Source organism: Macrobrachium rosenbergii, chromosome 53 (assembly GCF_040412425.1).
Source record: "Macrobrachium rosenbergii isolate ZJJX-2024 chromosome 53, ASM4041242v1, whole genome shotgun sequence".
Lineage (NCBI taxonomy): Eukaryota > Metazoa > Arthropoda > Malacostraca > Decapoda > Palaemonidae > Macrobrachium > Macrobrachium rosenbergii.
The window spans coordinates 50,608,240-50,737,748 of record NC_089793.1 but is presented as its reverse complement, the minus strand read 5'-3'; the positions used below and the strand labels follow the sequence as shown (position 1 = coordinate 50,737,748).

The window sequence follows — 129,509 nt, the reverse complement described above, 5'->3', positions numbered from 1 at the left end:
ACACAAGCTCACCCAAACTGTTTACTGCCTGCCTGGAGAGAGCCCTCCGACAACTCAACTGGCAAGAAAAAGGAATAAGAATAGATGGAGAATACTTGGTCACCTAAGATTTGCTGATGACATCATTATCGTTGCCCCCCACCAAAGAAGAGCTTCAACAAATGCTCACCGAGCTAAATGAAGCAAGCAAATCAGAAGGCCTCCACATGAACTTCCGTAAGACCAAAGTCATGAGCAATAAATACACTGAAAATGCAGATGGCATACCTGAAATTGAAAATCAACAAATTGAGGAAGTGGACCACTACATCTGCCTTGGATGACGAATCTTTCTACATGATGCCTCCAAAGAGAGAGAAATAAAAAGAAGAATAAACCAAGGTTGGCAGGCGTTTGGAAGAACCAGTACAGTGTTAAAAAATGAGAAGATTCCTACCATCTTAAAAAGGAGAGTCTACGATCAGTGTATCCTCCCCACATCCACCTATGGGGCCGAAAATTGGAATCTAACAAAAAAAAAAGGCTTTCCCTTAAATTACTAACAATGCAGAGGGCGCATGAGAGAATTATGCTAGATCTAACTTGGAAGGACAGAAAAACAGTTAAGTGGATACGGCAAAAAACTAAAGGATATCCTAGAGGCGCTAGGTCAATTCGTCCCCGGCCAATTCGTCGCCGGTCAATTCGTCCCCGCCAATTCGTCGTCAGCCAATTCGTCGTCAATTCAATTCGTCGTTGAACAATTTGTCCCCAAGTTAACTCGTCGTTGGGCATTTTGTCTCCAATGAAGACACTAGGTTGTTTGTTTTTTTCTTATTATTTTCCTGTTTTGGACAGTTGAAAACAAAAGGTTTTTTTACTTAGATCGAGTTATTTCTAACGAATACACCCATCCAACAACATGGCTACCTGCAAGATTTTAACGTCTGAGAAAGGAAAAAACAAAGTGGTGGATCAAGAGAATTATATATATACTAAGAATAAGGAAAGTGCTGATAGACTGAAGATCTACTGGAGGTGTGAAAATCGTGCATGCAAGGCGAGACTTCATACTGATGAAAACTATACAGAGATTAAGAAGGTTGGTATCCACTATCCACAATCACGCTTCAACTGCCGCAGAGGTAAATGCGAGGACTGCGGTCTCAAATATTAAAGAAAAATAAATTTCATCTCGTGACGCACCTCGCTCAATAATTGCTGGTGAAGTTGAAAAGTTAAACAGAATGGCTTTATCACAAATTCCTCGGTTGGAACACTCGGTAAGTATATCAGACGTTGGAGGCAAGCAGATGTTAATTATCCCGCAACCCCACAAACAAATGTTGGGTTCTCCATTCCAAGTGAATATTCTCGCTTAGACACTAATGAAATTTTTTTACAGTATGATAGTGGAATCGAAGATTCAAGCAGAATTCTGATATTTGCAAGTGATGAAGCGCTGAGACATTTAAAAGTGTACAAGAATTGGGCGGCAGACGGAACATTTAAATGCTGTTCTAGTATATTTTTTCGATTATATATAGTGCACGTACAGATCGATACTTTAAGTGTACCACGATTGTTCGCATTGCTATCAAACAAAAGCCAAAACACATATAATAGACTTTTTGCCAAAATAAGTGAATTGCTGCAGGACGAAGGCCCAGATTGCATGACTATAGATTTTGAAAAAGCAGCCCGTAATGGATTTCTTGAATCGTTTCCTGCGTCAAATTTATCATGCTGCTTGTTTCATTTAGGGCAAAATGTGTACAAGCATATCGTTCAAGAAGGAATGAAAAGCAGATGATGTTGTCGATGGCTACGAGGAACTTGTAGATGATGATGATATTCACAATCGGTAGTTTCTATTTTGAGAATAATTACATAGGACCCCTTAGAGGAAGAGGAGAAAGGAGGCGACGTCTTGAACCACCATATCCATTAACTATTTGGAATGTTTGGGATAGATGCATGTCGGGGATTGCTAGAACTACAAATAGTTTAGAAGCCTACCACAGTGCACTAAAAGACACAGTGAATATGAGTCATCCAAATATTTGGAAGCTCATCGATGTTTTGAAAAGTGAGGAAAGGTTTGCTAGTGCCAAACTGCAGAAATTTATTCAAGGAGATGATCCAAGGCAAAAGAAAAAAATACAGAGACATGAACTTGCGTATAAAAATGTCATGGAGAAATATGATCCCAACCAAAAATTACCTTTTTTGAAAGCAATCGCACATAATCTTAAATTTTAGAAATTAAATGCTTAACCAATTTTGTTTAGAATTTTATTGTAACTTTACTTTCTTCATTTTATAGTATCTTGTACGTTGACTATAAATTTAACTGAAAATAAACATTATTTCCACATTTTTTTATTGTATTTATATTGTAACTACCTCCCTTTCCTAAAAAGATACAATATTCGGAGCAAAGTTTCTAAAAATCAGTTTTGAACCAAAATTGTCGTTAGACAATTTTAGTAGCTAATGAAGGTCAGAATGAGAATGCGAAAATAAATCATTGAACTTGACTATTTGGCCAACAACGCATTGACTTGGGGACTAATTGGTCAACGACGAATTGAACTGGCGACGAATTGGCTGACGACGAATTGCCGTCGACGAATTGACCGACGACGAATTGCCGTCGACGAATTGACCGGATGCCATCCTGGCGACCATCAGTAAGCTCAAGTGGAACTGGACGGGGCACATTGCCAGGATGACAGACAACAGATGGACATCACGAACAGTCTTCTGGATGCCCCGAGGACACACAAGAAGCCGAGGAAGGCAAAAAAACCGCTGGCAAGATGATTTAGACCAACATAAACGACAGTGGGCACAGAGCAGTGGAGGATAGAAATCTGTGGAGGAACCTGGGGAAGGCCTACACCCAACAAGGACTTTTGAAGGCTGAAATGATGATGATGATGATGAACTAAAATATAATAGATAAAGTGGTATTTATGATTAATTTCAACAATGCTTGTATTACGTTTCGAGTTTTTAAAGCAACATCTTCAATATTGCATAGTTGTCCTCGTACCTAGTATATAAACTGAATAGATCAGGCTGGTGCCCACTTATGTTCAAGAAATTTTTGATATTTGTAACAATATATATATACCAATTTTGAGGAGTACAGTAATCATTTGAATGCTGCTCCAAGATATAACTGATAGATGTACTACTTGAAAGTTGTATAATAGAACAACTGTAACTCACCACCGGTCAGTCATTATTGTACAAGTCCTCACCATTTTGTGCACAGTGATAGACCCACACCATGGCAAGGCCATAGAGCTAGGTACTTGGATAGTTAAAGATAAAGGAGCAAGTCTATAAGAATATTTGAAAAATTGTAAGAAGGCACTCAACAGCCCCAAATCTTGTCATTGATAAAATAATGGACACAGCATGAAGCTTCTCTCTCTTATTTATATTTATTACTGTTAATCTTTATTTGTATTATTTATACTCACTGTTAATCTTTGCTTACATCTATATTTCTTGAAAAGGTTTTGCACAAATCCCGGTTTTTACGGAAATAAGAACAAGCAGCCAACGAAATGATGGACTAATGTTAATACGCGGTTACTGGTTAAATGAAGAGATTTAAAAATGACACAAAACAGGAAATTTGAAGACCGGATTACAATACCCCCTGTGGAGAGAGGCAGGCAACGAAACGGATTACTGTATATGAGCAGAAGATGGAGAAGTGGAACCTCTCTAATGGGCCCCATGTTTCATCTTAAACTGGTCTCACTTTGTTTATTTTTCATAACCACCCAAATCAAAGCTACCAGTGAGTCACTCAACAGAACAGAAGCAACGCAGCCAAACACTTTATTGAAAAAGCAAGCAAGCAAATGTCCAGCTACAGATGAAGCAAGCAACTGCAGTTGTTAAGTACAAGGTGATCAGAAGGTATTCTAGACTGAAAAAGTGATGTTTTCATTGTTACAATCACCACATGAGCTCTTGAATTATTCATTCCAAAACTGAACTTTCTCCACGAACAAAGCAGGAATCCTTATCTCACCAATAGCCTTGAATTGATATAACATAAAGAAGGCATCATAAATATACACAAGAGATCAAGAAATTCTACACAGAAGAAAAACAGTACTGGACATATATTTACTGCAACAGTCCCTTCACATTAGCCACAGTGACTTCCATCATGATGTACTTTAAACCTGAAGTTCTTAACTGAATCTTGTTCAGAACTTACTCGTATGTCAGCAAAACGGTGAAATCTTACAGAATCTCTGTGATGTTCACTAATGCTTATTCAAAGGAGATCATTATTATTATTATCATTATCATTATTCAGAAGATGAAGAAGAACCCTATTCATATGGAACAAGCTCACCAATGGAGCCACTGCCTTGAAATTCAAGCTTCCAGAGAATATGGGGTTCATTTGAAAGAAACAACAGAATGAAAAGGGAAATAGAGAAAGTGGAGATCAGTTATCAGAACTTACAAATAAATAAATAGATAAATAAAAATGTAAGTAATGATTAAATTACAATGAGATTTTTATTATGGAAGTAATGCATTGTACCTTCGCTTGAACTTCTGAACTTCCAACTGCACGACATCCTCTGAAGGGAGGCTGTTCCACAGTTACAGCATCAATGTTCATGTGTAATACTAAGTTGTTTATCAAGTGACTAAATTGAGTATTGCACGTAGATTCCTACTCAAAAACTGCCAGTGGGGTTCATTGCTACCAAAATAAAAAAAATAACTTGATTTGCTGTCAAGTTGATCGTATACAAGATGTGTATCGTATATTAAGTCAAAGAGATTTTCTTCCCCAGTAAACTGTGACCTGGTATATCAATAGAGATTGACGTTAGTTTCCTGAGGTTTAACCTTGTTATAACACCAGTCAAAACGTCCCAGGGTAACAAGGGCTGTTAAGGAACAAACCCCATATTACATTTTGACAGGGAAACAGTACCAGTGCCTGAAAAGGAGAGAGAGAGAGGAATGGATTGGTATTAGAACCCATCAATACGATAACTAGGGTCTGGGAAATGCGATATAGTTTGAATGTTCTTATTTACAAAGTAAGTATCAATCACTTAAGCTGACTTAAGTGGACAGAAGTAAGCCTATACTTACAGTAGAGGCCCTGGTCTCTTTACATAGGCCTACCGTCCGGTGGCGTAGCTAGCATTCCATCGGTGGGGTGGGGGGGCCTAGGAGGGGCCAAGAATATTTTTTGGGGGGCCCAAAAAAATTACACAAAACTAATGTGCCAGTTCTGTAATTAGTACAATACACTATTCTCGAATGTATATATCCATGCGAATGAAGGAAAATAATAGTATTAGTAATTGGTAAACCTGTATTTGAAATGAGAGCTCAGTGTTCAATTAATTTTCGACTCTTACTATATGCAAATGTATCAAATACTGCAAGGGTTAAAGTTTAGTCACAAAGGGAATTTCAAGTGAGGGGGCCATGCATCTGACTGGGGGTCCCAGGCCCCACATAGTGACGCCACTACTGCTGCCTTTCTCGAGCTAACCTTAACTGCGTGGAAAAGAAAAATCCAAAAATTACAAGGGAAATTAAATTCTCCAGCCAACATTTATGATCAGCTCATTTGTGGATTACAGAGGTATCCTGAGGGGGCTGGGGACACCGGACCCCTCCTATATCTGTAGAAACAAGAGGGAAATCTCTTCTAACTGGCACTACACACGGGTGTTCTCAACAAGCTGAAAATATAGATAGGAAGTGGACATTGTGAGTTTAAATCTTAAAAAAAAAAGACTGGTCGAAATCTCATTATTATTATTATTATTATTATTATATTATTATTATTATTATTATTATTATTATTATTATTATTATTATTATTATCTAATATATAGTACTACAAGTACACTTGGGGAGGAGTAAAAACAAATTTTACCTGAAGGGCGCGAATGGGAAGTAGTTCCCTCCGTCAGAGAGAGAGAGAGAGAGAGAGAGAGAGAGAGAGAGAGCAGGCTACTTCTATAATAGGGTAGGCACACCGGGCGTTTAACCTGTAATCGTTCACATGAAGCGTTTTCGACCGCGGCGGAAACCACGCAGTAATGCTTCTTTATATATATATATATATATATATATATATATATATATATATATATATATATATATATATATGATCAAACACCTGGTTATTACACAAATAGGCTAACAAATCTGTTGTGCAAATGATAATACCAAAAGTTACCTCACATCGACCAGATACTTGAAACCTCATAACAAAGAGTCGACTGAATATCTAAAGGTATAATGATCCCATAAACTTACGTATCACTGGTGAAAATCAATGTAACTTTATCAAGTTATGGATGAGGTAACAATTATTAAGTTATATCCAGAGTAGTGGAATATGAGTTTCACTTCAACCAGCACTGTAGCTGTCTCTTAGCTGGTTCTATTTTACCTAGATAAGTCTCAGGTGAACAAACAGATAGGCTACATCACTTACCTTATACACACTCATTAATGTCTGTAAGTACTAGTGATCAAAATGAAATGCTATGTCAAAACTTTAAACAAACAGGTTTATTTCTAAGTTCAAAAGTTATATGTATAGTTCACAATCTCAAAAGATTTACCATTAATTAACAACAGTGTAAGATTTAAGTATCTCTTAATCAAGTTTAATTCACAAAACTTTAATTTATCAAGAAAACAATCTGGTTAGGTAAGAATCAAACGATTAACTATCACTTAAGTGCCAAGCACTTACCTGATTCAACAATTACAAACAGTCACCAAAATATTACTGACTGGAATCCACATAGCATTCTCTAAAATCTCTATAACAGCAAAACAGTAACAATAAAATCATAACATGACAGCACAGACTTATAAGAATGCGATATGCAAAAAATGGAAATACCACAATCATCAATGATGTGCTTAAAGAATATATCAATCTTTCACAATAACTTTTACTATTAAAAAGAAAAGTTAAACTCACGTTTTTCTAAGACTTACTCAAACACAACAATTCTCTTTTACCAAGAATATCACATAACAAAACTCAACATTCACCACATTACCTTTTGTAAACATTACACCAATACACTGTATTTTCTCCTCTTTAACACTTGTGCAAAGTAATATTCCTGATCACCTTATAGTAATACATATATATATACTTTTTTTGTGACATCCAGTGCTACAATGGATGTGGAAGAAACAGCTTGCGTTTGGCTGTTGAATCGCAGACTGAATCGGCGCAAACAGCGCCAATGACAGCATTGGGTATACCCAGTTTTACATGATGGACATACCTTTGGGTTATTTGTAACATTGTACCTATCTTTAAGAGAGTATGAAGAAAAAATTTTTAATTTTCAATTTCATTTATGAATAAATCGGCATCAAAATGATCCCTCTCCATAGTTAACAGTTGACAGTGACAGCGATGCAATAGTTAGTGTGTGTGACTGTGATCATGGGGACCAGGCGTGGTGGCCAGGGTTCCTATGGTAACGCACAATCTCTTTTCTCATTGGCTGACGCACAGCCAATGATGGCACCTGCTGTTTTTAAAAAGCGCGGTTCACCACTGCGTGTGAATGATGTCATTGACTTGTATGTATCTCAATACGCCCGGCAATCACACGTTGGCGAGGGGAATCTCACTACCGTGGCGTATTGGAAACCGCCGCGATACGCCGCAGTTACGTGTGAACGATTCCATAAGCTAACATTGAACAATCGACCGCATGTATCTCACTGCGTGGTTAAAAATGCCATGTCAACGTAGCCTTACTCAGTCCCTGGCAACCTGCAAGTAACACTGATAATGTAAAATGGTGTTTTAAAGGAACTTAATCTTGAGATGTTGCAAATATAAGTGACATTTGATACAAATCTGTTTTACTTTATAAATAATGTAAATCTGAGATTTCTAAAGCACTCATTAATGTTCATAAGTAATTTACATAGAAATCTTAGACTTTTATCAGTGGGCACTTTATGAGTAAGTGCCAGGCAAGAAGGGCATTTGAGCCAAGTTAGCAAAGAGACGATAGAATTCTGGGAAGTAAAGGTCATAACCTCCCTATAACAAGGAATTAAACTACTACCTGTATTAATAACATTAAAGGGTGTTGCGTATGACGTCACCGGTAGACTGCCAAGATGACGTTCGCCTTATTTGGATATAAATTTTTTGTAACTTCTTGAGGTTTACTATTGTAGTTTTTTTTAACTGATTTATATTTGTTTTAATGCGGTCTTTGAATACCCGGTTTATCGTATCGACGATAAAATTGAGGTTTATCTTCTCGTAGGCGATGGATGGTGTGCCCACAGAAGACGTTCGGATTCACTTCAGTTTGCCGAAACCCGGTGGAGTGAAGACGTGTCAGCTCCGCTCAGTGATGACACCACAGACTGCGCTCTTGCAGCAGAAACTGGAAAGCCCCAGTGAAAAAGGAGAACCTAGATTAAACTGTGGTTGAGGAAGAGAAATGAATTATCTCACGATTGTTTGTTAATAGGTTGAAACCTTACCCTGGTGACTGGTTTAACTGTCTGAGAATGGACGAGCAGACCGACATGGAATTATTGTATGTGGTCTCCCTTCTTACAGAAATAAAAAGCACACTTGCACGAGACAGCCAATGTCACTCTAAGAGAGGTTGCTGGCCACACTTTGCTTCGGCGTCACTAGTCGTTCCTTGGGACATATACTCCAGAGACATGTAAAGCAATTATTCAAGTTATGCAACAAGAGTTTACGAAGGTAAAAATTAACTATGTTGCATACACAGCATCCTGCATAGACTAGTGGTATATAGTCTAGTATACAGCAGGTCTATGATCCATTAAAGTAGAATAGGCCCTTAAAACTACGTTTCTGTAGCCAAGTAAGAGCAAAATTTTCAACTTTTTTGTACACAAAATTTTTAATTTATACACATATATATATGTGTGTGTGTGTAAGCATGTATGTGCTGGTGCTATTGTTTAAATTACATTGTTATTTTCCGTACATAAAATAAAAGTTTATGATGATAATATTTTCAATATTTCAATTTTCATTGTAAAAATTCAAAATTTTGTGTACAAAAAAGTTGAAAATTGTATCCTACTCTTACTTGGCTACAGAAACATAGTTTTAAGGGCCTAATCTACTTTAACGGGGAAAAGACCTGCTGTATACTAAACATATACCACTAGATTATGCAGGTTGCTGTGTATGCAACATAGTTATTTTTTACCTTCGTAAACTCTTGCTGCATAACTTGAATGATTGCTTTACATGTCTCTGGGAGTATATGCCCCAAGGAACGACTGGTGGCGCCGCAGCGGAGTGTGGCCAGCAACCTCACGTACAGTGATATTGGCTGTCTTGCGCAAGTGTGCTTTTTATTTCTAGAAGAGGTTTACTTCCAGTTCAGAAGACCGGATCCGACGATCGTAACGTCTATGGGGCCCTTTAGAGTTCTCCCAAATTGGAGGACTTGACCAAGGAAGTTGGCCGGTGCTAGGAATTGTGGGGCCCAGTTAGAAATTGATAGCAGGGCCCCAAGGCTATTCTACAAGTAAAAAATAATGTATATTTATATTTCGTGTAGTATACTTGTCTTAACAATATATAAGTAAATAATGGTAGAACTATACAGCAGCTCCGTGGCGGCGACTGCCTTCTAACTTAACCTTTTCTACAGTTTTTTGGTTGCTAATTATGAATTTACCTTTAATTTTTGGCGCTCGAGTGTAATTAACCCCTGAAGTCCATCCAACAATGGGTTTCCATACGCGATCTTCACAAGACAGCACGGGTACGTCTGTTTCGAACGGTTCATATCCCGTCCGGCTAGTGCAATAACTTGTTAACGTATGGGTACCCATCCCCCCTCCGGGCTAGTACTAAACACGGCAAAGGGACATTCCATTTAGCCGACAACAAACAGATGCACCGCCAGCATCAGAACCCCTAAAAGTGTAGAAAAAACCAGTTGAAAAGGTAAAGACAGGCACGGAGCTAATACATAGAATGACTGTAAATAATAAATAAATGCTTAATATACTAAAAATATTGAAAACCTATGGGAAAGTTTTAATTTCTGAATACAAGGCAAGGCAATTACAAACATACTGTTTATACAAGTCTCTTAGAAAAAGACTTTTCTGCCTTTTTTATTTGGAAGGTCTTCCAAAATAATTTCAGTCAATGGTTTTAGCAATGTCATTTTCTATAGATGGCACTGCCAAATTGTTTAACTGTTTAGTCTCTTGTAAAATTGTTGGTCGTATGTTTTAATTGTTTTAGTTTTGAAAAACTTCTTCCACCAGATGCGACTGTACGGACGTTGTTAAGTAAATCCTCAAAGTGAAAGAAACGTTAAGAAAGCTCTGCTGTGAATTGATTGTTTACTACCAGATATTCAAAAGGAGCTTGAGGCTTCACTAATGGCACTGGAGGGAAGAAGAGTTTTCAGAGCTCCAAGTTCTTCTTCGGTTGTTTCAGTAGCTGCCTCTCCATCAGTGCAGTTTTATTATTGAGACAGTTAAAGCTGCTTCAAGGTCTGCTATGCATTTCCTTATTTCTGCCTTTTGTAGACTTTGAAAGTTAATTAGAAATCCAAATAATTTTACATGGTTTTTAAGTTGTTTAAATCTAGACTCCATAAATTGGATGGCTTGGTCTAGCACTAAGCTGAAGCACTGAACTCTGTGTGCTTCTTTGGGATCATCTAAAGGTTGATCTTTTGCCTCAAATGAAAACATTCTCTTCCTTCTATGCAGTTTTTTCTTGAAATTGTCTAAACCCCAATGATAATTCAACAGCTTTGGCCAATTCATTTGTGTCTACTAGAACATCTTCAAAAAGCCCCCTCTCTATAAATTCTTAGCTATGATAATAGGTTTTCCAATGACTCCATGCCTTCATCAGTGTCCTTTGCTTCACCTTGTAGTTCCTTGTTTACATAGTTAACTTTAAAAAGTATTTCATACTAAAATATCAAAGAAACCAAAGATTTGTAGTCTTTTAGCTGGTTTGCTAAAGGTCCAGCTTCTGCTTTGACCTTGGGCTCAACTGCTATCTCTGATATTTCCACGAGCACATCATATAAAAATGATTTTCCGAGTAAAATTTTCTGTTAATATAATATGCATAATACCTGAGAAAGGCTTCAAACGGTAACTCTAGCGCAGTGCCCCCTTACGGCGCGGGGCCCAATTTGATCAAATTGGTCAAATAGGCTTAAGACTGGGCCAGGTTTAGTGATGGCGTTTTAAGCTTTATTTCATTCGATTCTTAATGTGTTTTTAATGTAACAACATTAAAAATAGACCAGTAATTCATTGGCCATTGCATATAATCGATTTCACTTAAAGTAAGGTTGCAGGCTAATTAGGAAAGATAGTAGGGTGCAGATTAAGCTTTCCCTTGTGATGTAAAAACGTTGAGAGTTTAATTCATACTGCGCTTCTCTTCTCTAGACGTGACAGTACATATTGAATTAAAGCCTCTTCAGGAGGTTGATTTTTATTGTCAGTATCAGGATTCACCAGCTGTTCATGTTTCTCCTTCCGTGCCATCCTCGAGAAGGAGGGAAAACGCCGCTGTCCTTTCTTCCTCATCTTCTTAGATGGAGGGTTCAGTCAGCCCTTCCATTGGTGGATGAAAGGTCCAGTCAGCCCTTCCATTGGTGGATGGAAGGTTCAGTCAGCCCTTCCATTGGTGGATGGAAGGTTCAGTCAGCCCTTCCATTGGTGGATGGAAGGTTCAGTCAGCCCTTCCACTGGTGGGTGGAAGGTTCAGTCAGCCCTTCCATTGGTGGATGGAAGGTACAGTCAGCCCTTTCCATTGGTGGATGAAAGGTTCAGTCAGCCAGCTTTTGGTGGATGGAAGGTTCATTGGTGGATGAAAGGTTCAGTCAGCCCTTCCACTGGTGGATGGAAGGTTCAGTCAGCCCTTCCATTGGTGGATGGAAGGTTCAGTCAGGTGGATGGAAGGTTCCCCTTCCATTGGTGGATGGAAGGTTCAGTCAGCCCTTCCATTGGTGGATGGAAGGTTCAGTCAGCCCTTTCATTGGTGGATGGAAGGTTCAGTCAGCCCTTTCATTGGTGGATGAAAGGTTCATTGGATGGAAGGTTCAGTCAGCCCCTTCCATTGGTGGATGGAAGGTTCAGTCAGCCCTTCCATTGGTGGTGGTGGATGAAAGGTTCAGTCAGCCCTTTCATTGGTGGATGAAAGGTTCAGTTTCATTGGTGGATGAAAGGTTCAGTCAGCCCTTCCACTGGTGGATGGAAGGTTCAGTCAGCCCTTCCATTGGTGGATGGAAGGTTCCAGTTCATGTCAGCCCCTTCCACTGGTGGATGGAAGGTTCAGTCAGCCCTTCCATTGGTGGATGGAAGGTCAGTCAGCCCTGGTAGATGAAAGGTTCAGTCAGCCCTTCCACTGGTGGATGGAAGGTTCAGTCAGCCCTTCCATTGGTGGATGGAGGACAGTGCAGGAGAAAGAGAATGATTAGACCTATGCATGGAAGCAAGGGGGTATGACTGATGCAGCTTTTTCATTCTTGGTTCTGAAACTTATTCTGGGGTGATATTCCTGTCCTCAGAAGCTGAGAGAACAAAGTGAATGACACAAAGAATAACTTTATGTTCAGTAGCATCACCTCACAGAGAATGTGAATGGCAGGACAACGGGTGGGCGAATGCTCCGTGAACTTACCCTGTGACAGCCATTGTATAGGTCTCATAGGAATTACAGACAAAAGAGACTGGTTATTGGGAAAGAAAAAAGCTCTTACTGTTATATGAAAATGACCCTCTGTGATGGCAGGTATAAATTCAAACCTCTTCCCAAGAATAGTACTTCACTTTCCCACTCTTCCTCCTCTGCTTTGATGAAAGCAGCAGAGATTTGCTATTGATGAAGCCCTGGGAGTCGGGAAACTCCGGTGGACGACTTGACCAGAAGAAGGATTAGGTCACCTCTCGTCTCGTGGTTTGTTTCTTGGACAGTGGAGCCTTTCACTATCTTCAAGGTATCAAGGAACAGTGTCACAGCGACCATAAGCAATTATAAAATAACATTAAATGAAAGGAAACTTAAAAATAGCGTCTAGGGTGAAGGTGACGACATTTTGACTTGAGCCAAGACCCCCGCTTGTCCTCCACCGGCACCTCCACTAAAACGTGCCAAGTGCCACCATAAAACTTAATTTTCTATTACTTAGACCGATTATCAATTCAATTCATTCAGTTCGATAATGACTGTCTGATTGATTTAGCACTCAAAACTTATATGGTTTAACAATGGCACCCGGTCCCTAGGGAGGGGGGGAGGAGGAGGAGGAGGAGCAGAGGGAAAAGGGTCTTTGTTCCCTCAGGCCATAAGGTCGAGAACGTCGTGCTCTCTTGTGTCTCTGGGCTAAGTCCTCATTTGGTTGTAAGGTTTAATCCTCTTCATTCGTCCTCACTGTGGAAATGATGCTGTTTTGTTATTGGTGGATTACGACGTTGATTGATCAACATTCACATCATTCATATGAAATGTTTCTGAGAGAAAATAAATTCCTAGCATTTAAAAATAAGGTGCTCAGAAGAATATTAGGAATTAATTGGAGGGATAGGATATCAAATAACAGAATTAGAGAAGTAGAGGGGTGCAGCTGGTCGATGAGTATGTTAGGTTCTCACACTGGAAGTGGCTAGGCCATGTGTAGCCTATAGAAGACAGGGAATAGTGCGAGATACACCCGGTGGGTTGCCCTTGGAAGAAGAGGTAGAGGCAGGCCAAAGGAGATGTGGTTAAGGAAAATGAGGCGGGAAGCAGGAGACGACTGTTGGGGATATCTTGAGGAGTTAGCCAAAGACAGAATGTGGTGGCATGAGTTTTTTGAGGCCCTATGCATCCCCGTGGATGCCACTGGAAATGATTGAAAGAAAACATGCATAGGTTCTGAGAGAGAGAGAGAGAGAGAGAGAGAGAGAGAGAGAGAGAGAGAGAGAGAGAGAGAATAGTACAGAATAGCAAAAGATTAAGCATTTACAGAATGATATCAGAGCACAACTATATACTATCAGTAAAATCATATAATACCCATAATTCCATTTTAAACTCATTAAAACAGTTAAACTCATAGTCCTGGCTTTACGTGACTAGACTGATGTTCCATAACTGTAACTAAAGTGCTCGCAAACAGACGAAGCTGGACTGTGCCATTAGCGCTGCGAGGTCATTTAATAATCATTTTCTTCCTGAGGACAATGACAGTGCCAATAAGTGTCACTGACATTTATTACTGTTGAATTTAAATGAAGGTTGAGACTCGTACACTTCATGATGAGGAAGGAAGGAGTGATCCATCTGACCTCAGCGTCATACGTCACGTTTTGTTTGAATGTGGGGGAAGGGACCCCCGCCCATCAGCTGTCACAAGAGATGACTGATTTGATCTTTTGTCGTGAATAGGAGGCTGCTGTCAGGCAACAGACAGATGAGAGCTATGTCCTTTGTGAGAGTTAATTCCTGTGAAATCCAAATGTTATATCTGCTGGTTATGAGTTCTGGAGAAATATGGATGTCTCTGGGGCATGTCATGGTAATGAGGGCAATAACAGAACCACATCTCTTCAAGAATGACATTCCTTCTTTATATTGCTTGATTTCTGCCATGATTCTAGCGTGTAAGCCCCACAGGAGAGTAGTGCTGTCAGTGCACCACTCGATAAGGTTCTTTGTAGTGTCCCTTCAGCCTCTAGCTGCTGCAACCCTTTTCATTCCTTTGTCTGTACCTCCATTCATATTCTCTTCCTTCCATCTGACTTTTCTCGACCCTCTCCTGACAACGAACTGTTTCAACATTATTTTCGGCGCTGAATGACCTCATAGGCCGACGTCTTAGTAACTACGTCTAGAGTCCTGTTTTAGTTATAGTCATTCATTTATGCTTATGTTTAGGAGTAGGAGAATGACTTCTTGCATGTACTTGATGACACACTTGGAAAAGGAAGGGCTGGTGTTTAGGCCCACTCCTCCCTGTGTGTGTGGGGGGGGGGGAGTGCAGAAATGGCGGTTGCCCTTATCATTTGAACCGTATTGTAACTTTGGTTCGTGTGATGCCATTGAATTGTAATTCCCTCTGAGTAATTCTCTTTCATTTATCTTTTACATAATTGCCCATTTGATGTGTTTAACTTTTAGTCATTGAATCAATTTTAAGTTTAAATTCAACAAGTGCATTCCAAAATCCCTCCTTTTTATTTCATTTTTCCTGTGATCGAATTTTAGTGAATATAATTTGATCTGATAAACTTCATATTGTGTTCATACTTGAAAGTTATGTAACCTATAGAAAACGAGGTAACACACTGCGGTCCTCTTAAATCTGAAAACCAACCCATGAGTACTCGCAAGGTTTTAAGAGAGAGAGAGAGAGAGAGAGAGAGAGAGAGAGAGAGAGAGAGAGAGAGCCTACATTCTAGTCTTAATATTGCTAATATATCTACATTTCTCCAAATAAAATGAAAATGTCCAACAATTAAACATATGGATAAAAGACTTAGACAAAGCTTTAGTTTGTGATTGGCTGATTTATTATATATATATATATATATATATATATATATATATATATATATATATATATATATATATATATATATATATATATATAATGGCTCAGTCGGTTACAGCAGCAAGCTTAAGAGGTCAGTTTCAAATCCAGTGATTGGCTGATTATATATGTAATCAATGGATAGGTTTGCTATTTACACACACACACAAAACAAAGCACAAAAACATAACAAACATCTCACACGTCTCACATATATAAGAAAGGGCGTTATATATGAAACATACGCTACGGGTCTATATATATATATATATAAGCCAAATCATCCTTCTAAATATATATATACAAAAAAATGGGAAAAATACGTTAAAAGATATATATATATATATATATATATATATATATATATATATATATATATATATATATATATATGTATATTACTATAGATCATATGCCAATGCCAGTCAGTCACTCTGTGTCTGTGAAGAGGAGACCCTTTGCTATGCCGTGATCTCTTTCACAGCTCATTCCAGTGAGGAGGGGCTTGGAGGAGGAGGAGGAAGAGGATATGGCGAATTGACAACACGGGAAGGGAACATGGTGGACGGATGAAAGGGAATGCCAGATGTTTATGGGAACCAGGTATTTATATTTGAAGGGGGATGGACAGACAGACAGACCTCCCTCTTCATTCATCTCCTTCATGCTCTGCAATGGGAGGGTTAAGGAATGATGGAGTAAAAGAATGATGGTTTCAAAAGAGAAGGAGGATCACTTCCCTGTGAATGGGGTCGCATGCAGGGCTCCCACTATGCTTCAACAGTATTTCCCTAGGCAGCTGTTCAAAATTCCCTAATAGGGTTCAAAATTCCCGAAATAACTTTCTATGTTAATATCATTGAATAACGTTAATAAAAATCAACAAATATACTAAATTCTAATCCACAAATATGTTTACTCTTAAATTTTAACAGTAAAATGCAGGTCTATAAAAAAAGGACTTAAATAAGCAAATGTAGATTTGTTTTTTAATATACTTACACAGTGTTGGAGCAATTGCATACTTGAAGAGAGCGAAATGAGTCTGGTATCTTGACAGCTGCCAATGAAGTGAAAGTTATGCTGCTTGAACATAAAAACACACACACACACACACACACACACAAAGTAACCACTTCTGAATGAATAACTTAAAGTTGAACTTCTTGTAAAATAAAATAAAAAACTTCATATACATAATAACCACTCCGGTATAAACAACTTAAAGTTGGACTTCTTACAAAAAATAAATAAATAACCACTTCGGTATGAATTGAACTAATCTCGGTCTTAATTATCCATATGTCTTTTTATGATTTCATGAGCTTCAGTATCAGTGGTGTTGCTCTTTACATTTCGAACTAATTTCAATAATTCGGGAAAGTCACTCAAGTTCAGATGGTGGACATTTTTTCCAGTGGTAGCTAGTCCTTCTTTTGCATGAAGTAGAGCTACAAGGCTTTCTCGTTTGAGACTGTTTCTGTACTCATTTTTTATATGATTTACAGCACTGAATAGTCTTTCCACTGGGGCATTGGCAAATGGCAGAGACATTAAACAACCAATCACTTTACGAAGGTTGGGGTACTTTAATCCACCTTGGATGTTCCTTTGATTCATGCGATTTCTCCAAAAAAGTAAATGGTCTGTGTTCAGCTCATCACTCTCTTCGATTGCCTGCTTGCGCTATTCTAAGTCCACATTGTCTATCTTTGCTACACTATGTAGAAACCTAAATGAATCGTAAACCTCACACAGGGATGGAGGGTGACATTTTACAGCATTTTCTGGAAGACGAGACGCTAGATCTTAAATATTTAGAATTAACATAAGAAAATCTCTTTCTAATCTGTGTAACTAGTTCCACTAAAAAATTAAGACATTTTACTCTAACCTGTTTTACTCCTAGCGGATCTGTCTTGAAGCACTCTGAAAGTGTAGCAGTTGCAGAAACTCCCAGATAAACATGCATAATATCATGTTTGTCCTTGGGTGCATGAATATCTAATGTAAAAGGATCTTCTTTTCGGACAACTTCAATATTTATAAAGTCACACAGTATTTCTTTCAAAAGTTTTCTAACTTCTTCTCGCAGAAGATGTAAGACTGGTGTAGTACTTTGAAAAAAAGTATTAAAGGCAGTAAGTCTGCGTAATTGTGAACTCAAAAATTCTAACTGTGCTTGCATGAATTTATTATTCAAGACTTGTAATATGGATTTGCATGTATTTGATGGATCGGAATAATCTAATACCTTTTCTGTGAAGTATAGCTGGAGAGCAGGCCATTGCTCAAGCACACGGTTAACAACATTTTCCAACGAAAGCCAGCGAGTCTGAGAGAGACAAAGGAGTTTATGGATAGGTACTTGACAAAATCTTTGAAACTCTTCCAAATTCTTTTGTCGCAGACTGGAGCGACTGAAATGTGAATATACATTCTTTAGCATGTCTTCTAGGGATACAGACATCATCAAACATGCTTTTGAAGCACAGAGATGTATCTGATGACAGCTACATCTCACTGTAATAACATGAGGAACATCCCTTTTGAGATGAACGACAACACTACCCCTATCCCCAAACATTACATTCGCAGTATCTGAAGAATACCCTATGATATTCTCAAGTGGAATGTGTTTATCTTGCAAAGTCTTTTTATGGTATTATAAAGGCCTTCAGCTGTACCATTATATACTGGCAATAAGTAAAAAAATTGAGTTTCATTATTCATCTTCTCATAGTTGAAATAGGTGACAACAATACCCAATTGTTTCTCTGTAGATATATCTGTTGTTTCGTCTGGAATTAGGCTGAATTTTGTTTCCCTCAGTTTTTTTACTAAGTCTTTGGCAAAATGAAGCCCAATTCCTTGTCTCAATATATTTGAGCATTTTGTATCACCCATCCGAATGTTATCTAAAGTAATCTTTTCAGCTGAGTTTTTTGGAGCTCTTGCCTTGATTAAATTTATCAAAGGGACCACTAATGTAAAGGGAAGATCATGTTCTGCTATAAAAGCAGAAACTTGGACTTCTGTATTCTCTTTATAAATACTTAGCTCCGATTGTTTATGTAAGGCATCTTTAACACTTAGACAAGGATTTGCTTTCTTACTCTTAATATTTTGCTTATGCATTTGACTTTGGCTATGTTTAATCAAGGCAGATTTATGACAGGCAACAGTTTTGTTGCATACAGAGCACATAGGTTCTTTGGTGTTTGTAGGTGCCACCAACCATTCTTTAAATTCCTGTAAGGAGATCCATTCTTTTCTAAAGTTTTGTGTGAACACTTTACACTTTGCTCGCTTCTTCGGGGTAGATGCCACATCTTCGCTACTCTCATCACCACTCTGATAGCTGGCCATATTAACCCTAAGCTTATAAGCTTCTGCAAATCTGAGAAAAAAATGATCAAGTTAGATTAATTTTTCCATTTCTTTAGATCTCAACATTACATACTACAAAGATTTCACAGTCTAAACCAATTGGTTCAAGTTCATTGTCACTGGATCTCACATCACAACCCAAGCGATATAGGCATAAATGTTATACATACATTTCAATCTTTTCTTTTAATTTTTTCAGAATGGCCCACAGCCAAGAAGACATTAAATGGTGATCTGAGGGGCCTAGGCCCCTCCCAGGGGATAGGTTAGAATGAATTAAAACTAGGCCTATGTCCTTTTGTTGCTGGGTGGAATAGTGGCAACTTATATAAATATCCTTGTCACAAGTACTGTAAACATTCGATTGAAATATGAATAGAAAAATATCACGAAATTCTCAGTATCACAAATCACAACACATTAATCAATTCGACATGCACTAACACAGCAACGGAGTGTTAGTGTTACAGTCTACGGCATGCCACTGACGTGAATGACCAGTGACCACTGGACCTGAATGACCAGGCTGGCGCCTGACAGCCCTTGAGCCTGGCGCCTGGTGGGCTGTGGCCTGGCAATGGTGCTTCAAATCATGCAATCATTCATGACAGTGTTACCGTCTCACCACTGGTAGTGGTAGCATTCATAAAAATTCAAGTCGGATATCACTGACAAAAAATGATAATAATAATAATAATAAATAATCATGAGTTTTTATTTGGAATTTAAAAAGTTTATAATAGTGGCTGATAGTCGAAAATTCCCTAGATTTTCAGAAATCCCCAAATTATTCCCGAAGCTTCTCAAAAGTTCCAAATCTGGGGAAAATTCCCTAAAAGTGGGAGCCCTGGTCACATGAGACGCATATTTACGGTGACAACCGCAGAAAAATATAAAAAAAAAACTTGCTCGGTCTGCAGACTGACTTCGACAGCTGGATTCCTGATGAGTAATTAGGTAAGGGTTTCCCAAGCAACGGGACAAGAGTTGTCTATGTTAATGTGGAGTGTTTGATCAAAATTTTACATCCAGCTGTTTAGAATATGACTGACATTTTGTTTCCTAATTGTCTCGTAGTTTTCTTTTTTTTTTTTAATTCTTTCAACATTTTTCGTCATTTTGATTTTACTTCCTCTCATCTTGAGTTCATGATATTCGGGTTTTGTTCATTGAAAATCTCTCTCTCTCTCTCTCTCTCTCTCTCTCTCTCTCTCTCTCTCTCTCTCTCTCTCTCATAGAATCTGCTTCTTTTAGGTCCTGGTGTTAAATAAAGGAGATCAGAGTCACAAACCTAAGTTAACGATGTAAAACAGCGGCGGCTTCGGTTTATGACTAGACCGATAAAGCTTGGAAGGTTTCAGCCATTTTGTGACCACCTCACATATCTTTTTCGCATGGTTCTGCATTACACCCACTCTCATTTAATAAACATCTCATTTCATAACATCACTAGTTTAAGGTCAGACTTTTTTCTCGTAGAAAAAGTCAAAAGGGGTTTCCCTTGCAGAAATAGTCAAAAGGGGTTTAAGATATTTAAGGAAATCATTGAAAAAAGAAGCAAAAGCCTAAGCTCCAAATGTGCACATGTCGATCCCTTGTGTACATCGAATATATCTTTCCCTCTTGAGAGGAAATTTCATTGTTTACCTGCAACTACAAAGTCGAGACACCCCATCCGTTGGTAGCATTGATAGTGACTGCATCAAAAGTCTACTGGTAGTGCAAATCTGTACTTACTCTGCATTTTCCCTTTCTCTCTCTCTCTCTCTCTCAGGTCCACAGTGAAACAAGCTTTACCCAAAATAATTTATTTGACAAAATCTAACATAACTAGATTGCAAGAAATAAGAGATGAAATAAAATGGAATATTAAAGTTCCCAAAAGATCAATCGTATTACAGTCTTTACACTGTAACTCGCAATAGGTCAAAATAAGTCAGTACTTCTTCAACCTCTTTCTCAGCAAAACATCTGAAGAAGTCAAGTAAATCCCTTGTTAACCATAAAAATAGATATGGGAATTCGTACCATGTTCCTCACGAAGTATACACAATACAGTAAATGCTTGAAAAAAAGACAATATATAACTGGAGAAAAACAATCTACAGGTTGAGCAATTACACATGGTTCCTACCTCCAAACAGCAATGTTCACAGTCTTAACCGATAAATCTCAAACCACAAAATCTTCAATGAAGACTTTTAACAACGTTCAATGTTGGTCTTCCAGCGATCTTTTTTCCCATAACTAATCCCTTCATACCTTGGGACTCCGCCCAACAGAAACACACATACACATGCTTCCGCCGGAACCTGGACACTTCCGGCGAACACACTCACAAAGTCAGGTGATAAGTTCCCACATCTTGAGAAACCTGATGTAACAATTTGACTTAAGGGAAGGTTTTCCTCCACACTTGTTAATCAAACCTTTACTGTGTATTGTAATTCATAGTGCCTCGATGGCTCAGTAGGTAGGGCAGCGGCCTAGGACTTCGTAGAGGTCCGTGGCATGGGTTCAAATCCGCAGCCGACCGCAACCGACTGGTCAGAGAAGGCGGACACTTTGCTATCTGTGTAGACACCCCGGGATTACGTATGTAATCAACGGATAGGTTTGCTGAAAGCAAATGGGTGTTACAGACTAATACACACATAAACAAAGCCACTCCAACATCTTCTAAAAAAATAACAGACACCTTACATGTCTCGAACTGTCGACCTAACCGCCCAGTTCTCCTCGCTGCTGGGAGAAAGGGAGCTGGGGACTGGTACGATACACATACACATCGTTACCAGGGTCTAAGCGATGTCAGGCAGGGCAGCCGATCGAGGCTACGGCCTACCCCAACGCCAAATCAAAGTCCTTCAAAAAGAAGGCACCGTGCTTACCCCATATAAAAATCGGAAAAAGCACGTTAAAACGAAGAAGAAGACTGTGTATTGTAATTCATAACATACTTGTGACCAATAGGCTTTTCAGATATATCCACGTATCCTCTCATTATTCTGCTGCATCTTTTGTTGAAGAAATGAACATCATCAGGAAGAACAATGTTATCTTGAAACCAATAAAAACTTATCATTTCAACATAAGGGGTGTCCCTCCTGTCTTAAAGATGGAAACTTTCAGTTCCTACATTCACTATTTCCTGGACCAATTGGAAATAAACTGAGGATGAAATTGCTGCAAGAATTGAAGTTCCACTGCAGTGTCAGATTATGGAATGTTATTCAGTTCTGGAGTTGATTCTACGTCAGTTGGTTGAGATGGAGTGCAGGTTTGGGTCTGCAATTCCGTTTTTTTCTTTTTGGTGTCATTTTTCTTCTGTTCTGAGCTCCTTTTTCTTGCTTGACGATTTCTTGTTGACGAGAATTAAAGTGGAGTTTTAGAGCAGAGCAGAAAGAATCTCAGTCGCTCAAAAATTCTCTCTCTCTCTCTCTCTCTCTCTCTCTCTCTCCTCACAGGGCTTGATTACATTATTTCAAGTTTTAGATGACCTTATTATCCATGTCTGTAACCTCAAGAAATTGATCATGACTTCTGAAGAAAACCTTCTCGACTAAAGGCAGAATATCACTGGACCTTTTGCAGCACATTATCTCCTCCTTCCTCGAGATCTGTGAGACATGGCTGAAGGAGGACTCACTGATAGCTTGTACCTTCAGCCTCAAGGAATTTCGAGGATGAATTCACAAAAGCTTCTCCTGAGAAGCATCAGCGCATCCATTCGATGGGGTCTCCGGACTCGAAGACAGTGAAGAAGATGGGTATTTCTTCTTTACGTTTTTGGTCGGTTTCATTTTCTTTCCTAAAGATTTGGGTTTAACGTGCTTGCTTTATGTTAAGTGGAAAGAAAGAGAGAGAGAGAGAGAAGAGAAGGGAAGGAAGGGGAAGGGAGAAGGAAGGGAAGGGCAAGCAAGATTTTTAGAATACTTATTGTCACTCCCTAATAAGTTCCCCTTCAAAAACCTTTATAAAGAGTGTTGGGTGAAATATGAATATGTAAAGGTCTTCCATTTGTATTTTGTGGCTTTCATTCTTAGAACAGATTTATAGCTCTGGAGCATAAGTTATGGATGCTGAGAACAAGAACGTCGGAAGGGCATCTTAATTCACCTACAGCTAGCTAATAAACCTGGAAGAGACTCCCAAACAGATGCGGTGATTCAGTAAATCAAAGCGAATGACACGGTTGTGTGTGTGACGAAAACTACCTAAGTCGTTTATCAGTGAAACATAAATCCAGTGAAGAGCTGGAAAGGAAAAGCAGGAAATTTGCATGCGAGGATTGATGATGGAACAGACTAATGGGCAACTCTGTGGGAGGATAGGTTGCCAATTCTCACTAGTCACTTGATTTCATGGCCTGGAATCATCGTTGGTAGTTTCAAGTCAAAAGGCTTTGATGTGAAATGGTCTGATCTGCATTCTTTCCTCTATTATTTTTTTTTTGTGGGGAGGCTTTTGACACATTTTTAGAAAATCACGGTGAAAGTGTTAAAGAAACTTGCAAAAAAAAAAAAAAAAAAAATTAAAAGGGTGGAATCTTAAGTTCACATTTAGTCCATCTAGTTTAGCAAAGGAAGCAAAGAAACTCTCTCTCTCTCTTCTGGGAGGTCAAGAAATGCCATTTAGACACGAACACCTGAATGCCACCTCCACCTCTTTTGTTCCTTAAAATGGACCCTCCAAACCATCTGAAAGTGCAGTTTGACACCACCAGTTGGAGGCTTTAGGAAACACTTTCAACCAGATGTCTGTAAGTGGTTCAATGACTAATTTCAAGAGCCTCTAAGATTGGTTTTGTATTTGCCACTTCCTACTTGACGCAATATTTTGTATAGTATTGTATTCATGTGAAGACTCTCGCTCTCTTAAAGTAGTAGTAATGGATCAGCAGGAGACTTTATATGTGTTCTAAGTAAGAGTTCACTGATGCCTGGAAGTTTTCCTGGGACCCGGGTGATTGGTTTCGCTCCTCAGGACCTTTCAGGAGTTTGCAGCTAAAGCCAGTTTACGTATTTTGATGTTAGAAAATGTTAAAGCACTGAGATGATGTAATGGCTTGGCTGACAAGCATTACTTAAAACTTATGAGGTTACTTAGTTTAAATTGATACAGATGATCACTTCGTGGCAGGATAGGCTAGGGGTATATTATACTTTAGTTAAGACATGCTTCCCTGGGTGGTTAGTCTGCTGCCACTCATTTGGACAGCAACCAGAGGTTTCACAGTAACACCAGTAAGCTGACATATGCAACATAATATAACATTATAGACTAATGAATGTATATAGTACAGACTTACCAGATGACACTGACACTGATCTATAAGAATAATTTGAAAGTAGGCAAGGGAATGGGGAAAGGGTCGTTAGTATGGCATTACAGGATAGGCGCTAGAATAAGGATAATTTGGGAGAATTGCCTAAAGACAGCATATAGCCAAAAGTACTGTGCAACATGACTTCACACACACTGTTGCCATGCTGTCTATACAGCACCCTCTAGAATAATATCTACTCACTACAATTGGGTAATGTTTCTCATAAGCAAAATATTAGGATTGCTTTTATATAATAGGAAGGAAACTGGAAGCCATACTTCTTTATTATTTATATACATGTACATATATATACAATCACATACTACACCATTAAGAAAGATTTACTCAATAGCTTTTGTTCTTTTTTCAAATTTTTCTTGTGTTTGTAAACGATTTAGAAAATGATTCTTGTTTGGAATAAATAAAAAATCAAACTTTACCGAATACATCAGGAAGAAACTGCTTTTTGAACACAACCAATTTTATAGACTGTTCTAGCACAAAGGGATGTAATCAGTTTAGGCTAATGATACTTTGTTCCCTTTGTCAGTTGCTTCCAGGGCAAAAACCGGAAAGAATATAACACCCTGAAGAGATGTAAAGGAATTTTATGGTGAATAAAACAAGTAAAGAAGTAATAAGATGCAAAATTCCCTCCACAGAAACTCAGGATGGCACAATCTTCAAAAGCGACTCAAAGCAATAGTGATCACTCATAGGCGGCGTCTGTTCTCTGAAACAAAGCTGGGGTCAAATATGGACAACTTTGGGACGATGCAACTCTTCTCATTTTGGCACAAAATCTCCCATGCTATCCAGTGCTGAAAACTCAGTCAGCCCGTTGGCTTAACATGCCTCTCTTGGACCCATTGCCAGTCAAACCAGATTCCTAAGGTCTGTTACAAGTTTATGAGAGTTGATTGTTGTGATGCGGTTGCTGGCACCTTCCCTGTGCATCTCATAGTCAGGGGAGCTTAGGTCAGTGTCTCAACCACCTTGACTGGTGGTCAGCTGTCCGACCAAATCCAGGTAATGTTTTGGTGTCCTGTATTAGCAACTTTTTTTTCCTATTTTCCTCCTTTCCTGAAAGATTCAAGAAGTAATTTGAAATTCAGGTGTCAGCTTATTGTATACAAGAATGGACAGACTTCAAAAGATGCAGCCAGAAAAAAAAATTATAGTTATTCATTGATTGCAAAATCATACCCAACGCAGCAGGAAATTTTTATTGCTTCAAAACGATTATACAGATGCAAAAGTTGCATTTAAACCTTCCATAAACTAAAAGTAATTCCTATTTCCTATCTTCCTGTCTTCCTTTTTCCCATCCTGATGACCTGAGGGCAAAACAGCATTTGAACGATATTGACAAAGAAACTGCCTAGGGTTTCCATCCATCAGGACACCCAACTCCTTTTGGCCAGTCCTCATCCACTGTTACATTCTCCCACACCATCCTCTTATTCCCCACATTAATTGTAGCTGTCAGTAGACAGCTATGTAAGACTGTGAGAAGCATCACCAACTTGTGATGGGTGGCTTCTTCTTAATGTTAAGAAACATCACCATCTGTGATGGGTGTCTTTTTCTTGAAAAAGTTCTGCCTGTTTGAGAGAAGTGGCTTGGTTAGGGAAGAGTGGACGCCATGAAGGCTCCAATTTGTGGTAGGACATTCTCTTATTATTGTTTGTAAACTCGTTTGTATTCATCAATTGTTTTTACCAGCTTAGTACCGAAACATAAGCACTCAAAATTGTCTGTTTCTGTTCCTACAGTTATCTTCACACATGGGCCATTGTTAGACAAAATAAAGGTGAGAATAACGGACTGTCTCTTTGGACCACGAAGCATAATACATAAGGCAGCATCATGGCACACTAGAAGGCAAGTGGATGAAAACAAAGTCAAAGGTCTCCACCCGCCACATCGGATTCACTTTCTCTTTCTTCCTTGTCTCTTCTTTCTGCAAATTTTTTTCTGACAGTGTCTTGCTATGTGTCCAGGATGGCTACAAGCATAGCAGACCAATCTTTTGTCTTCTTCTTTCATGTAGCCTCTTGCGTCATCTTCTCTTCTGTAATTTGTGCTTGAATTTCCATTTTCTTTTCTTGAATCTCTTCTGAAGCTTGTTTTATAGACTGAAGATTCCTCTTCTTTTCTTGCCCCGAGTTTATCTCAACTCTCCTTGAAAAGCAGTACTGACTCATTTTTTTATATTGAAATCTTCAATTTTTGAGAACTGTGACTTCAACAAAATTTGATACCTGGGAATATGTTTAAGACCTCTAATCACAACCACATCTTTTCTGCATCCACACAGTTCTTCTAAAACATCAACTATTTAGAATGTATCCATTTTTGTGCGGATATCATTCAAAATTTCCTTAAGCTTCAGGATATAAACCTGAGGGTGTCAAGTATATTTCTTTGACGTAGCTGTGTCCAGTTGTCTCTGAGCTTCTGTGCATTATCCTGATCTACATTCCCACCACCTTTTCTGGGTGAGCGAGGCCCAGTTCTTTGTTCGATGGAAAGCATTCGATTCATCCAGAATTTCATGTCTTTTCTTCTTCCTTGTCTTCGCCCCTCTCGCCATTTTGTGTGTGTATTTCACTGCATCACTGCACCTTCGTAGGCATTTGACTTTCTCCAAAGCTTATTTCCTCACTTTACAACTCTACTTTGCTGTTCGTTTACTGGCGCCTGGGAGTATCCTGGCCCATAACTCATATAGTGTGTTTCGTTATGTGTGGTATCTAATTGACTGACTTTCGTTAATTCCTTTTAAATTCTTTCTACCTTCTTGAGCTGGAGCAATAAGAACACACGTCTTAGTTGTATGGGTTTTTTTGTCCAACTAACTGCAGAGTCTATAGACACTACGCAGTCTCGCCTTGTGGCTATGGGGTGGGTTTGTTTACACAGTACCAGGATCCAGAGAAGAACGGGTCTGCTAACGTGCAGGTCTGAGTCTGAGTGGTTAGGATAACGAGCTCATGTGAGCCCCAGAACTCGACTGGGCTATGAGTGAGCCGCCAACCCAAATCAAAGATTTGGCTTAAACAGGCAACCCCAAATATATCCCTCTATTAATGTTTTATCTTTATCCTGTCTCGAAGGATTTCTTTGATAGATGTTAATTTATATGTGTAGATTCTAACACAAAATACTAATTGTCTTGTACAATGACTTATTTGTCAACAATATTTCTCGCAGTAAATGTCAGTGTGAAAAAAATTTTCCTGGTCAAACATGGTAAAATATTGTCAGCACAATGCCCAACAACTGCACAGTTTTTGGGCTGTTTTAAAACAAAAAGAAAATCAAATCCTTAGGTTTAAGCCTAAGTTTCTGTCGTTTTTCCGAGAGGTGAAAGTTTCAGAGATGCATGCATATAAGCATGTCGACGATGTGATAAACTTAACCCAGATAATGCTATGATTTGCTCTTCGCATTTTTTCAAGGATGATAGTACTGACGACAGAAACTCAAGGTTGCAATATTGAAGTTTTGTTTCTGATTCTTCCATTCGTCAGGGAAAGCAGAATACAGCCTTCTCTATAAGTTAAATGGAACTCACTTTTTTAACTTGAAAAAAGCAAATAAGAGAAATGCAGATGAACTGGATAACAGTTATCGATTGCAAGTGCAAATGACTACTTAGATAAGAAAGGTCTCTTAAACAGCAGCAGTTTGGAAGAAACTGCTAATTTCATTTATGTTGTTGATAAGTGGTTTGATATTATGAATTCTTCTTCATTATATGATGACAGTAACCCGAAATGCTTTTGGGATTAATTATGAGGAGCAGAAAAAGGTAGATACCATGAAAACAATGATAGTAGCAAACTCACGATTTAATTGCCTTTATAGGTTTCAAAATTGAGAAATTTTGTCAACTTACAGACCTTTTACGAATTACTATGAATTATATAGCGTTAAATTCATACCTACAAGGCGATTAAACCAAGATATGTTAGAATATTTTTTTGGTTGCACAGGTGAAATGAATGGACAACATGATGAGCTAAATTCGGTGAATTTTCAATTTTGCTTGAGAGAGTATCTGTTAGGAAAAGACATTACGCTGTGAAGTGAAAGAAAAACCCCACTAAATGTGAAGAAGACAAATTCGATTTTTAAATAAGCACTTGTCATCTTCTGCTAGTTCACAGCAGTGAACGAATGGAAATTTCAGTATAAATGTTTCTCATTAACATTTTCTTTAAAAATCTACCCAATGAACTTGAAATTGAAAATGAAGGCTTAAAGGATGATGTTAAAGAAGAACAGAATCTACGAAGAAAGAGGAAGTAAGGCATCCTGAAAATCAATTTCTTACGTAACAGAAGATAGTCTCTTCGTTACACTGATGGCTGCATCGTCAAGAAATTTGTATTGAAATATCTTAATTTAGGAGTTTAAACGAGAGACCGCAGTTTATCAGAAAATTCATGGCTGAGCACAACCAATGTAGGCAGACTGCATGCCGCACCTTCTGATGCTTTCACGTCTCAGTTATCCATTATGAGAGAGACACTATTGCAACGCATGGTGAAACCTCACGGAAGCAAGACTGTTTAAAGTCTGGAAGCTGATGATCCCAAAGATGTAATGCATGACTACTGTGTGTCCGCAAGGAGACCAACAATCAAAATGAACTTTCTTCTGTGAGTCATCTGACGAGAAGAGCACACACGGTCGAAGAAACACAACTTCTCCCGCAATGACTTTTATATGATGCATTTTCTGCAACCATTATTGTCACATTTCATTTATGATCAACACTATATGCATTGCTGCAAGCACTCCGAATCATGTACCATTATGTTCGTTCAAATCTTCTGTACCAAATTGCATACTTCTGTCTGTGAACAAGCACAGACGCTCAAACTTAATCCCTCTGTTTCGATTTGTCAGAGAGTAGTAATTACGTTGTGGCTCTCATTAGCCAATAACCTCTGTGAAGATTCTGTACATCAGGCAGCAATACACTAGACAACAACCAGCCAGCTTGTTATTCAGTACCTTCCTTTACATTGGTGACCCCGGAGTGACCCAAAGAGGCCGAATACGAGAGTGTCCAACCCACAGAGATGACCCACCGCGCCAACGAAGCCCTCGCTTCCTCCTCCACACCCCTTCCACTATTTATATCCCGCGATCCAGAGGCATGGTTCTTCAGGGCGGGAATGACCTTCCCGGATGCCATCCTTGAGTTCCTGCTGGACAGCATCCTTGAGTGGGCTACCGAAGGATCAGCAGACGTCATCCTTCAGCCTGCTGCCGTCCTTGAGTTCCTGCTGGATGCCATCCTCGAGCTGGATACCAAAGGATCACAATATCATCTCGCCAGCAAGTACCGTCCTAGAGTTCCTGCTGGACTGCATCCTCGAGCAGACTACTGAAGGATCAGCCAGTGTCATCTTTCAGCCTGCTGCCCGCCCTGAGAGCCAAGAAATTCCTCAACTACGTGGGGCGCCTGGAGGAGACGAGAGACCGCTGCACCTTTATAGGCAGCTGCGGCGATTCATCACACTCACCCGCCGCTGGTGGCTTAACTCCTAATATCCTTGGACATTGTGAAGAAGGTACTTGGCAAAAGCCTACAGATTCTACTCAGCAACGACAAATAAGGATGACCCATTGCACCATTACTCACCGCTAATACCAAGGAGGGAGAAAGTAATGTAACAACTCAGCCTTGATATTGTCAGCAAGACAATTTTTCAGCTGCTGGGCCTTTTGGGGCGGGGCACATTTGTACCGATCACGTGTGTGGCCCGCCAGGAGACCAACAACCAAGATGAACTTTCTCTTCTGTGAGTCATCTGACGAGAAGAGCACACGGTCGAAGAAACACAACGACTTTTATATGTATTTATCTGTAACCATTATTGTCACATTTCATTTATGATCACCACTATATGTATTGCTATGCAAGCGCTCTGATTATGTACTCGTAATGTTCAACTGAATCTTCCGTATCAGATCGTATGTATGTTTCTGTCTGTGAACAAACATAGATGCCTAAACTTAATCCCTGTTTCGATTTGCCAGAGAGTAATCACGCTATAAGCATATCACCAGCCGAGCAACTCCTGCGAAGATTCTGTACATCAGGCAGTAATAAACTAGACAACAACTAGCCAGCATGTCACTCAGCACTCCTTCCTTTACATAATAATTAGATGAATTATCTAAACAAATGGCTGTAATAAAGAAAAGCAAAAGAACGTAAGTGCCAAAGCATGAAAAAGATAACGTGAACGACGAACTAATACCGAATGGGTATCAAGAAGTTCTTTGTTCTTATTTTGTTAAATGAATCCATAAAATAATACTTACGATGAAAACAGTTTTGTTTTTACCCTTCTTGGTGGACATTTTTATCCTCTCGGACCTTTAATGACTCATGGCTTTGTGAATTTGTTTATATTAGTGAAAATAAGAAAACTCTTAACTGAAGATATAAGTTTTACTAAAGGAAATGGATTATTAGAAAAAATGACCACTTAATGAGCATGGTACTTCACATACTAATCTCTAGCGGAGGGCTCTACGACTACCTGCGCAGAAAAAGTCTTATTTTTCGTTACCACGTTAGCAGACCCGTTCTTCTCTGGATCCTGCACAGTACTGTGATATGCGAATGACTGACCCAGACATCACTGATGCCCAGCGGTAAATTTAAAATCAAACATTATAAAACAGGCAAAACTGAGAATCATATGATTAGACTAATATTTTAACAATATATATTGTATATTTTGCTTCTGAAAGGATATACAATGTCCCATTCTCGATCAAGAATGGGAATCGAGCAAGGATTAATAGAGAAGGATAAGAGTTTTGGATCATTTTTCTTGATAGTTACCCATAACACAACTGTTTTGAAGTCCGTTTTCTTTGTCAATAAGTTATACAGGAAACTGCATGTTTATTTTGCATAATCAATAATAATATGAAACAGAGCTATCATTTCTTTTTCACAATTATAATATTCTTTGCGCTTGAGACTTGCCACTTGTCAACATTTTCTTTATTGAAAATACCAACTGAAAAATATTGCATTCTCTTTGACTGGAAGACGATCTATTCCAAAACTCGTCTACTGGGGAAAAATTACAGTATATAAAAATTTTTTGTAATAGACCAAGTGGTATTTATTACCGATTTTAACAATTCTTGTGTTACCTTTTGAACTTTAAGGTAATATCTCTAATATTGCATAGCTGTCCTCGTACTTAGTATATAAACTGAACAGATCAGGTTCTTGTCCATTTCTGTACACTCCTAACACTAGCTGATTGCCCGATGGGCTGTTTCTAATTTCTAACTAATTTTGAACAGTACAGTATTCATTTGAATGCTACTGTTATAAACAATTATTGTCGAGAGTTTTTCGGTAATAGTGATTTCTGATTCTTAACCTGAATATTGTAGGCTTGAGATGTGCAGTTCTAAAAACACATTGACTACTGACCTCTGAGTCAGGTGTTGAATTACACAAACGGGCTAGATTCATCTTCTGAATAATAATAATAATAATAATAATAATAATAATAATAATAATAATAATAATCTTTGGAATAAGCATTAGTGAACATCACAGAGATTCTGTAAGATTTCACCATTATGCTGACATATGAGTAAGTTCTGAACAAGATTAAGAACTTCAGGTTTAAAGTATATCACGATGGAAGTCACTATGCGCTAATGTGAAGGGATGTTGTCCAGTACTGCTTTTTCTTCCTGCGTAGAATTTCTGATCTGTATATTTATGATGCCTTCTTATGTTATAACAATTCAAGGCTATTGGTGAGATAAGGATTCCTGCTTTGCTCGTGGGGAAAATTCAGTTGTGGAATAAATAATCCAAGCACTCATATGGTATCAGGATAACGAAAGTCAGCATTTTTTCAATATAGAATAGCTTCTGATCACCTTATTTTAACAACTGTAGTTACTTGCTTCAACTTTTGCTTGCTTGCTTATCTAATAGTTGTTTGGTTGCAGTGTTTTATTTCTTTTCTCCTGAGTGATTCATGGAGAGCTTTGATTTGGGTGGTTATAAAAATAAACAAGGTGAGACCAGTTTAGAATGAAACAAACGGCCCATTAGATAGGTGCCAATTTTCTCCATCTTCTGCTTATAATCCGTTTCCCTGCCGCTTCCACCTCTCTCCACAGGGGTGTTGTAATCCGGTCATCAAATTTCCTGTTTTGTGTCGTTCTCAAATCTCTCTTCATTTAACCACAGTAGCCGCATCTAACATAAGTCCAAAATTTCCTTGACTGCTTGTTCTTATTTCCATAAAATACCTGGAGTTGTGAGCAAAAAGTTTTAAATAAATATAGATACAAGTAAAGAATAACAGTAAGCATAAAGAATTCAAATAAAGATTAACAGTAAATATAAATAATACGGAGAAGCTTCACGACCTGGTGTCCATTATTTTATCGATGACAAGATTCGGGACTGTTGAGTGCCTTCTTCATCTTCACGATTCCATCAACTTTCAATTCCTTAAATATTCTTACAGAGTTTCTCTCTGCGTTTTAGCCATACAGCTATCCAGCCCCTATGTCCTTGCCATGGTAGGCCTGTCACTTTGCACAACATGATGAGGCCATATGTAATGTAAATTACAGATAGTATTGGTGTCGGCAGTTGTTCTTGAACCATTTCTGGTTAATACAACTAATAAAGCTGTTGTCGTCAAAAATTACTGCACAGAATTTTTGTCATCATAAAGCCTCGTCAAGTAACACTTGGCATGATGTCGATGATGCAAAGTTTTTCGACTGCCTTTTTGATGTCATGTTTGTACCCCTTTGTAAAACTTCTGTAACATGCAACAATGGTTGCATTTGTCAATCCAGAATACCTCTGACCGCCGTTCCGGAAGAGTGTTATTTTTGTAATTCAAGGACGATAGAAAAAGTTCTAGAAGCGTCCCCAAACGCGACTATAAAAGCTGACGTTGCCCAGCAATCATCCTTCTTTCCTAGCTACTCCTTATAGGGATAACACGCTGCAGGCGTGACCTTAGAGAGCCGGAGACTCGTCCACTGTGGCGAAGTCCAGCGTTATTTCTTTGTCGAGATTATCTGAGAAATCCTGAAATTCAGCAAGACACCGATTGTGTTAGAGGAACGAGTGGTCAGGAAGAAGTCAGAAATCTGCTTCAAAGTAAGAGCTAATTAATTCACTTTATGAATTTCAGTGGAACCCTGTCCAGAAGTGATATAGTAATTTTAATGTAGAAGAATAATTTTGGCATTGTAGTTTTTCTCTGTGCTTAGATCGTTTGGTGATAAATTACTGTTAGGTTTGGTTTTAAATATTGTTTCTTTGGCCACTATGGGCCAACTTTTACATGCTGCTTCGTTTGGCTGTTGCTAGTTTGTTAGCATCGTTGTTGTTAGAGGTGAAGTAAAATGTGCACAGCCAGGGCATTAGTAGACTTTAATTTCGCGAATAATTTGTACAAATCTATCTAGGTTAGTGTAACCAAATACCTGACTCGGAGGTTTGTAGTCGTTCAGAACTGGCGCTTGTCTACACATCTTATGCCTGCAACGTTCACGTTAGTAATCAGAATCATACAGCCCATTCATCATTAAAAACAAACCTTCGATAGTTTCATAAGGGCAGTATTCAAAGGAATACTGTGTGCTCTTCAAAAATCGCTTTTTTTAAATATTCGCTGTTCAACCTCCACAGACATGGACAAGAATCTGATCTAATCAGAGTATATACTAAGTACGAGGACAGCTATGCAATATTAGACATATTATTTTAAAGTACGAAAGGTAATACAAGAATTTTTTATGATTGATAATAAATACCATTAGATCCATTGCAAAAAGATTTTGAGTATATTATAATTTTTTTCCCAGTAGGCGATTTGAATAGATTGATCTCCAGTCAAAGGAAAGCAATATTTTCAGTTGGTATTTTCAATATGTCGGGATCGTTCTGACACTGTTCCTGCCGTTGTGGATCAATCACTGTCATTGCTGGCCTTCATGTATGCCGTGGCACTGCCTCTGGGGTATATGTGGTCCATCTGCTCCTGCTGTTTCCTGTGTTGTGCTCCTGTTAACTCGACGACAGTCTGAGGGCGGCGCTTCCTGGTCTCCTGCCGCAGCCACCCTGATCGTTCCTGTCGCTGCTGGTGACTTTCATGTGACATTCCTGGCCGTTGCTGTAGCTCCTGCCCTCCGAACCACTTCTGTAGCTCCTGCATCAGCTGTCCTGATCATGCCTGCTGCTTCTCCTGGTGGTCGTGCCCGGGGCCACTTCTGTTGTGTTCCTGCCTAGCTGCCCTGGAGGTTATGATGTTTGCCATCCTGTAGAAGCTGTCGGAGTGAAGGTGAAGGAAGTCACCCTGTGGAAGTGACGTTCCTGGCCGTTGCGGTAGCTCCTGCCATCTGAACCGCTGCCTAGCTCCTGCATCAGCTGTCCTGATCGTGCCTGCTGCTTCTCCTGGTGGTCGTGCCCGGTGCCGCTTCCGTTGTGTTCCTGCCTAGCTGCCCTGGAGGTTACGATGTTTCGTGTCCACCATCCTGTAGATGTCGGAGTGAAGGTGAAGGAAGTCGCCCTGTGGAGGTAGCCGCCGTCTTCATCTTATCTTTGATTTGCCCTCTGCTGCCTCTTCCCTTCCTCTCCCATGGTCCAAGGAAGTTCCGGGAATCAGACAGACCTCCGTCAGCCGAAGGAGAGGAAGGCTGCTTCTTCCCCTTGATGCCCTTGGACGTCTAGGGACTGCCTCCTTCCAAGGAGGCAGTGGGTCTCTCGTTGGCTCTTTCTGACCTTTGGGTTAGGGAACTGATTGGCATAGCCGTGGGTTCAGTGTTTCGGGAGCCATGGGCTTGCAGACCTGGGTTTGCGATCCTGTTCCCAGTCCTAAAGGTTCTGCCTCTAAGACAGAGGCTGCTTTGGGCGCTTGTTCGCGAGCCGCTACGAGTGCTTGAGATTCTGTGGAATATCATGTATCCCGATCTGGTCTGGAGAGTACTCTCCCCGGCCCGGTTTGGGAGCAGTGCGAGAGAAAAGGCCGAGGTACCCATGTGTCTCGGCTCTTCCTGCCAGCACCACAAGCACTCCCCGAGTGCTTGCCAGTGCTCAGTTGGGTTCCCAACCTGGTGTCTTGATCCAATCAGTTCGAACACCAGAAGAAGCAGGGAAGAGATTCCCTATGGGAGTCCTGCGGGACTTCTAAGGGACTGACTCTCTTCTGGGAGACAAGTTTCTCTTGTTGGCTCTTCCCGCCTCGGGCAGGAACCGATCCGCATTCTCCTGTGGGGTCTGGCGTTTTGGGGGCCGTGAGAGCGCAGCCTCAATAGGCCGCGCCCTCATTGCCAGTCTCGGGAGTCTGCGTCCAAGACTGATTTTATGCCTGGCTCTTTTAAATTTCTTAGGAAACCAAAAGCAGCTGCTCCCTATTTTTGGGAGTCTTGTGGGTGGCTCGAATTCCATGAATCACAAGTGCTCTCCTGATGAGAGAAAGTGCTGAGACACCCAGGTGTCTGGGTGCCAAGACGCCAGGTGTCTTGATACTGCTCGCCAGCTGCTTCGGTTGCTTGGCCAGGTTTCATCCTCGTGTCTTGAACCTTAGGGTTCAAGCATGCAGGATAGCAGACACAGAATTCCCCTTTGAACCTTCTTCTTGTTGGGCCTTGGCCTCGAAGGAGTTTAGAGTTTGGGAAACTAGCAATAGTTCATGGCAGACGAGTTCCGCCCTATCCAGTTCCGATTGTGTTCGCGCGATTGGCTTGGCTCAGCTCGGCCCCTGGTCGGGATTGCAAGACTGGCTCGGCTCGTTCGGCTTGCTCACCCGCCCAGCCCCTGGTTGCACTTGCAAGACTGGCTCGGCTTGGCTCGCCCTGCCTGCCTCCCAGTCCACCTCATACCTCCCAGTCTGGATCGCATTCGCATGATCGGCTCGGCTCAGCCCCACTCGGTTTTTTCCGAATAGGGTTCTCGGCTCTGTTCAAGTGAACTTTCTGCTCTTCCCAGGAAAGTGCTTTGCCACGGCACGTGCTCTTCTTCCCCCGTGTGGCGGTAATCTCCTTCGGTTGATTATCGCTCATGGTCCGCCTCTCTTGCTGGTCTTACTGGCAGGACAAGTAGGGGTACTCTTTCTCCTCACCTGTTCTCGTTTGCTCTTGGTTGTTCCGAGAGGCGTGAGATGGACAAAGAGAGCTCTTTGGAGTTCGGCTTCCTGGCGTGCTTTGGGTGTCGGTCCCCTGATTGTCTCGTAGTACAACCAGGCAGCCGAGGAGGATTTCGTGAGATCTGTCAAGGTCTCCCTCCACGGGGAAAGGTACAGGAGTTTCACGCTTCAGGAGCAGCAAAGGTCTTCCTCTTCAAGTTGCGATGGCCCTCGTTTTTTCGGAGAACTTCACGCTGATTCGTCAGCGCGAGGATCCCCGGGACAGGACCGCGGCTCCCCAATGAATAATCTTCATCACTCGCAACCCTTGCAGTTCCCTAGGGGCCGAGAGTGTCGGGGGCTGCCGCGGTCCTTGCTTTTGAGAGCGTTCTTGACCAGATGAATACTTTTCTTCGGACAAGGAGTTCATTCAGCTCGAGACACCAAGCTTCTCCCCTGCCTTGACAGAATACAAATTCCTCTTGCCTCGGAGGGTCTGGCTGATTGCAGTTCTGTGGGCAATTCTGGTGCTAAGAAGAAGGACTTAGTCCCAATTCGGATCTCCGGTTTCGTAAGTCCCGAGTTGGCTCGACCCTTAGGAACGAACCATTACTTGGTTCTGCCTTTCTCTTGCAGAGATTTGCCAGATGCCTTGGTAATCAAGATTCGTACTAGGGCACTGCCTTGTCCTTTGGACAATGGCCAAGACCTTGGGGTCTTAGTCATCTCGACTCGACCTTGAGTTCAAGCCAGCCCCCATCAACTCCTAAGGAGTCCCAGGCTTTGGTAGAAGGTTGCTGAACTCATAGTCCTCTTCTTCCCTTCTAGAAAAGTGCGCATAACTGCGTCTCTTTCCACCCTCTTTCCCAGGGAAGAGACAAAGAAGTATTGACCGGGAAGAAGTTCTCCTACTGCAGATTCCTGAATGAAATAATACTTATTGAGTCTCTGGAGCTGCCAGCGACATTGCCAAGACCTGGGGATGGATTCCTTCAGAAGAAGTATCTCCCATAATTCCCCTGGGTCTCGGCAATTCTTTTCATCAAACTTCCATTCTGCTTCCTCTCCCGTGCTCCCGATTCGGGAAATGCCAGCCCGGCTAGAGCTAATTGTCTTGGTATCCTGTCATCTTGCAGAAGCTTCCCCATGGTGGAGAATGGAAGTCTGCTTCCATTTCTCCGTCCTTCTTTCGTCTACGAAGTATGAGGAAAGAGTTAGGCTAATGCTTGATTGAAGGAACCTTCGAATATGCTTGCATATTCCCCTCACATCATGTGTCTACTTACGGATTCACCGATTGAGGAATAGGCGCACACCTGTAAGACTTTGTCTTGAAGGTGTGGGACCAAGACGTTTACTACCTTCTCATTACCATCTTGGGTTCAAGGCAGCCTTTTGGCCTTCCGAGAATTCAGGATGAGTTTTGCGACACTCAGTGGTTCGTTGAACAACAGAACCACAGTAGTAGCATTTGTCGACAGACAAGAGGTAATCGTTTTTTCCTCCTGTATCATCTCGACATTTGCAGGTTCTTGAGTGTTGTATAGCGCACTCGACATCTCAGTTAGCCAGATGCATTCCTAGTGGGGATGTTTTGGTAGGCAAGCTTGGCCTTGGGTTTGAGTGATTGGGACGGAACATGCTGCTCACTCAAAGTTACACGAAGAGACTGCTCGACTGAGAATCCCTACCGTATTTCTGTTGCCTCCCTGCACGACAAGTTGGTAGTTATTCTCGCTCCTTCATACCAGACCCAGGGGCCGCTACGGTGAGGCATGCTGTCTTTCTGGGAAACTTGATATCTACGTTTTTCCCTCTGTATTTGTCTGTTTCGCTAGGGGTTCTCAAGCATTGCTCACCCCGAGTTACAGACAAATACTTGAAGACTTCGCCATCATCCGACCTGATAGCCGAGGCATCGGGAAGAGTTCTGCTTGACCCAACCTCCTGTAGCAGCTACACAAAAGCAGTTCTTCGGGTAGTACATCCGTGTGTTCAGGACTGAGAGACCTTCCAGATTCCCTTGCAAGCATAGGCTTTCTCACCGAGCGGTAGCGGATATAGCTGGATATCTCTTGGAAGTCCTCTGCAACACTCCCAGGGAATGGAGCCGTCTTCGCTGGTTGGTGTCGTTGACGGAACTTCTCAGGTCAGAGTTGCTCTTCAAGTCTGGACTTCCTCGTCTTCTCTGCCGAGGATTGCTTCTCTCCCTTTCATTTGTGAAGAACGTAGGCCCTTGCGACCTAGTCTTCTATCTGAAGTAGCCTTCTTCTCCTCAGTCGAGATTTAGCTACTGATGAGAAGCTGCTTCGGTCTTGCTGTCCCAGGGAACTGTTCCCTGGGTGGCATGTGACTCTCGTTTAGGGTTCCGGACCCATACTGCACTCACCCTTATGAGAGTCGTCAGATGGAGATGTGCCCTCTTAGGACCATATCTCATCTTGCTGTGGCCTTGGCATAGAAGATGGAAGTACAGGTGTTAGGGATTAATACTTCTACTTCTTCTCAGATGTTGTAGGTGGACTCCGAATCCTTCGGCATCTATTGTCGGGTTAGAGTTGTCCTTGTTCCCCTCCTCCTTGGACTTTGTATCGATGATCCAGATCATTCGTTACTTTGTCCTTTAGGGAGCTGTTGTACTTTCCGAAAAGGCTCGACAGAGCTCACGAAGTCAATGGCTTGGTCCATCCCTTGCATTCCAGAAGTTTCTGTCGGGCTGGAAGCAAGACGTGATCTCATAGAGCACACTCTTGTCTTCCTTTGGTTTTGCCCACAGGCCCTTAGAACCTTTTTTTACTTGGCCCTGTGGTGGCTGCTCAACAAGTTGTGTTTTCTTACCCGGCTCCTTCAAGAGGATGAGTAGCATCTCGCCTAAGGTGTTGGTTCTGGAAGTGAGAAGGATACCGAGAGTGACTGGCAACACGTGCTGGACCTGGCGCTGATGCAGTAAGACAACACATCGAGCACCCGTTCTATTTTTCTCCTAGAATCATAGAAGCAATTCCGCTCCTTCCTCTAGCAAGGGGAGGAAGGAGAGTCTGGCAATAAGGGAACCCTATCTCAGCTTTTCCTTACTGCCTCTGACTAAGATTCTTCCAGCCTATTTCGTATGAGTCACGTTTCCTCACTCATTCGAAAAGGTCCAGTATCTGATATTTGATCTTACAGTTCCTACACTCCGATCAATATGTCAGAGGCACGGTACTCCTCCTCGCTCTTTCGACCAGGAGGAGTAACCCAGGTGTGCAGAACTCCAGTCAGTTCAGGAGACTCACTCAGATTCCTCCCTCCAACCAGCGAGTCTTCCTAATGTAAAGGACCAAGGGTTTGTATGTTGTGTTGGAGCAAATAACAATCTTTAAAGTAAATTGTATTTTTCCTAACTACAAACCTAAGGTCCTTTACATTACATATTATGCCCGGCCTCATGCTACCCCTCAATCTAAACCTGGACCGAAAGGCAAACTGGAATGTTTACATCTGGGCAGGCAGGTATTCCTGCCTACCGGGCGGTAGTTACTGCATAACCACCTTGCTCAAGAGTTTAACAGCCGTTTCCAGCCTACGCCTGAAAGTAATTCCTAATGTAAAGGACCTTAGGTTTGTATAGTTAGGAAAAATACAATTTACTTTCAAAAATGGTGATTTTTATGCCCGCCTCATGCCACCCCTCTATCTGAACCTGGGCCCAAAGGCAAACTGGAATGTTAACATCCATGCAGGCAGATATTCCTGCCTATCTGATGATAGTTGGTTACTGCTTAACCACCTTGTTCAAGAGTTCAACTGCCGTTTCCAGCTTTGCCGTAAGTAATTCCTAATTTAAAGGACCTCAGGTTTGTATAGTTAGGAAAAATACAATATACTTTTAAAAATTGTGATTTTCTGGGAGAAAAAAAAAAAGTATGCTGCTTGCTTTAGTCTTTAGGAAAACATTAATGCCTCTATATTAATGTAAACCCAATACAGTACACTTCCTGTATATTTATAATTAGTTTCTTTATCTTGCAGATAATTCGTGATGCGCCAAATGCAGACGTGGTCAGAGGTCCTCGGAAAGTGAAGTTTGAAGTACTTAATTGTCAAAAAGGAAATGTATTTCTTGGTCTTGTTGGGAATATGTTAGGATTCCTGTCCAATTTATTTTTTTGTAAGTATTTAGAAGATTATTTGTACGTTTATGAGTACTGTCGTTCATGTATGGTTTAAAGTTTAACTCCTGAGGTTAGGAACTTTTTAACTGTTTAGGCTTAGCTCTCTTGGCATCAGAATTGAAAAAACTGTATCTTGTTCCGACACAATATACAAACCCTGGGTCCTTTACTTTAGGAATTACTTTGTATGAGGCTGAAACATAAATGTTAAACTCTTGAGCAAGGTGGTTAGGCAGTAACTACCGCCAGGTAGGCGGGGATACCTGCCTGCCCGGATGTAAACATTCCAGTTTGCTTTTGGCCGTCATGCGTTGCCGACGTGTTTTCGTTCTCTCCGCCTGACTGTCATTAAGCTCCTGTACTTTCGGAGATATAGTTTGGTACATAATATCTTCACTCCCCTACATCCATTGGGACGTAAGAGTTCGTTCCCTTCTTGGGCTTCCGCCCTCCGTGTATAAGGGGCATCACTAATTTCTTCCTACTTATGCTAAGTGTTGCTCGCCGCCTGCACTCGGAGAATTACGGGCCGGGTGGGAGGTTGCGGGCGTCGTCGATAAGTTCTGCTTCCACGGTGCCCTTGGTGGCCTCCCCTCCGTCCTTTTTTCTCTTCCCATAGGTTCTTCCTACTCCCTTTTAGTAGATCTCTCTCCTTCGCCCTCTTCGCTCGCTCGTCGGGCGAAGACCAGGGGCGGGGAGCGATCGGGCGACCTCATGTAGAGTACCTCCTCCCGCTGCATAGGGCAGTTCCCCTTGTAGCAGGAGGCGCCTCCCTCCACTAATCATCTTGCTTTTCTTTCAGGTTGACAGTGAACATCGCAGACACAACAGTAGTTGGCTGGATACATCAAAGAATATCTCGCATGAAGCAGTCCCGACATTCATTCCGTGTTACTTCGGGATCGACCACAATTCCTGGTTAGATGTCATATTTCCACGTCGGGATCGCTCTGACTCTGTTCCCGCCGATGTGGATCGATCGCTGTCATTGCTGGTTTTCATGTATGCTGTTGCAATGCCTCCTGCGTATCTGTGGTCCATCTGCTCCTGCTGTTCCCTGTGTTATGCTCTTGTCAACTCGACGACAGTCTCTGGGCTGCTCTTCCTGGTCTCCTGCTGCAGCCGCCCTGATCGTTCCTGTCGCTGCTGGTGACTTTCAAATGACGTTTCTGTCCGTTGCAGTAGCTCCAGCCTTCTGAACTGCTAACGTAGCTCCTGCACTGAATGTCCTGATCGTGCCCGCTACTTCTCCTAGCGGTCGTGCCCGGAGCCGCTTCCGTTGTGTTCCTGCCAGCTGCCCTGGAGGTTACGATGTCAGCCATCCTGTAGAAGATGTTGGCGTGAAAGGGAAAGAAGTCGCCTTGTGGGAGTGACGTTCCTGGCCGTTGCAATAGCTCCTGCCCTCCGAACCTCTGCCGTAGCTCCTGCATCAGCTGTCCTGATCATTCCTGCCGCTTCTGGTGGTCATGCCCCGGGGCTGCTTCCGTTGTGTTCCTGCCAGCTGCCCCAGAGGTTATGATGTCCGCCATCCTGTAGAAGATGTCGGCGTGAAGATGAAGGAAGTTGTCCTGTTGAGGTGATGTTCCTGGCCGTTGCAGTAGCTCCTGCCTTCCGAACCGCTGCCATAGTTCCTGCATCTGCATCAGCTGTCCTGATCATGCCTACTGCTTCTCCTGGTGGTGGTGTCATGGCGGCGTCCGTTGTGTTCCTGCTGGACTACCCTGGAGGTTACAATGTTTCGTGTCCACCATCCTGTAGAAGATGTCGGAGTGCAGGTGAAGGAAGCCGCCCTGTAGAAGTAGCTGCTGTCTTCTTCATCTTATCTCTGTTTTTGTCTTCTGTTGCATCTTCCCTTCCTATCCCGAGGTCCAAGGGGGTCCTGAGAATCAGACAGACCTCTGTCGGCCGAAGGAGAGGAGTGCTGCTTTTTCCCTTTGATGCCCTTGAACGTCTAGGGACTGCCTCCTCCCGAGGAGGCAGTGGGTCTCTTGTTGGCTCTTCCCGACCTTTGGGGTAGGAAACCGATTCGCATAGCCGTGGGTTTTGTGTTTCGGAAGCCGCGGGAGCGCAGACCTCAGTTTGCGATTCCGTTCCCGAGTCTTAGAGGTTCCACCTCTAAGATGGGGGCTGCCTCGGGCGCTCATTCGCGAGCCGCTCCGAGTGCTGGAGATTCTATGGAATATTGAGTATCCCGATCTGGTCTGTAGAGATTTTCCTCGGCCCAGTTCGGGAGCAGTGCGAGAGAAAGGGCCGAGGCACCCAGGTGTCTCGGCTCCTCTTCCTGCCAGCACCACAAGTGCTCCCCGAGAGTTTGCCAGTGCTCGGTCGGGTTCCCAGTCTGGTGTCTCGATCCTGTCGGTTCGAACATCAGAAGAAGCAGTGAAGAGATTCACTTCGGGAGTCCTGCGGGACTTCTCAGGGACTGACTCTCTTCCGGGAGACAAGTTTCTCTCGGCTCTTCCCGCCCTCGGGCGGGAACCGATTCGCATTCTCCTGTGGGATCTTGCATTTCGGGGGCCGCGAGAGCGTGGCCTCTCGAGGCCACGCCCTCGTTGTCATTCGGCGCCCTCGTTGCCAGTCTTGGAAGTCTGTGTCTAAGACTGGTTCTGTGCTTGGCTTTTTCGATCTATTAGGAAACAAAGCAGCCGCTCCCGATTTTTGTGAGTCTTGTGGGTAGCTCGAATTCTATGAATCACGAGCACTCTCCTTATGAGAGGCACAGGATGAGAGAAAGTGCCGAGACACCCAGGTGTCTGGGTGCCGAGACACCCAGGTGTCTCGATACTACCTGCCAGCTGCTTCAGTTGCTCAGGACGGGCTTCATTCTTGTGTCTCGAACTTTAGGGTTCGAGCATGCAAGATAGCAGACACAGAATTCCCCTTTGAATCTTCTTCTCGAGGGGCTTCGGCCTCGAAGGAGTTTAGAGTTCGGGGAACTAGCAATTGTTCACAGCAGACGAGTCTGGCCTGCCCAGTTACGATTGCGTTCGCGCAATTGGCTCGGCTCGGCCCCCAGTCACACTTACGAGACTGGTTTGGCGTGACTCGGCTTGCCAGACTGGCTCGGCTCGGCTCGCCCCGCCTGCCTCCCAGTCCGCCGCATACCAACCAGCTGGATCGCGTTCGCATGATCGGCTCGGCTCAGCTCGGCCCTACTTGGTTTTTTCCGATGTGGGTTCTCGGCTATGTTCGAGTGAACTTTTTGCTTTTCCCAGGAAAACGCTTTGCCACAGCACAAGTGCTCTTCTTCCCCCGTGTGGCAGTAATCTCCTTCGGTTGAAAATCGCTCACGGTCCACCTCTCATGCTTATCTTACTGGCAGTACAGGTAGGGATACTCTTTTCTCCTCACCTGTTCTCTTCTCCTCTCGGTTGTTCCAGAGGCGCGAGATGGACAGAGAGAGCTCAGCCCGAATAAGAAATTTTCTTGAGGGCTGCCTGCCTGGCGTGCTTTGGGTATCGGTCCCCGATTCTCTCGTGATTATAACCAGTTAGCCGAGGAGGGTTCCATGGGATCTGTCAGGTCTCCTCAAAGGGGAGAAGTACAGGAGTTTCATGCATCGGAAACAGCGAGGGTCTTCCTCTTCAAATTTTACGATCGCCCCTGTGTTTTGGAGAACTTGCGCCCGATTCGTCTGCGCGAGGATCCCGGGACAGGACCACGGCTCCCCAATGAATAACCTTCATCACTCGCAACGCTTGCAGTTCCCGAGGGCCGAGAGTGTCTGGGACTGCCATGGTCCTGGAACTTCGAGAGCGTTTCGACCTGATGAATTCTTTTCTTGAAGGAGTTAATTCAGGTCGAGACACCAAACTTCCACCCTGCCTCGACAGAATATGAATTCTTCTTGCCTCAGAGGGTCTTGCCGACTGCAGTTTTTTGGGCAATTCTGGTGCTAAGAAGAAGGACTTTGTCCCAATTCAGATCTGCGGTTTCGTAAGTCCCGAGTTTGCTCGACCCTTGGGAATGAACCTTTACTTGGTTCTGCCTTTCTCTCTCAGAGATTTGCCAGATACCCTGGTAATCAAGGTTTGCACCAGGGCACTGACTTGTCCTTTGGGCAATGGCCAAGAACTTTGGGTCTTAGTCATCTCAACTCGACCTTGAGTTCATGCCAGCCCCCCTCAACTCCTTAGCTAAGAAGTCCTAGGCTTCAGAAGAAGATTGCAACTGCTGATACCTGGACGAAATGATACTTATCGAGTCTCTGGAACTGGCAGCGACATTGCTGACATTGCCGAGACCTGGGAATGGATTCCTTCAGGAGAAGTATCTATTTCCCTTAGGTCCTGGCAATTCTTTCCATCGAACTTCCATCCCGCCACCTCTCCCGTGCTCCTGATTCAGGAATTGCCAGCCAGCTAGAGCTAATTGCCTCGGTACCCTGTCATCTTGCAGAAGCTTCCCCATGGTGGAGAATGGAAGTCTGCTTCCTTTCCTCCGTTCTTTCCTCTTCGATGTATGAGGAAAGAGTTAGGCTAATGCTTGATTGAAGGAACCTTCGAATATGCTTGCATATTCCCCTCACATCTTATGTCTACTTACGGATTCACAGATTGAGGAATAGGCGCACACTGGTAAGACCTTGTCTTGAATTTGTGTGACCGAGACGATTAGTACCTTCTCATCACCGTCTTGGGCTCAGGGCAGCCTTTTGGCCGTCCGAGAATTCAGGATGGGTTTTGCGGCACTCACTGGTTTCGCTGAACAACAAAACCACAGTAGTGGCATTTGTCGACAAACAGGAGGCAATCGTTTTTTCCTCCTGTTTTCATCTCAACATTTGCAGGTACTCGAGTGTTGTTCTATTGCACACTCGACAGCTCAATTAACCAGATGCATTCCTGGTGGGGATGTATTGGTAGGCGAGCCTGGCCTCGGGTTTGAGTGATCGGGACGGAACATGCTGCTCACTCTTTCTTCACGAAGATTTATGCAGAGACTGCTCGACTGAGAAATCCTTACCGTCCTTCTGTTGCCTCCCTGCACACAAGTCGGTAGTTTTTTCTCGCTCCTTCATACCAGACCAGCGGCTGCTCCATTGAGGCATGCTGTCTTTTTGGTGAAAACTCTATATCGACATTTTTTCCTCCATATTTTTCCGTTTCGCTAGGGGTTCACAAACATTGCTCACCCCGAGTTACAGACAAATACTTGAAGACTTCGCCTTCATCCGACCTGATTGCCGAGGCATCGAGGAGAATTCCGCTTGACCCAACCTCCTGTAGCAGCTACACAAGAAGCAGTTCTTGAGGCAGTACATCCCTGTGTGTTCAGGACTGGGAGACTTTCCAGCTTTCCTTGCAAGCACAGGCTTTCTCGCCGAGCGGCAACGGATATAGCTGGATATCCCTTGAAGTCCTCTGCAACACTGTCCCAGGGACTGGATCCGTCTTCGCTGGTGGTGTCGTTGTCGGAACTTCTTCTCGGGTCAGAGTCGCTCGTCAAGTCTGGACTTCCTCGTCTTCTCCGCCGAGGGTTGCTTCTCTCCCTTTCATTTGTGAAGAACGTAGGCCCTTGCGACCTAGTCTTCTATCTGAAGTAGCCTTCGTCTCCTCAGTCGAGAGTTAGCTACGGACGAGAAGCTTCTTCAGTCGTGCTGTCCCAGGGAACTGTTTACTGGTTGACATGTGACTCTCGTTTAGGGTTCCTGTCCTTGCTGTGCACGCGCCCTACGAGAGTCGTCAGATAGAGATATGCCCTCTTAGGACCATCTCTCATGTTACCCTGGCCTTGGCATAGAAGATGGAAGAACAGGGATGGGGATCATACCTTGACTCCTTCTCGGATGTCGTAGGTGGTCTCCGAATCCATTGGCATCGACTGTCGGGTTCGAGTCCTTCTTGTTCCCCTCCTCCTTGGACTTTGTGTCGATGATCCAGATCATTCGTTACTTTGTCCTATTGGGAGCTGTGGTAATTTCCGAAAGGCTCGACATTCCTAACCTGGATGTCGTCAACGTTTTCGCTAGTACTGTCTCTCCCAAGGAAGAAGTGTCTAAGGACACATCTTCCTCCTGACTTCGTGAAGAGATCAAAGGAGGTACTTGGCAGCTGACGACGACGATACCGGTACCTTTCACCCGAGAGCTCACGAAGTCGATGGCTTGGTCCATCCCTTTCATTCCGGAAGTTTTTGTCGGTCTGGAAGCAAGATGTGGTCTCTTAGACCACACTCTTGTCTTCTTCCTTCGGTCTTGCCCACAGGCCCTTGGAACCCTTTTTCCTTGGCTCTCTGGTGGCTGCTGAACAAGTTGTGTTGTCTTACCCAGCTCCTTCAAGAGGACGATTAGCATCTCGCCTAAGGTGTTGGTTCTGAAAGTGAGAAGGATTCCGAGAGTGACTGGCCTCTCTTCCTCCTCCTTCCCCATCCTCCAACTTCTCCTCCTTAGGGATGAGAATAGGACTTGAACCAATAGCTGCTGGAACTGGCACTGATGTGGTAAGACTACACATGGAGCACCCGTTCTATTTTTCTTATAGAATCATAGGAGCAATTCCGCTCCTTCCTCTAGCAAGGGGAGGAAGGAGAGACTGGCAATAAGGGAACCCTATCTCGAATTTGCCTTACTGCCTCCGACTCTAGATCCTTCCAGCCTATTTCGTAGGAGTTACGTTTCCTCACTCATGCGAAAAGGTCCAGTATCTGACATTTGATCTCGCAGTTCCTACAATCCAATCAATATGTCAGAGGCAAGGTACTCCTTCTCGCTCTTTCGACCAGGAGGAGTAACCCAGGTGTGCAGAACTCCGGTCAGTTCAGGAGACTCACTCAGATTCCTCCCTCCAACCAGTGAGTCTTCCTAATGAAAAGGACTGAGGGTTTGTATATTGTGTCGGAACAAATAACAATTTTGAAAGTAAATTGTATTTTTCCTAACTATACAAACCCTAGGTCCTTTACACTTTATGCCCACCTCATGCCACCCCTCAATCTGAACCTGGACCGAAAGGCAAACTGGAATGTTTACATGTGGGCAGGCGGGTATCCCCGCCTACCTGGCGGTAGTTACTGCCTAACCACCTTGCTCAAGAGTTTAACGGCTGTTTCCAGCCTACGCCTGAAAGTAATTCCTAATGTAAAGGACCTTAGGTTTGTATAGTTAGGAAAAATACAATTTACTTTAAAAATTGGTATATTTGTTCCCATGAGGATACAAACCTTGATCTGTTATACGGGAGTGCTGGCTGTCCCCGAGTTATAACAGAGATCCGTTCCTACAGTTTGTTTTGTCTCAAAATCTGGCGTGCTGTTTTAGGAAAACAAGTAATCGCAGTCTGTAAAAATGTTTAAACAAGGTACTGTAGTTAACCAGCTTATCATATTTTTGTTTTTGTTTGGGAATGCTTGTGATATATGAGTGTAGGTGTTGTTTTGCTTATACTCATATAATGCAAATCCATGACTTATCTGAGCTTGGGGAAAGAAAGCCGTACGTCATGAGCCATTGGCCTGGCACTGACAAACCCTACATTGCTTCCTCTCCTCTCTTGAGATGGAGCCTCATACCCTCTGCACTTATGCAGAAAACGTGTCCAACCAATCTAGCTCTTGTTCCAAGTGCCGTGTCTGGCTGTCAGAACAATGGGTGCAATTTGCCAGGGAAAGGAGAGAGAGAAGAAACATAAATTCAGCAGCAGTTTATGCAGTTGCTTTAAAGCGCCTGTGACAAGATAGGGTTCTCTCTGATTCCTTCCTGCCCCTGGCCAAACTGAAACTATTGTTGGACTTTAAAGGAGCGGAACTTCACCGTCAAACTTTCATCGGTAAGAGAGTGTGGTGATGGGGATAGAAGAACTTTTTCTTCACCAAAGGTCTCTCCGTTTGCTCCGGGGGGTGGGGGGCTTGGGGGGAATTCCCTCATGGGGTCAAAGGGAGAATTCCCCCTCTTAACCCGACTTTTCTTGCAAGTGTGGTGGAGCCTCAGGGGCTTAGGAAGTTATAGCTTTCCCTAGACCTCCCGGGGGAGCCTTCTGTGGAGGGTTTGATCTTGCACTTAGGGCCTCTAGTGCCCCTCCAGTGACTGCTGCTTCTGTGACCGTAACTATGGCTACGGTCACGATGTCTTCTGGATCTATGACCACCACTGCAGCAGTCCACTGGGATCCTAAACTTCCAGTGTTAAAGTTCTTCCCCGATTCCTCCCTTGGTTGAGATGAAATCCTTCTCCACTAAATGAACTAAGCAAAGGCCTCACCTTGACATCAGGCAGAGGTCGAATAGGAAGAGTGGCAAAGTTTCTTTGTCATCTTCGTCGTCGTCTTCATCATGTGCCTACGCCTCCTCCCCTTCTTCCAATGCTAGCAAGTGGAGGAAGAAAGTTGCCTCTCCCAGCTGTACGAAGGCTGGTAGGGCTTCTAATGGTCAGTCCTCTTCCACGGGAAAAGGCTAAGGGGCCTGTCGTTTGCTCTCCTGATCTGTCTAGGGGCACAGGAACCATTGCATGGGGTTCCACGAACCCCTGTGTCACGGGAGCAACAGGTGCACGTGGTTCCACGGACCCCTATGTCACCGGTACTGGTCCCTGGAAGCCACCTTCCCGGGCTGATAAAGGTCCTTCTACCGCTGCACGGGGTTCCTTGGACCCCCGTGACACTGATACCAGTCCCGGGAAGTCACCTTTCCTGGTCGATAAGGGTCCTTCTACTGCTGCGCAGGGTTCCATGTACCCCTGTGACACGGGTGTCTGTCCCTTCTGCTGCTGCACAGGGTTTCACAGACCCCCATGGCGCCAGTACTGGTCTCAGGAAATCACCTTCCTGGACTGGTAAGGGTCCTTCTACAGCTGCACTGGGTTCCATGGGACCCTGTGGGTACTTGTCCTGGGAGTCAACTTCCTTGGCTGGTAAGGGGACTGCTCTCCCTGACCCGTACAGCTGTCGTCACCTGCCGGGTCTGTGGCCTTGCGGCAGGTCCATGAAGGGTGCTAGGCATCTCACCTGTCTCCTCCACCTCCATGGAGTTTTCTGGGAACTGGAAGTCAGACAGGCCTAGGGACTGAGACCAGGAATGTTCACACTTCCATCCCAGCCCAGCCAGAGAAGCATACACTCTGGGCACGGTCCTTGGATCGGGCTGGTTGTATGCTCGAGTGGTAGAGAGATCGCCACGGGACTGGCAAGCATCTCTCTCCTGCAGATAGAGTAACCTGGGAAGACCGTGACCTGGAAGGGCTTGAGAGTTCTATACCCCAGGACTCAGACACCCCTGAGTTGCAGAGGAGTTTTTTCAGAGATTATTGGTTTGATACAGCAGTTTAACGATCTTGAGGAAGAGCCCATGGCTTTTCCTGTGGGTCATTCATCAACCACTGAAGCTTTTGGGGACCACAAAACAAACCCAAAGTCTTGATGGGCTTTCCATAGTCACAACTTGCCAAAGGGGTCTTGGACCAGGTGAATTTTCTTGTGTAAGAGCAGGAAATTTCACTTAGGTTTAGCCGATCGTACAAGACACTTCCACAGCCTCTCACTCACCAAAGGAATACTTCAATACCTTGGAGAGTCCTTTTCTGACCAAACAGGTTGACCTGGACCTGGTTCTCCTGTGTCCGGGTCCATCGCTGGACCGGCTCTGTGCAGAGGGAGTTATCCCTGTCGCAGCAGGAGGCAATAGCTATGGAATCAACAGCCATGACAGCATTCCAGACAGTCTCCTGAATAGATCTTTGGTCTCTTGCAGGGGCCAAGATCGCCTCTTCCTCTTCGGGTTCTCATAATTCCAAGGAGGAAGTCCCTTCCAGAGGCTGATGTTGTCTGGAGGCAGAGCCATCTCCTACCTAGCTCACCAGACAGCTAACCTGTGGGCGAACCTGGTGCTCAAGAGGAGAGACACTGTCATGAACAAAGGTCAACAGTTTTTCTCCGGGAGATTGAGTCAGCATTGGCACATTGGAATGGACCAGTACTGGGTTCTGCATCCTGGTTCTTCTCAAGAGTGCTGAAGTGGCTGTCATGCAGTGGATGACAAGCAAAGGATCAGAAGTAATGATCTGCTTCACCTGGCAGTGGCCAAGAGCTTGACACTGCAGCCCGACCTTTGGGTCAGGCTGGCCCTTCCTCTTTTGGCCATAGGAAGTCATTCCCAGGCTTCTGGCCCCCTCTCCCAAGAACACCCAGTCTTCTTCTGCCCCCTGCTAGGAAGGGTGCACAGCAGCCCTCTGTTCAGCTCCCTACCCAGCTTGGGAAAAGGGGACAAGGGTATGAAGAAGGAGGAAGGAATGCCGCACCGGCATTCCTTCCCACCTGCTGCCATTGATGGGGGAAGTACTCTGTCAAGCCGTTTGGCAACATGGCAGCGATATGGAGCAGAAACCTTCGAGTTCCCATCGCCCCTCACCAATGTTCTGGTTTGCTTCCACACACATTCATGGCTTGCTGACAAACCTCGACCTATGAGGAGAGGTGAAGGCGATGCTGTAGAAGTGGTGACAGATTGGTCTCTGGGGGCTTTACAGCAGTCTTTTCTCAAATCAGAATCCTTGGTGGCTGGAGCTGTGGTCATGGATCTTTCTCCCCTGAACATGATCTCTCAACTTGACTCAGTTCAAGAAGACTTGCATCAGTACTCTCCATGCCATCAGGGGGAGTCTGACTTCATGCTTTAGGGGAACTTAGGATTCGCATTTTGTAATACCCATCCACCACTCTCACAAGTACCTCCAATTTACCCTCAGAGAGGTGGTGTTCCTGATCAGAGCTGTGGCTCCAGGACATAGACCGACTTCTCAATGTTTGCTAACCTGCAGAAGACAGATAAAGGATTTCCGATCTCACACCCAAACAGAGAGTACAGTATCTGGGCCTGCTGATAGATTCTGCAGCAGCTATAGTCTACCCCTCAGACTCATGTATCAGCAAGTTCAGGAGGAAATCAGTTCCCGGGCTGTAAAGACAGTGACAAGTTGTTCTCGGTCACCAGTTGTACTTGGAGATGTTGGTCGCTCATGGACTGCTTTGCCTTCGTTCTCTTCAGTGGAGAATGAAGGGGTTTTGGTCTCCGGCAAGAGACCCTGTTCTTCCCAATCCCTCTCTCGGAGGAAGTAAGGAAGGATTTAGCCTGGTGGCTAGATGACAGGGCATACACATGGAAGAGTTGCTGGTTTTAGGTGTGTGGAACTGGAACAACACACTTCCACATGAATATTCTGAAACTCAAGGTGGCATTTTAGCCCTGCAAGAGTTTCAGGATGGAGTGATGGGACACTCCACAGTGTTCCGCAATCACCTGGGAAAGTCAAAGCAGGAACTGGTTTCCCTTCATCCAAATCTTCAGTGCAAAGTGCACCTGTAGAGGACCCACACTAAAAGAGCTATCAACCAGGTACATTCTGCGGAATCAGAACGTACTGGCAGACAAGTTTAGTCGCTAGTGTCAGGTGATAGAGACATGGTCCCTACACCCAGACATTGCAGAAAGATTATCTAGTTTTTGGGACCTCCCAACAATAGATCTCTTTGCAACCTGGCACAACAGAAGCTGCCGGTGTTGTGTTCTACCATTCCTGAACCCTGGGCAGCTATAGAAAGCTCCTCCCAGCACCCATGGGACAATCTCGAGGCCTGCATCTTTCCTCCGTTTTGTCTGATTGGTTAAGTGATCAACAGGCTCATGATCACCCCAAATCTCAGGATAACCCTGGTGGCTTCCAAGTGGCCACATGCTGAGTGGTATCCAGAGCTGCTAGCTCTACTTTCTGAAGTACCAAGAGAGGTTTCCCCTTGGCACAACCCGCTATGCCCACTGCATGTGGGAAGGTATCACCAGGCTGTGGAAGGTCTGTCACTTCACGCCTGGAGACTATCCAGCATCTCTTGCGTGGTGCAAGAGGTTTTTCACCTCAAACAACAAGGGATGTCTGGAACACTTTTATATCCTCTGGCTGGGTGCACCAGGGAAATGGACTGCCTCCTGTTGTTGGTTTCATTGACTGTGTCTCTTTGGTCGGAGCTACTCTTCCAGGAGGTAGCAAACTTTCTTCAGCAGGTAACAGACTCCGTCTTGCCTGACATACAGAGGAAGTAGAACATTGTTGTTCAACTCTTGACCAAATCCTTTGCTTGAGGGCTAGCTCTCCTTCAGAGGGATGGAGATCTCTTTGAGAGTGAACAGTCTTGCCATCCCATACAGAGTCGTCAGACAGGATCTGACCTTCAGTGAAGACTTGAGGGGATGGGGACCTGTCATGTCGAGTTTTTTGAAATAATGAAACAAATTCATTCATTCAAAAGGCCCAGAAGTCTGGCAGTTGAGAACATTCCAGTCTCAATAATTCAAATCAGCTCAGTTGAACATACTAGGGGCACAGGACTCCTTCCTCAGCTCTTCTAGACCAGGATGAGAGGCCCAGATGAGCAGAACTGCCAGTCGGTTCAGAGATTTACCCAGAATTCACCCAACATAGGGCAAGTCTCCTATGTAAAGACTGAAGGTTTGTTTGTAGAGGAACAAATTGCAAATTTTAAAGTAAATTGTATTTTTCCTAACATACAAACATTGAAGGTCTTCACATCAGCCCACCTCAGCCACCCCTCATTCTGATACCTGGGCTGAAAGGCAAAATGGAGTTTTTGGGAGTGGGCAGGGCTTCAACTTTGGTAGTTAACTACCTTGTTTGAAAGTTCGCAAGCTAAATCCTACGCAAAGACCTTCAAGTTTGTATGTTAGGAAAAATACAAATCACTTTAAAAATTTGTAGTTTTGAGAATATTTAAGTGCTTTTTTTGTCTTACATCATATCATCCTCATTCTGTTTGTTCAATGTAATACAGGAGTTTTTATACTGAGGGAAAAAGGTCAGGTATGGAAAATATTTGACAATAAATTACTGTAATGTAAGACATGACAGTTTTCATTGATGACTGAATATTTTGTTTCCCTCTTCATAACATTGTTAATTTAGAAATAATTTGTGATGCTAAGAAGTGTAATACAGTAGTTGGCCTTATGACAAATTTTGGTTTTTAACTGATATACAGTAATGTGTTTGATGTCTGTGCCAGATTAATTCCTTTGTGGTGTGAGGAGTCTTGTTTTTCATAAGAATATTTGATATGCACTACCAATTGAAGCCAAAAATGAGCTAGGATCATTTTGAACTTCCAAAGGCCTGTGTGCAACCTACCATTCTGTGAGATATTTTAGATTTTGTGATAACATGGATGAAAATTGTTTACTTCTGTGCTTCCTCTCATTCCAGCAGTTTCACCATCTTAAGGTTTGGCAGTACAGTAGTTAGTTCATTTTGAGAGCCTTTATGGCATGAGTTCACTGTGAGTACTTCAAAGAGATACTCTCATGGCTCCAACAGCAAGAATCCATAAGATGAGACTAACAGAATGATGAAGTATTCCCTTTAGCCAGTCTGTTCCATTCTCATGATTCACGGACTCACTGATTGAGTATAGGTTTATGACAAGAAGGGCTCATTTTGTCTGAAAAGTGACTACCTGTACTTTTCCTATTGTCATATTCCTAATTACTGTATTTTCTTATAATTTTCATTAAATGCACATTTTGGGATTATTAAAATACATCCAGTCCGCAAGAACCAGTCTTAATTACTTTCTAGCAGTCTACAAGTTTTCAACTATATTCATTATAAAATTGTCTGATGGTAAGTGTTCCAGGGTTAACACCTTATTTCAGCCATCCTATGGAAGAATATGGCTCCAAAAACTCAGTAGCAAAAAGTTGCATAGTTTTGATGAAAAACTCAGTAGCAAGCTAAATGCATAGTTTTAAGTCCCAGTGAAAAGTTTTAATTTTAGAAACTTTTTAGCTGGTAGTTTATTTTGTGGAAAGTTGGGAGACGGCGATCTCCCACAAGACAAAAATTAGTTTGGTTGATTGTTTGCAGTACTGTCTTGTTAGCTGACAAATAACCGGCTCTTAACCGTCCAAACCTTTAGTTAAGTGAAACCAGTTGTTTGGCTGTAGTATTTAATTGCCAAACTGAATGTTCCCCAGTTATCATTAATATCAGGGAACTTGTATCAGATTATACAAAGTTTTTCCTTACGGAACTGCATTTTCAAGATAGTCAGTTCAGAAATCTTCGTATACGATGTCTGTTTGCTTACGTAATTATTAAACTTTTCATTAGGCTACTTAATAGGTAGGCTAGGCTACTTCATTTTGATTAATAGCCTAGTAACTGACCATTCATGTAGGGTACGCTAGCCGCAAACCAGCTTCTAACTACTTTCAACTTCCAAAACCTTGTGTTACGTGAAACCAATTGTTTGGCCGTAGTATTTAATTGTGGAACTGAATGGATTTTGTGAAGATGCTCCCCAATTATCATTAATATATAAAAGGGGACATGTACCATCAGATTATACAAAATTTTTCCCTCATAGATCTACTTCCAGTAGGTATTGCCCTGCCGCTGGTATCATCGCCAGGAATACATTTGTGATGTCTGTTTGCCTTCGTAATGATTAAACTTTTACTTGTTCCGACACAATATACAAACCCTCGGTCCTTTACATTAGGGATTACTTTTCAGGCGTAGGCTGGAAACGGCCGTTAAACTCTTGAACAAGGTGGTTAGGCAGTAACTACCTCCAGGGAGGCGGGGATACCCGCCTGCCCAGATGTAAACATTCCAGTTTGCTTTCGTAAACCGGGACAGCCGTTGCTGACGTGTATTTTGGAATTCTCTGCCTGACTGTCGTTAAGCTTTTTATTTTCCGGTGGGATCTTTCTGTATTTTTGTTTATATATGCATGTGTTTGATATTTTTGCAATACAAACCCACGATTTGTGATAACCTTGCGTAAGCCGTCGTTCCCTGCCTGTGTCTTGGGTTTGACGGCCAAGGGCATAACTGGAGTAAGCGTAACCAAGTGGTAATGCTTTCTCCAGGCCCTTTAAGTAAATACTGCTGTTATTGTTAATTTCCTGTACTTTCGGAGATATAGTTTGGGACACAATATCTTCACTCCCTGATAACATCCATCGGGACGTAAGAGTTAGTTCCCTTCTTGGGCTTCCGCTCCGTGTGCAAGGGGCATCACTAATTTCTTCCTACTTATGCTGAGTGTTTTCACGCTCCGCGAAAGAGATTTGCGGGCGAGTGGGAGGTATTTGGCGTTTGTCGAAAAGTTCTGCTTCCACACTACCAGCCTCTTGGTGGCGATTTCCCTCCGTCCTTTTTCTCTTCCGTAGGTTCTTCCTTCTCTCTCATTTCGCCAAAGAGGGCCGCTCATCGGGCGAAGGGGGGAGCTGTTAGGTTTGAGGATTTATTTTCTCTTGTAGAGTACCTCCTAACGCTGCGTGCAAGGGCTGTTCCTGCCTTGCCATCCAGCGGGAGGAGCCTCCTCTACTAATCATTTTGTTTTTTCTTTCAGGTTGACAGTGAGCATTCGCACACATTTAGTAGTTGGCTGGATATATCAAGAATATCTTGCATGAAGCAGTCCCAACATTCATTCAGTGTTGCTGAGGGATCGACCATAATACCTGATTAGATGACATATTTTCACGCCGGGATCGCTCTGACTGTTCCCGCCGGATGTAGATCATCGCTGTCATTGCTGGTTTTCATGTATGCTGTTGCAATTTCCTGCGTATTGTGGTCCATCTGCTCCTGCTGTTTTGTGTTATGCTCTTGTCAACTCTTCACAGTCTTTGGGCTGCTCTCCTGGTCTTTGCCGCAGCCGCCTGATAAATTCCTTTCGCTGGTGGTGACTTTCAAATGACATTCTGTCCGTTGCAGTAGCTCCTGCCTTTTAAACCGCTAAATAGCTAAATGCATTAAATTGTCCTGATCGTGCCCGCTTCTTCTCCTAGTGATTTGCCCGGGCGGCTTCGTTGTGTTTTTGCCAGCTGCCCTGGAGGTTACGATGTCAGCCATCCTGTAGAAGATGTTGGCGTGAAAGGGAAGGAAGTAAATAAATGGAAGTGACGTTCCTGGCCGTTCACAGCTCCTGCTCGCCGAACCTAGTTGCCATAGCTCCTGCATGTTTAGTCCTGATCATTCCTGCCGCTTCTGGCAGTCGTGCCAGAGGCCGCTTCAGTGAGTTCCTGCCAGCTGCCCCAGAAAAACAATGTCCACCATCCTTTAGAAGATGTGCCGGAAGAGTTTAGGAACTGTCCTGTTGAGGTGATGTTCCTGGGTTTTGCAGTAGCTCCTGCCTTTAGATTTTGCTGCCAGCTCCCTGCATCGGCTGTCCTGATCATGCTTCTGCTGGTGGTGGTGTCCTGGGCGCCCGTTTGTGTTCCTGCTGGACTACCCTGGAGGTTACGATGTGTGTGTCCACCATCCTTTAGAAGATGTCGGAGTGGAGGTGAAGAAAGCCGTCCTGTGGAAGTAGCCCTTCTTCTTCATCTTATCTTCGATTTGTTATCTTCCTTCCTCTTCTGTAAGGATTTTGGATTCTTCCCTTCTCGAAAGTAAAATGCTCTAAGATGGGGGCAGTCCTTTATATTAGGAATTACAGGCGCTCTTTGGAGCATGGGGGTTAGCTTAAAGCCAGGCTTTGAATGCTCGAGATCCTATGGAAAATCCAGTTTGTATCCTGATCTGGTCTGGAGAGTTTTCCTCGGCCCAGTTCAGGAGCAGTGTTAAGAGAGAAAGGGCCGAGGCACCCAGGTGTCTTGGTTCCTCTTCCTGCCAGCACGCAAGCGCTCCCGAGTGTTTGCCAGTGCTCGGTCGAGTTCCCAGCCTGGTGTCTGATCCTCTCAATTCAAACACCAGAAGAAGCAGGGAAGAGATTCTCTTTGGGAGTCCTGCGGGACTTCTAAGGGACTGACTCTCTTCCGGGAGACAAGTTTTCTCGTTGACCGATTCGCATTCTCCTGTGGGATCTTGTTTGGGGCAAGAGCGGCCTCTCGAGGCCACTCCCTCGGTGCCAGTCTTGGAAGTCTGTTCTAAGACTGGTTCTGTGCTTGGCTCTTTCGATCTGTTAGGAAACAAAGCAGCCACTCCCGATTTTTGGAAGGTGGTGTCCTCCCTCTGTCCTTCTCTATGAATCACGATTCTCTCCTTTCGAGAGGCACAGGACAAGAGACAGTGCTGAGACACCCAGGTGTCTGGTTGCCAGGACACCCAGACCAGGGTGTGCCGCGACGCCAGGTGTCTCGGGATACTGCCCGCCAGCTGCTTCGATTTGCGGCTTCGGCCGGCTTTGTTCTTGTGTCTCAAACTTTAGGGTTCGAGAGCATGCAAGATAGCAGACACAGAATCCCCTCTTGAACCTTCTTCTCGAGGGGCCTCAGCCTCGAAGGAGTTTAGAGTTCAGGAAACTAGCAATTGTTTACAGCAGACGAGTCCGGCCTGCCCAGTTATGATTGTGTTAAGAATTGGCTCTGGCCCGCCCCGGGTCGCACTTACTAAGACTGGCTCAGCTTGACTGGCTATGTCTAAGACTGGTTCGCTTGCCAGACTGGCTCAGACTGGCTCCCCGCCCAGCCTCCCAGTCTGTGAGATACCGATCAGCTGGATTGCCTGGCGCTTGATCTCTGGCTCGGCTCAGCCCTACCCGTTTTTTTTTCTGATTTGGGTTCTCGGCTGAATGTTCGAGTGAACTTTTTGCTCTTCCCAGGAAAGCGCTTTGCCAGCGCACAAGTGCTCTTCTTTCCCCGTGTGGCAGTAAGGGGTGTCCTTCGGTTGATTATCGCCACGGTCCGCCTCTCCTGCTTATCATTCTGGCAGGACAGGTAGGGATACTCTTTTCTCTCACCTGTTCTCTTCTCCTCTCGGTTGTTCCGAGAGGCGAGACGACAGAGAGAGCTCCAACGAAATTTTCTTTCGGAGTTCGGCTGCCTGGCGTGCTTTGGGTATCGGTCCCCGATTCTCTCGTAGTATAACCAGGTAGCTGAGGAGGGTTTCATGGGATCTGTCAAGGTCTCCCTCCAAGGGGAGAGGTACAGGAGTTTCACGTCTTTCGGAAACAGCGAGGGTCTTCCTCTTCAAGTTACGATCGCCCTTGTTTTTTGAGAACTTCGCACCGACGAAATCGGGCGCGAGGATCCCTGGGACAGGACTGCTGCTCCCCAATGAATAACCTTCATCACTTGCAACCCTTTGCAGTTTCCGAGGGGCCGAGAGTGTCAGGGGACCGCCGCAGTCCTGGCTTCCGAGAGCGTTCTCGACCTGATGAATTCTTTTCTTGATGGAGTTAATTCAGGTCGAGACACCAAGCTTCCCCTGCCTCGACAGAATATGAATTCTTCTTGCCTCGGAGGGTCTTGCTGACTGCAGTTTTTTGGGCAATTCTGGTGCTAAGAAGAAGGACTTTGTCCTAACCCGGATCTCCGGTTTCGAAGTCCCGAGTTGGCTTGACCCTTGGGAACGAACCTTTACTTGGTTCTGCCTTTCTCTTTCAGAGATTTGCCAGATAGCCCGGTAATCAAGGTTCCTACCAGGGCACTGACTTGTCCTTTGACAATGGCCAAGAACTTTGGGTCTTACTCATCTCAACTCGACCTTGAGTTCATGCCAGTCCCCTCAACTCCTTAGCTAAGAAGTCCTAGGCTTCAGAAGAAGATTGCAACTGCTGATGCCTTCGAAATGATGCTTATCAAGTCTCTGGAACTGGCAGCTGGGAAGACATTGCCGAGACCTGGGAATGGATTCCTTCAGGAGAAGTATCTATTTCCTTCAGGTCTCAGCAATTCTTTCCATCGAACTTTCATCCCACCACCTCTCCTGTGCTCCCGATTCGGGAAATGCCAGCCGGCTAGAGCTAATTGCCTCGGTACCCTGTCATCTTGCAGAAGCTTCCCATGGTGGAAAATGGAAGTCTGCTTCCTTTTCTCCATCCTTCTTTCCTCTTCGATGTATGAGGAAAGAGTTAGGCTAATGCTTGATTGTAGGAACCTTCGAATATGCTTGCATATTCCCTCACATCTTGTGTCTACTTACGGATTCACAGATTGAGGAATAGGCGCACACTGGTAAGACTTTGTCTTGAATTTGTGTGACCGAGACGATTAGTACCTTCTCATCACCATCCTGGGTTCAAGGCAGCCTTTTGCCTGTCCGAGAATTCAGGATGGGTTTTGTGAGCACTCACTGGTTTTTGTTGAACAACAAAACCACAGTAGTGGCATTTGTCAACAAACAGGAGGCAATCGTGTTTTTCCCCTGTTTCATCTCGACATTTGAAGGTACTGAGTGTTGTTCTATTGCACACTCGACAGCTCAATTAACCAGATGCATTCCTGGTGGGGATGTATTGGCAGCCAAGCCTGGCCTCGGGTTGGAGTGATCAGGGACAGAACATGCTGCTCACTCTTCCTTCACGAAGATTCATTCAGAGACTGCTGGACTGAGAAATCCCTACCGTCCTTCTGTTGCCTCCTGCACACAAGTCGGGTAGTGTTTTCTCACTCCCTCATACCAGACCAGGGCCGCTCTGTTGAGGCATGCTGTCTTTTGGTGAAAACTCGATATCGACGTTTTTTCCCTCCGTATTTGTCCGTTTAGCTAGGGTTCACAAACATTGCTCACCTGAGTTACAGACAAATACTTGAAGACTTTATACTTTCATCCGACCTGATTGCCGAGGCATCGAGAAGAATTCCGCTTGACCCATCCTCCTGTGCAGCTACACAAGAAGCGGTTCTTGAGGCAGTACATCCCTGTGTGTTCAGGACTGGGAGACATTCCAGCTTTCCTTGCAAGCACAGGCTTTCTCGCCGAGCGGCAACGGATATAGCTGGATATCCCTTGAAGTCCTCTGCAACACTGTCCCAGGGACTGGATCCGTCTTCGCTGGTGGTGCTGTCGGAACTTCTTCTCGGGTCAGAGTCGCTCGTCAAGTCTGGACTTCCTCGTCTTCTCCGCCGAGGGCTGCTTCTCTCCCTTTCATTTGTGAAAACGTAGGCCCTTGCGACCTAGTCTTCTATCTGAAGTAGCCTCTCGTCTCCTCAGTCGAGAGTTAGCTACGGATGAGAAGCTGCTTCAGTCATGCTCTCCCAGGGAACTGTTTCCTGGGTGGCATGCGACTCTCGCTTAGGGTTCCTGTCCGTGCTCTGCACTCGCCCTTACGAGAGTCGCCGGATAGAGATATGCCCTCTTAAGTCCATCTTCATCTCACCCTGGCCTTGGCGTAGAAGATGGAAGAACAGGGATGGGGATCATACCTGACTCCTTCGGATGTCGAGGTGGACTCGAATCCATTGGCATCTACTGTCGGGTTCGAGTCCTTCTTGTTCCTCCTCCTTGACTTTTGTATCGATGATCCAGATCATTGTTACTTTGTCCTATTGGGAGCTGTGGTACTTTTCCGAAAGGTTCGACATTCCTAACCTGGATGTCGTCAACATTTTCGCTTAGTACTGTCTCTCCCAAGGAAGAAGTGTCTAAGGACACATCTTCCTCCTGACTTAAATGAAGCGATCAAGGAGGTACTTGATAGCTGACGACGACGATACCGGGTACCTTTCACCGAGAGCTCACAAAGTCGATGGCTTGGTCCATCCTCGCATTCCGGAAGAATATGTTGGTACCACAGGTGCTGAAGGCGGGTGTGTGGTCCCAACAGACTACCTTCACCTCCTTCTACCTCCGGGATGTTGCACACAAGTCCTGGACACTTTTTCCTTGGGTCCTGTGGTGGCTGCTCAACAAGTTGTGTAGCTTATCCAGCTCCCTAATGGGACAGGTTGCATCTCGCCTATGTTTCACGGCTGTGATGGGGAGAATGAATATTGAGTGACTGGCCTCTCTTCTTTCTCCCCATCCTGGCTCTCTTCCCACGGGCAGGGAGAGCGGACATGCCGTTACAAGCTGGACCGGGCGATCGAGGCAGATAAGCACATAACGGAGCTCCCATTCTATTTCCGTTCAGGTTAATAGAAGTAACCCCACTCCTTCCTCTTGCAAGGGGAGGAAGGAGACCATGACTATGAGACAGACCAATGCTTGTATTTGCCTTATTGTCATCCGACGTCAAATTCTTTCCTAGCCTATTTTTGCATGAACTGACGTTTCCTCTTTCATGCAAAAGGACCCAGAAGTCTGACAACTGATCCTGCAGTTTCTTACAACCCGATCTTTTGTCAGAGGTAGTTTTTCCTTCCTCACTCTCACGACCAGGAAGGGAAGACAAGGTGGTGAAGTCCAGTCAGTTCAGAGAGACTTTATCAGATTCCTCCTCCAATCAGTGAGTCTCCTAATGTAAAGGACCGAGGGTTTGTATATTGTGTCGAACAAATAACAATTTTTAAAAAGTAAATTGTATTTTTCCTAACTATACAAACCTGAGGTCCTTTACACTTTTATGCCCACCTCATGCCCACCCTCAATCTGTACCTGGGCCGAAAGGCAAACTGGAATGTTTACATGCGGGCAGGCGGGTATCCCCGCCTACCTGGAGGTAGTTACTGCCTAACCACCTTGTTCAAGAGTTTAACGGCCGTTTCCAGCCTACACCTGAAAGTAATCCCTAATGTAAAGGACCTCGGGTTTGTATAGTTAGGAAAAATACAATTTACTTTTAAAAATTGTTATATTTTAATATAGTTGGGCATTGAAATTGTACTTAATTTATGTACCTAGCCTATGGAAAATTTTGCTTTGGCAAAATATTTTCATTGAAGACAGTAGCCTAGACTACAGGGTTACATACTTGTCGGTTTTCTTATTTAGCCCATAGGCTTAAATGTGATCTGTAATAGCCTAGGCTAGATAAAGCAGTAGTCTAGGCTAGATAAATAAATTAGTGTTACAGTATACAATTAGCATGAGTGGCCTAGCATTCAAGAATTTACTTTTAAAAGAAAAAAATTTATGTAGTAATTATATACTTCAATACATGGCTACTATCTTAGAAGAAAAAACACATTTTTATGATGGCTAACAGCATACAGCAACAGGGCTACATATTTTTGTGAGAAATACATTCAGTACCAAGTAGTTTCCAATAAAAACTTGTTCTTTATATCACTAACAGGGCTGGAATTATGCAAGGCCCATACCACCTGCATGAACATAGCCATTCTAGAAATAAGGGTATATGGTTGGTGGCAGGACATGTGAAATTTGTAACATGCTCTTGACAACAAGTGTTAAGATTGTAACAGCTCGCTTTAAGTGTCTTGTTGGGTCTTAGGTTTCAGTAAGGGCATGGAAGGAGGAGACTGTAGTACATCTTTCAGGCAAAATTCCAGCAGGGTAAATTTCCCTCCTTTTCCGAGCGGAACTCATGTTTGGGCCAAAACCCAAAAGCATTGGTTCCTAGTACCTCCCAGGTCAACTCCTCTGATGGAGAAGAGGAGTCGTTACTTGGGGGAGATGACCCTTTTATTGGACATGAAGTGGATATTGCCACTGAAACTGCCCTGCTGAACTCGGAAGGACCAGGGACACAGCTTTCAGCTGTACATGGAAGAGATACCTCAAAAGGAAATCTGTCTCCCATGCAGCTGTCAGATACTGATGTCTGAAGGGGAGCTTAGTAGGATCCATGTAATCCCGACTGAATTGTCTCTCTCTCCTGAGGGGTATAGTAATTCACCAAGGACTTCTGTCCCTTGGTTACCAGGCAGTTGTAGTATGGCTGCCAAGGCACAATCAGATTGCGCAAGCTCCCCCAAAAGGGAAGTATCTTTTTGCTGCATTTAGTGAATTCTGTAAGGAATTTATGGGCAGTGTCAAAGATGCCCTTGCTACGGAATGGCAATGTATCAGGGATATTATCTATGATTCCTAAAGGAAAATCAGATTAGTCCTGGACACTGAATTAGATGCAGAACTCTGACTGGTAGCAAGAAATTGGCCAGTTCTGGCTACAAAACTTAAAATAAAAAAGATAGGGGCTCCAGTAACCACCCTGATGATACTGATAATCCTTGGCACAATGCCTTAATGTGTATTCTTCTGATGGTAAATACCTTATTAATGGAAGAAAAACCATGATTGAAGTTGAACACATAGAATTTCGAGACAGAACAGCGATTCCTAATACGGAATGATTCCTGGTCCCTCCTTCAGTAGGCATTGAGGAACCACTGAAAGAAATGGTTGTCCTACCTACGAATATAGCATTGAAAGCTATAGAAGAAACCTCTTACCAGGTTCATGGAAAATCGAGCTCTACACCTATCTTGGTTTAGACCCAAGTTGCTCACCAGGTAGCCCCACCCTTCTGTCCCTTCATCTTTAAAATAATTAATCATGTGAAGGCAGATTTTCAGAATTTTGTAGTAACTGGGAAACGAGAACCAATGGCAGAACTAAAGCCATTTGCCCCTAACATCCTGGTCTCTGATAATTCTACTAAGGATTGGCCAACACTTGTCCTCCCTTTTGAAAGGAAAAAGCTCCCTCCGGACGCAGCTACTCGAAAGTTTGGGACCCCTATAAGAAAAATTTCAGAGGGGACAGCCTTGGCTGAATTTCATGCCAGGATCCACCTCCTTAGTATTGTAACTTCTACTACCTTGTTGGAAGTTGCCATCAAAAGGCTTCCAGAATCTTCCAGAACAATTTTCGATCTTGTGGCCAAATCACTTACTGCAGACCCTATGGGGAGCACTCTGTCATTTTCTAGAGTGCCACACAAAGGTTTGGATGGAAGCATTGGAGGACACCAACATGTCACTTCCCAAAGTAACCTCCGTAAGGACCTTTTTTAGGAGTCTTGTTGTGGCTCAACTCTATGAGTGAGCATGACAAAAGAATTGTACAATATATGCGTTCCTTGGAAAGTGTCACACAAGCCTCCAGTCGCCCCTAAAGGATCCTTCCAACAACAACAGAAGGGACAAGAGCAGCAAGAGCATCCCTTTCAAAGCAAGCAAAGATGCTCGTACTGGGAAAAGGAAAAGCAACTCGGGGAATGCCTATCAAAGGCAAGGGAAAAGATGGAGCCCAATAAGAATGGTATGGTCGGGAGTTGTCTTCTACAGCATCACATGCAATGGAAGTCCTCCCCTTGGGGCTGCAGTATAATCCTAAACGGGCTAGGGTGGAAATGGTCTCCTCTTCCTCCCCTGCCCCTTTTAAAGAGGTTTTCCAAGAAACAGACCCCTCTTTGGAAGATTACGAGCAGAAGGACCCTTTTAAAAACGACCCAAAGAGAAACATAGGTATATTCACCATCAAGCATGTCTCTTCAGTGCCCCCAAGAAGGATTCCTCTGAATGGAAGTGATCCTTGTCCTATCAAAATTGAACAAACACATTGTTTGCCACAGTTTCTGGTTGACTACTGTTGCCCAAGTGCGTTCAGTCGTTCCACAAGGGACCTGGACTGTTGTAGATTTGAAAGACACATACTGACCTGCCCCTATTGCCTTTCCTTTACACCCCTTCTTAGGGTTCTGGATAGGGAAGGTAACATACAGAGTCAAGGTCATGCCCTTATGGGCAAACATTGCCCCAAGAATCTTTACAAAATTAACAACAGTAGTTGTCTGGGAACTCAGAAAAGAAGGAATTCAACTGGTAGCCTACCTAGACAATTGGTTAATATGAGGGCCACCAAAGAAGAGTGCTGACAAAGCCTAAGAGTGATAGTCAATAGGCTGTAAGCAAAAGGTTTTCTAATAAATTGGAACAAATCCCACCTTACGCCCAGCAGACACTGTCAATGGCTGGGAATTTGTTGGGATACTCTTCATGGCCAGCTGTCTCTTCCCACCAATACTCAAAACAGAACAAGGAAGGACCTGGAAAGGTTCCTTGCACAGGGCAGGTGGAGCATATGATGGGCCTGTTACAGTTCGCATCTGTGGTAGACTCAATCCTCAGATTGCAACTGAAAATGTAAAAATTTTGGCCATTGTATGCAAGAAAAAGATCTGGCGATCACCCCGTCAAAAGAATCATAAAGTTGGGGGATACTCTGGCAATAATACACATGGATGTCCTCTTGACAGGTTGGGGAGGTCATTGGGAGGATCGTCAGGTAGCAGGGAGGTGGTCTCCTGCTCTGAGGAAATGTCATGTCAACTTCCTGAAGCTGATGGCTGTCTTTTTATCTCTCATAAAACTGAAACCTTCCAAAGGGACACATACTGTGGGGCCTAGACAACATTATTGCAATTTCCTGCATCAAGAAGTAGGGTCACATTCACCTCCTCTCAGTACAGTGATGCTATCCATCCTTCAGATGACACAAGCGAAGAAGTGGCATGTGTCCTCAATTCACTCACAGGCTCTTTTAATGTAATAGCAGATTGATTATCAAAGGAAACGAGAGCCTCAGCAGAGTGGAGGTTGGACAATCACTCAACATATTCGATTAATTGCCAACATGCTTCCACATACGCAAGTGGACCTGTTTTCCACAAGCGAGAAACACCAACTTCCAAATTTCGAAGGTTTTGAACAAGACTCTAACCTTGAAAGGAACTGCCTACTTAATAGCCCCAAATTGATCAATCAGGCACTGGTTCCTATTACTTCGGCAACGGGCAAAAAAGTCAATTCCATTATCATCAGCTGTCCTATCCCAGACAGTAGGAGGGAAAGTTGTCTACGCATCCTCCTTTCTGAGTTGAGACCTTCAGGTGTGGATATTTTAAATCTTGTCTACTATGAAAATTACCCACCCAGCATTGGTAGGTACGTAGTGCAGAAATTACAGACATCATTTGTTCGACAATAGCAGTCCTTATGGAAAGTATGGTTAGATTATATCCATGCTGAGAGCCCAGTCGAGATCTCTGTTGAAGACAAAACGCCTTGCTGTTACAACAGTCATGTCGTACAAGGCAGCTTTAACGGAACCCTTACTTCACGGATTTGGTATTGATTCTAATATAGAAATTGTTACTTCTCTGGTCTTTTGCCTTAAAAAGACCTGCTCCTGCAAGGCTTCCAATTACCCGGTCGCTAAATAAGGTGCTTCAGCTTCTGTCAGCCCCTCAATTCAGTGGGCCTAATACATTCACAACTCGTATGCTGCAAAAGGCGATCTTCTTGACTGATTTGGCGTCAGGAGCTCGTACTGTATCAGTGAACTGGACTCCCTTAGATGGGGACACTACATCACTCAAACAGCTTATCCCCTGGACCATCATTCCTGGCCAAGAATGAGAGCCCTTTAAAGAGGAAACCTCCTATTCTGATAAGACAGCTCTGTTTGTCAGACTAAACATTATGCCCAGTTCAAGCACTTAAGGTTTACCTAGAGGTCATGGCAAACTTCCCAGAAGGTCCGTTTTTCCTACACCCTAGCCCAAACAAACAACTCTCTTTACATGGGCTGAGAATAAGTTTAGTGCCCCTATTAAAAGGCAAACCCACACTCCTTTTGTAAGACACACGACATTAGGAAAATAAGTACATCATTGGCTTTCTTCAGAAATGTTTCTACCGAAGAAGTCTCAGAGTGTACAGGGTGGTGATTAGAGACAGCATGGTTAGTCCTGACCCCATAGACGCTAAAGTGGAAAACCAGGGGTCATCTTAATGTGGTGGGTATGCTAAGATATTGCTGGGGAAGGTGCAACAATACTACGACCAAACCCAGCTTATTTAGGCAAGTCACTTTCGAAACTATATCTTAATAAAGATAAGTTCATGATTAGTTTCATGTTCTTTGTTGCCAAACCCTATGGGTATCTGGAGTAAAGAATGTGGTTTATGACTTGTGGCTTAACCTTGGACAAAAATTTTATCTGGGTTGTTGCAATTGAATTTTAAGAGCCTAGCCATTTCTTCACCCATCAGTTTCTTTGGTAAGCTCCTTTGAGGACAGACAGTGGCTACGCTATCAAAAAACAGGTTTTAACATAGGAAAAACCTGTTTCTGGTAGCCACTGTGAGTCCTCAAACCCACCCACTTTCCTTGACAAAAAGTCGTGGGATTTGGTGAATAATTATCCTGCATAGACCTAAAAGAGACTAATGAAGACTGGGTCTTGCGCAGATACGTGGTTGACACAGCGGCGACCTATGTAAGATGCGCTGTTGCCACAATCTTGCAGGTTGACAATAGGGATCGAATTGAGGTAGGCACTGTAGATGAGAGAAAGAGCCCTCTTGTCTTGAGTCCTGTACTCAATCAGTCTCAGCACTATATACTGGCCGAGACCGACTAAAAGAGAAGTCTTTGATATTAGTCATCTTATGGAGCCTCTATGGATCCATGAGAGTATCTCCTTTGAGGACTCACAGCAGCTACCAAAAAAGAGTTTTTCCTACATCAAAAACTGTTTTCTTGGATGAAACTGAATATTCATTGGCACAAAACTCACTTTGTTTCAAAGCTGTATGTTCAACATCCTTTGAGAATGGAACCTGAAAATGCAGTTTTGCCTTCAATCAAACAAAAGGACAGTTTAGGGGATGAACATACCAGATTCATGGTTGATGGATCTTTATTTGTAGATTCTTCCATAGCAGTCAAAGGGGAGCCATTATATATTGATTGTGGTGAAGTTGATGTAAAAAATACATGGCATTCTATAAAAAGTGGAGAAGACCATCCAAATTTTGATGTGGAATGTGGAAAGAAGAGTGTTAGAGAAGAAAATATATACCAAAGCCTCTGCAATTGCTGATGATTCTCACAGATTACGTATGTCTTGCAAATTTTGTGAGAAACCATCTCATAATGTTGATGAAAGTAATGACTAAAATGTGGATTTTTTTTTTTACAGAAAACCAACATGGTGGGGAAACCAATAACTTGTGCAGAATATCGAATTACTTTTCCTCACTTGGGTCATCATCTCAAAATCCACATGAAAGTCCATACTGGAGAGAGACCATATCCTTGCACTGAATGCCATAGTACTTTGACTTACTTGAATCATCTCAACACTGTCATGAGAATTCATACTGGGGAGAAACCATTCACTTGCTTTGTATGTCAAAGTAGTTTTTCTTGCTCCAATAATCTGAAAATGCATGTGAGAACTCTTACAGGAGAGAAATCACTCACTTGTCTCATATGTCAAAGAAGCTTTACCCTTTCAAGACATCTCGAATCCATGAGAACTCATACAGGGGAGAAACCATTCACTTGCTCTCTATGTCCAAGTAGTTTTTCTCATTCTGAAAGTCTCAAAATTTTTCTTTGTTTTAACGTGTTTTTTCCCATTTTTTGTGGGGTAAGCACGATGCCTTCTTTTTGAAGGACTTTGATTTGGCATTGGGTAGGGCAGAGCCTCGATCGGCTGCCCTGCCTGACATTGTTTAGACCCGGTAACAAATGTGTACATGTATCGTACCAAATCCCCAGCTCCCTTTCTCCCAGCAGCGAGGAGAACTGGGCGGTTAGGTCGACAGTTCGAGACGTGTAAGGTGTCTGTTATGTTTTTAGATGTTGGAGTGGCTTTGTTTATGTGTGTATTAGTCTGTAAAACCCATTTGCTTTCACTCTGAAAGTCTCAAAATACACATCAGAAATCATACTGGAGAGAAGCCATTCATTTGTTCTGATGTCCAAAAAGTTATAAACATTTGAATAGCCTGAATTACACATGAAAATTCATACTAGAGAAAGGCCTTTCGCTTGCATTGAATACCAAAAGTTTTTATCATTCCTCTCCTTTCAAAGTGCATATGAGAACCCATACTGAGAGAAGCAGCCATTCACGTATGCCGAAGGAGTTGTTCTCATCCCCTGTTAGCAAAAGGCACAACTAAAACTCTTACTAGATAGAAATTATTTATATTCACTGGGTGTCCAAGTAGCCTTTTCATTAGAACCATTCTCAAAATGCACATACAGTTTGTATGAGCAAAAGGTCATTCTTCTGTAGATAGATTTATAATACTCCCAACTCATGAGGGGAAGATGCTGTTCATTTGATTGTCAAAATTAGGTAAGTCAGAGTCATGACCAGTTTCTTCTGTGGTCAACAGATTTTTTAAACTCTCACTAAATTGAGAACTGAGAGGACTGATCTCCTAACAACTCAAGGGGAGGGTGAAGGGAAATTAGTTTATTATCCTAGATTTAGACACTGAGAGTCATCAGCAATAAATAATCATTACTATAATAATAATACATAAACAAAACATTAACTCAAAAGACCCAATTCCATAAATGAACCATCTTAGTTCAAAAAATCACCAAAGTTCACAAACTTTTACAATGACAAAAAGCAGTATAATAGCATTTGAACAGCAGCAGTACATTCTTAACAACAGCAATACCAGAATCATTTCAATTAAATAAGCTTTACCAGCAGAGTAATACGCCTATAAAAATGACAACCTGATGTTAATGATTAAAGAGCTGTCAGATGCCTTCTTGTAATCAACAAAGTCATCATAATGGGATTTTGCCAGTGAGACATACTCGCTTAGTGTACCATACCAATGAGAATCAAAATCAAAAGCTTCTGAGAATGTCCATCATATACTGTTGACTTTGTCCTCCAAACGACCACCACAGAATAGATGTGGCAACTACATTGATTGCCCCAGAGGAACACTACCTCTGCACCAGAGATTATGGTTTAATCTCTGACACATCCTCGGAAATGACACCGATATTCTTCATTAGGTAACCAACTTCTGCGGCCTCAAGCCCAAAATACTCAACCAGGTGATATTCCATTCATCACCAACAACCATCCTTCAGGAAGCCATTGCTGAGTCCAACACACTCGACTAGGTGATCCTCCATCCATCACCCTCACAAAAGGTGATCCTTCAGGAATCCATGCTGCTCTGCTCTCGACCAGCTGCTGTCGAGAACCAATCCATCTAAGGACCAAACCTTGACTGTCTGAAAAAGCGAAACTGAGAGACATATGTCACCTTGTTTCTCAAAACACAAGAGGACAGTTAAACAATTAAACCAGGTTCTTTCAGCTGAAATTCCTGAACAACCTGACAGTCGGGAATTTGTGGTAAAGGCAGAAGCTACTGGTTGAATTGTCAACCAACCTTGGCCTGAATAAATTTATTGATTCCAAACAGGATCCAAGACTTTTATTTTTTTTGAGACAAATTATATCCAAATGATCATTGTAATGTGATATTTGTTTTTCCAGATGATGCTTATTTTAGAGTTGAAATAAGCACACTTTAAAACATGAAATTATTTTGAATTTCAAATTCTGTTTTTGTTATGAACGGTGCTATTCAGAACATGTTTGTCTCAGATTTTTTATTTTATTTCAGAGTATTCCAAACTGAGGAAAATTTCAACAGATCCTAAGTAGGATTGAGTATTGTAAATGGAACATCATTTGGAAATGCCATTAATCAAAGAAGAGATGGAGAATTTGGAGGAGGATCTTACTGAAAACACAGATGAAGGCTCTTTGTTTGCAGATCCCTTAGAAGTCAAGGCAGAACCAGAATTTTTTTACCATAGTGAATTTGATGTGAACTATTCATCCCAGTCTATTAAGTACGATGACAGCTCTCCAAGCTGTGATGATGAAAGTGGGAAGAAGATCTGTATTGCAGAAGAAAATAGACATTTGGGTAGAACAGAAGTATTTTCAAAGAGAAGCAACACAGCAGGGAAGCGAATAACTTGTGCTGAATGCCAAAGGACATTTTCACAGATGGGCAACCTGAAATCCCACATGAGAACTCATACAGGAGAGAAACCATTCACTTGCTCTTCATGTCAAAGAAGTTTTTCTGAAGCAAGTCATCTCACAAGGCACATGAGAACTCATACAAGAGAGAAACCATACACATGCTCTGTATGTCAAGGCAGTTTTTTTTCTCAAAATGATCTCAAAATACACATGAGAATTCATACAGGAGAGAAACCATATACTTGCTGTATATGTCAAAGAATTTTTTCTCAGTCAAGTCATCTCAAAAGACACATGAGAACTCATACAGGAGAGAAACCATACTGATACTTGCTCTGTATGTCAAAGAAGTTTTTCTGATCAAAGTGTCCTCAAAACACACATGAGAATTCATACAGGAGAGAAACCATATACTTGCTCTACATGTCAAAGGAGTTTTTTCATCAAAGTACTTCTCAAAAACACACAGGTGAGAACCCATACAGGAGAGAAACCATATTTTTGCTCTATATGTCAAAGAAGTTTTTCATATCAAAGTGATCTCAAAACACACATGAGAATTCATACAGGAGAGAAACCATATACTTGCTATATATGTCAAAGAAGTTTTTCTTGTCAAAGTGATCTCAAATTTTACATGAAAACTCATACAGGAGAGAAACCATATACTTGGGTACATGTCAAAGAAGTTTCCCTGCATCAGGTAAGCTCAAACACACATGAGAACTCATACAGGAGAGAAACAGCATACTTGCTCTATATGTCAAAGAAGTTTTTCTCATCAAAGTGCTGTCAAAAGACACATGAAAACTCATACAGGAGAAAAACCATATACTTGCTCTACATGTCAAAGAAGTTTTGCTGTATTAGGTAAGCTCAAAACACACATGAGAACTCATACGGGAGAGAAACCTTATACTTGCTATATGTGTCAAAGAAGTTTTTCTGAATCAAGTACTCTCAAAAAACACATGAGAACTCATACAGGAGAGAAACCATATATGTGCTCTATATGTCAAAGAAGTTTTTCTCGTGAAAGTCATCTCCAGAGACACATGAGAACTCATACATGATAGAAACAGTTCACTTGCTCTGTATGTCAAAGAAGTTTTTCTATTCAGTCTTCTCAAAGCACACAAGAAATCTTACTAGCAGAAAGTGTATACTTGATCGTTGTCCAGGTAATTTTTCTAATTCTGAAATTCTCAAAGTACACATTGGAAGTCATTGTATAGAGAGGATATTCTCCAGTGCTAATGTCAGAAATGTTGGACTGTTTCAATACTTATAGATTACTCATGAAAATTCATAATTTTTAAATAAGTAACTTACCAAGTAATTACATAGCTTTAGTTTCTGACTAGTACGACAGCTAAAATTTGAGAACTCATGGTAGCGATCTTTTGTTTTGGTATAGGTAACTAGTCACGCCCCCATTTTCGGGAGAGGAACAGCTTGGCAAGGAACCTCAATTTGATTTTGCCGGCTGACAACGAAGGTTGTTAGCTCTCAGCTAAATTTGGAAATTCATTTTTTTGACCTGGTTTTTCAGTTGAGACAAACTTGTTGAAGTATATTACTTTAGGTAACCTGTTTCAATTAGTTAACGATAGGTTTTTTCTTAAAAGACCAGATTTTCACATTTTTGACAGTTTTTTTCAAGAATTAGATTTTCCTGAGTTAAGAATTTGTAACCGACTTTGTCTGTGATGATGTCTGATGCAATTACGTCTTCCACTTGTTATTGCAGTAAAATGCAATATTGAGGTTTACTTCAGCAAAGAATGATTGATACCATTTCGCTGATGGCAGGGGTCAAGTTTGCTCATTAACGTTAACTTGTGGTGAATGTTAGACTGGGACCCCAAACAAAGGAAAGTCTTAAGTTCTCATCTTTCTAAATTAGAAAGGGATTGGAAGAGAAAAGTTTATTAGGGAATGACAATAAGACTGCAGCTAGTCAGGAATCTGCTTAAGTCTCCCAGTAGTATTGATGTGCCCATTGTATCTATGCCTGTAATGCCCCTATTCCCAGTTCTCCAGCTGTACCACCTGTTCCCTTTACTCAGTTTCCCACACTTCCCAACCCAATGAATTGCCAACCTGAGTCAAAATTTGATCTACGGTTCAGAAGTTCCTAGTGGAGTCTATGGTATGGCCCAGTTAGGGACTTCGGGTTCGAGCCCCTAATGGACCAAGTGAATAAAGTTAATGTGAATAGTGCAAGTGAAGTGTAGGTGGAGGAGCTGGCTTCCCATCCTGCTGACTATGGTTAGGCTAAAAGGTCCCTGGCACACTCCCCTGAACCTGGGAGAAGCCATACTGGAGGCTCAAGGGAGGTCAGTGGGGTTTGCCCACGGGTAGTCGACCCCTCAGGCACTCCTGTAGTTGAGTCCCAGGGCATGACAGACAGCCAGTGGGAAGACGTCTTTGCAGAAGTGCATCATCTTTCCTGGAGTTCAGAGGCTTCTAAAACAAGCGCCAATGGCGTTCTAGTGATAAACCCAGGCCATTGAAAAGGCCAGTAAGAAGGCCAAGGATTCTCGCCCAGTGCACAAGGAGCCTTCTTGCAGTTTCTGGGATAGCCCAGAACATTTCTTACCAGTGTGTTCTGATGTCAAACGCCAAGTGTTTTCTCGTAAAAGTTCGTCTTTGGTTCTCAGATGCAACTGCTCTGATTCGCCTGTTGGCGCTGCAGTGTCCATGCACCCATTAGCACCTGATGTACTGGAATCTCCTGAGCGCCCTGCTAACCTAAGCGGCCTGAGGACCCAAAACACGGGACTATTGAGTGCCCACTAGCGTATGCCAAGTCTCCTCTTCTAAGCGCTGAGGACAGCTTTGTTTTCGGCATAACTGCCTGTTGCCAGACTTCAACTTCTTCAGTCATGGGTCCAACTTTAGCTCCCACCCAACAGAGGTTGGATGATATCTTAGGTTTTTGAAAAAAACCTCCTCCTGCGGCTGAGCCAACCATGGACTTGTCCTTATCGCCAATGTCTTCTGCGGGAGAGGAGTCTATTAAGGATGCAGATGATGACTCCTTCCACTGCATATGCAGCACTGCTTTTTTTTTACTACGGAATTTTCTTGCTTTTTTCTCGCCAGCGGCCCCATCCTCTCCTGCTTCTACGTTCATGATGAGAAGTCAAGTCCTCCAGGTTGTCCAAGATGTGCTCTCTGTGTCAGCGAGGAAGGCGCTGAGCAAAGCAGATGCTTGGCTCTCAGTCAAGAGGGAGCAAGGGAAAGCTTCATTTAGTTTTCCTCCTGCCCGGCTTGCCAGTAGAAGGTATGCTTCTTATGCCACTGGAGAAGCTCCTTCCCTGGGGGCCACTGCCTCCTCCCAGGGTACTTCTCTGGGCTCATTGACTCCTCTCGAAGATCTTTTTCCTCAGCTAAGGTTATGTTTTCAGCAGCTGAAATTGACCATCTGCTTCAGAACCTGTTCAAGGTATTCGAAGTTGTTAGCTTCTTGGACTGGTCAGTGGGCACCATGGCACAGAAGATACAGGACTACTCTGACTTGCCTGCGGACTTCGTTTCAGATGCTCTTGGAGTCCTCTTGCACCAATAAGGGCATCAGAGACAGCTCTAGGGAGTTACCCTCTCTTTTTATGATGGGAGTGTTAAAGAAGAAAGAACTGTGGTGTTCAAACACCACTAAAGGATTCACTACAGTGCAGAAGTTGGCACTCCTTTTCTCCCCCCTGGTGAAAGATTATTTGTTCCTACAGTCGACTGTCAGTGACATTGTCTCGCACTTACACACACAAGAAGTCAACCCAGGACCTTTGTCAGTCCTCAAGACGTCCAAAGGATCTTCCATCTTTCAGTGGGAAGTCAGCCTCCCCCTTTCGTGGTCGGAGACCTAGATCTTCTTCCAGACCTTGGTCAGACATCTGCTTCACGTCTCAGACAATCAAGAAGTCCTCAATTAGGGCTTCATCAAGGAAATGAAGACCATGTCCTCTGTGCCGTGGTAGGTGCCAGGCTCCATCTCTTCTGGGAGAGGTGGAAAAACAAGGGAGCAGAACAGTGGATTGTATAAGTCCTGAAGAAGGGCTAATCTATCCCATTCAGGGAAAAACCTCCATTAGTCAAGAAGCCCATCGTCTTGACTGCCTACTCCATAGGCTCAAAGAGGTATTGTCTCTGGGAAAGTTTCCCCCCTCCTATCCAAGAGGGCATTAGTGATAGTAGAAAAAATGTGAACTGGATGGTTCTACAATCTTCTTTTCTTAGTCCCCAATTTTGAGGATGGAGACTGGTCCTGGCTTGCCAGTACTCTGAATAATCTGGAAGTTCAGAAGGCAAAATTCAGAATGGAGTCAATTCTTGCATCCATTTCTCAAGAGACTGGATGGTCTCAAAAGACATGCAAGATGCAGACTTCCACATTCCCATAAACCCGGACTCAAGGAAGTATTCAGATTTGTTTTCCAGATCAGGTCTTCCTGTGCAAAGACTAGTGACGGCCCTCATGGTTTTCACCTAACGCAGGTTGCTCCTTGCAGGGTGGCTCCATCTTATGGGCATCAACATCGCACTCTGCCTAGACGATTGGCTCCTATGCTCCCCAACAAAGGAACAATGCATGGAGGACCTTCTGAAGACCCTTCTTTTTGCCCAGGATCTAGGCTTACTAATCAGTCTTCAGAAATCCCAGCTGGCTCCTTCTCAGAAGATAGTGTATTTGGGGATGACGCTGAACTCTCTAGTTTTTCAGGCTTTTCCATCCCCCAAGAGAGGGGAATCCTGTCTACAGACAGTAGATGAGTTTCTCGCTCTCCAAACCTGCTCTGCCAACAAATGGATGAACTATTCGACCTTTGCATCCACAGAACAGTTAAGTGTCCTGGGAAGATTGCACATGGAGTTCTTCACTTCTTCCTCAAAGCCAGCTGGGACAGGAAAAGTCACCCAGACTCGTTCACTTTTTCCAGTAACCCATGAGATCAGAAGCATGCTTCTTTGGTGGAGGTCTTAAGACAGGCTGCTGAAAGGAAGTCCTCTCATTCAGAACCCCAACTTAAGCTTTTATGCAGATTTGTCAGACTATAGGCTGCCTCTCACTCCTGGGAGACAACAAGGTCTCCGGGACAGTGGCAGTCCATTCGGACAGTACCACAGCCCTATCTTACATCAGCAAACAAGGGAAAACATTCTTTGGCTCTACAAAGTAGCAGAGGAATCTTCTCCTCTGGGCACGTCAGAATAAGAAAAATTGTAGCCAGATTCATCCAAAGCAGACTGAAAGTCCTGGCAGACCAGTTGAGCATCTAGACAATCAGGTTACATTCCCACAGAGTGGACTCTAGATTACAAGCTTTGCCTAACCTGTGGAAACTGGGGAAACCAATGCTGGATCTCAGCTTCTAAGAACCATCGTCTACCATTATTTTGTTCACCAGTCCCAGATCCCCTTGACAGAGAAGTCCTGAACAGGTTCCGATCCCACCAGAATGGGTCGATGACACTAATATCTCCATTCTGGCTCTAAGAGAGTGGTTCTCGGATCTCCTGGAACTTGTGGCAGATTTTCCCAGGCTTCTACCACTAAAACGCGATCTGCTCAGACAACCCAATTTCAGACAGTTTCAATGAGGGTTGTCAAATCTAGTCCTGACAGGTTACGGACTGTCAAGAAATTACTCAGAGCTGAGAGATTTCAAGGGTGGCTGCAGATTCGGTTGCAAAGTGTAGACACCAGTCATCTGCCAACGTGTACCAAAGCAAGTGGTCTGTCTTCCGCAATTGGTGCAGAAATAAGGGCATCTCATCTTCTAAGACGTCCTTAACCGAAATTGCAGATTTTCTGCTATTCCTGAGGACCACCAGAGGTTTGTCCTCTACCACAATTAAAGGTTACAGGTCTATGCTTAACTCGGTTTTCTGGCATAGAGGCCTGGACTTTTCTGCTAACCAGGATATATCCGATCTCATTACAGTAGATCTTTTGACACTAGTAAGCAAAGGAATACGTAACTAGTATCATGGAACCTAGATGTGGCCCTTAAGTGGCTATCTTAATTACTGTTTTTAACCCTTAACCAATTTCCTTTAGGAATCTTACTGAGAAGATTCTCGTCCTGCTAAAACGGTCAGTGAAATACATGCAGTTAACAAAAGAATCGGATTCGCTTAAGATGATGCAGTCTGCTCTTATACTCTGGGGTTTCTTCCAAGAACAAGACTTTTGTCAAAACTTTTTGCCTTATTCTTTTAACATCAAGAACTTAATGCAAGTGTTAGGTTGGAAGATGAAGAAGAGTGCTTTTGTTCCTTGAGTGCTGTAAAATATTACCTGTTACTGTTAGGACTGAGAGGATAAAGAGACCTGCCAGTAACTCAGTGTTTGGTCAAAGACCCCTCTTGACCCCTGGAAGAATGTCCTGTCTTTCTTTCCTATTCATGAAGCTCATTGTCATGTTTTGTACATGCAACTTAACCCGTCAGATATATACTTAGCTATAGTCTCCGGCGTTCCCGACAGAATTTCAAAACTCGCGGCAACACGCTATACAGGTAGGTCAGGTGATCAACCATACCCGCCGCTGGGTGGCGGGAATAGGAACCATTCCCGTTTTCTAATCAGATTTTCTCTGTCGCTGGTTCCGGCAACATCTGTTGTTGGTTCCTCCTGCTTTGATTTTCGTTTTCTCGCTTGCTGAGGATCTATTTTGGCCTGATTTTGGTGACGTATTGGATCTTTGGTTTGGCATACGCTATTGTGGACTGTTTTTTGGATTTGCTTTTGGATTGTTCATTAAGATGTCTGACGTTAATGTTTCGCCTGTGTTCCGTGTGTGTGTTAGGCAAGAGTGTAAGGTGAGGTTGCCGAAAGCTTGGTGAGACCCTCACACTGTATGTTATGAGGTGTAGGGGAATGATTGTTCTTCGGACAATAGGTGCAAGGAGTGTGAGAAATTGTCTGATCAAGAATGGAAGGTTTTGACTTCTTATCTGAAGAAGCTTGAAAAGGATAGAGTTAGGAAGGCTTCCTCCAGAAGCTCTAGTAGGTCTCGCTCTGCTGAGCAGATTAGAGATTAACACAGTAGACTCTCCTAATCCTTTGGTTTCAGCCCCTTCTCCCTTCATCGAACCTGTGGATTCGTCCTCTGAAATGGCTGCGATGAAAGCGGAAATGCAGATGAAATTGCAGAACTGCGTGGATGAAAAGGAAGGTAAGAAGTGACAGTGATATGTGCAGTGTCCCCAGTGTAGTGGAGGGGGCGTCTGATCGGCTCCGCATTGCTCCTAGGCCTAGACCTCTTCCAAACTCCCAGGACCAGTGGAGGAGGAATGTCGAAAGCCGCAAGGGAGGATGTAGAGCATCCCCAACGATCAGGCGCCCTTCGGCAGATCCTGTTGTGACGCGTCCCAGGCTGCCTTGGATCGCCATAGAAAAGGCATCCTGAAGAAGTGTTTTCTTCTTCTGACTTCGTCTTCTAAGGCGTGGTTGGAGTTCGGCTGAGGAGTCGCGCCCTCTGAAGAGATCCTGGAAGGCTCCTAGAGGAGAGCTTTTGGATTCGAGCCCTGAGCGCTTCCCGGAGGATTCTCCTATTGTCAGGAAGAGAGCTCGTAGATCCCCCTCCTCCTCTCCTTCAGGAGTGAAGGAGTGACGAAGAAGATTTTGATCGGCCTCCAGGAGCAGTTATCGGCTCTTGTTGGATCTCTTGCAAAGGACACCTCTTCTCGTAGGAAGGATGACTTTCTTCCGATCAAGAGTTCCAGGAAGCTCTCCTTCTTCAACTTCTGTCGCTCTTCTCCTGCCAAGCTTCCTTCCAGCAGCAAGTTTTCTTCTTCGTTCCAGGCGCTCTTCGCTGAACAGGCGCTCAGTCTCCCAGGCGCACTTCTTCCAGGCGCTCGTCATCGGAGAGAAGCGCCTCTCCTTCCAGGCGCTTCTCCTTAGGCGCCACTGTACTTCTCCTTTGGACAGGCGCCTCTTCTTCTGTGGCTTCTCTTCCAAGCTCCCTCCTTCGGCAGACGCCGCTCCTCCCTACCAAGCGCCCTTATTCGTTTTAGGGCCTCCTCTCCTGGAAGGCTCTCATCAGTGGACAGGACCTCTCTCCTGTCAGGCGCCAGTCAGGGTCAGCGCCATTCTCCTGGTAGGCGCTCTTCAGTTGGACAAAGAGTGCTTCTCCTTCCAGGCTCTTCTCCTGATAGGCGCTCTTCTTCTCTTAAGCCTTCTTCTCCTCCTGCTGCTTTGGAGGAAGTTTCAGAAGAGGATTCTCCTAAGGATATCGCTGGAGTTTCAGATTACAAAGAGGTTGGCTTCGCTTCTGATTCAGGAGTTTGGAGATTCTCTTTGTCATGCTGCCCCTCCTTCTCCTGGATCTTTGTGGGACAGCACCAAGTCAACTAAGACCCTCCTCGTTTGTCAAGATGCGCCCTACGATTTCCATGAGGAAGGCCTTTAAAGGAGTCGGGAGTGGATGCAATCTAAGAAGGATGCAAGCAAGACGGTTTTCTCTTTCCTCCTTGAAACTTTTGGGAAAATCAGGAATGTGGTATGAGACCAAGGAGCCTATGGGGTTGGTCTCCCCACATCTGCTGGCTCAGATTTCTCTAATCTGGTGGACTCCTCCAGGAGACTTTCTCTTTCTTCAGCCAAGCGACTTGGGGAATGAGTGAAATGGACCATCTCCTCAAGGGTCTTTTAGAGTTGTGGAGGTCTTCAACTTTATGGATTGGTCTCTTGGGGCTTTGGCCAACAGGACTCGGGATCCTTCTAAGAATTCCTGTGTATGGATGACTTCAGTGAGTGTTTTGTCTTGCTTGGACAAAGCAGTGAGGGACGGTTCCATGGAAGTCGCTGCCTTATTCGGAGCTGGCTATTCTGAAGAAGAGGTCAGTATTCAGCTCTTTCCTCACAAAGTCTGTGTCTCCTCTTCAGAGATCCTCTCTTCTGTTTGCTCCTCTTTCTCCCACCTTTTCCTCAAAATTTGGTGAAGGAGATTTCTCGCTCTTTATCTGAAAAGGCGACACAGGATCTTTTGGCCCAGTCATCGAAGAGGATCAGACCTGCCGTCCCTTTCGCCAAGAAGGAGAAGGCTCCCTTTCAGGAGCCCCTTTCGAGGTGGTCCTTCGTCCAGATCCTCCTTCAGGAGCAAAAGACCAGAGAGAAGAGGAAGGTCTTCCTCTCCCTATCAGAAGGACCAAATGAAGAACAAGTACTCCAGACGACAGTGGGTGCCAGACTTCTACAATTCGCCGAGGTCTGGGCACAGAGAGGGGCGGACGACTGGTCCCTCTCCATTTTAAGAAGAGGCTACCTTATCCCTTCAGGGAAAGTCCTCCTTAACATCAACTCCCAGGAGTTATCCGCCAGCTACAGGGATCCCATCAAGAACCAGGCTCTTCTTCTAGCAGTGGAACAAATGCTAGAAAAGGAAGCAATAGAACCGGTTCAAGACCTCCATTCCCCGGGGTTTTACAATCTGCTTTTTCTGGTTCCAAAATCCTCGGGGGGTTGGAGACCGGTTCTGGATGTAAGCGCCCTGAATTTCTTCGTAATCAAGACGAAATTCAAAATGGAGACTACCTCTTCGGTTCTTGCAGCTCTTCGTCCAGGGGATTGGATGGTCTCCTGGACCTGCAGGACGCTTACTTCCACATTCCCATTCATCCCTCTTCAAGAAAGTTCCTGAGGTTCGTGATTCAGGGGAAAAGTTTTTCAGTTCAGGGCCCTGTGCTTTGGTCTTTCCACGGGCCCCACAAGTGTTCACGGGCATCTTCAGGAATGTGGCACGCTGGCTTCACTTAGAGGAGTGAGGATATCAATGTATCTCGACGATTGGCTGATTCGAGCTCAATCAAAGGACAGTTGTCTGGAGTACTTGTCGATCACCTAAATCTGACACAGTCCCTTGGACTATTAGTAAACCTACAGAAATCCCAGGTTGTTCCTCAGCAGAGCATTGTTTACCTGGGGATTCTGATGGATTCTCAGGATTTTCTAGCCTTTCCATCCCAGGAGAGAATAGATCGCTGCATAGAAAAGGTGACAGTCTTTCTAAGGAGAAAACATTGTTCAGCGAGGGAGTGGATGAGTCTGCTGGGGACCATTTCCTCGCTGGAACAGTTCGTTTCTCTGGGAAAACTTCATCTGAGACCTCTTCAGTTCTTCCTAAAGGAGAGATGGGACCAGAAGTCTCAGGACTTAGCAACTTTGTTCCAAATTTCGGACAAGATAAAAGAGGATCTCAACTGGTGGTTAGACCCTCGAAAAATTATGCAAAGGACTGTCTCTTCAGTTTGAGCCCTCTACCTAGTGTTGTTCTCAGACGCCTCGGAGTCGGGATGGGGGCAACACTAGGGTCGAGAAGAAGTGTCAGGCACCTGGGAAGGAGACCAGGTGAACTGGCACATCAACAAGAAAGAGCTATCAGCAGTTCATTTGGCTCTCATCAAGTTCGAGTTCCTTGTCTCAGGACAAGTAGTCCAAGTGAACTCAGACAACACTACTGCCCTGGCTTATATAAGAAAACAGGGAGGAACACACTCCTTCTCCCTTTACGAAACGGCAAAAACGTTGCTGTTATGGGCTCAGGAGAGGAAGATCAGACTCCTCACCAGATTTGTACAGGGAGAAAGGAATGTGAGGGCCGATCTTCTCAGCAGGAAGGATCAGGTCCTTCCCACAGAGTGGACTCTCCATTCAGAAGTCTGCGAAAGACTGTGGAACCTGTGGGGAAGGCCGAATATCGACCTCTTTGCAACCCACTGGAATGCAAGGCTAGAAAACTACTGCTCTCCGATCTCGGACCCGAGAGCAGTTGCAATAGACAGTCTTCTCCTAGATTGGACAGGATTAGACGGGTATGCTTTTCCCCATTCAAGATCCTGGGAGAAGTGGTAAGAAAGTTTGCATCATCGGAAGGGCGAGACTGACCCTGGTAGCTCCGTTTTGGCCAGCTCAAGATTGGTTCACAGAGGTACTGGAATGGATAGTAGATTTTCCAAGATCGCTTCCACACAGGAACGATCTTCTCAAACAGCCCCACTTCAACAGATTCCACAAGAATCTCCCGCTCTCAGTCTAACTGCCTTCAGACTATCGAAGGTCTGGTCAGAGCGAAGGGTTTTTCGCAAGGACAAAGCTGCAAAGGCTATTGCAAGAGCCAGGAGATCCTCAACCCTTCGCGTCTACCAGTCGAAGTGGGAGGTCTTTAGAAGATGGTGCAGGACCAATAAGATATCCTCTTCCAGTACCTCTGTGACAAACATTGCTGATTTCCTTATCTTCCTGAGGGAACATTGCAACCTCGCTGTATCCACAATTAAAGGATACAGGAGTATGTTATCTTCAGTTTTCAGACACAGAGATCTGAATATCTCGGAAAACAGAGACCTTCATGACCTTATAAGGTCTTTTGAAACGTCAAAATTCATGACTTGAAACCTCCCAGTTGGAATCTAGACATAGTCTTGAAATTCTTAATGTCTAAAAAATTCGAACCTCCTCATCAAGCTTCCTTCAGGGATCTCACCAGGAAGTCACTTTTCCTCTTTGCCCTTGCCTCAGCTAAGAGAATAAGTGAAATACAAGCCTTAGAAGGCAAAGTTGGTTTTAAGGAAGGTTGGCTATTTGCTCCTTTAAACCATTCTTCCTAGCAAAGAATGAGAATCCTTCTAAAACCGTGGCCAAGAACCTTTGAATTCAAAGGTCTTTCTTCTGTGACGGGACATGAGTTGGAGAGGACTCTATGCCCTGTCAGGAGCCTTAAATTCTACTTAGAAAAGAAGAAATTCTGGGAGGATAGGTTGAAAGTCTTTGGTGCTCTGTCAGGAATCCTTCACGAGCGATCTCAAAGAATGCGCTGTCCTTTTTATTAAGGACGTCATCAAGGAGGCATATCTCATGTGAAGATGAGCACTTTAAGCTCCTTAGAGTGAAAGCACATGAGAGTGAGAGCCATTGCTACATCCTTGGCTTTTCACAAGACGTTGTCTCTCCAGTCTATTATAGAGGCAACCTATTGGAGGTGTAATTCAACGTTTGCATCTCATTATTTGAGAGATATTAGAGTAACGTATGATAAGTGCTTCTCTCTAGGAGCATACGTATCTGCGGATTCGGTGCTGGGACAGGGAGCTGAATCCAATCCTATTTAGTTTAGTTAATTCAGTTGTTTTTTAAGGCTTGGTGGTGTGTGTTTTTATGGTTGGTTGAAAGAGGGTGATGGAATTATGCTTCCCTTTCAATTCTTATCACTAACAAGGTTAGGATTGGTCAGGTGGTCGGGATTGGTTGTCATGTTCCTTGTATTTTTTATGGACACCTAGCTCTGTCATATAAGAGGGATAGCCCCCATTGATACGATTCAGGTGTAGGCTCGGTCATGTAAGTGGGTCAGCCCCTTTGACACGATCCATATAGGCTCTGCCATGTTAGTGGGTCATCCCCCATTGGCACGATCCAGAAGGGCTGTCAGTCACAGGTCACATCCTCGCTGAAGCTCCTGAGGCAAGCAGACTCATAGACAGTATCCATGAAGTCTTCTGCCCAATCAGGTAAGAACCATGGTTTTTTGTTTATCCTACAACATATGTTGTTTCCCGTTTTTAGTTATTTTCTGTCTCTTGCCCTCCTCCAAGGGTGCCATTCAGCTAAGTATATATCTGACGGGTAAGTTGCATGTACAAAAATGATATTTTTATGATAAAATAAAGTTTTGTACATACTTACCTGGCAGATATATACGATTGATGGTCCTGCCCAGCCTCCCCTCAGGAGACAGGTGGAAGAGAAAATCTGATTAGAAAACGGGAATGGTTCCTATTCCCGCCACCCAGCGGCGGGTATGGTTGATCACCTGACCTACCTGTCGCGTGTGTGCCGCGAGTTTTGAAATTCTGTCGGGAACGCCGGAGACTATAGCTAAGTATATATCTGCCGGGTAAGTATGTACAAAACTTTATTTTATCATAAAAATATCATTTTTAAATTGTTCTAGGGCCCATTGTATTCTATATGGTTCAGTAAGTGTAGGAAGTATCAATCCTGAATCAGTTTTGGCATAAGTTGTTGTCTTAACTAATGTTTAACCCGTCGTTTTTAGTTGCTCTTTGGTCTGGTTGTTTTGTAGCAAAATTCATTTTTTAGTGATTAAACAGTTATTTCCCACTTATGTTCAAATTCTCCCATTTTTTCTGACATAACTAAAGGGTAAGTTGTTTAACTTTGACTTGAAAGGTAAGGAAACAACAAGCATTGAACTGCTATTCTTTTCTTTCTCAAATTCATTACCATGTACTAATCATTGTTGATTATTTTGCAACTGGTCAAAAATTTAATTTAGTAAGTTACTTTTAAAATGACATAAAATAAAGTTTCATATATAAGTTACCAAGTAATCACCAGAACCTCTTGCATGAAAAGCACAAACTCAGGTTCCTTGCCAATTTGTTTCTCTTTCCCAAAAGATAGTGGGAATTACCTACACCAAAACAAAAGTACAACATGACTTTTCAAATTTTAGCTCCATTAGTTAGAACTATAGTTATGTAATTAGCTTAATGCTGTTATATAAATTTTATAATCATATTTAGATGGCAATTAAATATACTTTGTATAAAGGTTTTTAGATTTCTCTCTAAAAAAACCTGTTTAATGAATGTCAACTTACACTGTATTTTGAAGAGGTGTCTCAGAAGTATGTAAAAATACTACCAGAAAGGAGTCATATGTTAAAACAGACTAGAAATAAAAAGACTGTTTTTCATTAAACATCAATGAAAATTAGGTGTTGTTTTTTTTTTGTTTTTTATATTTTCTTGGTTTTAATATTCTACAAAGAATGTACTTCATTAGTAAATTCTTTTTGTATTAGGCCACTCTTCACAGTGGACTGACCATTACTGTAATTCTTTAAATCAACCAGTTTGAAGTCATGAGACAGGATTGCTTTGGTAAATGACTAAAGTATTTATTCTGAATTTCTGTTATAAGCTTTGAAGTTTGAGGAGACTTGCTGTATAAATGACTAAATTACTTTTTGCTGTATTCTGTTGTAAGGTAACCAGTCCATTAAAGTGTTGAGACAGGACTTGGTAAATGAGAAAAGTACTTTCTTGTGTTTCTGTTTTTCTCAGTCAAGTGTTGAGGGAGACTTGCTGTATCAATTCCTAGACTTGTTGCTGTATTCTTTTAAGCTAACCAATCTAAAGTGTTGAGACAGGACTTGCTCTGTAAATGACTTCATTACTGTATTGCTGTATTCTGGCCAAGAACCAGTCAGAAGTGTTGAGGAGGATGGACTTTCTTTTGAATGCCTTTTCAAAATACTGTATTGCTCTGTTCTGTTGTTAAAGCTAACCAGTCAGCTAAGTGTTGAGCCAGTTATTCTTTATAAATGTAAAGACTGTATTCCTATTGTAATGTTGTAAGCTCTGGTTATGGAGAAGTGTGGATGGAGGAGTTGCTTTATAAATGACTAAAATATTTTTGTACATGCAACTTACCCGTCAGATATATACTTAGCTATAGTCTCCGGCGTTCCCGACAGAATTTCAAAACTCGCGGCACACGCGACAGGTAGGTCAGGTGATCAACCATACCCGCCGCTGGGTGGCGGGAATAGGAACCATTCCCGTTTTCTAATCAGATTTTCTCTGTCGCTGGTTCGGCAACATCTGTTGTTGGTTCCTCCTGCTTTGATTTTCATTTCTCGCTTGCTGAGGATCTTTTGGACTGATTTTGGTGACGTATTGGATCTTTGGTTTGGCATACGCTTTTGTGGACTGTTTTTGATTTGGTTTTTGGATTTTCATTAAGATGTCTGATGTCAGAGTGTTGCACCTGTGTTCCGTGTGTCTAGGTCAAGAGTGTAAGGTGAGACTGCCGAAAGCTGGTAGATCCTCACACTGTGTGTATGAGGTGTAGGGGAATGATTGTTCTTGGATTGTGCAAGGAGTTGAGAGAATCTCACTGATCTGGAATGGAAGGTTTTGACTTCTTATTTGAAAGAAGCTTGAAAAGGATAGAGTTAGGAAGGCTTCTTCCAGAAGCTCTAGTAGGTCTCTTTCCAAGGAGGTAGATTTAGAACCTAACACTTTCCAGATTCTCCTCCTCCTTTGGTTTCAGCCCTTCTCCCTTCATCAACCTGTGGATTCGTCCTCTGAAATGGCTGCGATGAAAGTGGAACGATTTTTCAAGATGCAATTGCTCTGCGTCTATGGATGAAGGAAGGTAAGAGTGACAGTGATATGTGCAGTGTCCCCAGTGTAGTGGAGGGGCGTCTGATCGGCTCCGCATTGCTCCTAGGCCTAGACCTCTTCCAAACTCCCAGGACCAGTGGAGGAGGAATGTCGAAAGCCGCAAGGGAGGATGTAGAGCATCTCCAACGATCAGGCGTCCCTTCGGCAGATCCTGTTCAAGTTGCGTCCCAGGCTGCCTTGGATCGCCATAGAAAAGGGATCTGAAGAAGTGTTTCTCATCTTCGTCTTCTTCTCCTAGGCGTGGTTGGAGTTCGGCTGAGGAGTCGCGCCTCTGAAAGAGGATCCTGGAAGGCTCCTAGAGGAGAGCTTTTGGACTCTGAGCCCTGAGCGCTTCCCGGAGGATTCTCCTATTGTCAAGAAGAGAGCTCTTAGATCCCCTCCTCCTCTCCAGCAGGTGTTCAGGAGTCCACCAAGCAGATCCTGGAAGATTTTGCTCGGCCTGCTCAGCTGGCTCTTTATCAAAGAGCACTTGTTGGATCTCTTGCAAAGGCGATCAAGTCTTCTCAAGGAAGGAGACTTTCTTCCCCAGCAAGAGTTCCAGGAAGCTCTCTTCTTCGCCTCCAGCAGCAGGCGCTCCTCTCCTTCCAGGCTTCCTTCTCCTCTAGCAAGTTTTCTTCTCCTCTGTCAGGCGCTCTTCTCCTGCAGGCGCTCCTCTCCTTGCAGGCGCTCTTCTCCTGTCCAGGCGCTCTCTCGGAGAGGCGCTCTTCTCCTTCCAGGCGCTCCTCGCCCTGGTACTTCTCCTGGACAGGCGCTTCGTCGTGGAAAGCTCCCTCCTTCCGGCATCATCGTCGTCGTCTTCTCCTGTTGGCTCTCCCAGTCAAGCGCCCCCTCGCCTTAGAAAGGCTCTCCTCTCGCCTGTTCCTGCAAGGGCTCTCTTCAGTGGACAGGACCCCCTCTCCTGTCAGGCGCCAGTCAGGTGTCAGGCGCCATTCTCCTGGATAGGCGCTCTCCAGTGGACAGGAGTGCTTCTCCTTCCAGGCTCTTCTTCTGACAAATGCGCTCTTCTTCTTTTAAGCGTTCTCCTCCTCCTGCTGGCCTGGAGGAAGTTTATCGGAGGACGAATCTCCTAAGGATATCACAGTTTCTGATTACAAGAGGTTGACAGCTCTTCTAGTTCAGGAGTTTGGAGATTCCCTCTTTGCCTGCTTCTCCTCCTTCTCCTGGTTCAATGCTGGGACAGCACCAAGTCTTCTAGAATCTTCCTCTGTTTGTCAAGATGCGCCTACGATCTCCATGAAGAAGGCCTTTAAAGGTTTCGGAGAGTGGCTCAATCAAAGAAGGATGCAGGCAAGACTGTTTTCTCTTTGCCTCCTTTAGGCTTTTGGGAAAGCAGGAATGTGGTATGAGACCAAGGAGCCTATGGGGTTAGCTCTCCCCTCTTCTGCTGGCTCAGATTTTTCTAATCTGGTGGATTCTTCCAGGAGACTCTCTCTTTCTTCAGCCAAGGCTTCTTGGGGACTTTGTGAACTGGACCATTTCCTCAAGGGCCTTTTAGAGTTGCTGGAAGTTTTCAACTTCATGGACTGGTCTCTTGGGGCCTTAGCCAAGAGAAGTCGGGAAGAGGATTCAGTCAGTATGGAGGACCTCAGCAGTGTTTTGTCTTGTTTGGACAAAGCTGTGAAGGACGGCTCGATGGAGATCGCTTCCTTGTTCGGCACTGGCCTGCTTGAAGAAGAGGTCAGTATTCAGCTCTTTCCTCTCCAAAGTCTGTGTCTCCTCCCAGAGATCTTCCTCTGTCTGTTTGCTCCTCTTTCTAGCCATCTTTTCCCTCAAGAAAATTTGTGAAGGAGATTTCTCGTTCTTTGTCTGAAAAGGCTTCACAGGACCTTTTGGCCCAGTCGTCGAAGAGGATCAGACCTGCTGTCCCTATTGTTAAGAAGGAGAAGGCTCCCTTTCAGGAGCCCTTTCGTGGATCTTCGTCCAGGTCCTTCAGGAGCAAAAGACCTGAGAGAAGAGGAAGGTCCTTCAGGACTCCCTTCCAGGAAGTCCATGAAGTGAAAATCAAGTCCTCCAGACTCCAGTAGGTGCCAGACTTTACAATTCGCGAAGCCTGGGCACAGAAGGGGCGGACGACTGGTCCCTCTCCATTTTGAAGAAGAGGCTACCTCATCCCCTTCAGGGAAAACCTCCCTTAACATCAACTCCCAGGGAGTTATCCGCCAGATACAAGGATCCTGTCAAGAACCAGGCTCTTCTTCTAGCAGTCGAACAAATGCTAGAAAAAAGTCTGCCATAGAACCGGTTCAAGATCTTCATTCCCGGGGTTTTACAATCGTCTTTTTCTGGTTCCAAAATCCTCGGGAGGTTGGAGACCGGTCTTGGATGTGAGCTCCCTGAATTTCTTTCGTGATCAAGAAGAAGTTCTCTATGGAGACGACCTCTTCAGTTCTGTCAGTCTCTTCGTCCAGGGAGATTGGATGGTCTCCCTGGACCTTCAGGATGCTTACTTCCACATTCCCATCCATCCCTCCTCCAGGAAGTTCCTGAGGTTCATGGTGATTCGGGAAAAGTTTTTCAGTTCAGGGCTCTGTGCTTTGGACTTTCCACAGCCCCACAAGTGTTCACGGGCATTCTTCAGGAATGTGGCTCACTGGTTGCACTTAGAGGGGGTGAGGATATCAATGTATCTCGACGATTGGCTGATCTGGTCCAGTTCAAAGAAAAGTTGTCTGGAGGACCTTTCTCACTTTAAACCTGGTCACAGTCCCTAGGACTTATTTGTAAACCTCAGAAGTCCCAGTTGATTCCTCAGCAGAGCATTGTTTACCTGGGGATTCTGATGGATTCTGGGGATTTTCTAGCCTTTCCATCCCTGGAAAGAATAGATCGCTGCATAGAAAAGGTGACAGTCTTTCTAGAGAAAGAAAACAGTTGTTGGCGAGGAATGGATGAGTCTGCTGGGGACCATTTCCTCGCTGGAACAGTTCGTTTCTCTGGGAAGGCTTCATCTGAGACCTCTTCAGTTCTTCCTGAAAGAATCTTGGGATCGGAAGTCCCAGGACTTGCGGATTTGTTCCAAATATCATCGGACAAGATAAAAGAACATCTCCGTTGGTGGTTAGACCCCAAAGAAGCTGGGTCAAAGGACTTCTCTTCAACCGCCAGAGCCCTCGCCTAGTGTTGTTCTCAGACGCCTCGGAGTCGGGATGGGGAGCAACACTAGGCTCGGAAGAAGTGTCAGGCACCTGGGATGGAGACCAGGTGAACTGGCACATCAACATGAAAGAGCTGGTAGCCATTCATCTGGCTCTCATCCAGATTCGAAGTTCCTGGTCAGGACAGTAGTTCTAGTCAACTCAGACACACACACAGCCCTGGCTTATATCAGGAAGCAGGGGAGGGAACACATTCCTTCTCCCTTTACATTGCAGCAAGAAACCTTCTGTTGTGGGCTCAGGAGAGAGAAGATCGTTCTCCTCACCAGATTTGTTCAGGGAGAAAGGAATGTGAGGGCGGACCTTCTCAGCAGGAAGGATCAGGTTCTTCCCACAGAGTGGACTCTCCATTCAGAGGTTTGCGAAAGGCTGTGGTTCCTGTGGGGAAGACCGAATATAGACCTCTTTTGCAACCCACTGGAACAAGAGGTTGGAAACTACTGCTCTCCAATCTCGGACCCCAGAGCAGTAGCAATAGACAGTCTTCTCCTAGATTGGACAGGATTAGACGGGTATGCTTTTCCCCATTCAAGATCCTGGGAGAAGTGGTAAGGAAGTTCATTTCGTCGGAAGGCACCAAGACTGACCCTGATAGCTCCCTTTTGGCCATCTCAAGATTGGTTCACAGAGGTACTGGAATGGATATAGATTTTCCCAGATCGCTTCCTCTCAGGAGCGATCTTCTCAAACAGCCCCACTTCAACAGATTCACAAGAATCTTCCCGCTCTCAGTCTAACTGCCTTCAGACTGTCGAAGGTCTGGTCAGAGCGAAGGGTTTTTCGCACAAGGCTGCGAAGGCTATCGCCAGAGCCAGAAGATCTTCTACCTTGCGCCTCTACCAGTCGAAGTGGGAAGTCTTTAGAAGATGGTGCAGGACCAATAAGATATCCTCTTCCAGTACCTCTGTGACAAACATTGCTGATTTCCTTATCTTCCTGAGGAACAATGTAACCTCGCTGTTTCCACCATAAAGGATACAGGAGTATGTTATCTTCAGTCTTTCAGACACAGAGATCTGAACATCTCGGAAAATAAAGACCTTCATGACCTTATAAGGTCTTTTGAAACTTCTAAAAATAAGTCCCTAGACCTCCCAGCTGGAATTTGGACATGGTCTTGAAATTCTTAATGTCTAAAAGTTTGAGCCTCCTCATCTGCTTCCTTCAGGGATCTCACCAGGAAGTCACTGTTTCCTCTTTGCTCTTGCTTCAGCTAAAAAATAAGTGAAATTACAAGCTTTGGAAGGTTCTGTTGGTTTTAAGGAAGGACTCTGCTATCTGCTCCTTTAAACCATTCTTCTTAGCAAAGAATGAGAACCCTTCAAAACCGTGGCCTAGAAGTTTTGAATTCAAAGGTCTTTCTTCTTTCAGGACATGAGTTGGAACAGGACTCTATGCCCAGTCAGAAGCCTTAAATTTATTTGGAAAGAAAGAAAAACAGCTCAGAGGATCACCGAAAGTCTTTGGTGCTCTGTCAGGGATCCTTCAAGAGCAATTTCAAAGAATGCCCTGTCTTTTTTATTAAGGACGTCATCAAAGAGGCTCATCTTTCATGTAAGGATGAACATTTTCAGCTCCTAAGAGTTAATGCTCATGAAGTGAGAGCCATTGCTACATCCTTGGCTTTTCACAAGTCTTGTCTCTCCAGTCTATTGTGGACTCAACATACTGGAGGTGTAATTCAACGTTTGCTTCTCATTATTTGAGAGATGTTCGTGTGACATATGAGAAGTGCTTCTCTCTAGGAGCATACGTATCCATGATTCGGTGCTGGGTCAGGAGCTGAAGCCAATCCTATTTAGTTTAGTTAATTCAGTTATTTTTAATTGTTTGTTGTGTTTTTATGGTTGGTTGAAAAAGAGTGTTGAAGTTCTCTCTCTTTTTCATCTCTTATCACTAACAAGGTTAGGCTTGGTCAGGTGGTCGGTTTTGGTTGTCATGTTCCTTGTATTTTTATTACCTAGCTCTGTCATGTAAGAGGATAGCCCCATTGATATGATTCAGGTGAGGCTCTGTCATGTAAGTGGGTTAATCCCCATTGACACGATCCGCTAACAGGCTCTGCCATGTTAGTGGGTTTCATCCCCATTGATATGATCCAGAAGGGCTGTCAGTCTTAGGTCACATCCTCGCTGAAGCTCTTGAGGCATGCAGACTCATAGACAGTATCCATGAAGTCCTCTGCCCAATCAGGTAAGAACCATGGTTTTTTGTTTATCCTACAACATATGTTGTTTTCCGTTTTTAGTTATTAGCTGTCTCTTGCCCTCCTCCAAGGGTGCCAATCAGCTAAGTATATATCTGACGGGTAAGTTGCATGTACAAAAATGATATTTTTATGATAAAATAAAGTTTTGTACATACTTACCCGGCAGATATATACGATTGATGGGCCCGCCCAGCCTCCCCTCAGGAGACAGGTGGAAGAGAAAATCTGATTAGAAAACGGGAATGGTTCCTATTCCGCCACCCAGCGGTGGTATGGTTGATCACCTGGATAGTGCGTGTGCCTTGAGTTTTGAAATTCTGTACCGGAGACTATAGCTAAGTATATATCTGCCGGTAAGTATGTACAAAACTTTATTTTATCATAAAAATATCATATTGCTGTATTCTGTTTTAAGCTAACCGTCAGAAGTGTTGAGACAGGATTTGCTTTGTAAATGACTAAAGTACTTTATTGCTGTATTTTGTTGTAAGGTAACCAGTCAGAATTGTTGAGACAGGATTTGTTCGTAAATGACTAAAGTACTGTATTACTGTATTCTGCTTTATATTAAGCTAACCAGTCAGAAGTGTTGAGAGTGGATTTGCTTCGTAAATAACTAAAGTACTGTATCACTGTATTCTGTTTTAAGCTAACCAGTCTGATTTGTTGAGACAGGACTTGCTTCATAAAATACTTTTTTTTATGTATTTCAATGTATAAACTTGAAAAATATTTATGAGTTATAAAAATAGTTTAATATGAGTGAAATCTTTCATTTGACCTCATTAAAACTTGAATAATATCTGAATAATATTTTACACTACCAAAAGTTCTTTGTAATGACCAAGCAGAGGAAGAACCCAAAGACTGTCGGTAGGTAATACTTCCTTCACTCTTGTCTCCTTGTGGCACCAACTCTGCCCTGATGCTTGTGGACTACTAAGCTGGGCCCTCTGCTCATAGTGGCACTAGTATATGTCTGGTGGTCATCCCCTACACAGTCATCGACCATTTGCTTGCACCTTTCACTCCTCCTGTGGTGGTGGGGTTTCCCTGGGTTTCCTGGGAGTTGCTGAAGGTACTTTGGTGGTCCCTTGGTACGTATAGTACATGGAGCATCCTTTGTTAGTCTTGGGACATTTTTTGGCTGCTTTGGAAATTCTCTCATACTAGTTTTTTTTAGCTGGACTGATTCTTTTGTCATCACTTGTGGTCAGTTGTAACATTTCTTTCTCCCTGACCAGTTCTCAGTAATGACCTATTTCCCATCATGACCTTAAGGTTTGAGGCAATCCACCACCCTGATGGTCTGGTTAGAACCCAGTGTTCTATGTAAGGTCATTGTGTACCCTTGGTATTCACCCTAATTTAAAAGCCCCAGGTTCCCACACTGGCCCCTCTAATATTAGATAAGCAGGACCGTTGTAATGGATTATACAAGTATTTCCTGGAGGAATAAACATGAAATTCTTTAAAATAAGATCAAGATTTAGCAGGAAAACCACTTTGAGAAATATGATTGATGTCATGAATATGTACCAAAGTCTTTTGTAATGCCAGTAATATTCAAAGTTTCTGTCGACTCTCAAAGTCAATGACGTCATCCTTGGGCAACAGACCACCGATGGATGGTCTCTTGTCTGTCAGTTTTTCATAAGTTGCATTTTAACAGATCTTTCATGTTCACAACTGATCCCTGATCATTATCATGTGCCAAGAGCTACTGGATTTGCAGAACAGCAGCACCAGAATGCAGTAAATGTGCTTTGCTGTCGAACTTCTCAGTTCCAGAGGTCCTCCTTTATTCCTCACACTGTTGGACTGAGGGTCAGCCTTGCAACTGGTAGCTCAGAAGTTCAGGCAGATACAATGCATTACTACCCTAATACAGTTCTCCTTGCATTTTGATAATTTACTTACATATTTATCTATTCATTAATCTTTTTTTTATTTTCTCATTTCTAATAACTGATCTCTTTCTGTATTTCCCATTACCTTCTATTCCTACTTTTAAGTGAAGACTGATATTCATTCTTTGGAAGCTTCTCAAATGTCAAGTCAGTAGCCCCTTTTGTCGGCTTGTTCCATATGAATAGGGTTCTTCATTTCCTGAATAATAATAATAATAATACCAATAATGACATTGTATGATGGATATTGCTTTACAATGTATAAAATCTTGTCCAGCCTCTTCCTATGGCTAGTTATAACAAGCTTTTGAGTCATTTTTATCTGCTATGTAATACAACAGCATAAGTCAAAGTAATGTTTTGTATCGGCTAAACAAACACTAAAGAGGGAATGTTTAATATTTATGTATCATAATGTTCTGTGCATTTTGAAATCTTAAATTTTTGTTTACCAATGTTAAGTTTGTATTTGAAAGAAGTATCCACTTGCTTGTGTTATTTTCTGCTTTATATTGTGTCGTTAAATTTGTTTTTTTTGCTAATCATTTGTATGAGGCAGTATTAGTATACAGATTCATTCACAGTCACTGGGAATCAAGAAAGAGACAAGGAAGCCATTTTCCCTGTATGTAGACATACAGAACACTAAAGCATAACTCACGTTGTGTATGTTAATAAGTTGTGCCCTTATATCAGTAGAGTACTGTCATTCATTACCAAAGTTTTTTCCTCTTCTGTTTCAGATCCATCAGCCATGTTCGCAACGAGAAACCTGTTGAGATTTCTCGTTAATCTTCAAGTGAACCAAGTCGGAGACTTTGAAATGGCATACAAGATGTTGGACTCACAATTTGTGTTCTGGCAATTGCCGCTGTCCATCTCATCTCTCGACATCGATGTCGGATGACAGCAGGATGCACTTGGTGCATTTGCCTTTGTGCCATTAATAAAAATGCAGAGAGTACATACCAGATAGATGTCACCGCTTGGCTGTGCGACAAAAAGATTATGGGTGTTTACGGATTGGCGAGTTTAGTACCAGCAAGGATTTGTTCTGTCAGAGAAGGCGTCAAGAAATACCAACCTCTGTCTCTGTCTCTCCTTCGATTTCGTCATATAATCATCATTATTTTGATAATGATTTGTGTCATTATGATGATAATGAGTGTGTTGAGGAGTGGTTAGTCTCAGAAAAGAAGATATGGACGTAGCAGAACTGAGAAGGCCATTCAGGCATAAAGACCACAGAACAGAGGAGATGGAGAGCCCTCATAACACAGGCTTCCTGGGGTTAGATTACCTATACATAATCAAAGCCAAGAGTTTAATTATTAAACAATCTGAACACGCAGAATGTGAACAAAAAAAATACACATTAAGACCAAGTTAATTATGCTTGGTGCTTTAAAGCACATAGCTGGTAAGTATAGAACTCAGTGCAAAGTCTAAGTGGTACTGTATCTACAGTGGAGTCTAAAAGTTATCAGTTATTTAGCAGACAAACCAATATTTGTTAGTTGACCAGTAAGTCTTTGCTCTCTCAAAGACTTACTTGCTTTAAACCAAGTAACGTCAGTTCTGCGTTAGGAGTGACTAATAGTTTTTGTTTCAACTCTCATGAGTTGTGTTGTTGTAGTGAGTAGTATCATTACAGGTGGTCAGTATTGTTTACCTTTGTTTTTTTCTTCTCAACTTCTCTCCTCCATATGCAGGTATGAGCTATGGGGTCAACAAGCCAATATCAAGTTGTTCCTACAAGCAAAGATGTGCTCGGTCAACTCAGTTTTGACCCCAAAGGATTTGTGGACAAAATCTGGATGACCTTATAGACCCTTGATACAAAGGTACTGTATCTTTAAGTATTCTTACTTATGCCTGTTACTTAGTGAAGTAGGAATAGCTTTGTAAGTTACTTAACCACTTGTTGAGGATCAGACAGACCTCTATATGAAGAAACCTTGTCAGTTAAATGAACATTACTGAGTTGTTGGTAAAAGAAGGCCTTTTGTGGTGCTGTTTTCCTTCTTACTTTCTTGAAATCTTTGGCTGAGAGAGAGAGAGAATATTTGCTCCTCATTGAGACATCGGAGATCAGAGGGTTCGACAATTGCACTGGGCAAACTATTCCAGGTTGAAAGTACTTTGCTTGTCAGTTGTAAATTGTTGAAATAACATTCACTGATGTCGTCAAATTTGGTTACCTTAAGATATTTATCTTTTTCAGATTTCTAGAGTAGTTTGTGTACCTGAGCTTGTGTCTCTGTTATTGACCGTAGACAAGGATGCTTCTCTCTCTTTTCATTTGCTGGAAGACGTTATTGAATAATCTCCAGGAATTCTTTGTCCTTCTGACAAAGGTAATCCTCAGAGATTGTCTTTCAGTAGTGGATCAGGTGTCTTCAGGGTCCAAGAGCAATTTCAGTGTCCTTACTGTGTACAGGAACTAATCCTACATCTCTTTGAGATATCCACAACTGTAGGGGGGTAGCAGTGATGTCAGTTCACCCTACTTGGTGCACTGCAGGTATTACTTAATAAGGGTCTTTGCAGTGTCCCTTTTGCCCCTAGGTGCTTCAACCCCTTTCACTCCTTTGACTGTACCTCTGCTCATATTCTCTTCCTTCCATCTTACTTTCCTCATAGTGCAACTGCAAAAGATTTGTTTCCTCCTGTTACGCCTTTCATGCCGTTGTGCTCTTGATTTCCCTTTCAGCGCTGAGTGACCTCATGTGTCCCAGTGCTTGGTCTTTATATTCCATTCTATTCCTCTAGTAGTTAGAAATAAGAACTCTTGTATTTTATCTTTTATGGTCAAGTGCTTTTTATCAGCATGCTTTAAAATGATGGATAGTCACATTGAAAAGTTTATGATGACAAAGCCAAACCTTTTCTTAATAACACAAGACAAATTCCACGTAATGACATTCATCTAAATAATAATAATAATAATAATAATAATAATAATAATAATAATAATAGTAATAATTAGCATTCTTGTGAGAAACCTCAGAAGCATTTTTGATCTTTAGTCATCACAAACCACATCACAGCACATTTTAGTCTTGGGAAATCAACAGCAAACTTGCAAAGGCCTATAATTTACTCGGTAATGCCCCACTCAAATGCCCTCACTCAAAACAATTTCATGTGATGGCTAGTAGTCCGTTTTGCAACTGAATCGTAGTTGTTTTACGTCTGGACGTTATTCCAAGCTAGTAGCCTGGAGTTGTATTTGTAAGTTAAATGTGTTGTATTCCTGTGTTCACGTTAGTCTTTTGTAAGGTGGGATTTCATATAATTGTTTGGTTCAGGGTAGAAGCAGGTTGTATGAATTATTGTGGTTTGTAGACATCGAATGTTTATTGAGAATAATTAAGAGAAATTTGATCAGAATCATCAGCATTTTGTTTTCCAATGACTGAGTTGTGTTTATTGAAACAGCTGTGGCTTGTATGACTTAGAAATGATCAAGTATTTGGGCACATGAGTTTTAGAAACTTTGTGGTAGAATTTTGAGGAATGGCTGTCAAGTATTTCATGAGGTTTTCACATGAATCACAATGATGTTTAAACAGTAGAATGCAATGCTAAAGATCCTAATTTCATTTACAGATTTTGGTGGAAGGTTTGAGAAGCTAAGGAGGATTCCTTCCATAAAGTTTAAATCTTCCCAAGAATGGGAGGAACTTGAAGACTTTACTACATAAATATACATAAATATTTTATGTATATGGTATTCATGTGCAAAATGTATAAGCCTGGCTGCATGTTACTTTTTTTTTGCAAGAGTTTCCCTTCCTCCAGGGAATGGGAGTCGGTGTTTTTGTTGAAAAGTTTGTAGTTTTGCAATTATAACTGATGGCTGGCCTTTCCTGATTTGCCCGTGGGTTGTTAGTGACAGCTCACATTGTTTTGAATCCAATAGAACTTTTTACCAGAGTGGAATAAAACAGTTAATCATTCAAGCTCAGTTTCTGTGACAGAAGTTAGCCAGCCTTTCTTACAAACCCAACAAGCAAATGAGAGCTGATGTTTACTCTAGAGAAATACTTGGAAAAATTTATATGTATTTTGTGATTCATTGCAAACCACAAATTGAAAGATAGAAAGTGGATGAAAGTATAGAATGTTCTTAGAAAATAGAGATTGTTTGACACAGACAGGAAACCCAGGCTTGTACTAATCTGTTGTAAAAGGAAATTATGTCAGATATTTGGAAGGAAAGGCCAGTTCAATATGTGAGAAGACTTTTGCCTATGTATATCATGTTTGATGAGTGAGAAATTTTGTAATGAGTACAGAATACAAGTGGTTCAATTTTATTATAAGTGAAAGTTACGCATCTAAAAATACAGTTCATATTTTGCTTTAGTTTGTTAAAAAACTTGAATATGTTGGAATGACACAAAAATCTTGTTGACTGGTACACTTAGTCATGTATTTCATTCTTGAATTAGTATTATTTTACTCGATTCATTTTGATTATAATCAAGTTTCTGGTTGTGTAAACTCAAATAAAAGCAGCTTACTATTATGGCATGTTCAAGTTTGCAAATTTTGCGAGAGTCAGTTTTTTAGACTGTAAATTGAAGCTTGTTGTCCCAGAATTATTTGTCAAGATCCTAAATTACTTATCAAGTTCCTGAATTATGTATCAAGTTCATAAATTATTTATTAAGTTCTTGAATTATGTATCAAGTTCTTGAATTATGTATCAAGTTCCTAAATTATTTATTGAGTTCCTGAATTAATTATCTGGTTCACTGAATTATTTACCAAGTTCCTGAATTATTTGTCCAGTTTGTGCATGACGGGTATCAATGAAAACTGAAAGAGATGATTCACGTTTTGCTCATCACACGAATAATGTTCATAAGTCTCTTCAGTAGAAGGCAGACTCTCACAGTAGATTCTATTGTAACTGTCTGTTTGGGTATCAATACAGTCGTTGTACATTTCATCATAGTATAATGTTCATGTCAGCTTCCTTGTGAGACGTATTCATGGTACAATTCCCCTAGAGGCCTATTTAGCCCTAGCCTAGGCAGTAATACTTTGTATAATGTCATCAGCTTTGTACAGGTCATATAATGTACACATCTTGGGTAGTTTGCCAAGTTTATGATGAACTGATAACCACTGATTAAGAGATGGTTTTTTTTTGGTGTACAGTAGGCCTAGCCTGGCCCGGATGTAGACTCTTTTTGTATAATTAACATTAAAAAGCTCCCCTTGTATTCTGCACGTTGTGTTACATTATGCTTTGTACTGTGTTTTTATAGAATTATTGAGAGGGTGAGTACATTTTGCTTTCAAGAATTTCATGTAAAAGTACCACTGACTTTCAGATATAATTTTTGGAAATTCCTGTATTGAAAAAAGGAATCTTTTAACTGAGAAAGAATTGTCAATTTCTCCTAATTTTTTTTTAAGTTAAATTCATCAATATTTATTTTTGTGGAAGAAGCAAAAATGTGCTCTGTCTTTTAATAATCATAATCCAGATCTGGTTTAGTAGGGTGAACTCTCAAGTGAATAGATGCTTAGGGCATCTAGTCTTTTGAAAAGCAACAATGACCTTATAGCACAGCCTGCTCTTGAATTTTTCAAGTTCTCTCACAGCTAATAGTAATTCACGTCTTTTTTGTAGTCTCAACTAAATTATACCTTACATATATTCCATTATAAGATTTATCTAGCAAATTTATCTTTCCTGAAATGGCTGCCCAGCCAAAATGTTTCATGATAATGTAGCTGATATGTAGAGAAGCCCTGTTAAATTGAGGGATTACTGTACTGTATTGTACTGTATTATTACAGTAGTGGCCAAGCTTCTGTACGTAATTGAAAATATCAGGTTTTTGTATAATTGTATACTGTATGTGGTATTTTGTTTAGTGTAATTTTTTGTGTTATGAAGTACATGTTCATACAAAAACAAAAACTTTTTACATTGTATTGCTGCCATATTATTGGTCTAGCTCTGAAGGTCGTGATATTCTTACATTTTAGTTTGACTTTTTCACGAAGGCTTTGTTTTGACAGCACATTTTGCCAATGGCTGTGAGCTGTAAATGAATGTTTCTGTATTGTACAACAGTTGTTTCTGGTTTTTTTGGCCGAAGAAGTTGAAACACCAAAGAAAAGCAAATCCTCTTTACGAAATGGTCCTTTTTGCTCTGGTGAGACAAAGGTATTGTTTTTTTTTAATGACACCTAAACACCAATATTTTGCAAGGCTTGCCACACACAGCTGGCTCTTTGAAGTTTGTACCAGACATAGCAGGTGTTACTTCTGACCAGGGTTGCCATTTCTGATTTTGAAAACGCGCTGCAGGAGCTTCCAAAACGTGCCAGAAACATTCTAAATCCTTTCTTAGGAGCACTGTAAAAGGCGCTAGGATATTTTGAAATGCCAAAAAAATTATAAACTTAAATTTATAGTTTTCAGTTAAGATTCAGATAAAAATTTTCTCAAACAGAATAATGAATAAAATAATTGAAAGTCTGGTTTTTATTTAATCATTTTTCTATATCGAGTGGATAAGAAATTGTTCATCGATAGAGAGCAATTGATTAAATGAAATAAAATTAATAACAAACAGAAGCGCATAAAGTGTTGGATGCCTGCATGCAGATAATACGTAACTTTAATTCTTATTTGAAGAGAAAATTCTAAGCAAATAGTAAAAGCATCTCTATAACATGATGTCTGCTTCTGCTGTTTTAGGGTCGCATCTTGTGTGGTAGATTACGTTTTGAGTCGGACTGAAAGCGTTGTTAATCCCACACCTAAGTAATCCCTTGCCTTCTCCTCCCACCGAGTCAAGCTCTCAACTTTCTCCTCCTACTGCCATCTGTTCAAGATGAGTACTCTCATCAACAGAACCAATCTTTTGACTTTATCTTACAGTAGCCTACAACTCTGCAGCACAGTTTGGGAAAAAGAGAGAAAGAGAGGTCTCCTGCGATATAACAATGATAATGCAGAAATTGTTTCAGTATAGCAGGGCAAAGGACTCTGAAAGGCAATCAGTTTAACATATTTTATGTTATCAGCTGGAAAAGCACTAGATTTGTCTAAAAAGGCGTCAAATAGCGCGGCCGCGCCAGATAGAAAAAAAACGCGCTAGGTCCAAAACGCGCTAGACTGTCCGCGAAACGCGCTGAAATGGCAACTCTGCTTCTGACTGTGACTCAGTTTTCTAGGAGGTTTATTTTAGCTACAACTTAAATGTGGATTAGTTTGCCTGGTGCCGTTGTGGAATCTTCTGATCACCAAACATTCAAGCAAAGAGCAAATTCAGTCCTGCTTTCTACTGACATCTGAATTTCTGAATTTCAGGTGTATTGGTTTTATGTTCTGTTCCCTCGTGTTTGTTTATTGATCACCTTTTCCTAAACTTGCTTCTGCAGGCTGATTTCCCTTCGGAGCCCTCTTGGGTTTATTCGAGTCTTGACTCTGTCTGTAAGGGCTTTCTTATTTTTTTCAGTTGAAGATTTAGAGAGAGAGAGAGAAATGGTTGGTGAGGAACTTCAAGCACTGTTGGCACAGGTAGTGACAAAGTTCCACAAGATCCCGTAGCAGCTATGAAATGTATTTCCTGTGTGATACGAATTATAGTGCAGGACATATTCTTAAAGTAGATAATCAGGAGAAAAGTGTTCTTGTGCTGAATGCAGGTAACTGAGTGAATGTTGGATAATTAAGTTTGATGCAAGAGGGCGATCAGTCACCAGTCACCAGACTGTCCTCAACAATGAGCTGTATGAAACATGTAAGGAGAAGGCTCAGGGAGAATAATCTTGACATTGTCAGCAGGGCTCCTTTGGGCCACCAGAAGCGTTGGAATATACATTCCTACTTGGATGAGAACTGTGAGATGGGATGCAGGAATGAGGGGAGATATTTTGCAAGGTAAAACAAAGGAAAGACAAGAGTGGCAGAATTGGACAGAGGGCCTTTGCATCTCCTTGCCATGATGATGATGCTGATATATATCTGTGTGAAACAGAATTTCTATTCAGTAAAAGCTTCAAAGTCATCTTAAGAACTGTATGGAAATAGGAGCACAGTCTTCTAAATATTTAGTGTGGTCAAAATATTTAAGATGTTTTATCAGGTTCCATGAATTGCCAGAGTGATGGAAAATGGTAATTTGGTAGGTCCTGTGTTCCTCGAAAGTTTTGGGATATTGTGATAGTGCCATTGGTAGTTGAAGATTCAGTAGAAGCAGTTTTATATCAAGCTAGTATGTTTTGAGATTGGTTAATATACTCCTTACAAATCTTGCTGACCTCGGAATGTTTTTGCTAGTTCCCAGATGTGGAGAGACATTTTCTGAACCATAGACGTGTTCCATAGGGCCAGTCCTCCATTTTTTTGGGGGGGCAGGGAGCACTAAAGTATAATGAAAAAAAATGGTTTAAATTTTTTCAATTATAATATTGTGGTTGTATTGATTTGTTTGTTGCTAGATAAAAGCGTGTTTGTGATCATTTCTTTTTATTGGCTGTCTCCTTAAATGTACAAAGTGGCAATATACATTATAAATATAATGCATTTTTACTATAAATATTATACAATTTTAATGTATTTTTATACAATGATACAGAAGGTCCTGTAATATAACAACAGCATTTATTTACACAATGAGACACACACGGATCTGAAACCTATATAGAATTGGAATTATATCACATAAATATGCTATGCCTTGCACGCTTCATACACACATTGAAAGTTCTCTCTCTCTCTCTCTCTCTCTCTCTCTCTCTCTCTCTCTCTCTCTCTCTCTCTCTCTCTCTCTCTCTCTCTTGCACACTCCCTAAACTTATCAAACTTTCTTCCGCGCACTAAACTGATTCAATTTTCTCTTGCACATTGCAGAAACTTATTGAAAGTTCTATCCCACACTTCAAAAAGTTATTACATGTTCTCTCGCACACTTCATAATCTTGATACATTTTCTCTCGCACACCAGAGAAACTTCTATTTTCTCTCTTGCACTCTTCATTTGCGTGTGAGAATTTCTGTCGCGCATGACAAACGTTGCAATGTTCACTCGCACGCTTTAAGGAGGTCATGAAGTGTGCGAGAGATTTCATTCATTTCATTAAGTTTATGAAGCAAGAGGTAGAGTGAAAGAGCCAAAATAAGTGAAAGACAGAGGGCAAAAGAGCCAAAGTGAAAGACAGAGAGCGAAAGAGCCAAAGTGAAAGACAGAGAGTGAAAGAGCCAAAGTGAAAGACAGAGAGCAAAAGAGCCAAAGTGAAAGACAGAGGTGAAAGAGCCAAAGTGAAAGAGAGTGAAAGAGCCAAAGCAAGTGAAAGACAGAGTGAAAGAGCCAAAGCAAATGAAAGACAGAATGGAAGAGCCAAAGCAAGTAAAAGACAAGTGTGAAAGAGCCAAAGTGAAAGAGAGTGAAAGAGCCAAAGTGAAAGACAGAGTGAAAGAGCCAAAGCAAGTGAAAGAGAGAGTGAAAGAGCCAAAGCAAGTGAAAGAGTCAAAGCAAGTGAAACAGTAAAAAAAAGTGACAGCCATAGCAAGTGAAAGACAGAGTGAAGGAGCCAAAGCAAGTGAAAGACAATGAAAGAGTCAAAGCAAGTGAGAGAAAGTCAAAGCAAGTGAAAGACAGGGTGAAAGAGTCAAAGCAAGTGAAAGACAGGGTGAAAGAGTCAAAGCAAGTGAAAGACAGGGTGAAAGAGTCAAAGCAAGTGAAAGACAGAGGGTGAAAGAGTCAAAGCAAGTGAAAGACAGAGGGTGAAAGAATCACAGCAAGTTAAAGATAGGGTGCAAGGGTCAAAGCAAGTGAAAGACAGAGTGAAAGAGAGGCAAAAGAGTCAAAGCAAGTGAAAGACAGAGGTGAAAGAGTCAAAACAAGTAAAAGACAGAGTGAAAGAGTCAATGCAAGTGAAAAACAGAGGGTGAAAGAGTCAAAGCAAGTGAAAGACAGTGAAAGTCAAAGCAAGTGAAAGACAGTGAAAGTCAAAGCAAGTGAAAGACAGAGGCAAAAGAGTCAAAGCAAGTGAAAGACAGAGAGTGAAAGTCAAAGCAAGTGAAAGACAGTGAAAGTCAAAGCAAGTGAAAGACAGAGGCAAAAGAGTCAAAGCAAGTGAAAGACAGAGAGTGAAAGTCAAAGCAAGTGAAAGACAGAGTGAAAGCCAAAACAAGTGAAAGACAGAGAGTGAAAGAGTCAAAGCAAGTGAAAGACAGAGGGTGAAAGAGTCAAAGCAAGTGAAAGACAGAGGGTGAAATAGTCAAAGCAAGTGAAAGACAGAGGGTGAAAAGTCAAAGCAAGTGAAAGACAGAGTGAAAGAGTCAAAGCAAGTGAAAGACAGAGGGTGAAAGAGTCAAAGCAAGTGAAAGACAGAGAGTGAAAGAGTCAAGGCAAGTGAAAGAGTCAAGGCAAGTGAAAGACAGAGGTGAAAGAGTCAAAGCAAGTGACAGACAGAGGGGTGAAAGGGTGAGAGAGTCAAAGGCAAGTGAAAGACAGTGAAAGAGTTGAAGGAAGTGAAAGACAGAGTGTTAAAGAGTCAAAGCAAGTGAAAGACAGAGTGAAAGTCAAAGCAAGTGAAAGACAGAGGGTGAAAAAGTCACAGAGGGTGAAAAAGTCAAAGCAAGTGAAAGACAGAGTGAAAGAGTCAAAGCAAGTGAAGGACAGAGGTGAAAGAGTCAAAGCAAGTGAAAGGGTGAGAGAGTCAAAAGCAAGTGAAAGACAGTGAAAGAGTCGAAGGAAGTGAAAGACAGAGGGTGAAAGAGTCAAAGCAAGTGAAAGACAGAGTGAAAGTCAAAGCAAGGGAAAGACAGAGGGTGAAAAAGTCAAAGCAAGTGAAAGACACCGGGTGAGAGAGTCAAAGCAAGTGAAAGACAGAGGTGAAAGAGTCAAAGCAAGTGACAGACAGAGGGGTGAAAGAGTCAAAGCAAGTGAAAGGGTGAGAGAGTCAAAAGCAAGTGAAAGACAGTGAAAGAGTTGAAGGAAGTGAAAGACAGAGGGTGAAAGAGTCAAAGCAAGTGAAAGACACAGGGTGAAAGTCAAAGCAAGTGAAAGAGACAGGGTGAAAGTCAAAGCAAGTGAAAGAGAGTGAAAGAGTCAAAGCAAGTGAAAGACAGAGGGTGAAAGAGTCAAATTAAATGAAAGAGTTAAAACTGTTGAAAAAGCCAAAGCAAGTGACAGTGAAAGTTGAAAAACTTAAAGACAGAGAGTGAAAGAGCCAAAGCAAATGAAAGACAAGTGAAAGAGCCAAAGCAAGTGAAAGAGCCAAAGCAAGTGAGAGCTAAAACAAGTGAAAGAGTCAAAGCACGTGAAAGATAGAAGGTGAAAGAGTTAAAACAAGTGAAAGAGTCAAAGCAAGTGAAAGACAGAGTGAAATGGTTCAAACAGTTGAGAGAGTGAAAGAGCCAAAGCAAATGAGTCAAAGCACATGAAAGACAGGTGAAAGAGTTAAAGCAAGTGAAAGAGTGAAAGTCAAAGCAGTGAAAGAGCCAAAGCAAATGAAAGACAGAAAGAGTAAATGTGAAAGACAGAGTGAAAGAGCCAAAGCAAGTGAAAAACAGTGAAAGAGTCAAAGCAAGTGAAAGACAGAGAATGAAAGAGCCAAAGCAAGTGAAAGACAGTGAAAGAGTCAATGCGAGTGAAAGACATGGAGTAAAAGAGTCAAAGCAAGTGAAAGACAGAAAGAGTTAAAGAATCAAAGCAAGTGAAAGACAGAGAATGAATGAGTCAGAGCAAGTCAAAGACTGAGAATGAAAGAGTCAAAGCAAGTTGTTGTGCTTAGAGTGTAAGTATCATTACTTTGAGTAACTTTGTGAAGGAGAAGTCTAGGGGGCGTTTGTTTCGAGAGGAAGAACCGCCAATATTTTTTCAGGTAATAATAATAATAATAAGGGCAGGCCCGTACCCAGAGTTTTTTATGGAGGGGGGGGGCGAGGTCGTTTTTCCCAAAACTGAACCTTTTCTGCTATATATGTCATTGCATATATAAGTATATACAAGATGAAGCACTTGAAAATGTTATTTTAGTTATATTAAGAAGAAAAACTGGGCATGCCGTCTATGCCCTTCTACCCGAGCAAATGTTATTCAAAGTACTGACTATGGCTAACAGAATTTTACTTATAATGTTGAAAGTTTGCACGGAAATTAAAAATAATTCTATTTTTTCAGCTTTATTGACTGATTCATTTAATGTGTTAACAGTAACAGATAAAATGGATATTACTTCATTTATTGTTATGTTATATACTTTGACTTAACAAAAGACACTAATTAATGAATATGCTAGAGTATGTATGTGATGCAATAAAAAAAATCAAAATTTACAAATAAAAAGGAGAAACTGCAATTACTATGTATAGTTATATATGAAAATGTTCAAACGCACACTGCAAATGAAAATATAAAATGTATGCATACTTCAACTATTTGTATGTACAAATAATAAACTACAAACACAAGTGATATGTAGCAATCACTCTTCTGTTTCCTCCTATTAAAGAATGATGTTAATGTTTAATAATAAAATTTGTAAAAGAAGACTTGCCAAAAAACAAAACATTGTTATTTATTACTTTATAAGTACAGTTCAGTGAAAAGGATAGTCACAGGAAATATGGACTTCCAGAAATTTTTTTTTTTTTTTTTTGGGGGGGGATCGATCAACACCGCCCCCCTGCCCCTCGGGACAGGCCTGAAGAGGCGGTGTGTCAAAACTGACCAGAACTTCATTTGTGCTTCCCGTAGAGTCGAGTGACCTTAAATGTTGAGCAAATATGGAAGCTTGTCAGTGATTCCTCCTTAGGCTAAGAAGATTAATTGATAGTCATGTGATTGTAGGAAGTAGTCTTGTGTTCCGAGGCTATGTTACCTTTCAATTCGAGCTCAGTTTCAGCCTCCCGTCGAAGGAGACGATGACTGCGACTTTTCCAGTCATTACCAAATGAAATCATATGAAAACTATTAATGAAATCGTAATTTAGTTTTGTCTTCAACTCTCCGTGTACTATAAGGCGGCCACGTGATCACCATGCAGTCCTTTCTCCACCGAAAAATGGACAAGAATTTTAACTCTAAGCAAGTTGTTACCGCCTTATAGTGGCCACCTAAGAAAATCAGCGCAAATGAACAACTGGCTAGATTATTTTTATTACAATCTTTCCTCATTACTTAACATGTTAATTGTATTAAGATAAGTAAGTACAACATCAACTGGATATAAATAATTCATAAAAAGGAAAACTTACACTACAGTTGTCACCCATAGCGAAAATGTGGGAAGAAGAAGAAGAACCATTGATTGTTTACTAACTAATTGGAACGCTCGTCGCATTTTGTTTTTTTTTTTTTTCTCATGACATTGGACTCCAACTTGTAAGTAAGATGGCGTGAATTAACTGGTGCTTCAAGTTGACTTGTTTATTGCATAGACTCTTTATTTGGACCTAGTTTGCCTCAATACGCCTTCCAGGAGCCTGCAGGCCGGGGGCAGGGGTCGCCTCAGGCGATGTGACGTCATCATAGAAAGCGCAACGGTTTCTACCTGAGGGCGATGGCAAGTCGCCCCCTTTTTTTCTGTGAGACTTGATTAAACCAGACTTCAGTTGGTTGAGTTTTCCTGTCCCCCTCATTATGACTCCGCATGTGATGTCATATTCAATTAGTTGAAAGTAAATAAGAGAGACATAGAGGATTTCAGAATATACCAAATAACAGAGTTGCTGTGAAATTTCTTGAGGCTAACGTTGTGACGGCTTTGCACGAGAGTATGAAGACAAGTGATTCATTTTGGCAACGGGGAGACGATTCTAGTAGTTAAGTATACCTTAGTTTTACCAGATTAATTTGAGCAGTGTGTATACCTGTGTATCAATACGTTATGCACCATTTGACTGGGAAGACTCCCTTTTAACTAGTGTCCTCAGCCAGTATGGAAAAGTCCATACTGATCTGTGAAATGGAACACGCTTTGTGAAAATGGAAATGAAGAAAAATATCCTGTCCTCCACAAATATTTGTGGTTATACAGTAATGCTGTTTTTCTTTATAATGGCCAAAAAGAGACGTGTTACAAATACGGAAGAGACCCTCATGTGATAGTTAACTGTAACGTGGATAATGAACTTAAGTTATTTTCAGTTTGAATGACTTCCCAGCAATGCCCGGCAAGGATTCTGGTAAGGGTGATGTACCGGAAGGAAATGGAACTTCTGATATTCAACCAGCAAAAGATAGTGAAGGAAATGCGGAACAACCAACTGATGAAAAGAAGAATCTCTAGCATCCTGAAAAGGACCAGAGGGATAATATACGCGAAGCAGTAGAAGGACAACTTGTAACCACTCCCTGATCCCAAAGTGTTGATGATGCTGCTGGAAATCCACTTGAAATAGAAGATAAACCACAAGACTTGTTACAACTAACAATGATCACGGAAAGGATACTGTCAGCGACAGTGACATTTTTGCAACAAAAAGTGCACCCGAAAGTGCTTCTCAAGTTATGATGATGATAAAGACGAAGAAGAACTGGAAGGTCTTGGAGAATTAGCGTAGCGGCTCCAGTGTGTAGGAATGATGACTCTGTGGATGATATTGCCGAAGAATGTGAGATGGATTTAGAGGTAAATAAAGCGAGTGATACTGAGATGAGCGATACTGAAGATGATTTGGAAAATGACGATAAAGGTTCAGACATGATGTCAGAATTGCAGTGAAATAAAGATTTAGGAACTGTAGGTAAACTAAGTAAGGGTCACTAAAGGAAAATCCACTGGAGAAAAATAAGGAAGGAAGCCAAACTGAATGGGAGAGGAGGTAGGTTGTCAAAGAAAAAGAAAATGTAGTTTGTCAATTTTTTCGGTTCTACAATGGGTTTTTCATTTGTCACCTTAAATATTAATGGCTTATATAAGTGAGGTAAATAAGCAAATGAGGGTTTTGTCCCTTATCATGTGCTATAAAATTGGTATTCTGCTCATTCCAGAGCCTAATGTTAAAGATATTTCAGTCTTGAGTTATCTCACTAATTTCACGAGTGGAGGTACAATGATGTGTATAAACAATAAAACCAGTGTAAAGCTTTTAACCAAGGAAATGGACATTAATGGTAGAATTGTAGGTGTAAGGATATGTTACAATAAGTGTATTATACGTATTATGAATGTATATACTTCATCTGGTACAAGTGAACCTGCTGGAAGGGAAGACTTCTTCAGAAATGAAATGTTGTACTGCCTGAGACATAATAATGGTAATCTCATTTTTGGAGGCGACTTCAACTGTACAATGCGCACAAGTCAGTGAGTGCTCTTGTGAAAAACCTTGCTTTGAAAGATAATTACAAACTCTCAAACAGAATACCAGAGTACACTTGTATACGTGAAAACTATGGAGCCAGAATAGATAGGAAATATACTGTAAAGTTATTTGATAATATCTGTTGACACCGTTCCAATAAGTTTTTCATATGGTATGGTTGTCTGGTGGGACAGGGCAAAATTACCCTGTAAAAATGTCTTTGTCAAATTGTGTAAAAAGGTATCACAAGAAAAGTATGGCTTACTGAACTACTACAAACAAGATGACGTCATTTTTATGACATAAACTACAAAACTAGTGTAAATTATGACAGGATTAAACTTCTCAAGAACAGGATTTGTGACATCCAGAATGAAATTTTAGAAGGTACAGAGATAACAGCCAAACTAAATGATCTCACAGTGGCTGAAAAAATATCTTCACGTCTACTTGATGCCGAAAAAAGGAAAATTGTGCTACCTTTATTAGCATAAAAAAAAAAAAAACATTTTGAAAGAGTGTTTAGTATGGTCGCAGGTCAGGAAAAAAGTCAAGACTATTTTCTCTGCAATCCACTTTCCTTAATCCTTTGACTTCACCTCCATTACCCGCTAAGGTAATATGATAAGGGGAAGAAGTGGTCTGGTGTGGACCAATGGACTCGTCCAACATAAAGAGAGAGAGAGAACTCTGTACTCTTGCTAAAAGAAAATATTAAAATGAAACATTTTCGTACAAAAGTTCCTTAGAGAGAGAGAGGTGGGGGGGGATATGTATTCGAACTTCTGTGAAATATTAAACTGGTATTTCTAGACAAAAACCCTTTAGGCAACTATGAAATAATTTTGAAAATAAAATTATAAGTAAAAATATTTTTGTACAGATTTTGTATTCTTTAGTTCCAATAGACCTCAACAGACGACGCCACTTTGTCTTAGAAAAATCCTGAAGAAGAAGGAGATCCTTCAAGGGATCCTGCCAGTCCGTCATCTGGACATATGCTGGTACACTGCCCCCAACTGAGTCTGGCTATTGGTGTTGTTGTCAATAACGAGCAACCCCCTCACTCTTTTTAGTATATATATATATATATATATATATATATATATATATATATATATATATATATATATATATATATATATATATATATATACTGATATATATGCTTTAAAATATATATTTCATTTAATATTACGTTGAAAATATTCCCATGATATGTAATGTAATAATGTAATACTAATTTAAATTTGAGAGAGAGAGAGAGAGAATCCTTCCTGTCAGTTAACCAATCAAAAACACAGTCATGTGACTACCAGGTACATAATTCACCATAGGTTTAATGGATTTTTCAGGAAACGGCCTATATAAATCGTTTCTCCCCTCTGAGATCGATCTTGGGGTCCATGCTTTTTTTTCGGTAGATTGTTAACCACTGGACCAGTGGTGTTCAAATTGTTCAGTTTCGTGTCGAGAGAAGTGAAAAAGCTGCTGATGGTAATATAAAGTATGAACAGATGATAATGTCTATGATATATAACGTAAAATGATATTATGTTTATTTGTCTTTACATGAATATGATATAAAAACAAATTTACTTTAATTGGTCTTTTTGCTGTAATAAGGCTAAAGTATATAACAAGCATTCAAACGGTTAACTACGGGCGGAGGGCTGACGGAGAATTTGGGGGCTTGGGGTGGGCAGAGTTGCTGTCCTGCCTGGCTACTTGTGTGTGTGTTTGCCCCTGACAGGGTGGTGTCTTGGTTCCCTCTTGAATTCCAGATAATTTCGGCCACAGGCCACAAACGCGGCTCCGATTTAGGTTTGTTTGTGCTTTCCAGATGTCAATGTTTGTTGCAGTGACTTCCGAAGGATGTGGTTGTGTTCTGTGTTGTGAAGTGATTGAAAATTTAGTGGTTTTTAATTTGGCGTCATCTACGACGTTCCTCAGGCCCTGGAAGAAGGTAAGGAAGGGTCCATTCCATACGTTCCAGCGTCTGCACTTTCCAGATTTTAACAAAGTGTCTTTTTTAGAACGATAGATTTTTATAGGACTAGGTGTGCCTACTTCTAAACCCTATAGTTTTCCAGGAGATGTTAGGAGGACTAAATTGAAAGACGTGACTGATTGTATCGCCATTTTAATCACTGATTTGAATTTAACATTATTTTGGAGCTAAATTTTGTAGCATCACAACGCTAATGCTAGTAAGGTACTTGCAGAGTGCTACCACTTGGTTTATAACCTACTCTTATACCATTTATTAGGCTAAACCAGGGCCTTGGTTTATTTATATTTAAGTTGCATAATTTCCCCAGGATTGGTTAGGAAGGCCTCAAGTGAAAGACGTGAATCACCATTTTTAACGCTAACATAATTTAATTTGAGATTGTTTATTTAGTTCAAACTCTGTAACACCTGTGGAGCGCCCACGTTACGAACTAGTTCCTTCCTTGCCCTGGCGTTATATTACTAACTCTCTCTCCCTCTCTCTCTCTCTGTCTTAACTTCATACAAAAGACTAAATACCGGAATTTGATATATGAACTCTCGAATATGCCTGATATTAACGATCGCCATTTTAAACTCTAAAACTTAACATTACTTTTGGAGCTCAAGAAGCCCCTTTCCACCTGTGGAGAGTCCTCGCCTCGTGGGAAACTATATATATATATATATATATATATATATATATATATATATATATATATATATATATATATATATATTATATATATATATATATATATATATATATATATATATATATATATATATATATATATATATATTATATTTATATATATATATATATATATATATATATATATATATATATATTCATTCCATGTCTCCACTCGCCAACGTAGGTTTTAGGTAGATGTGGCAAACGCACAGCTCACTAGGCTATATAGTACCTCACTATGATTAGATGCAAAATATTTCTCCAGTAGTATATTTGAATGCTTATATATAAAAAGAACTTCACACCGTATTTAGATCATAAAAATGCCGATTCATATCGATAATACATCAATGCAAAAGCACAAATGACGAGCTTGGAACAAATAGTCAACTCGTGTCAGACGTCAACGACCGAAGGGCTTTAAATAGGGACTTTTTTTTTTATCATTGTGGGCAGATAAAATGAAACATCCGGCTACGTGAGTACGAATGAAAGGTGTTTTAATAAAGTCTTGTATGTAAAATACATGTGCAGGTTAATGTTCGAGAGAACATGCAATATGCTTTGTCTGTGAGACGACAGTCTGGAGGAGGTGAATGCAGCAGTCGCAGCTTCATTATATTGGCCAGAAGTGGAAGACGGAGAAACATCATTCATTGCAAGGCGTGATGGCCGTGAGATTTTGGTTCTCTTTCCGGAAACTCTGCATATTTATTATATAATATTTTCTTGAGCATACAAATAATTATAACAGCTCAGTGACTGCAGGGCTTTCTCGTCATCCTTAGAGTGTTAATGACATACATACGGCATAAAGGGCTAGCCGAGACTTGTATAATTTTCTGTCATTGCTGGGTATTCGAACGGTACTGAAAATGATTAAGTAAAGGTTACTCTAAGAAAAAAACTAATTTTGACTGAAAGGGAATGAATGTGTGCATAAAAGAAGGTCTAAAATAAAATCAGTAGCATAGGCCTAGCTTCAGTGGTCCAGGCTTCATGTTCTAGAAACGAAGGTTATAATTTTCTAAGTTTACGGACGTAGATATCACTTTGGTATCATAGTCAAGTTATTTTTATATGCATGCAACGGAACTGGACATAGAATGATGTCTGAATGAGAAGAAAACATTATGACCTGAACAGTGTGTAGGCATAATCATCTAAGTGTAACCGGGGTTATTTAGTGATGTGAATCATAATTACTGAAAGCTCATTTGTGTTAGACCTGTAAAATGCTTGATACAAGCACGTCTTGTGTGTGCTTGTGTTAGAGTATTATCGATTCAGATCGGTGCATTGTAGGAACTGCTTACGGATCTTAGCAGCGTCCCTTCTGCCCCTAGCCGCAACCTCTTTCGTTCCTTTTAGTGTACCTCCGTTCATATTTTTTCTCCCAACTTACTTTCCTCCCTCGCCTAACAATTGTTTCATAGGGCAGCTGCTTCGAGGTTTCCCTCCCGTTCCTCCTCCATACTGACCTCCCTTTCTGCTCTCAATTTCCCTCTCAGCGCTGAATGACCTCATAGGTCCCAGTGCTTGGGCTTTGGCCAAACTTTTATATTCCATTCCATTCTCTCTCTCTCTCTCTCTCTCTCTCTGATAATGGAAGGAAGTGTATGAAAATATGAACAGCATTCAGATTCTATGTAAATATAAGCCGTAATTTTGAGTCTAGGGTTTCACATACTCTCGTTTTTTCCCCAAAAATACCGATATTACAGATTCGTTGGTATTCCTCGTTGCTATCACGTGGGGTGAGTGAATATTAAGAGAATATTCATTTACCGAATGTTCTGCGGATTTTCGATTGAATATTCACTGAATATGCACCCGTTCATAATTTCTGGTCTGTTGAACTTGAATGGAACAAATATTTCCCTTTTGGAATCTCTAAGAAAAGTGTTTTAGTTCAAGTTTTTGGATAAAATTAAGCGTTATTTTGTTGCCTGTTATTAAGATTCACCAAATATGAAACTCATATAGTTTTGAGGCAATGGTTTTATATCAAATCTTATTTTTAATGATTTTTGTGTGTATACCATCGTTTTCAATTAATGGAAGTCCCCGTTTGTTTATCACTTATAAAAAGTGGTTTATGATTTAAGTTCCGTTTTTCCTGATATATGAAAGAAACATTTTTTTCTTCAGTAATTTTTAAATTCATATTTATTAGTACCTATCTGGTGGTCATCCTTGTTTTGCAGTCATATAAAGTGAGAAATATAAGTACCTCAATGTAAAGTATTTAAATGCATGTAAAGCTCTGGAGGTAACCTCGGAAAGGTCACTTCTGAATGGATTCTGCCACTCTTCTGCAAAAGTCACTGACATCACTGATGTCAGACCAGTTCATTGGAATTGTCACCCCTCTGCCCTAAGAGAGTGAGTCTTGTGATTGGGGCTCTTGCTTCCAAGGCAGACCTTTGGCCCAAATTTTAGATTCCTTTCCATTCTCTGTGGACTGTATAAAATAGTCTAGTCCAAATGCATTTTGAATTAGTGTGTTTTGGGGAAGATTTTTTTTTTTTCCAAGTTTTTGGGCATAATGAAAAATATCTGGATTTAAATATATATGTTTTAGATAGGCCTCTTTTGGAAAGTTTTAAAAGTTGCTTGAGTTTCCAATAATTTTTTTTTTATTTCCACGCTGAGAACTTTAAAGTTCTCAATGAATTTATTTATTTATTCAATTATTTTTATAAGGATGGTAACAAGTATTAAAGGATAAATCTTACTCTTAGATTAACGTAAAGTGATAAATGTCATTTTATTAATATTCATCTCTTTCATTCCAGGTGACGTTGTGGTCTGCGGGTTCCTTCCACTGTTGCAAAGGTCAGGTAACCAGTTTACGTTATTATTCTTTAGAGATTGTCTTTAATTAGATATTCATAAAGGCTATGCACATGAATGTGTGTATGAAATCTCTCTCTCTCTCTCTCTCTCTCTCTCTCTTATATATATATATATATATATATATATATATATATATATATATATATATATTTATATATATATGTACATATACATATAGATCTATTTTGATTATTTGAAGAGTATTATTTTTATATATATTTGTGTCTGTGGGCGGGTGATGTTGGCAGAAAAAATCATTGAGATTTTTCGTAGAAGTTGTTGGAGGCCTACTTTTATTTATAGGGTCGAACTTAGGCCAGTATATAAATATTTTTATTCACTTGATAAAGCATAGCATGATAAGCATATAAAATATATAAAATATCAGAGTATCCCAGAAATGCTTTAATTTTATATCCTATTTATTTTCTATTCTGTTCCTTCAGACAGCAAAATAGATTCAGACCTGACTTTCTGCTCTGATATGTCAGCTTTTCCAAAAGTACAAAATCATCTAAACCCTGGTCAGTAATAATTGCTTCTTGATACGTTCTGTGCAGAATACAACTGAAAAACTAGCCATTCTGTTCTAGGCTTTTATTCTCTTCTACTTCTCATTTCTCTTGGGAAAGCCACTCTAATAAGTGCTCAAAGTTCGTATGAAAGTTTTGAATCCAGAATACTTCTTCATTTCGTCAAGTTTTGCAAGAATTGCTTCTTCTTGCAAAGCAAAATTCCTCTGAAGTTCTCAAGGACTTGTCATTTTTTCGTGGAGTTTTCTCCCGAATGTTTTCAGGTTGGAAATAAAAGTGGTCACTTTGACAGGTTGTCATGGGTAGATGCAATAATGGTGGAATATATTGAAAAAGAATATCTCTTTTTCCAAGACGTGACTGCTTCCTGCGTTTGCTCACCAGTCAGTTTCTGTTGTCAACGCGTCGTGGACAATTAGCGATTCGATGAAAACCCTTTCTTGTGGAACCGACACCACGTGGTATCTCAAGCCATGCCTTTGCAACATGGCGCAATATTCGATCCACATTGCATCAGGAAATTTGATCTGGACTTCTCTGGCGTGACCTGAAAGGGGCGGTTATTAGGGACCAATCATTGTGCAGAAAATCAAAAATCTCCTCTTATGGGAATGACGATTGCCTGTCGTCATTAGCTCCGCCCATACAGTGGTATATAAGCTGCCAGAAGAGACTTCCCAAGACGGAGATATAGACAGACAGAATGTTGTGCTTTTTTTTCAACAACTAAAATACATAGTAGTTGGTAAATATATAAAAATAAAAGTTGTTATAATTATTATTGTTTTTAAGGGAGCGTGAGCTCTAACCCTTCCACCGATGCTTAATTAAGGGCCTCTGCTCTTCTATTGATGATAATGTAGACAATATGTTCATGAAAATTTTTCACTTAACTAAAAATACGTTGTACTGGTTAAATATGTAAACGTAAATGTCAAATAAACTGCTTATTTTATGAAAGTAAAGCGTCCTTGTTTCAGAATAAAATTGATGACAATTTTATTCTGAAACATTTTGTTTCAAGGAAAATATCCCGTTGTGTTTCCTTTCTTAAATAAACAAAGCATTGTAAACTTACATATTTGACAATGACTCAGATGTAGAGCTATTCACAGTAACACAAAGTTTAGAACGTTTCTTTTTATAAACTTAGATGAATTTCTACTTCATCCTCTTCAACGTCTGACACATTATTATGGTCATTACAACATGTAAAAGACCCCAGACATGAACAAAAGATTGTGCGTGATAATTTGCTACGGTTACATCTGCATTTGGAAGTTTTGCAGGGGCTTCCACTTTTGCATGTGCACTTGACCAACTTCAGAATCCTATCTGGCGAAGTTTTCATATTTTTGGGTAGTTTTTGGTAGCCTGACTTTGTCTTGTATTTTATCCAACCATAGTCAGAGGCGTCTTGTTTTGGTGGATGAAACTGAAGTGCAGTCTTCCAAATGGACGTCTGCAGGTGAGCACGCTCCACATTCTCAACAGATGCTTCAGTAGTCGAGAGTAGTGCGGCTAATGGAGGTGTATTAGTTGCTCCTCTCCTGCCAACCTTTTCCGTCCACAATTTTACTTTAGCTTCTGACATGAATTTAGCTTTCGGCTGTCCGTAACATGCTCCTATGAACTTTGTGGCCTGTTCTAATACATCTGCCCATTCACCTTCAACATTTCCAATAAGCACTTGTATCACAACCTGTCAATGCACGACCTGCTAGCATTGTGGGAATAATATGGTGGTGTTTCCGCACAGTTGCTTTGATGTCAATAGCAGTTCTTCCCTTGATCGGTGATTCCATTACCACTGATGTCTGTAGTCCTTGCTGAAGATGGTGATAGAGTAAAATGACATACACGTCCGTGTCATCACTAAGGACAGTCACTGTCTTCATATGAGAAACTGCGATGTGTATGGTCCGCTGCACAATTATGTTATCTGCTTCCTTATGGCTGGTTGAAAGGTCAGCTCTTGTTGGACAACCACCCATCCCAAAATCTACAGGTGTTTGTTCTTGTCTGGTGATAAGTTTTTAGATTGATGGATATTAGTATCCTGAAGGAGAAGTGTGCAAGTTATTTCAATCAATTGCTTCTTATTCTGCGTTACAGTTAGAGCAAGGATTTTGTTGAGAGCCTTGTAGAATCCTTGGTGCTGAAATCATAATATCTATCAAAAACTAAGTAGACATCACCTGTTTTTAGTGTCATTCTAATCAGATCTATAAATTTATTTACAAAGTCCTGGACAGTGGCCGGCTGAGATGAACTGGACGGTGGCCAGTGAGGAATCCACAAAAGTGCTGAGCCATCAATTACCATGCACACAGTATCTATTGCATCATATCTAGCTGAAAGTTCTTCACAAGTCTTATTCTTTAAGACTGATTTTGACTTGGATATAGGATAAACGCAGATCCCCTGAATCAGCGAAAAGAGCTGTATGAACAGGCGAGAGTTCACATGACATAACTTCTTCAGTATCTATGTCTCTTGAGAATGCTTGAAGTTCTATAACTCTAGAGTAAATTAAGTTTGTATCATAAACATGACAACCATCCACATTGAAAGATTTTTTGTGACAGCCATAGTTTCTATTTTCTTTGGTCGTAGAGTCGTTGAGGTAGTTTTCTCTCAAATTCTTCCAGTTGTCTGGTACCAATTTCAACTGCTCTGTCAGCATTTACTGATGGTGGTGCAGTGCCTCCATTTACTACTATAATTAATCCCTCTGGATGTTTTTCAGGGTTTAGTGGGTCTATGCAGAGACTGAGTTTTTGTCTTGATCCACCTCTGTCAGCTTTATCAGCAGTGATTCTTGCTGTGGCTTCTCTTGTGATATGTCTTCAACTATCTTGCCGCATATATGCAATCTAAGTGCCCAGGTTTTCAGTATTTCAGGTCTCAGTGTAGTTCCAGTTATTGCACCTTTACCATGACCAAACCTCATGAAGATAGTTACAATAAACATATAATTCCATATAGCATTCCAAACACCTTGTTTGTGCCTCATGACATTTGAACCTTTCGTGAAGTGTGGTTCAGTTACTGTGTTAGCCTTTCCCTCGGAATGCTGGCGTTTCAATGCCTTTTTAAGTTCCTTTGGCTGAAGATATCCTTCAGTACATCCCTTGTGAGCTTTGAGTACAAGTTCCTTATTTTCGTCACTGTAATATGTAGATCATCGTTATAAGGTTTGCTACTTTTGATAATGTTTTAATGCGTTTTGCTTTGACATTTATCAGTCTTTTGGTTTTGTCACTACAGTTATACTTCCAGAGAAAAAACCACTCGACTTCCATGATCCGTGAATTATGGTAAAGAAAATTCCTGTGAAACCTCCTAGTCCTCAGTGGGTCATGGCTGCACTGTCCACAAACTTTTTGCGTCAGTTAAGACCTATAAAGGAGAACAGCAATTATAAATTGGCAAATCTAAGGACAATAAGATTCTTCACAAAATTCATCATCATTTTTATACTTTGTGCCATAACTCAAATTGCTCAATACTGACAGGTGTCCAGTAAAATTAGATGCTTAATATAAGGTCTGAAGCAAGATAAACTCAGTAAAAAAAAAAAACTTAAGACGCCAAAACAAGGTTCACCCTAAAAAGAGCCTTTGGCATCTGGACTAAAACTCAAAGAGAATTTTCATTTAAGATCAGATTGACCTTAGGCTTCGATTTATAGTATAGGAACTTTACTCATAAGAGCCAAATAAATAACTAAACAAACATTTCAATAAGCGTGAAATAATTGATGTTAAACTATATTAAATTTCTATTTCACGCCCCAGGTTTCGTTATTAAGAGACACAACTGGACTCTTTCTCTATGCTACTTCATTAAAATATTCAAAAACAATCGACAGTAATCATAGGCTTACCGTATCTTTACTAACAGCCAACTGTTCACGGTTTGCCAGTGCAAACTATCCAAGTTATCAACCAATTAATACAAATTATGTCACCTCGGCAGTATGCATACCACAAAATAACACAAGATATAACAACCAATTGATACTTAGCTGAATTGTAATAAAACACTTTTAAAAAGAATACTTCTTGAGATATATTTATGATATATCACGATTTGACGGCCAGGCCTAAGAACGGTGCTCCTCCTTGCTGAATCCTATCTTCTGCCCCGGCTTTTCTTCAACCAAGGAAAATGACCCATGCGCCCCGAGTGGGTGCGTTCTTTCATCCCAAAACGTCTTTTGTCACTAAACCAACAAACAGAGACGATAACATCCTAAACCAACAACAAAAACACTATCAACAAAAAAAAAACCAAACTACAGAATAATACAAACCAACTGTATTATAATAATATTCACAACAAAAACACAACCGCTCACTGAGACTTTCATAGATCTCCTCTCGAGTCCCGATACACTCCCAACAAGCAAAAGATATTTACAGTAGTCCTGCATCAATGAGGGCCTTTCTGACCTCAGCAGCCTTTTGAGCGGTTTTCCTAATTGGACGGGTGCCTTTTAGTTCCATTTCAGCAGGAGCAGTGTCTTCCAACTCCTGCCACAGTTCAGGGGGTACAACTTGACGACAGGTGGCATGATTTGACCATGTGGGGTCCGGGTGTAACCACTCATAATATATTGTCCGGTCCCACATGCAGCTGAATAACCTGACCCATTTTCCACCTATTCCTTGGCCCTTCGTCATGGATAAGTACCACATCACCCACTTTAGACCAGGAGCTATGTTTGTTTCCTGTACGATGAGATTCACGGAGAGAAGTCAGATACTCCCTCTCCCATCTTTTCCACAGATCATCACATAACTTGGTGATGTATAAAAATCTTTTCCTGTACCCTGTTCTCATTATACAGAGGGTCTTTAGAGACTTCCTCCCAATTCACTACTTCTCTAGGGAAGGATCTCAGTTTCCTTCCTAGGATCAAATGGTTGGGGGTCAAGATTTCCAATTGATCCAAGTCCCCTGGAGTATAACTCAATGGTCTATCATTGATAATGGATTCGAGCTCTATCATTAAGCAAGACAATTCATCATACCTGAGCAGAGCTCGACCCACCACCTTTTTCAGGCATGCCTTTAAAAGCCCAATCAACCTCTCCCAGATGGCTCCGAACCATGGTGCTCTTGCCGGGATGAACTTCCATTGACACTCCACTTTATTCAGATGTTCTTGTACTAGGATGTTTTCTGCCATCACCTTAAGATATTCCGAGGCCGCAACAAACGTGGTGGCATTATATCAACATTAATGAAGGGAATCCTCTTCGGCTGCAAAAGTTCCTAAAGGCCATGAGGAACGAGTCACAGGACTGATTTTCACTAGCTCCACATGGATGCCTCTAGTCACTGGGCATGTAAATAAGATAACATATGCCTTTTCTGGATTTTGATTTTCCCTTTCGTCCACAATGCTCCGGTGTAATCCACGCCTGTGATGGTAAACGGTTGTTTTCGTTGCACCCTAAATTCTGGTAAGGGTGGAACAACATTTGCTCTATAGGGTTTGCCCTGTGTCCTTTGCAAGCGACACAACGATGGATTACGCTCTTGGTCAACTGTCTAAGCTGTGGGATCCAAAATTCTTGTCTCACGCTAGCCACAGTTGCGTTCACTCCCATATGAGCTTGCATATCATGATGTTCCCTTATTATTAGTTTTTAAAAAAACAACCTTTTGGCAGTAAAACTGGAAACTTCGCTTCCTCTGTTAGCTGTGCATGTTCCAGCCTACCTCTGCATTTTATTATATCTCTGTCCAAATAGAGATTTAACTGCTTTATGAGAGTTGACTTTGGGTTTTATCCCCTTCTTAAACTTTCATATTCTTCAAAGAAATATTCCTTTTTGTAAGAGGACAATCGTCTTGGATTTAGCTTTCTGTAGCTCCTCCAAGGATAAATTCCCTAATTTCCTATTATTAATTAATTTACAATTTGTTAAAAACGCATTATCCATGCGACAGTTCTATAAAATTTACCTACCCTGCTGAACCTTTCCCAATTCAGCAGGTGAGTTTCTTCATTGCCCCTATAGTATGGACCAGAACACTTTCAACCTGCGTTTGTGCATCCGCCACCCATGTCCTATCAATTGGCCAGGTGTGATTTTTTAACCAGGAGGGTTCCTCCCACCAAAAAGAGTTGTTGGTGATCTCTTCCGCCCTCTTTCCCCGTGTTATCCAATCACTGGGGTTTTCATTAGAGGGTACATAGGATAAGATTGCCCCTGGAATTAGAGAGTTTATTTCACTCACTCTATTCTTTACGAACACAGGCAAAGTATTCTTCGACACTAGCCAACCTAGGGCGACTTTGCTGTCTGACCAGACAATTATCCTTTTAAATTCATTTTCCTTAAGGGATTCGATTATAAACTTACACAGCCTCGAACCCAACAATAATGCCATCAATTCCAATTTTAGAATGGTTAATTCCTTCATGGGCGCTACTCTACCTTTTGCTATTATTATATGAGAGGATCTGCCATTTGTCCTGTATGCCACGCAACCGTACGATGTTTTGCTAGCATCACAGAATATGTGAAGGGAGTCTGCTTTCCCCAGACTAGTGTTTCTAGGAAAAGAAATTGTTAGACTGTCATCCAGATCTTTGGACAAAACTTTCCATTGTTCTTCCAAAGGAACGGTAAGTTGTTCATCCCAATTTAGTTGTTGTTTCCACATACTCTGTAGGAATATCCTTGCTCTTATCGTGACAGGGATAAGCATTCCTAATGGGTCATAGATTTGCGCAACTGCACTTAATATTTCGCGTTTGGTCCGACCGGACTTAAGATGTTCAGGAGTTACGGTTAGTATATCTTCCTGTATGTTCCATTTCAAACCCAACACTTTGTGTGTTATTTTTTCCTCAGACGCAATACGGTAGGCTTGAGCAACAGTGGTTAGTGAGTCACTATTGCTAATCCACTCTTTCAGGTATAGATGTGCCTGAGCAAAGATCTTGTTTGCGTTGAAGAATAGGTCGACTAGTTCATCTTCACTGTCAGAGGTGAATTGCAGGTTATCCACATATAAGCCTCTCCTTATGGTATCTATCAAATCAAAGTGACCAGTGCCACACTTTATATTTGCCAAATCAGGGTGACCAGTGCCACTCCTTGTATAAGCTAAATGTGATTTGATGGTGGTGTTTAAGAGAAAAGGCGAACAAGTGGCACCAAACAGTACAACTCTGAATCTGAATGTTATTAATTTACTATTTGGGTCTGTTGGATTCTCTAACCATAGAAACCTTGTGTAATTTCGGTCTTCTTCTCGCAGTTGTACCATGAGAAACGCCTTCTCGATGTCACTGATGCAAGCAAAGGTGTCCGTTCTGAATTGCAGTAGGACTTTGAGTAAATCTGTGGTTATGTGTGGTCCAGTCCACAAACAGTCGTTAAGGCTCAATCCTGTCTTGCCTTGTCTTAAAGAACAGTCAAAGGCTATTCTTATTGGGGTTGTGACACTGTCCTTGCGTACGCCATGATGTGTCAAGTAATGACAATTCACAACCGTGTTATTTTCCTCTACCTTTTCTATAAACCCCCTATCTTCCTGATCCTTCAGGATTTTTTGATAGTGGTCCAGGTATTCATTATTTTTCTGAAACTTTACACATTGTTGTTTTACCCAGCTCAGTGCTATACCATAATTGGATGGAAGCCTTAATTTATTAGTCTTCCATGGCAAGGCCACAACATATTGTTTATCAGTCTCAGAAAAGGTTATTGTGCTTTCAAAATCTTTCAGAACTTTCTGATCTTGTTTCTTCAGTTCACTGCAATCAATACCCAATTTATCCAAATTCCATAAGGTATCCAAATCATTTTTCATATTAGGTTCATATTCATTAGTAGCCCCAATAACTTCTTCATTCACTGCTAGCTTTAAAATTGTTACATGAGTTTCCTTCACAGGGGGAGCACTACATGATCCTGTTACCACATAGCCAAATATAGTTGGTAACAACACTAGTTGTCTGAACTTTCTGAATCCTGGATGTAGTATATTATACACATTGTCTACACCTATCAGTAACTCAATAGGTGCCTGACTTTCAACTGGTAAATCGAAATCCTTATCGACCAAATGGATCTTAATTTTACACAAAGTTCTCAAATTCCCTTTGACATTAAACCTTTTTGTATATTCTGGCAGCTCATCCACCACAATACAATCCATTATGATCAATCTACCTTTATGAGGTACAGACACACTTACTGTTTCGTATTCATCTACAGGTTTGCTTGTTAAATAACCCCTTAAGGCTATCTTTTCAATGCCTTTAGATTTGTATTGTAGTTCTGTAAGTGCTGACCTTTTGATAAAGGATCTTTCAGGACAGGTATCCAATAGGCCTCGAAGACGCACTATTTGTCTTCTTTTACCCTTCAACGCGATTGTGGCTGTTGGGAGTATAGAGCTTTTACTGGTTTTTGGCCTTGTTCCTTTACAGAAAGTGTTCCTACCTGTACTCCACTTTTAGTGTTGGTTTTATTTGGTCCACTGGTTTGAATTTTATCACAAAGAACACGATGATGTTTCAGTTTACAACCGTTACCACAACTTCGCCTCTCACAATCCACACTGAAATGTTTGTTGACGCGCACACGTAACACAATCGCAAAGACCCGAGACGATTCAACTTCTTTTCTCTGTTAGCATAGGTCTTGCACTGCGTCCACCAATGCTCGCCTTCACATAAAGCACATTCCTGGGTTGGTTTGAACCTGACTTATTCACATTTATCTTCAAGTTCTTTGTCTTTGGCCTCACCTGACTGAGCTTGATTGATGGTAAAAGTAGATACAGAAGACAATGTTCCAGGTTCACGTGTTTCCATTGGATTAAAAACTTTCAAATTATGAATTTCTTCTTCTAAGTACTTCTTAAAAGTGTCGAACTTCAACCAGTCGTCTCCAATTCTGCGTTTTACCACCTCACTGATATTTCTAGGCAGCTTGGTGTAGAGAAGAATTGTGTAAAGCCTCGTTTAGATCTAAATTTTCACTTTCAAAGCGATCTAATAGAGCACTCAAAGTTAGCTCTGAAGTTTTGGAGCGATTCAGCATCGGCATTAGGAGACTGTTTCCAAAAGTCTCTTCACTAGACAGAGTTTAATCTCGTCCTTTTGCCATACGTAGACTGAAGTAGTTTTACAGCCTGATGATACTTATCACTCTCGAGCTTGAAACCTGATATCAATGTCAGAGCTTCACCTTCAAGTATACTCCTTAAGTACGAAAACTTTTGAATTGGTTCTAGATCAGAACGCTGATGTATTGACACATTGAACAATTCCCAGAATGTACTCCATTCCAACACATCCCCTTTATAATGTGGAAGATCTAATTTTGGCAGTCTTATACCGGTTGTAACAGGCAACGTTGGTTGAGATGGATTTCTACCTTGTATGTTATTAACAGCGGTACTCATTCTATGTATGTGAACACCAATATTCATTTCATGGTCGGATTGTTTTATCATTTCATCCACTTGACCATCTTCATTAGTCAAAGCTAATATTTTTCATCCAACTCTTGTACAATTTTCCATTGTTTACTTATAAGGTCTCCCAGAGAGTAAATTGTATTGGCGTCACCATCAGCAATGATAGCTTCCATCTTTTTTAACCAACTAGAGATCACAGATTTGTGACCTCCACGCTTCTTCACTAAAGTTTCCAGCTCAGACATCTTGCTCAAGAATTATCAAACAATCAAGACCAATAAAATTCACAAAATTCACAAAATTTCAATAATTTCAATTTTACCCAAACACCAAATTCAGAAGTTCAAAATTTATTCCCTACAACAATTATCTCCAATCATAAATATATCAAGAAGAAATTTCAAATAATTGAATTTTATTATGAGTAGTTTCAAATCCCCACCCCACTTGACCCCATAAACGTATATTACATTGGATAGGTCGACCAGTGCCGATCCTTTCTTTGTTTGTTTTATGCTACCACCACCCTTGTGGTACAGCATCATCTCTAATTCTCCTGTAGATTTTCTTTGCTAACTCTTTACTGGCTTCATAATTCAAATGGACTCCGTCGTTGGCCAAATCAGCTTCTGTGAGGCCATTGCCTATTATGTCATAGTTAGTTTGCCTTAACTTTTTGTTCAATTTATTCCTACCCTTGCGGTATTCATCAGGGTCCAAATATCTTGTCGATGTCCGTGGTTCTATCGTGACTATGTATGACATTTGAACTGTGTCAAGTTCATTGAAATCATCTATGAGACCCGTAATATTATTCCTGATGTCATTTATCGAACAAGGACCTTCATTATCTATATCATTACTTCCGACAAATAACACTACTACTTCAGGGTCATAATCTGCAATATCATCCAATGATATATCGTCACAAGCGGCACCGGGATTCGAGTGTACTATAAACTCAATGGAACATTAGATTTAGTTTGCTCCAAGTCATTTATTCTTCGGAAGTAATCTTTCATATATCCCACCTGTGAGTGTCCTATCACTACCACTTTATGTGTTCTTGACGTTGCCATAGTTGCTAAGAAATCCAGTAAATAACGAAAGCAAAGGAGACTATGAAGCCAAGCGAGGGCGAAGGAAATGAACTACCGCTTTATTATTCAATGCATTGAATTCATTATCAAACAATACAAAAATCGATCAATTTCCATAGGTCCTCCGTTCCAACAAACAAGGTGATCGTCCGAACGTTAACGATAATGGTTACCAGTGCAACTCATCAAATTTCAATCAACATAAGAATATTCCTTAACGTCGGCACGAAATCAAATAAACTTCACAATACAATAAACGAAGACACACCATAGGAAAATATCATAAACACAATTCAGTTTACCAAGCAAATGGATGAATACCGTACAGATGACGTAGGTAATTTTTACTGCCGACTCAACTACCGTTGTTGACTAATTCCAAAAACAAAACAAAAAAAAAAAAAAAAACGCTAACGATCAGTCTGCGTTGGCTCGCTAGTGCGACGACAATTCCGTTTTAATTCGGAACCATATCAAATCCTGGTCACGGCACCAAATTTAGTTACTCATAAGAGCCAAATAAATAACTAAACAAACATTTAAATAAGCGTGAAATAATTGATGTTAAACTATATTACATTTCTATTTCACGCCCCCAGGTTCGTTATTAAGAGACAACTGGACTCTTTCTCTATGCTACTTCATTAAAATATTCAAAAACAATCGACAGTAATCATAGGCTTACCGTATCTTTACTAACAGCCAACTGTTCACGGTTTGCCAGTGCAAACTATCCAAGTTATCAACCAATTAATACAAATTATGTCACCTCGGCAGTATGCATACCACAAAATAACACAAGATATAACAACCAATTGATACTTAGCTGAATTGTCATAAAACACTTTTAAAAAGAATACTTCTTGAGATATATTTATGATATATCACGATTTGACGGCCAGGACTAAGAACGGCGCTCCTCCCTTGCTGAATCCTATCTTCTGCCCCGGCTTTTCTTCAACCAAGGAAAATGACGCATGCGCCCCCGAGTGGGTGCGTTCTTTCATCCCAAAACGTCTTTTGTCACTAAACCAACAAACAGAGACGATAACATCCTAAACCAACAACAAAAACACTATCAACAAAAAAAAAAAAAAATACGAAACTACAGAATAATACAAACCAACTGTATTATAATAATATTCACAACAAAAACACAACCGCTCACTGAGACTTTCATAGATCTCCTACCGAGTCCCGATAGGAACTATTATAATTTTCATGTATGCTTAAAAGGCCAAGAATAAATGTCAGTGTTACGTAATTAATTTTTTTATGAAATATATCATATTAATTTCAAGGTGAATCTACGTCCCTCACCACAGCAGACCTTATCCTATCATCCACAGTCGAATATCTTTATAAGCCGCTGTTATAAAGGCCACCTAAATTGATACTGACGTAAGTGCAGCCCTATATGCGGCATTCCTCGGGGCTTTAAAACGCGTGAATGTTGGTATGTTCTGCCTGCTGCATTTATTATTGAAATATACTTATTTATGCTTTCATTCGCCTTTTTTGTATTATATATCTTAATGAGCTTCAAGTAAAAACATTCGGGCAACGAAAAACGCAAAAAGATCCGAATTATTATCCCTCCTTGGAGACGGTGCAGTCGAAATTGCCAACAAGCTCGATTCTCAGAGAAGGAATCCTCCCTCAATGTACCACTTTCTGTGTAGTTTAACCGGCTAAAAATAATGAGAGATAAGAGTTAGTCTCTCATACTTTTAAATTGTCCTTAAAATCGTTGTATACTACTCAATGACAACACGAAATTCTTACTATTTTTGACATGCCTTGGACACGTTGCGGTCAGAATGACCAACTTGCCAGGTTTTAGACGAAGAAAAACCAAGTAATGTAACACTTTGTGTTATTTAACTGTCTAAAAATGTTAAATTATGATTGTTAGTCTCATACTTTTATGTGCCAACAGAATCGTTTTACAAGTGACAGCACATGAATGCCTACTTTCTTGTTGGCAGTCCTGGATCTCCGTGGCGCTAAACTGGGCGAAGGAATCTTTGGTGTGGGTGAAACTGATCGTCACTTGATATTATAAACTTCTTATTGACATTATATTAAGCTGAAATTTCTACAGATAAGGATCGCTAGTCTAATAAAAAGCCACTCTAGTTATCCCAGTGGATTTGAGTCTCTAGTTTACGAAGAAAATAAGACATAACAAATATATCTGAAACCTTTACTCCCCCACGTATCAAAATGCTGTCGTCCATCCAACAGACCTAGACGGCGTCAGCTCTTCTGATTTGGGCGAAAATACATCGAATCCCCTCTCTGGAAAATCGACTGGAAGTGGCCATGTGGTTGCCCTGTCAATACTATAATCTAATGATAAAATTGAATTATAAATGTTATTTCTGCGTATTTTGATACAGTTTCAAGAGCTAGAGATATTTGATGTTATCTGAAGTGTATTTGTCCATTCAACAATAAATTACTGAATACGTGATTGACATGATATGCCTGAATTTAATTGTTGAAATTATTAGCCATTTTATAATATGCAACGATGATAATTCTGGTGATTATTGGTTACTCCCATAATTAGCGTGGTTGTATAATCTAGTATGCCATGCAACTGCTCGGTCTTCTGCAACTATATGGAAATTCGTCAATTATTACAAACCTATCTAAACACCGCATGTGCTTCCTGCACGCTTTTGCAAACATCATGAAAATGACGTTGATTCTGAACTCCAAGTCACCATAAGGAAAAGAAATTTTTTTTTCATTTAGTTTTAGTCAAATATAAATGATTCGAATATCTGGACGAAATTCCTTTTAAAATATTATCTAATATTCCGTAACAAGACGAGAGAGGAGAGAGAGAGGTTGGGATTTGTCTAGTATATTCAAGGTCATGAACTTTTATTATGAAATCGTTGATGGAATCAAACCGGTTAAAGCTCATTCTATATCCTTAGGATTGAGAGAGAGAGAGAGAGAGAGAGAGAGAGAGAGAGAGAGATCATGAGCTTTAATGATTATATTTTTTTTACAAAGTCAAACCTATCACGTATGAAGTGATGCCCTAAGGATTTCACTGTTAGAGATGTTTACTGAAATCAATATTCCCGATTAGAAATATTGATGTTAAAGAATTCTATGAGTGAATGAAGAGGGAATTGTATTTATTACAGTGACATACCTGACTGGTAATAAGTGTCCAGTAGATTCTAGAATATATGAATGATCAAGGCTCTGTACCTTTGGAAACTTTAGGTTAATCATCCTCCTCTTCTCATTCCTCGTTTCCCCGTGATGAATTTCCATAGAAATATGACCGTGTGAAGACTGATCAAATTTGAATGAGATACTCCCCTTGCGGGGGTCGGGTGCTTTTTGGCGCGGTTTTTTTGGCGCCGTTTTTTTGGCGCCGTTTCTTGGGCTCCAGATTTTTTGGCGACAAGTTTTTTGGCGCCCACACTTTTGGCGCACCAAATTTTTTCACCAAAATAAGAATGAAAATATCAAGAGGATTACATTAAAATAAGAAGAAAATTTGAATGTTCCATCACAATACCACACGTCAGAATCTCGTAAAAACATAGTCCAGCTCTGTCTTCCGAAAATTAAAATTCTTTCGTCTGATCGACCATTGTCACCAATTAAAAAGTTTTCATGCTCACCATTGTTTTTCATATAAAGTTTGTATTCATCTGGGATCACAACATTGACAGGATTAGGAGGAGCGAGGCTCAACTGATTTCTCCTTCTCTTTATTATTTGCTTCATTAAATCTAAATTTGGAAGTGCTCCTTGAGCGGCTTGAGAAATATTCTCTGTACAAGAACTTATAATTACCGAAGGCTGATCTTGGCAGTCTTCAGCTCGACTCTTTAAACTAGTTTTAATAGCAGCTACTTCTACACTTGCTATTGAAGCACCATGAGAATGTTCATTTATTTCATTTATCACTTCATTGTCTTGAGTGTGGATACGGGCTTTGCACTCATTCTTATTTTCACATCTCCAAAACTTTGTACTAGGCTCCGT

General features: G+C 41.7%; 1 protein-coding gene across 3 annotated transcripts; it reads left to right on the top strand.

Moving 5' to 3' along the window:
- Positions 1 to 40,476: 40,476 nt before the first annotated feature.
- LOC136834448 (gastrula zinc finger protein XlCGF49.1-like) lies at positions 40,477 to 106,015 on the top strand. Of its 3 annotated transcripts, XR_010851813.1 has the most exons (5): positions 40,478 to 40,641; positions 94,298 to 94,974; positions 95,267 to 95,398; positions 97,167 to 104,012; positions 104,221 to 106,015. XR_010851813.1 is itself a non-coding variant. In XM_067097051.1 (2 exons), exon 2 carries the CDS (start codon positions 70,744 to 70,746, stop codon positions 71,383 to 71,385), a length of 642 nt encoding a protein of 213 aa, XP_066953152.1. In that variant the 5' UTR covers positions 40,477 to 40,641; positions 70,688 to 70,743; the 3' UTR covers positions 71,386 to 72,650. The 3 variants fall into 3 exon arrangements, 1 of the variants encoding a protein (XP_066953152.1); XR_010851812.1 differs by having other exon boundaries at positions 97,167 to 106,015; XM_067097051.1 differs by lacking the exons at positions 94,298 to 94,974; positions 95,267 to 95,398; positions 97,167 to 104,012; positions 104,221 to 106,015 and adding an exon at positions 70,688 to 72,650 and having other exon boundaries at positions 40,477 to 40,641.
- The last annotated feature ends 23,494 nt before the right edge of the window (positions 106,016 to 129,509 follow it).

Coding starts and splice junctions, on each gene's coding strand:
- LOC136834448 (XM_067097051.1), top strand. CDS start 70,744: ATGGAACATCATTTGGAAATGCCATTAATCAAAGAAGAGATGGAGAAT.